Source organism: Mastacembelus armatus, chromosome 16, assembly GCF_900324485.2.
Source record: "Mastacembelus armatus chromosome 16, fMasArm1.2, whole genome shotgun sequence".
Lineage (NCBI taxonomy): Eukaryota > Metazoa > Chordata > Actinopteri > Synbranchiformes > Mastacembelidae > Mastacembelus > Mastacembelus armatus.
Window position 1 is genome coordinate 21,414,301 of NC_046648.1, and position 124,938 is coordinate 21,539,238.

Genomic DNA, 124,938 nt, shown 5'->3' on the forward strand with positions numbered 1-124,938 from the left:
GGCTCATTATCAAGAGCCTCCAGCCCCTGACCTCCAATCCCAGGTGTCTGTAGTTATACAAAGGCGACCAAATTTAAATGTACTGTAATATTTCATATAAATAAAAAGACACTCTCTTACTGTGTATGTTACCATTATATTTGCCTCATATTCTCTTCAGCACCAGTTCTAAACACTAATCAATCATTTGTCACAACCAGCTCAAGGCTTTATCTGTCACAGCTCCATTAATCTTTTTAGAATGGAGGAGTGCCTATTAAATCAGCTCCACATATTTACAGCTCAGCAGATCTGCAGAGGTTTCTCTGAACTTTGTTCTGTCATTTGGGACGAGGGGTTTAGAGGGTAGGATTTGGAAGGCTCTTGAGCTATTCATTCACAGTGTGGCCAAAACCTATTCTTATTGGTGCCACACTATTGCAGCACCTGACCTCGCGTCTCTGGTAGTTTGAGAGCCAGAAAACTGCCTGCCGCCAGTGCCCCTGATGCAAAGAGGATGGGTACAGCCTTGGTTATACCAACAAACGAGGTGAAGATACTTATGCCCAACACAGCTGCTAATTTACAAAGGGCGTTGAGAAAGCCAAATGCTGTGGTTCTGGGAAAAAAAGAGGGAACAAATAAAGAGTAGTCAGTTCCTTGTCTACTGTTTGACCATGTTTTTACATAGAAGCATTAAAAAAACATTCAAGAAATAAAACAGCCATTTTTGTGATGATATTACCTGCTAAAGTGAATCTCAGAACTATCTTAGTGTTCAAATGTTGTTCATTGTGCAAGTAATGGGGGTTTCATATAACCACAAGATGGCGCTGCATCTCCTAAAACCAAAACTCAAAATCTGTTCTAGTCAAGGGGCAACACAAAAGGTGCTCATTACTGATGTGATAACACTAGTGAACTTTGGTCCACACAAATGGCCAAATATTAGGTTTCATTTCAATTAATAAACCAAATTAGGATTGACATACTCTGCTGTTTAATGTGGGGCCTAAAATCACACAGAGAGCCTTCTGTTAAAGCATTTAGGTGGCACAAAGACAGTTAAATGTGTTACATCAAAAGAACCACCATATTCATCCCTGTGGGCCAACCAATCATTGTTGGGCAATTCCTATGACATAATTTAACACGTCATCCAGCAGCACTGACCCTGCCTTTACTGTGTCAAAGATTTCAGGACGTGCCTAAATAACCCACCTCTTGTCAGAGGGGTAGAGCTCGACAGTCAGCACATCCAGGGCGTTCCAGGAGGCGATGCTGATTCCCCCAAACAGGCAGAGCAGAGCAATCATGGCTGACTCGCTGTTGCCAAAAGACAGGAAGAAACAGCTGATGCAAGAGATCACACTGGAGCCCGCTGTACAGAGAAAGGGTGAAAAGGAGAGGAAAAGAGTGACACACTGTGTGAAGAAAGGAAGGGATTCCTGTATAATGTCAATGACTATTACTTGGTATTAGTCTTTATTTTTCTAACTGCAACAAACAGAAAAGTTTATTAAACATGGTGTGATCAGTTCTCAGTCCAAATCATTTTGCTGCAAAAAGACAAAGCATGTCATCTCAACTGCAAAAGTGCCTCCCTCAATAGGACCCTTTACCTCTGTGTAAGAAGAGAGCATCATTGGGTGATGTGGCCTGTACCAATATTACCTAGCATCCTCAACCGTCCAATCTTGTCCATGAGCAGCGCAGAGACGATGTTGCCCGGCAACACAGCCAAGGTGCCCAGAAAACTGACAAAGTAGACCATGTAGGCATTGTTCTCATCGCTTATGTCACTGAGCAGGCAGCCCTCTTTGTTGTGCAGGAAGGTGCTGTTGATGAGCTTGCTGTTGATCAGTCTATATTTGAAGAGATCTGGAGAGAAAGGGGGTGGGGGAGACAGTCTATCTTTCAGTCCACTACACTGACACATTTATCAGATTTCATTTCATTCATTAAAACACTTTCAACAATTCAGGGAGTATAAATGCTTGCAGAAAAGACATTAAATGTAAAACGCACCATCTTAAAACCAAAGTCGAGTAGATGAATCAAGGTCAGCTGCCCCCTAGAAATAACGTCTTCGGCCCCCATAAAACTTAGTTATGGTATGTGACAGCAGCACTATGCTGTTCTTTCACACACAGTGAGTGATTCTTCAGAATGTACATGTGTATGGCATTAAAAGCTAAACATAATTTAAACCATGTAGACCATTTGACTGAAGTTTAGAACATACATGTTTATTTGTAGTTTGATAGCCTAATGAACCTTATTAGGAATGTGGGAGGAAACCAGAGCACCTGGAGTAAACCCACAAAGACATGTGAAAATCAGGGAGAGGTAGCATCTAATTCAGTCCTGTGAATTGCAGTAAAGGCAAAGGCAAAGGCAAATTTATTTGTATAGCACCTTTCATACACTACGCAATTCAAAGTACGATAGTCTAAACAGGTCCTGGTCTTGTTCCCTGTCCTGAGTTTCATTTCTCATACAGTCCAAGCCTGGCTTGGCTGCTAGCATACAGCAATCTGAGATTATTGTAGTTTCCTAATTGTAAATCTGTCTGGTCTGGTGTTGGTGCTGACTTGTCTGCAGGTGGTTCCAGACACAAAGATTCTCAGGGGTCAAAAGTAGATGAACTGGGATTGTTAGCTCCAACCAGACTTTGCTCTTCCTGTATGCTGTCTTGTGCATGGAGTCGGTCAGTTTCATTTTCAGCATCTTCTCTAGTACTGGGAGATGTTGGTCTGGCAATGACCAAAACAGATGTAATTCTCATACATGTAGAAACTCCAGCAGCAATTCTTGCTTTGGTCTGAGAAAAAACAAGCAAGATTCTTCTTTGGGTTCTGTTGTAAAGGATGAAAAGTCTGTAGAGGATTTCAGAAGTATTGTCAACCAGAGCAGAAGTGATACTTTCAGTGATCCTGGAAAAACTAGATGTAATTCTAGTTTTGGTCTGAGAAAAAACAAGCAAGATTCTTCTTTGGGTTCTGTTGTAAAGGATGAAAAGTCTGTAGAGGATTTCAGAAGTATTGTCAACCAGAGCAGAAGTGATACTTTCAGTGATCCTGGAAAAACTAGATGTAATTCTAGTTTTGGTCTGAGAAAAAACAAGCAAGATTCTTCTTTGGGTTCTGTTGTAAAGGATGAAAAGTCTGTAGAGGATTTCAGAAGTATTGTCAACCAGAGCAGAAGTGATACTTTCAGTGATCCTGGAAAAACTAGATGTAATTTGTGCTTGGGTTTGGAAAAAGACATGTCTAATTCTTCTTCTAATTCTTCTTTTGACTCTGCAGAACGCAGCAGCAACATGTGCGTAAACGTTCTGAGAAGCTGTGATGGGGCTACTCACAAATCCAAACAGATCATGGGCCCTGGAAATAAGAAATAGGATGGTTTCTTTGGTCCAAGCAAAACCAGCCTCAATTTTTGCTTTAACCATCAACAAAAAATCTTCAGGCCTTGCTCCTGGTGGTGAAGGTCTTCTCAACAACGTGTCAGTAGGCTGTGATGTCTCTGGGTCGGGTGGAAGAGAATTTCTCCTGGATCTCCCCTTCACTGGGCCACAAGGGCAGAGAGGTAGAGACTGGTGGAGAGCATAAGGTGGAGGCTTAAAACTCTCACTGCCAGAATCAACCCTGTGACTCTCAGTATCCTGCTCTTGTTCCATTTGCTGACTTTCATTTCTCAGAAAGTCCAAGCCTTCTGGGTACCTGATAGGATTCTGATACAGCAACCTGAGAGTACTGTAGTTTCTGGATAGATCCATAGACACAACTGGTGTTTCAGTATTTTTTCTAACCCTCTCCAAGTCAGAATGGCAGAGAGGTAGAGACTGGTGGAGAGCATAAGGTGGAGGCTTAAAACTCTCACTGCCAGAATCAACCCTGTGACTCTCAGTATCCTGCTCTTGTTCCATTTGCTGACTTTCATTTCTCAGAAAGTCCAAGCCTTCTGGGTACCTGATAGGATTCTGATACAGCAACCTGAGAGTACTGTAGTTTCTGGATAGATCCATAGACACAACTGGTGTTTCAGTATTTTTTCTAACCCTCTCCAAGTCAGAATGGCAGAGAGGTAGATAGGGGTGGTGTGGACAAGGTAGAGGGTTAAACCTCCCACTGCCTAATTCAATGTCATGGCTGACAACAAGACAGTAAAAACAGGTGGCATGTTGCTCAGGCTCATCTGTCAGGCTGTCCAGGTTTATTGACTGCCTGTTAACAGCCTGATGCAGAAACCTGGGAGCCGGCCGGGTTGGACTTGGCGCTGGGTTCTCGGATGATTCCAGACGCACGGGGTCGTTAAGTTCGCGATAATACCGGACGATGCGACCACCAGTCGTGCTGAGCGAAGACAGTGTTCCCGCAATGTTTCTGAGCATGTTTGCTAAGAGATGTGACGCTTTTTCTTCTTACTACCAAAGAAACTTGGAGTTTTACGCAAATGCACAAACGTGGAAGATTCTTGTGTCTTTCGGCGTCGGAGACGAAATGAAGTGTGACGTGATTCCAATGTGGGTGCATTCCACTGAAACATTAAAGCTAACATAATGGGAATGACGTTTTGTGGCTGTGACGTCAGCAGAATGGGAATGACGATGGGTGGCTGTGACGTCAGCACGTTTTTTTTTGTTGCTACGTCGACTCCTTGGTACTCACGTTGGTGCCTGTGACAAATGATCCGTCTGTTTATAAAAAAACACACCACTGTCATGATTCAGGCTGTGACTACAGCACCGTGGACAGGGCCACTGGGAGCGGGAGATTTCAACTATACTTAATATTGTTGTTGACTAAAATAAAAATCAAACTAAAAAAAAAACAAAAGTCAGCTACTGTGAAAACAAGTATTCACCATTTTCTTGGCGAATATTTTGTACTACCCCCATTAAAAGGTAGATACAAATAGTTTTTTATTAACAGAAAGAGGCTTAACTGTCAGAAATGAAAACAAATCCATCTGAATTGCTCTCTACAGATAACACAGCAGAACTGGTTGTTTTACAGTCTCTCCTGTCTTTGTATGACCATGTCAGTGACTTTAAATTGTCACCCTACAGTCAGATGTGTAAAGAGGTTACACAGCGATTTGTAGAGAGATCACCTGTATGTGATCGAGGGCTGATGACTGAGTTTTGGTTCAGTACATCTGTATCTGGTCCACAGCTTGTTCATTCGTTTTGTTATGACAATTAAGCAATAGTACATGACTACAGCATGGGTCCTTTTAGTAACAGATTTATAGGAAAGTACAGTCCAGTACAATGTCATCACAGAGTATACAACCTGTGGGAGATTTACACACCATGTCAAAGGGTCACTTGACTTTATTGGCCTAAACTATGCATGGTGTTTGGTTTTGGGGGTTTAGTGTTTATTGGTGTAGTGTTTTAGAGGTTTAGAGGCTTGTAAACAGCTGCCAACAATTTGTTTAGTGCTGGTAGAGGCCTGAAGATAGAGGACACCTGAACAAACATGTAGGGGTCTTTTCCAATATGAATCCACCCCTTTTGACAAAGATATATAAACCTGATTCTGTAACACAAAGTCAGAGAATTCTGCAAAGCCTTTTCTTACATCCCTGCAGGTATTTTATTTTTCAAAGCATTTGTCCAGTGCAGAATCAACTCTATGTAATTTGCCAAGTCACTCTATTTCAGTAAAAAGCCCTGGATCAATACATGCAGACTAACGTGTCATACCTGTACAGCCCAACTGCATCTGCAGTGTAGTTTATTCCCATCATGCCGCATTGTGATAATAAAGCAACCATGCCTAAGCTTTCTGAACAAAAGAGCCAAAAGAGATTAAGCCTTAATAAACAAACACATTTCCAATTCTCATTTTAACAAACAACTCTTGGCTGGCACCAACTGCAGCTGATTGATTTCTTGACTTTTCTAAAAACAGCAAGTAACTAAAGAGGGTCTGGATGAAATAAAATAGCAGAGGATTCATTCTGGGATGTCAGGACACATTGGATTTCTGCATCTGATGAAGTGCCACCCAGTCAGTTAAGGTGGGGGTTAGGTGATTTTGCTGCTCTTTTACAAGAAATGATGGAAAATACATCATCCACTAAAACTGAACATTAAAATAGAAAATGGTCACAGTTTACTGTGTTATATTTAAATAGACTGTACAGGTAATAAACTTGTTACTCTGTTCTTATAGACGTGTAACCGAAACCATGACAGTGCTAGATAACACGACCCATTAACAGGATTGCATTTGTAGACACAAACACAAAGAGTGAAAGGACTGTTGTTTATAAGAAGATATTTAAAAGCACTATACATAGCAAAGAGCGAATAGTGGACGAAGAGACAGAATGACAGATGGGATTACAATGCATCTAAACATGGACAGTTTGATTTTCAGAGCAGATTTATTCACCATTACATACCTCTGATGCAATGTAAATTCTATAAAAACATACATTTCAAAGGTTACATACATTAACACCTGAAACTTGATGACCTCTCCCTTGGGAGTCTGCAAGGCAGAGATAATGCCTGTTATTCAGGCTGAAGTCAGTTAGCTGGCCGCCCCTCTTTATTGACTTCCACTCTTTCTTTTCCATCATTCCACAGCACATATTCCACTCATTCAACAGATAGCATGAGAGAATAAACTTTTTCCGGGTTACAACTCATGTGACCTCCCCTATTAGTAGATTGTCGCAATGTTCATTATCATCTTAATTTTACTCTACTCCAGCCCCACTGTGACCTCGAATTGGACTGATGGCAGGTATGAGTGGTATGAAGAGAATGAGAAAGGCTGGATGCATGATTTTAATTTATTGGTTACCTAAAATTGTTCACTGACATAAGGCCCTGCCTTTATACAGTATCGGTGTGTGTATGTGTGTATTTCCTACCTGTGTTGTAGAAGAGGGTGGAGATGAAGGTGCAGTTCTTGAAGAAGGTGTTGCTGGAGGTGATGTCCTCAAAGTAACACTCCTCAAACAGAGAGTCCTCAAACACCATTGACTTCATTTTCAGGTTCATAAACCTGCAGAAATTATAGACAGAGATGAAAGAATAAAGACAAAAAGGCAATGAATAAAAAGTAAAAGGAGCAGGATGCAAAGAAACAGAGAAGTCTTTCATCACAAGGGCTGAAACCAGGTTATTCTATTACCATACTGCTGTTTGAATTTTAACAACCAGAATCACATGCAGGGTTCAGGCTAAAAAGCCAAGGTCAAAGGAAATATCAAAGACAGCCTTGTTAAACATGGACGACTCCGTCTGCCTTTCATCCAGTCAAAGTGATTCATTTATATGTTTTTGAAGCCTCATTCATATGTTCATCTCGTTTGTTGACATCCACAACAATGTACTTAGACTTTATTAATACAGTCATTAAATAAGAACTGGAAGCATCCAAAATGTAGAAATTCTGTATTAGTTTGCTCTAACAAGCAGGTAGCCACTGTAACTCACTTGTCATTGAAGTACTCTCCATGGCGATGGACCTGGTTTTCCAGGGTGAAATTAAAAGTGACATGTTCTACTTTCTCCTTGACAAAAACCTTGGTGCGTGAGGAGTACTCCTGCTTCTGCAGATACTTGATCATATCAGGGAACCACACTGTCAGACCATAGTAGCTGGAGGAAGAAGAGGACAGAGAGATAGAGAAAGAGAGAGAGAGAGAGAGAGACAGTGAGGGTGCTGCTGTCATTAAAAAAAAAAAAAAAAAATCAGGTTTATCTTTTGCCTGTACACACATATCTCTCTCTCTCTCATATAAAAAAAAAAAGTGTATTGTAATAAATATGTGTATATGTGTGTGTGTGTTTATACTATATAATATAGTGCATCACTGTTCAACCTGATCCTACCTGAAGGACATAGAAAACCACACAGCCATCATCATGTAGGTTGTGCGACGGTACTCAGGGGAGAAAACAGTCAGGAAGTTACTCCATACCTGAAAAAAAAACACAGAGACCAAAAATTAGTGATCAGTACATCTGAAGATAAAATAAACATACATCAGAGACCTGTGAAAACAATGGCTGCATGAGCTGAACGCTATGTCCCAGAATCCCTTTACACGCGTAGATTACCCACACAGAGAGAAACCACACAACCAGTCACTAAATAAACACCATACAAAAAAGACAAAGGGAAAAAAACACAGAAATTAAACCTGGACTCAGCAGATTCTTGCAACATTTTTTTGTGCTCTGACTGGAATTAGTATTTTACTGCAACACATCTGTTGATCATTGGCTTGCAAATTATATTTTATTCAATGGTGATTATAAATAACACTTTGATTCCATAGATTACAATATCCATTTGGGATCAGAGAATAGTATAAATTTCCATTACTAGGGAAGTTGTACCCCTTGTATGATTGTTTATGTCAAACTTGCACTTCCTGCTTCTGGCTTCAGATTCATATACAGACACAGTGGGTTTATCACCTGATGGAAAAGTGTAGTGAGCTTATGCCTCCATTTCTCATGCCAGGCAGCGCCATCCCCCATGTTCACAAGTTCGTCCATCTGCTTCACTGTTTTAATGGTGGTCACCTGGGAGAAGGAGCACCGTTATTCATATTTAGATTTTATTAGATTTTAGAAGATATAGAGAGTATTTTACAGAATGTTATTTCTGTAAGTGAATAACATGTTTTGATATGACATTTACCATATAAAAGCTCATAACTTATTTATCATACCTTTTTCATCACCAGTTTAATTTCTAAATCTTTTTAAAGATGTCACCATTAACACTGCGATATTAAGCATGGCCAGTCATGATACTTAATTTTACCACATGTCATTTAAATACTAGTATGAACCCTTTAATCTGAAGCATTGAGATTACAATAGTTTAAAGAAAGAATTTTTATAATTTAATAATATGCAAATTTATGCAGCAATGAGCTCAAAGAGTTGCACTACTGCATAAGCCTACAGACAGACAAGTGTGCACAGTGTGATGATATTATTTTCTGCATTCAAACAATGTACTGTGCGATCAAGCTGATCATTCCAAGTGTGACTTACAGAGAAGACCCTCTCTGGATAACCCTTGGCTCTCATGTTGGTGTCATGGACTTGCTTCAAAATCATCCAAGCCTCATCATGTTTCCCATTCTGCAGGAAAAAAACAGGAGCCAAATTTACTTGTGGGTCGGCACTAAGGCTGTCATCTATCTTGGAAATTACAAAATGCAGCAGCAGTTGTAAAAGATTCCCTGCATGTGGCGTAAGTCCTTGTTTGACTTTATGAAGCTTCTTTACTTTATGAAGGAATTTAGAGTAAGACCAACTGCAATGTTTTGATTCAGTCATTAATTAGCCACTATGTAGAAGTGCAAGAGGCCATGATGTGAGTGACCTGATTCCTTCATACTGTATATTGAACTTTTTAATAAATAAAAATCTTCTTAGATCTTTCAGACCTTTTCTGTTTACTTTTTTAATGGAGTATTCATAAATAATGTAGGAGTATTCATAAATACTTCTGAATGCTTCATCAGTGCTTTGCTGTTTAGCCTGTTCTGGGATTTCTATATGTACATATTTATTTATTCATCTAAAATCTGGAAAAGTATGCAAGCGATACTTGGTCTGCAGCACATCATCTTTCACTTTTAAATGTCTTGATGCTTTCTGTTTTTCTTTTAATGCATTCAAGAAATCTAAACATATTCAAATAATATGTCCACAATGTGTGAGTGCAGCGAGTGAGAGCTGACAGACTGACCTCCAGGTAGAAGCGAGGGCTCTCCGGCATGGTGGTCAGGGCAGAGATGGCTGCCACTGAGGGAAAAGCACACACCAACACAAAAACACGCCAGCTGTGGAACTGGTAGGCTGAGCCCATCTGGAAACTCCAGCCTGCAAAAGGAGAGAACAAGAGCAGGTGACAAAGAGGCAGCTGCAAGACTTGAGTTCTGGGCACAAGCTGTGTCCTCTATTCATATTCAAATGAAATAAACACATCATCTTACAGTATCTCCACAGCTTGTGGTGTAAAACCGAATAGATAAAATAACATGAGATAATAACATGTCTGCCTACTGCATTAGACGACAAGTCAAATTTAAAAATTTTGTTTTTCTCACCATAGTGTGGGATGATGGCCCAGGCCATAGCAGAGGCATAAATGCCACCAATCATCCAGAACATGCAAAGCCAGCTCAGATGCTCTCCTCGCTTTTCCTGGGCCAGGAACTCAGAATAATAGGAAAACACAATAGGGATGGAACCACCAATGCTGTGGGGTAAAGAGGGAGGTACAGATGAAAAGAGAAGAGAAGGAACAAAAGAAAAATGGAAAGTGGAAAGAAAAATAATAAAATAATGTAACAAATGAAGAGAGAAAAAAAGATCAATACAAAAACATTACACTGAAAGAGACAGCATGAGACAATTGTGCAGACTTGTAAATGATAATTAGTCTTAAAAGCCGCCAGTAATGGCCAAGCTGATTGCAATCAATAGAACCATCTTTATGGCCTCTCTACACATCCATCACAACAATTTACAATCTGATGGTAATTGGTTCTGGGAACACGTTCAGACTCAGGCCACTGTGATCAAACAGGGGCACTGATTGTTAAGACAGTGAGTGTGAAATGATTTCAGAAAAGGTTAAAGTTCACCACACTGCAGTTGACAGTGATATCCATAATAAACAGGCCACTATGAATGTTTCATAAACACAGTTTCAGAGACTGCAGATGCCTTAATTCTAATTATGGAAAGGAAGGTGGAAAGTCAAAGCACAGCCCAGATCTAAGCACGTCAGGTTTAGGCTGAGCTAGACTGTATTTGTCAAATTTGTAATTGAATGCCATGTCACAAGGCTGGCAACAGTCAAACAGCCAGACAAACCTCAAAAGCGCATTGCAACACTTCAAACAAGATTGAAATGCAGTAAACATCACAGACATCCAAGGTTTATTCCATCTTAACTGCATTATAAACACTATTTTCAGCTGTTTTCTGACACATAACATTACTCTGCTTGTCAAGTCAATGGATGTACCACAGTGTTCGTGACTGATTTCCAGCTGCAGCTGTTTCTGTGCTTGTGTGAGTCATCCCTCTCCTTACCCTACACCGGAGGCCAGGCGGCAGAAGAGGAAAGAGCTGTAACCCTGGACAAAGGATGAGAAGAAGGCAAACACACTGTTGATGGAGAGTGAGATGAGGAGGGTCTGCCGTCTACCAATCCGGTCAGCCAGGCCACCCCATACGAAGGCCCCGACCATCATCCCCAGGTACACAATCAGACCTGGAGGGAGGAGAACAAAAAGGGAAGCGAAGCCATGAAGAAAAGGAGTTGGTGTTTAAGAAATATGAAGGCAGGGGAACGTAATGGGGAGAGAAATGAGGAGGGAAGGGAGACAGAGGCATAATAATGAGTTATTATTCATCAGTAAGCTCACTGATATTACTTCCAGCCCTCACTTTCACTCTTATTAGATTTCCAGTGCCCAGTAAATTAGTTCGTTTGGCTCATTACTGAACTACTGAACGATTTTGCATACACCAAAAACAGAGACATAAAGTAGAGCGTAATGATGATCTAAACCACTTCCACAGATCAGGGTCCAACATCATAAAAATAATAACCTTTTTCTGTTGAGCACTTTTACAAAGTGCTTCCTATAAAAAAAACATGCAAAAGAAGCAACTAATTCAAGATGCCTACAAGAAACAGAGCTCTACGTACTGGGAACTGCCAGTTGACCGATTTTAGTGGAGAGTTAGTCGCTGAGGCAAAGCAGATTTAAATGGCAGCGGTTTCAGAGTTTGTGAATCCTGACAGCAAGTGCTCAACCTTAATTTTAAGTAGAGACTGGAGGGATGGTATTATAATGTTACGAGTTGTAAGTTTGACTGCCGACAGTAGGCAAAAGAACTGACATATATCTGCTGGATACATACCACAGAATACTTTAAAAGTAGTGATCCTAAAGCTCCTGCAAGCAATACTTTTTATAAAATAATGCATTTAGAATTTATAAGGACAATGTGACAACACGTTTTTCATCTTTTGGATTATTACCCAAATCCACAGCTCCTCCAGGATTTACAGAGATGTACCGATTAATGAATTAGCTCATTGCTAAGCTGTTTCTAGCTGCAGCGGTTTTGAGTGGAAAAGCTTCGAAGACTCATTGTACATTACCTGCTCAGGACCAAACAGCACAAAGACGAAGGGAGCTACCCGGTGAACATAGTGCTGACCACATTTTTCTGGCAGGAGTTAGTCGAGACCAACAAACAAAGGCAAGTGACTAGTGGACTCACCTGATAAACAGACTCCAAATGGATGTTGCTGTGTAAGAGGATGTGTAAAAAACAGATGCTTACTACTAATGTGTTTACCACAACTTAAAATGTGATGCTATATTATCAGAATTACTTACTAGTTATAGTTTTGTGACTGGAGAGTGGTTCAGATTTTCTCATCTAAGTCTAAAAAAGTGAAGAAGCAAATTTTCCGTAACTAATTTTCCCTTCTAAATTAAAAGCAAGATGAGATTCAGAGATAACGCCTAACATCTTACAGCTAAAATTTGTTTTGTTCAGTACCTTTTCACTGAATATAATGGAAAAAAAAAAAAAAAAACAGGTGGTGTCTTTCCTGCAGGAGCAGAGAGCAGACAGGATGATAACAGAAACAAACAGCATCTTTGTCAACCGAGGCTTGTGATTTGAGGTGCCAACATGACTCATCTCATGCACTTATCCACACCAGCCTCTTTCTGTCTCCCTCTTCAGCATGCATGATGCCCCCCACACACAGCCATTGCTCTCTTGCAGTAGCTGCCATACTGACATCCAGTCTACAGCTTTCACACGGCCTGAGCCTGCAGTAACACGTTAATGGTGAGATCACTCGGAATGAGTAAGGGGGCGAGAGCCAGTGTTCAGTGCCTGGTCTTGACATCTGTACTTAAATCTCATTGTCAGCTTTCTGTGCTGTATGTGAAAATGCCAGTCTTAAAACTATATTGGTGGACAATCAACAGAGACCACTTTTTCATGGCTAATCATAATGTGTGAGTCAAGACAACGAATCAATAATGCTGACTTTAGATCACTTTAAATGACAATATCATGTGACAACGAGATATTTCTGCCTGATTACTGCAGGCAAAACATGAGCAATAAATATAATAAATAATCGTAACTCAAGACACACTTGTTCCAGAGCTTTCAACCATGTTTCAGTTGAGCTGAGACTGTTTTGTCTAATAATGTTTCCAAGGTCAGATGTGAACTCAACACTAAATCCTTTGGATGAGAAGCTCTAACATTTACCTTTCCATGACAATGCTAATCCAACCACATCACCAAACAGGAGAGTTCATTTCCCATTTCTGACTGACCCTCTGCCTTTTTTGTAAAGCATAACCACAGGCCTAATGTGCTTTCCCTAACATTAGGCAAATAGGTAATATAGAGTGCGGATCCATTTGAATTCAAACAATGATCTTTGTAAACCTATCCAAGTTTCTTTTGTATCCAAACATTATAAAACCTTACCCATAACATAGTCACATCATAAAACTGATTTCTTTATTGAAAGACAAATAATGCTGTCATGCTGATGGGGGCATAAAAAGCTTTCATGTGTTGTTCTAGAGAGCCTGGACAAGCAGCGTATGTTGTCATTTAATTTAGGGCTTGTTGATCCAGATGGTCATGTTTGAGAAAGGATCATGGTTATGGCACATTTTGTTAAAATTACCAGTTATCTATCCGCTATCAGGGACGACTATATGGCTTTATGTTAGTAAAGGGTGTCAATGAACCAGAGAGATAAGTCATGGGGTGGCTAATCACACAGAAAAACAGTGGAGAAGCCCTTACAGGCTTTAAACCGATCTGTTGGATAAGATAAGCTAAGATAATCCATTACACAGTCTAATAAGATAACTGTTGGCATGATGAAGTTGGACATTTTATATCATGATATCATGATGTTGATGAGGGAGAAAAGGTAAGTTCAGCCCTCATGTTAGATTGTCTGGACTTAGAAAAAATATACAGAGATTCCTTAACTCTGAAAGTGTGTGTTTGATTCTGTGTGTGTGACTCTTCCTGTCTGTCTTTTGTCAGTCACTGTGTATTTCTGTGTAAACTCTGCAGCACTGAGTTGGAAAACAAGGTGACTTGCACTCCCTTGTTTAATTGATTACAGAGGATTCTTAGTGTGCATTTGTTGGTGTGTTTCCCTGATGCCAGGTCTGTGTGTGTGTGTGTTTGTGTCAATATTTCCATGTTCATACAGTGTGTACTCTAAGTGTGTACACCTACTCCATCTGTGGGTGCTGTGTGTGTTTCTGTTTGTGTGTTAACCTGTACGGTATAATGTGTACCACCATGGCAGGGCAGTTATCAACAACAATGAGCCAGCGATGACGACTTGGCTCAACAGCTGTCGCCGCAATGCAGCAGCACCAAACTAGACAGACACACAGGCAATATTGATCATTATTGGTCATGCAGCAAGAATCACTCCTCAGGCCTTCTTATTAAGCTGCAGGCTGGGAATATGACAGCTGTCACCCTTTCACCACTCACTGTAACTGAATCATTATCTCTGTCTCTCCATCCGCCAGTGTCGTCACACTGCGCTGGCTGAGGCCTGTCTGTCTGAGTGGTTAGAATGCATTAGCAGCTGCATGTGCCTCAAGGATAAATGGTGTCCCAATTTAACTCATTTATATTATTAATAATTAAGTAGGAGTCTAACTTCACTAAAAGCCTGAATGAAAACCAAATCTTATCAATATTTCTAATTTCAGCTGTTTGTGACAACTACACAAAATTTATTAGGAAAATTAGAATTAAATGATGAATGCCCAAGTAGGCAAATGTGTCTTTGCAGCAGCCTGAAACAAAATTACATAGTTTATTTAAAGAGTACATTTTTGCATGCAGACCATACACATATGTAAACATCCACCATTAGGCACAAAGCAGTTTCTGATGTCTGACAGTCTGAGGAAAACCAATTCAGCCTGCAAGTTCAAGCAGATAAAGTTGTTTATGGTGCTTTGATCAGTATTTTTATATTAATAATAAACCACATGACTTTACTTTGCATTGTGGTGTTGAACCCACAAAAACTGGCACTGACACTGCAGCTCCCTTTGACTCTATGGAGCTATTTGTTAAAATATTTATCAAATTAACTTCAAAACTGATAATAGGCAAAAACTATTTTACAACATATTTTCTATTCCCACTATGTAGCCAAAAACAGACTGAAGGTTAAAGTGTTAAAACATCTCCACATCCATTTGTCTGTTTTCAGCGTAATGAAAAGATTCTGGGGCCAAACAAGGTTTGAGGGTGACACTGACTCTCTTAACCAGCAGTAGTGAGCTGCCAACCATTTCTCCATGTTATATTTATTTGGCATTTTCACCCAGACCATCTTAAATACATTTTGTTCAGTTAAACAAGTTTCCTATTGGTGCAGTTAGCTTGTGATGTTTTATTTCAGTGTTCAAACCCCTGGAGTTGTTTTTGCCCTTAGGTATCTATATTTCCTTCACATTTATTTACTATAACTTCCATCAAGGATAGTTGTAGGGATGTGCAATATCAAAATGAATTTTCTATCTCATTCTTCAATAATTTATATGCTATACAATAGTGTAGAAACAGAGTAAGAGATGGACTAAACAATGGAGATGAGCAGCATGAGGAGTGAAAGGCCGACAGAGGGGAAGCAGGAGTCTGAGCACCTCATCATTCTCCAGAGGACTCAGGGGGAGGGGAGGCTGCAGAGCAAGGAAGCTTGAAAAAAAAAAAAAACACAGAAAGAGGAAGGGAGGACAGTGGTCAGTCTGCAACATGACAGAGCTCCCAAAGTCTCCAGGGCAGTTTGCTTGTATGTGTGTGTGTGTGTGTGTGTGTGTGTGTGTGTGTGTGTGGGTGTGTGTGTGTGTGTGTGTGTGTGTGTGTGTGTGTGTGTGTGTGTGTGTGTGTGTGTGTGTGTGTGTGCGTGAATCAACATGGAAAGAAAAAGTGTGTGCCGATGCTGGGTTGTGTGTCTGTGTACGTGCATGAGGGAGGAGGCAGGGCAGGGGGCTGCTATTAATAGCCTTTCTGTCAGAGTGCACAGGGCTTTTTGAATGAGCCTGGAGCTGAGGCCATTCAGCAGGGGAGGAGAACAGGCTCCCATCAGTTGACTTGGCCAGGCAGTTATCACACTCCTCAGTGCTAACTGCTGAAAGCTGAAAGGATAAATAATAATAAAAGAAAGATAAACTGTTTACACCCTGGGACAGTGAGCTGTGAGCTGTGTTGTGAATGTAGGTTTTCACTCCAAACAAATGTAGCAGCAGATGATTAATACACCTTAAGTGGAAGTTACTCATGAAATGAGCTGTTTGAGAACAAAACCACCACCCTTAGTCCACCGTACTATTGTGGTCTGCTAACAGGGGGTCAAAAGACCCAAGTAGTTTTTCTCTGCCATCATTTCTCCTTCCCCTCTGTCTCTCTCCCTCCTTGATGCCAGTTTTTGATTCCACGTTCATGAAAAGGCAAAGGAGACCTTATGATGCACAAAGGCTCCCTTTAACCTCAGAAAAAACATGCAACAGCTTTCTCAGATGTAGCTGCAGTGGTAAGAAGAGGCAATGCACGTAGCTGAGGCTGCAGCTGCAAACTGCTCTAACAGATGTATGACTGGAAATAAAATAATTACAACCTGGGGATTCTGTGACATTGAAAACTACTTATGCTTATCTAGCACTTTTCCAGAAGTCTCATTTCAGTTTGGCAAAGCTGCTGCATGTATAAAACCCCAAATTTCTTCCTCCCATTATGACAACCAATGCTGCAGTTTTTGCCTCCACAGCTTCACAACAAGGGTAAATGAATGACAACCACTTCACTGCTGCCTGTGGAAGCGTCTCCTCTAGCTCATCATGCAAAAACATTGCAGATCACTGCTGTTACTTAAAAGCCTCTCTCTGGAAGAATGCAGTGATGACAGGACCCATGATATGCACTTACAACCATCAAATCCTAAAGCCTAACACCAATGTGAAACACAGAGTCCATTAAAACACATGATAATGATAATAATACACATTGTGCGTCAGGACAAAATGGTCAGCACTGTGATAGTAGTGGACTGTGTTGAGAAGAGGACGAGGGGAAGGACACTAGGAATCATGGGATGAAAAGACGTAAAAGCAAAGGAGGCTCTCTAGCATGAGTCAGGCATGTTGCGTAATCAAAAGAGGGGAGGGAATCTGGGCCAGTCGTGTCTCCCTGCTGCCTCCCTCTGCCATGACACACCCCCAGCCAGGGAGGAGTGAGCCAGGGAGTAGTTATTCTCAAGTACTGGAGTATTTTTCCACTGTTTTATTGCTACTGTTGGTGTAGTTACTGAGTTTGTCAACACTGGAACAGACACAAACACACACACATTATGGTACACAATGTGCCTACATATGCAGATTGTTATTAATGTGAGCAAACAGTACCTCACACACAAGCTGCTCACTGTAATCTGCATCTTGTGCCGTCCATGGACCACGTGAGAAATATGTGTACTGCATAGATTTTCTAGTGAGTGCGTTTCTAAGTGCATACTTCAGTTTTCCCACACCACAGAGAGAACACTACCTGCCTGGTGGTATTCCTTTCTAAACACTGTGAAAAAGTGTTTTTTTCACTGGATTGCATGCAAACAGACAGGAAAACTGAAAAGGACATAAATAAAATTCCCACATGAACCTGACACTGACCCTCGGCCCCAACTGATAAATCTAAACGTTCATCATGCAAAGGCAAACTGGGATCTCTTAAAAATGTACCTGAAATTATGGTAATAGATATGACCACACAGAAGCCACTGCTACCATGAGTGTAAAAAAATATTCATTAAGCCAGAATCCATGACATTCATTTGCAAATCTGCAGGGAAACGATGTTCATCGACGTGGCAGGAATACAGCTGAACAGTCCAAACCCTGAGTGTGCACTGGAAATGATGTAATTAGAGCTCAACTAATTTATCAAAATTATATTATACAGCTAACACTTGAGTCCACGGTGAGCTATTGTAAAGTCTAGGTAATATCTTGATTCAGACCTGACCTGTTTTTTTGTTTTCTGCTGCCTTGGACCATGTTTTATTCCAGTGAAACCAAAGTCAATCCAATCCAACTGGATTTTACTACACACAGAACTGAGTCACATAATAATATTATCCATCTGTATTAACCTGCTTGTTTTATTTGTTGGATTTGCATATCTGACATTTCTCCTTCAGTTAGACTTACTTTCTACATTTTTTCCAAACTGCTTTCAACAACACAGCTCGATATTTTATCCACTTAAATAAAATCTCTCTGGGTATATCTGTGGAAGATCTTTGCCTTTGTATAGTCTGACAGGTTTGACCTTATATCTAAGGTGTTTACATAAACTAAACAGTGTGTTTGAATTTATACGCTCCCTGGTCATTGCTCACAGTCTCCTTGCTGGGCGATCAATAGCAGATGGCAACAGAAACACAGACACATTGACAGACATGCAGCATTTACATCAAGGAGACAAACAAGAGGCTGAAAATGAAACACAGGCAGGGTCACCTTAACACCAAGGCACACACATATATACACAAACATTCCAACGACAAAACAGCTGAATTGAAACAAAGAACATTGTGTTTGAATTGGGTAAGTGATTGATTTAAAATTCTTCTGCTGTTCAGAAGCTACATGGGCAGTTGAATCTTAAATAGCTGTAGTTCTCCTGCCAGACAGGCTGTAGAAAAGCAATTACTGGGGGATAAGCTGCAAAGGTAATGGCTAAGATAAAGCAGATAAAATGTGAAGCAGTGCAGTAAACTCTCAAAGGAGATGAAGATAAAGAGAGAAAATACACAGTAGACAATAGATGAGCTGAAAGAAAACAGTTGCGACTGTTGGTACTAGAAAGTCTGTAATCCCTTCTCCCATGTGATCAGAAGTGTTACTATTTCTTCTTTTTGGAAGCAAGAGAGTAATATCTGGAAATCTTACCCAGCATGCCCTTGTTGGGTTCAGATAGACACATGTCCTTCTCTGCACTGGGCAGCACAAAGCCGACCACAAAGATCTCCACGCCATCTGCCATCAACGCCAGCCCCAGGACAAAGTAGAGTGTCCACTGGAACTTCCCATGGCCACACTCCTGCAGGATGGTCTCGTACTGCTGGGCCAGCTCCTCCTGGTCTTTCCTCCTCTCACCCTCGTACGCTGACAGATCCCTGAACTGCTGCGCCTGGGCAGCTGCCACTCCGTCCATGCCGCCAGCTTTGCCTGAGTCAGCCCTCGGGATTCCCTGGTACTCGCCTTCATATATCTCATCATCCTCATCGTGTCCTTCAGTAGAGTCGCTGTGACCTTCATCGTCATTGGCCTGGCTATCATTGCGGTAATATCCACCGTCACCGCTTGGCACGCCGCCATAGTCATCATCATCATCTTCCTCTTCAAAGCGTTTATAGGAACGCTTGGTGTACTCATCTGTCATTTTGTCCATGCCACGGCCCACCTTCTTGCCCACCTGCTTCTTGGCCACTTTGGCGATGTCCTTGGCGCCGCGGATGAAGTCTGAGCGGCTGTCCCTGTAACGCCCGTCATCATCCATCTTGGATGTGTTGAGATGGTGGTCAGATTTTATTAGGAATAGGAGGTATCAGAAGCAGCCCAAGCACATGGGTGTGCAATGGGGGATTTCTGTTAGCTGGTGAATTCAGCACCGCAGACAGCTCCCTGCTCCACTGCACTGCTGTTGTTGGACTTTGGCCAGTGTGTGCTCGGATACCAAATCCTGTGTAAAGGAAAAGAAAAGGTTTGAGTTAGTGTGATTCATCACACTGGCATTGTGTTGTGGGGAAAAACACCCATTGTAAGCACATTTTTAAACATCTGAGATCAGAGCCAATTAATTGACAGAATTCCAAAACATCATTGGCCTTCACACGGCATTGGCATTGACAGGACACATTACTTGGCTCAGTACTAATGGCTGTAAAAAGATATAACAGCTTTTTTAAGGAACTGACATCTGCATGTAGAAGCCTAGTGGCACATAGTGAATGAACGGCAGTTCTCTCATAGCGGTCTCCTCAGCCCAGCACCAATCATAGTGTGGCATTTACAGTAGCCCACCACAGAGCCAACATATAATGGACCATGCTGCGACACTGACATCTGTGATCAACAAGCAGGGCTGCAATATGGTGCAGCAGAGGTCAGTGCACTACATTTAGAATGTACTACTGCTGCTTGTTTTAAAGATCTCACTGAGGAGACTCACAATTAGTCAGGCTGATGTTAAAACCATATACTTGCTACTGGGAAGTCAGAACCTAATGGTATATAATGTCTTAACAATGAGTACTTTTAGGAGACAGGTCATTTTTTTAAGTATGAAAGCACTAAACATGTCTCCTTTCTTGTTGAATCCATTGTCCTTTAAACACCTTATAATTCAGCTTCACGCCTTCTGATTTTCCATCCTGCAACGTCCCCTCTTACGCAACTAGTTCTAATGGCCATCGTCCATTTCCTATTTCCATGTACTGATACTCTATTTTCTGTACTTAGTGCTCATCAATTAGAGAAGAGAAAATAAAGACCAGTGCAAAAAAAGACCATCATGTATCTGTCAACAGGCCACCCTACCCTTCTCCTTGGCACCACTGTCACTGTGATGCAGCCCTTGTTTGTCTCGCTAACAGGGACTTGCTGTGCCAAGTAAAAGGCTGCGAGCACTACAAATGAGAAAAACAAGCTCAGCAGGGAGAATATCATTACCATACGTGTTTCAGTGACCATCTGACATGCTATGAATTTTTTATATTATAGCTTTTATACACGTACGCATCTAATGATGTCATTCAGACGAGCAACACAAGAAACGTTTTTTTCCTTTTCTGTTCTACTGATGTGTGATATTTAGGCGTCTGAATCATGAAGGCTTTAGCAAATAACGTTTTGCATTTTCCTATTAGAGAGAATAAAAAGGTGCTAACATACATCTTGTTTCACAATAAAATAAAACTCATGACACAAAACATATCAGGGTCTTGATGTCTAGGCAGTGATCAGACTGCCAGTGACAGTGTGGCAATCAATAAATCAATGAGTTATGTAATTAACATGAGGCACAGTGGAGAGGTGCTAATTACAGTGGATACATGCCAAAGTAACCTTGATGACTATTCCTGTTCATTAAAATGTTTTCAGACTGCCTGTAAAAGTGTACAGTGCACAGTGAAAAAACAACAGATGTAGGCAAAGGGAAGGGGGAGGGATAGCAGGCAGTGGGAAGGCAGGAGGGAGGGCATCTTTAAAAGCTTCATGCCTCAAGGGTGTTGAATAGACAGACTATTGCCACATGGCCCAAAGGTCTGCTGGGATGACTGAGTTTCTACTAACATGCTCAGTGGTCGCCCTCTAACCTAAAAAGACGATTGGTCATTAGTTGTCCCCTTCGTTTTTCCTTTCACTGTGCAATAAAAACAGAGATTACTGAATGCAAATCTGTTAGAACACAGATATGCTTAGATTTCTCTTTGATTGGTTGATAATATGTAATGTTTGTGCTTTCATTAACATATGAATGCACAGAAATACCTATTAACGAAATAAGGTCAATGATATGGATCTTAAGCTCCCATAAGGTCTTTTCCCTGTGCGCCCTTTGGCACACCAGACTCTGAACTGTCTGCTGATCTACTCATAATGCTAACATGCTGATGATAACACAGTATATTGTTGTGTTGGGCAGCTTAGATTGGCATGTTAGCATACCAGGCTAATTAGCACAATATTGATTAAGGTAGGTCACTGAATTGCATCAGTGACTAATATGAGGGAGTCAAAAACTGCTTCAGCTTGAACAACAGGAACAGTCACACAAATTGATTCCTTGCGTACATCAATGAGCAGAATCCCAGTGGCACTGCCTTTGATGAGGAACTTCTTTAAAAGCCCTGTTCACACCGCCTGCTATAAAGGCATTTCTTACTTAAGTGAGCTATCACTTCGGATTTTTGGGCTCACAACCATCCCTAAGGCCACAGGCTTTGGATGGATTTAGACAGAAATACAGAGATCCAGTCGAGCTCAAATAGTTCAGACCACAGTAAAGCTCTATCGTACTGTACCACATTTCAGCTGACATCATTTAGTCATTCATCTGTTCATTTAAAGATGCGTATTCAGTTTGTAGTCATCCTTAAGAATAAATGTTGCCCTGCCCTTCACCTGGTCCTATGAATTGCTCATTTGAATTTTTTTCTACCATGTTTGGGTTAACTTTACAACCAACACATGCGGTTCCAGCCAGATGATTCACACGTGCCAGGCAAAACACACTTATATGAGCTTAATAGTGAACATTGAACATGCATATGTCAGGTGGCCAGAAGGACTGCTGTCTGTGCTAAAGATATACTAGCTGCCACCAGCTACATTTGAAAAAATGACATTCAGCTGAAGTCTGAAACCTGAAACAGCAGCTTCCTCTCCTTTCCACTGGGATCACACTCTGGTTCATCTATCTATAAATATTGTTGTTTACAACTGCAGTCATTACAAAAGACATATCTGAACTGTGAGAGTACTAGTGATATTCATTGGGTTCTATTCTGATTGGCTGGGGGTGAACATGAGTCATCACCTGCAGCCAATCACAATAACAGCTTCTGAAACAGAGAGGAGTCACCAACAAGGCTAATTATAATGTCACAGATATGGTTAAAATACACTCAGTGATTATAAAACATCTGAAATTGCCTTGTTTTTCGTTTTAATTAACAATTTGCTAAGTTGGACACACCATTTTCACATTTACCCAGCAAACACTGTTTGAAAATAACGTTAAGGTAACAGAGGCTGTTTTTCCAACCCTGTAAATATGTTGCATAAGGTGAAGGGCAACATCACTTTACGTCTGTCATTGCAAACCACCATCATTCATTGCATGTGTGTTTTTGGTAAAACATTATGCATCATGCTAATCCACCAATTTCATATCCCCTAATAAGAAGTGAGACGATTGGCCAATCCTGTTCCGTTACCATGGTCACAACCTTTGTACCAGGAGACCCTTGAGGCCCATCTGAACGCAGTGAAGCAGTCCGTCACCATCCGATTAGCCTTTCACAAACCGGAGATACTGAAATGAGAGCAGGTGTTGGTGAAGGCTCTGCCTATGAATGACAAGTACTTCCCAAGTGTGCATACTATATGTAGGCTTACAGTGCAGCTGAAGCTGTTTTCTCACTGCAGTGAATATATAACCATGGTCACAGAGTTTCCAAAAACAAATATCACTCATTTCATATGGGTGATATCTACAGCTGGCTGCAAATGGCCTCCAACGATGGCTAAATGCTTTTTGAAGAAAAGAGAAAATGGACTCAGATAAAGGCTAATGTGAAACAAAACTGCTTTATGAGCTGTTCTGCCATTTGTAATGAAGTGTAACTTGATAATAAACGAATAGTCGATGGAACGCCAAGCAAAATCCCTCCCTGTCGTTTGCACTGATGTAAGGTTATGTAATCCCATTTTCTTCCAGTGAGCAGAGAAGCCTCCAGAGGGGTGGGAAGCACAGTCTGGCACACACACACACACACTCACACACAGTCATTTTACAGACAAATACAATATAATATTGGGTTTTACAAAAAAGACGCCAATGTGAAACCAGCAACTTTAACCCTTCTCTAAAAAATCTTATGCTAACTTCACACTGGGTGGGAGGCTGCTTTAGAACTGAAATAAAACTAAAAATCATACAATATATTTATTACTTTTAAAAAAGGACGAGGTTAAGGTCAAAGCTGATGCCGTGGGCATTTATTACCTTTAATATCATTCAGGCTCATCCACAGAGCTCCATGTGGTTCCTGTAGCTGCCACAGTCACTTGGCAAATCTCAAATTTGGAAACATTTTCTAGGCAGCACCACTGACACTGGTCTTTAAAAGCACCTTTACTGCTGAATTCAGCAACATCTGTTTGTTTGAAATCTTAATGAATGAATGTTAAAAAATACATTTTTTTTTTTTTTTTAAATAATCAAGAAAATAATGTATTCACGGAATTAACTTAGTACTCGATGGACCTTTTCTTCAGGTTGTTTTTATTTTCTGGCCCACAACTGCACTGTTTCTGTTCATTCTCACTCTTCTCATCAGTGTCATTTCTTATATTTGTCAGGTGGCCAACAAGACAACAACGTGAATACGACTGTTACTCCATGACTGCTGTCACCTCCGACTTTAAACACTGCAAAACTGTTTTGTCATTTAAGTGAAATGATGGCATACAATAACATTTGGGTTTTTTTTAATACCTATAAAGATCAAATTCTTATTCTTTCTCATTCTTCAGATTCTTATTTCATATAACAGCCCTGGCAAATAGTCAAGGCAATAAAGAATTAATGGTGTTTTATTGCAAATTACACAATAACGGTACCATTTGTTAGATTTGAATTTGCAAGCTTCTACGTTGTCTGAGTCTTCAGTAAAGTTGTGCATTGGGAGTATTATCCTCACATTATCTATTTACCTCACAGAAGAACATTAGAGGTTTCCACTTGCCACTGAGTTATAACCAAATTCGACCAACCCTGATAAAACCCCTTCTTTCAACACCAGTGCATAGGAGCCATTCATAATTCACACTGAAAGCTTTGAGCATTTAACAGCTACTATTTATTGCACTGTTAAGACACAAATGTTTAGAACATCTGCTAAACTCGGCTAAATAAAACATTTCCCTTTGTACATCAGATCTTGACACTCGATTATAGGAGAGGGACATTTTATTTATTGGAAATACAAGACCTATTTAGCAGCAGACAGCTGCTGGCAGAGGAAAAGACAAGCTATTAGCCAAGATGGATGAGAAGCAAGAAAGCACTGATAAGTTCATATACAGCACCGCAGCCGTCACCCTTAAACCACTGGACCCGCCCAAAACTGAATAAACCCATAAATCCCATAACACACACACAGCTCGATAACTTTTCTTCAGATGATGTAGACAGACCTCAGATGATCTTTTCTTGTGCTTTCTCTCTCTTCCCTGATGGAAAATGTCACAGTTTAAACATGACTAATATCTAATACTGTATTTCCACACACACACACAGTGTGTCGAATGTTGATTTTTTCAAATCTTATTTTTGTAGCATGTTGTAGTCACATCATTCTTGTCCATGTGACTGCAGCTTTGAGTAACTAGCTGCACATCAACACCTCAGCAGGTCCTCATTGTGACTGGTGGAAATGTATGTGCACCGTATGTTACTAAACTATATGTCAAACTACCAGAGGCCCAGGTGTTTCAGCGTCTAAACAACTCAAGAAACACATTTTCACTTTATCTCAGCAATGAACTAAAATACTAAAATATACAGTATTTTATCATCTGAAAATCATCCACAGCACATTAAGACATAACAGAGGTAGATTCAAGTGTAACATCTCTCAGTGCACTCAGGCTGATTACTCCCACATGAATTTCTCACACCACAGATGTTGCCATATTTCACATATCAGCAGGTTGGAGCACATCTGGAGGAGCAGCAGTGTGAGCTGATCAGTTTGTGGAAGTGAAACCAGGATCCAAAACGGGTAAAGTTGCATCCAAATAGCAGGTCTCGCTGCCAGGATGAGTCATTCCTGTATCTAAATATACCCTCAGCATTGATCACTGACACAGATTAACAACTTCACATCTAAACACACAATCTCACGCAAAATTTAAAACACAGTTATAAATTTCAAGGGGACATCTTCAAGTGTCTTGTTTTGTCTGACTAAGACTCGAAAACTTCAAATATACATTTACAATGACATAAACAGCAAAGCGGCAGATCTTCCATCTGTAGGACCTGGAATCAAATTTAAAAAAGAAAAAACAGCATTATCAAAGTAGGTAGTTCTGAATCATTTTAATGGACTAATCTATTCATTAATTGTGTTGTAAATGCATTACTGTCATTAAAAAACTTGCTTGGAATGATTCTAAACAAATAGATACAGATGAAAGTCAGTAAATGTCAATAATTATCACCCAGCTTTACAAAAACCTTTCATCCATCTATCTACTGATTATCCTGGCACATCCAGGCTCATCGTGTACTGAAGGCAACCCCAGCTGACAGTGGGTGAGGGACAGGGAATCTGGACAAATAACCAGTCTATCACAGGGCTGACACATAGTAACAAAGACTCACACCTATGGGCAGTTTAGAGTCACCATTTAACCCTAAAGCTAAACTATATGAACGGTGGGATGAAGCCTGAGTACCCAGAGAAAACTCATACAGATATGGGGAGAACATGCAAACTCCTTTCAGAAAGACCCAGGTTGAAAAGGGATTTAAACCTGAAACCTTCTTGCTTTGAGGCTACAGTGCTAACCACTACATCACCATACCTCCCACACAAAATCTACTGTAATATTATTTATTACTGCTCTGGTCTGTTCTCTTCTCCACTCCCACTTATACATTGAAATTTAGATGCTCACTTGACAGCACAGATGCTGTAGTTTTGGAGTGTCACAGAGATGTGCATGTGAGATTATCTGCAAGTGCGTGCGTGCGTGCGTGCGTGCATGCGTGCTGTATAGAAACGTGTAAGTGGGAAAAAAATGCACGCAAAAGTGACATTACTGTACTGCAGTGTGTGAGTGAGAGAGAGGGAGCTGCAGATGGCTGCTAATTCATTTCTGCTGGCATCTTTGATTTTTCACTGTGACACAGGCAGTGAATTTTCTCTTTTGATAGATTCTCCCTGAAGCTCAGCACAACCGCAATCAGGACGACGTGCTGATAGAAAGAGACCACATGGATCCTGACTGAAGTACGATGAATTCATTTCCAAAAAAACATAACCTGAAGTTTTTTGCAGAACATATACAGACTAGACCCTATATTACAAATTAGATTTTAAATGTTTTTTTCTTCTTTTCAAAGGAGTAGGTGTGTTACACTTCCTTTCTGAAGTAAACAAAAGTAAAACCACTCAGCTAACATGCACACATCATAATCACCAGCAGGGATACAGTTACTACAGGAAAACACTAAAGATGCTACATAACCTACTGGGCTATACATAATGTACTCGGAAGCACACACACATCCATAAAATCAGCTGGAGAGTCTTTACTGCGGTCATGAGTGCGTCAAAAGCAGTGCATTCTGGGATGGTCATCACAGCCCACGCACCTCCTCTGTTTGAAGATTTCTCCCACAAGATTCAGTCAACAAACACCTACACACATAGAGAAGCACTTTATCCTCAGGCACAATGGGCTCAGACCACCAGAGGAGATTAGACTCAACTTGCTAAATTGGAAAAAGGAGTCAACAGCAGCTGATTGTATATACAGCATAACATTAACTGGGAGGTTCTACAGACTGCTGAGCAATAGGAAACAAGCTGCTTAATGTGCTAACTGTGTCAACGTGATAAACAATGACTGAAGTCATAGCCAGGACATGGAAACTGTAATGTTTTAGATACCTGGTGCCTGCATGTTTTTAAGCAGTGTTAGTCCCCAGGAGGTGGTCGGATGTTCAGTTTATCCAACATGTAGCTCCAGACGGAAATATCTCAGCAAGTACTGAGTGGACTGCCAGAATCATGTTGACTTTTATGATGTGACTCTGACCATCTTTTGAAAGATGTCACCTTTGTTTTATATATATATATATATATATGTGTGTATGTGTATGTGTGTGTGTGTGTGTGTGTGTATACTCCCCATCAGAGCACATTTAATTCTATTCTTTAGATAAAATAGCATAGTTATCAGGTCACATATGGATGTTTTCATAGTTATCAGGTCACATATGGATGTTTTTGCAAAAACAAATTCTGAAAAATGTATTTTCTTATTGAAATTATTGATATTGGCTCATTTTAAAAGTAGGTGGTCTGAGGAGTCAAATGTTAAATTGATAAAATCTTTTACCACCATAATCACAATAATATAAACTCAACATGAGTTGGTTTAGAAATGTCCCCTGGCAGGTAAAGGCATCAAAATGTTCTATAAGCTGATTTCAACAGCAGAGAGAGGTGGAAGGTATGCTTGAATGAATTACTGCCACAGGCCAAGCCTCTTTGTGATAAATCTGAATGTCACCATCTGCAAAGATCTTGCCTCCATCTTTTCTGTAATTTTAGCTACTCTGGCCTGAGCTTCCAGGGGAGTCCTGCCGAGGTGCTGAAGGATCCATCAATTATTCATGTCTTGTTTTCTCCCCACAAGGACAGAGGTTCCAGAGGCAACTCATGCCACAGCAATGACGTACTGGTGCGATAAAAACCTCTGCCACAGAGAACGTTGGTCCAAGTCATGCTCAGTATGACATCTGCACAGTCATTCAGTGGCAGTTTTATTCTGCTGCATGGTTTCAGGCCCACCCCGGCTGAGGACATAGCAGCAGTTGAGAGGAGGGTGTGAGGACTGGTTGTTAGGCCTGCTACCCCAACACTGGGCTGTACATACACAAGTCCCCTTTGGGAGAATCTGCAGCCTAAAATGGATCACGTCATTGTTCCTCTGCTCAGTCTCTCAGTGTGCACCGTCACCCTGGTGGCACCAAGATGGCTAGCAACACCATGTCAAACACAGTGACGTCAGCTCTCTGCATCCATTTTGGCTTTGCTCACTGCAAAATGGGCTGCAGACTGAGGGCAGCTGGGAGGTGCAGTTCAAAACCTGCAGCAGGATGGATAAAAACACCACAATACAGCTGTGCAACATGTGTTTTTCACAGCAGCTCACGTTTGTTTCATTTGCGAATGTTTACCTCATTAGCATTCAGCACTAGTGAAATGTCTCTACCAGTTAATTGTGTTGTGAGCTTCATCTGAAAATGTCTTTCTCTGACTGAATGTGTGTGGAAATCAAAGACCTGCTGAGCAAACTATCTCCAGAGCAAACCTGTGACCAAGTAACCTGTGCTCCCACAGTAAGACTGCAGAAGAAACACAGACGATGAGTAAATGTATCTCCCTTGAGACAAACAAGACTAAAAGATTACATCATGCTGGTGGCTATGTGAGGCTGTCCTCAGGCACAGAGGTACTCACAACTAAACACTAACATGCTTACACGCATGTTTACACAGCACATTTATGTTTATCATGGTCTTTATCTTAGCTCAGTTCACTTTAAGGCCATGCTGATATTTGCTGGTTAACACTGAAGCGCAACTGAGGCTGATGGGAATACATTTGGTAGGTACTTGCTCAAAAACTAAAATAATGGACACATTAAAATTGAACCTTATGTTGGCAGAGTGAAAAGTTAAGGGGCCATCAGAGTTTATATGATTAATCATGAGACAAACATGATCATGCAAAGCAAATTTTATGGCAACACACTAGGTAGTCATCAAGTCATTTCACCCACACAGCCAACCTCAAGGTGTCAGAGGATCATGAAAGTCACGAGGAGCTGCTGAGATATTTCGCTTTAGACAAAACGACTAATCAACACTGCCATCACTAGACGCAAAACAGCAGTGTGAAGAACGGCTGACAGGATAAAGGCAGGTTAAGATGTTCTGTGTTACTCTGAGTTATGTGCTGCAAAGTAATATCATTACTCTGAAGAACTGCATTCTTCCCAGACACACACGTGAATACGATGCAGGGATTACAGAAATACATTATAAAGCTGTTGAAGGCCAAACTCACTATGCAAATATCATTTCCACCACACTCTGCAGACGCTCTGCAGCTCTTCTCTCCCAGTGAATTATCGGTGTAATGTTTTTTATGGCTGTGTGAATTAAATTGTTGTCACTACAAGCTTTGCTCTTCTTTGTGTATTAAAGCTGTTTGTGTTTCTGCTGGAGCTGTGGTGTGTTTCATCTCATTACTGTGTTAAAGTCAATCTACCACACACTAAAACAGTGGAGCAGAGAAGCAGAGATGATAGAAATTGATTAAATAAACTGATTACAGGGAAATGTTTGAAGACAGTGCACATATTAACATAACATACTGTTTTATTTGATTAACAGAAATGTAAAAATTCTAAGGTGCTTTTTGATCCTGTGCTCGTAGTTTTTATCCTAAACGAAGCTCTTTGCTTTACATGCAGCAACATCAGTGGGATCCATCTTCTCAACTATCATTTACTCAAGTATTAATGACAACCAACAGCATTCCTTCCACAGACCTTCCCCTTTCTATGAAATTGTGATTAAAATATTAAAGAAATGAGGGAACTTCAAAATGAATCTTCATTATCACTGATAATTGTAGAGGTAACCACAGTGGTAGTCGATGAAGACTGAGATCTATCCAAGTAAAAAAACATGGAAAACACCGACTTAATGAATATGAATATACATTTGCTTATAAAACCAGAAGAGAGATATTTCCTGTAGCATGGCAGGAACAAATGCACTGTCAGCAGCTAATGGAGAGTTATGTGCTTGACACTAATTGATGCTCCAACTCCCCCAACTGGAGTTGAAGGCCATTGATAATCTCTCAGCCTCACAGTAAATCTTTAGCCAGAGACCAGTGTTTCATCAGCAGCAGCAGCATCTCGGGCCAAAAACAGATCTGTCTAGAAAAACAGTGCAGCATGAACGAGCCAGAGTTTCCTTGAAGCACTGCTGTAAATGTTGAAACAGCTGTGCTAATTGCTGATCTTGACAACACCCGGACGGGGTAGTTGAGGTGGATAGCTGTGCTCCGCTGCACCACAGCCTGTTCTTTTCTTTTTTAGCTGTTATGCTGATGCATCCAGCACCACTGCTCCCAGCTGCAGGAGAGGCGAGTTGTAACTTGTGACGGGGCTAATCTCTGAGGACAGACCGGAGCAAGGCCCAATCAGCAGGGGCAGCAGGCAGAAAATGAGAACACCAAACAGAGCAGCTCCATTAGCTCCTCCTGGTTTAAGTGGAGCTCCTGTGTGTTAAACAGTGGACCTGGCAGAAAGTCATTCTTTTCAGTGTTTAGCCACAGGCTGTAGAAAAACATCAACACGTTGGCAGTAATCAAAGGGACCAGGCCTCCAATTTAAAAGGGGGTTGAGAATAATATTTGGATATTATTTTGTTTGATTTCTAAACTGATGATCAAAAACAGCTACAGCCTTGTGTGTTGCATGTCAAGTATGTAGGATTCTCAACAATGATTTACACTCGTCAGCTCTGCAGTTCAGATTCCTTGACTGTCTTAGATATTTCTACGTGGACCACGTCCTCCTGGTGATTCAGGCTCTAAAGCAGCATCAAACTATGCAGACAATGGACTGATGGGCAGAAACGTGACCTGCCTGATGGATGGATGGATGGATGGATGGATGGATGAGTGATCTGTGCATCAGAGGTCTATTCAAACTCTACTAAGAACTGCTGCTTTAAAGCAAAAATCAAAACAAAACTGTCAGTATGACTTTGATTGTTGGCATCCTGAGAGGTAAACATGTTATTGGTACTGATACAGGCTAATTACGAGACTGGGAGTGTCTCTGGTTATGACTTCTACAATCACAAACTGTAAATCACACAAAAAGACCATCAGGATCCTGCAGGAGCTGCTGCACCGCTCATGTGGGTTGGATGCATAAATAGCTCAGAAACTGACTGAGCAGCAATGATGGCTGCCACAGGGACAAGACATCAGACATGCAAAGTTGTAAAACGCATAACCACCAAATACAAAACAGACGCGTTTACCAAAATCCAAGCGACCTTTTCCCTCAGCCGAGCCAGAGTTCAACACAGTCAAAACGACAGAACCGCTTTAAAACAACGTCGTTTCAGCGTCACTGACACAAACCACCGCAAAGCAACACAGAAAAAACCCTCATCATCTTTCCCCGTCTCATTCTCCCCGGTGGGTTTCTACAAGGTCATTCTAGCGCACGACGCAGGACAGGACACCCGAGCTACGCTGGCACTTTTACGCTGGATTTGATTTTGTATAAATCAAACGTAACAGCACATAAACTGAAAAAAAGTTTCGTAATCCGTGAAAAAGTGCAGTTAAGACACCTACAGATGTATGACCGTGTAGGCACAGAGAGAAAAGGCGGAACAGGCGACGAACAGAATCAAGGACATCGGTGCCAAAACCAACGGCACATAAACAAAACCGTGTGGACAATATTATATTTGCTGTTCATTGGCATAAAGCACAAGCCCAAAGCCTTTTCCTCCTCACCAGTCAGTCCGCACTGATGATAGTGATCGTTCCTAACGCACAAGACCCTCCAAGAACAAGACAGGAGAGCGCACGTCGCCAAAATCCGCAGTCAGAAGATCCTCTGTTAAGATTCATAGAGAATATTTTCCCATCCACCCATTTGCCTTATGCCCCTTCGGGTGCAGGTTTAGGGGTCACTGCGCTGCGCACCACAGGGCTCTAACTCGTTTTTAGCGGTGAATTAATGTCGAGTTGTGTCATAAACACACGGAAAGATCACTATCGACCGCACACGAGGAAATTGGCGCACTGAACCTGACGTTAAGATAAAACTGCGCATTTACAGCGGATTATTCATTTCTTACCTCGTGGTCGGGGAGCGCGTTCAGAGTGACCGGGATTCGCCTCTGTCTGTGCAGGGAGTCACCCCGGTCCTTGAAACAAAACGTTTCTGTGATGTACACTGACGTAGAAGGAGAGAGCTGCACCCTCCTCCCCCTTCGACCCCTTCACCTACTACACAGCATCCTTCCTGGATGGAGACACCGCCCCCCTGCTCCTCCTCCACCCCCATCCCAAGAGGGTGGGGTGGGGTTGGGGGCTGGTGTGCGCGGCACCTGCACCGGTGAAGGTGATTAGTTTCCCCCTGAATGACTCAAACATTGTTGGGCGTAAAGATTAAAAGCACACACCGTGTATGAGAAGCGCACAACCAAGACGCGCACAGAATGGTCGTTTACTCCATATGCACCAAATGGCTCGTGCAAGGAGCTGTGCGAGACGAGCCTCTCACGTGCCTGGACTCGTGCCCGTAATTGGCCATGTTACAAAGAAAAAAAGACAATGGTGCCCCTGGTGGAAAACCTCCATCCCATTCTGTTCGTTTTACATGATGTGCTACAAATATCACTGCAGCCAGAAACTGTAGTTTGCTTCGTGTTGGTCTCTGAGTTTCTGGGAATGACATTTCACGGCTGGCACATTTAAAACTCTAAAGCAAAGTAAATCAAAATGTTTCCATTAAGTTCTATTAAAATGACCCAAACTGCTGCTGGTACATCCATGACTTAGTGAAACACAGAGTTAATTCGCCTCTTTGGGCTCCTGCAGACATTTTGAGTTGCCATGATTAACTGCACCTGTGACATGTCAACGTGTCTTTGTCTTCCTCTTCCTCCCAGAGAACAGGAACCTAAACTAGTGCAGTTAGTCACACATGTATGTGTTTGTTAGGTGTGGTTTATTCAGTGTGACTTAAAATTGCTACAAATATTAAATCAAAACATTTAACAAGCTGTAAAAGCAACATGGAAACATAGTTACTGACATATAAAGAGAAAATAAAGAGAAAGCAAACTGAGATTTTAATAAAACAATATTTAAACTCATTATTGGTCTAAATATGACCTCATTGGTGACCTCCACCCCCTGTGCCTTCAGCGTTTCTGTCTTTTGGTCAGCAGGAGCAATCAGATCAGACCTGTCTCACTTCAGGCTTCCAGCTGTTACTGTCTGTGTGGGTCATGTACCAATCAGCTGGCTGCACGGCCTGCTCTCTGCAGGCACCTCCACCCTCCACCCTGCTCAGTCTGACAGTGAATCAGTGTCAACAGCAGAGCGACAAAGTGACACATTATTGGTAGTGAGTCTAATTTGCTCATCTGTGATAAACAGGCCTAAATGTAAGCTGTGTTTTCAAACAGTCAAGAATTCATGGGACCACAGAAGACAACACTGTGATTTCCATGTTAGTCTTTGTTGGCACGAATAATCACGGGACATTTACTACACACTGGGAAGAGACTGAGAGCAAAGAGGTGAAGAGAGAAGCGAGAAGACAACCAACACACCAACCGTCCTCGGCCCTGCAGACGAACCTGCTGGTAAGCTGACAGAGCAGATGGCCTGGCTGAAGCCCTGACGCACACGATCAGCATCTCAACACACCTGCAGACACAAAATACAGCCTGCGTCTGTCTGCAGATGTTCACTCTAGTTGTTTTCTCATGTTAATGTGATTTCTAAACACGATCAGATCTTCTGTCCACAGTAAAATAGTCAGAGCCTCTTTAACCAGGTGCAAACACACTGTTACACTGAGCAGCTCACCTGAGACTGTCCATATCATTGACGTCTCCATTATTACTCCATGTACAATATGTTTCATTAGGCTTCATGGAGCATTTAATATCAGTACAACCTGAGTTTGTGATTAAGGGAGAAAATAATGAATAAAAAACAAGACATATGTTTTTACTTTTTAGGGTAAATGTCTCCACCTGGTGGTGTTTTCAGGTATAACAGAGGTCACATGTCCAGTCCAACTAGAAGAACTGCTGCTGCTCTCTAGTGGTCCTGCAGTTTTCACATCAATCAATCAATCAATCAATCAATTATTAAGACCAATATTAATACTTTATTATCAAAATGTAAAGCACACAGAGCTTTCAGGTTTGGAGCAGCACCTGAGGGAGAGACCGAATTCATCTCCACGTCACCTTTTTAACAACAGGCTGCAAAATGAAGCGAGAAGTAGAATAGATTTAAAACAGAAACAGATCAGACTGACGTGTATAAGCTGAGAATTAATGTTAGAAGATCCAAGCTCCATGTTAGATTATTGTCACTTTTCGGTGGCGCTGCTGGAACAATAAAGACATTAACCCTTAATGGGGCCTCGTATTGTGAGGCTATTTCAGGTCTTTGCTCCACTTTGAGCTCATTGGTGAAGTCCTGTCAGGCGTGTGCGTGTCTGATTGATGCAAATCAAACACCTCAGCTGCGCCTCTGTGCGTCCACGCTGCGCCGCGCAGCAGCAGGAGCAGTGCGGAGAAAACGATTCAAAGACGCGCAGGCAGAGACTCGACGTGAAAGCTTTGTTTACCTCCCTTCACATGCCCGCGGGTGGTGATGGCGATGACGATCATGGCGCATCATTTTCATTCTCATATGTGAAAAAAACGTGGGAGGTGGGCGGTGCGTTTTCTGGAGTTGTTTTGTCCGGAATTGAAACACAACACACTGCTCGGCTCGGTCGTGTTTTCCAAAATATGACGCTCGCCACAAAGCAGGTCTCTGAAGTCTGGACTCTACCATGAGAGGAACCGGCATGGACCTGCTGTGGAGGATCCTAGCTGCGCTCAGCTTCGACTGCTTCAAAGATTCATCGTCGTCAAAGTGAGTGCTCGCTGATCAACCTGCATTTCATCGGAAATGTCCAGATGTTCCTGGCATCTTCCACTGATATTCCTCCAATAGGCCTGTGTGTTCTGTCATATCTGCTCCGACATTTTCAAATCCATCTCTGGTAGTCTTTCACTGTGTAATCCTGAATTTCATGTTTTTCTCTGTGAGCTCGGGCTGTGACACGATTACATGTCAGCAAACCAAGACAGGGAGAGATTTTTAGACTGTCGTTGTTATAACACTGACTTATTATTATTTGCTCTCATTTTTTCCTCAGTGAAGGTCAGTTTACGTTGCACTACTTAGAAAAACTGTGACATCCTATAAAGCCATAAATCGTGTCTCTCCTCCGGCCCAGGAATATTCACATAAACGATTTTGCTGCTCATTAAAATGCCTCAGAGGAAGCTCCCATCTGTCAGCGTTCACATTTATCTAGTGTGGAGCTGCCAGGGTCACAGGTATCCACTGCAGTGTTAACTCAAGTCGAACAAATTAAAGACAGACAAATCTCAGCAGACACACCTCCATAGTTTAGACTGTTGAGCAATCACTGTGTCATTTCAGGTCTTGTTTGACCAGTTATTTACGATCTGTGCACAACAAAAGCCTGATCACAGCTTGCTCCAATTTGTCTCAAGTTTTTTTTTTTTTTTTTAAGGTTTGGTTTGAGCTGAAACCATTAATCCATTTATCTATTGGTGGTATCTATTTGATTAACCAAGCAATTATCACTACTAAAAATAAACATTAGCTGCAACTCTCTTTGACATGCTTGCTGTAGATTTCATGCTGATAGAAGATGAATGTGGATTTTTCTTTGGTCAGTTTTGCTCTAATTATCTCTGTTACACTCCAGTATGAAGGTCAGATCCTAAATGTTTTACTTGACAGTCCCTGACAAAAGCAAATCTCTAAAGTCAAAAACACACAACTATTAAGTTCAGTGCATTTGATTCCATCAGTACAGTTTGTAAAAGCTGCCACTTGTTATTGAAAAAAATAACAATCACAAATCTATGATGATCTCAGAGCCCAGAGTGACATCTGGGATTTGGTTATGTTGTCTGACCAACAGTTTAAGATTTTAAATATTGAGTTTTCAGTGCTATAAAACAAAGAAACGCCTGATATGATTCACTGATTATCAAAACAGTCGACATTACTTTTCTGTCAGTTAATCAATGAATCATTTCAGCTCTACAGTGTGTGGTTCTTCACATCCTGACTGTTCTCCTCTTTCTCAGGTCTCCCACCAAGCTGAGCTCCAGCCAGACCGGCAGCCTGGAGAGCAGCTCCCTGACCGGCTCTCTGTCGCTGGGCCCCGACCTGCCACACTGTCAGTGCTGCATTTCCTACGAGGCCCGGCTGAAGCGCCTCTCCTGTGGCCACCTCTACTGCAACCCCTGCTGCGACCAGATCGTCAACCTGGCCTTCGAGGACATCGAGGGCCTGTCCGACTACCCCTGCCCCATGTGCAAGTCCATCCGCCAGCTGGGAGGTCTGGGCCCATCCTCCTCCTCCGGGTACATCTATGGGTCCTACAGCATCCTGCAGCAGCAGGAACTGTGTACGGAGAAGGAGCATGGGAGTCGGTGGGGATAAACTCCAAACTGTGAAACGAGGGATGTTGAGTCTGTCCTCTAATGTTGGACTTTATTCTTTCAATGTCTGTGACCTGGTTGGTTTTTAATGCACTGCCATGACAGCTACATGGTGACTGTGGATTATAGTCATCGTCCTTAATCTGTTTCTCTTGCTCTGTTGTTTGTGGTAATCAGGTGAAACATGGGACTGCATGACACTAACATCTGTAGGTTTAAAGTGCCAAATGCATCTCAGTAGACTGCCGCAAACATTGCACATCATGATAGCAAATGTGGAAGAGGGGTCTCTAACGTCGGTCCATTTTATCCCAAAGTGTAGTGAAACAATATAATGATCAAGAAAAACACCTCATTGGTATTTTTTAATAGCATGCAGGTTTTCTACCTAGTTCTGTATAAATAAACTGATCAGTTGAAACACTGAGCTTGATTTTACTGAAGTCAGTGTTTTTAACTACAGACCAAACCAGAGCTTTATGTGAAGGTAACTGTGCAGTAAATATTTTATATATTTAACGTTTCATGTCAGACAAGTTCTTACTTTGTACACTTCTTGTGAAAGTATTGAGCATTTTGCACATGACTTTCATATTGTTTTATTCTGACTGTACATATCATGAAAGATGCTTGGATTTTAAATTTTAATTCTATTGTACAGTGCCATGCTACTTTTTAAGTGTTGCAGATCCTAATGTAGATATTTATTTTGTTAAAAAAATAAAGTTTGCAAGCTGTGTATGAGAATGGATTATTTTATTTTTGTGGAACAGATTCAAATTTTGAACACAATTGAGTTTATAAACTGATAGCACTTTATCAGGATCAAAACACGCTGATACAAAAAAAAAAAATATATGTACATCTGGCAAATTTAAGTGATTTTCGTACCAAAAACATTAAATTACATTACAATGATATGAACTAACGGGTCCAGCAGAAGATCAGGTTAGACCGTCTATGCCAGCAGGATAATGAGGACCTGTCTTTTTGTCCATGGAAGATAAACAAATGTATTGGCATCACACCTGGAAAGATCTGAAATTGTAGCTGATATCAACGTGCCTTGATATTGACACGATTAATATTTACAACAATTTAATAATTCATAGTGCTCTCAAGTGAGGTACCTCTTGACATGGAAGAAAGTCGGCATCAGTCTCTGATCTAACAAGTTTTATCCTTCCCTTGGAAAATATATAAAATATGTTTTTTCAAAAACATACAGGTGCAAATTCATTCATCCGTGGAAATGACGCCAGTGCACCTACTCAACACCCACATCATGTGAATGACAACCTGTTTGGATTTAAAGGTGCATGACCAGATACTGCGCTTTGTGCTTTAAACAGTGAGACACTTTCAGGTCCTTGACCTAATGCTGGCTGCGCAATAATACATCACCAGGCAGGAAAGAAGGGATAAGATGAAAAGTAAACACAGGAGGAAGCTTCCATTTACTTCCAACAGAAGTACCTGTTAAAGGTACAGCAATGAAACAAGGCAGGGATGTTTTGTTTTCGATTCCACAGAAAATGATTAAGACCATTTCAAAATAATACTAGATTTAGCCTGAAATCCCACTTGAAAAATTAACCAATAACAGTAGAAAAAAAATACTTGAAAGAAATACTTGGATAAGACGATATTACTGACGTCCTGAAATTATTGCAGTGGTGCAGGAACTAAATAATATATGCAATAATAATAATAATAATAATAATAATAATAATAGGTAAGTGAGGCCACATCCAGACACAGAAAGCCTAACACTATGTACTGAATATAGGCCTCTCAATGCTGCTAAGCATGCATGCAAGTAGAGAGATATGAGAGCAGTACCAAAATAGCTCTCATGCCCCAAATTCCACATTAAAGTCACAGCGCCTGGAGTTCGAAAATGACAGTTTCCAAAAATGATAATTTTCTGAACAATATTCTACTGAAAACAGGGAAATCAATGTATTCTTTTTCATGACATAATGATAATGTTAACAACTTGTAAAATTTTCATTTGAAGACATGCAGCTTGTTTCGTCTCTGCCATAAACCCTGTCCAAGGGCCCTTAAGAACCACCTCAGGACACCACTATCTATGTCCTGCCCAGTGATTGTAACCCATTTAGGGTAAGAGGCTAAAAATAGAAACTAAACCCTTTTGGGTGATCTGACATTTACAAAATGTGCAATGACAGCTTGTACTGCATTTTAAGATCCTAGAAGATGTGCTTATGACGCTTTATTATTTAGCATTTTCAGCCCTTGTTTTTCTTTTGCTGCATGGCAATAGACAGATTTCATTAGCGGAAAATTGAATACTTTTTTTTACAATTATACAAAACAGGCAGGTGATATGGTTCTAGTACCTGGTAATGGTGTGGAACATCTAGATCATATATGAGAACAGTAAAGACAAAGGCCAGACCTCAGGAAGCTATGGAGCTGTTGCTTTTAGGCAGCTTGGCATTACTGGGTGCTGGGTAGTAGCGCTGGTCAGGATGGGTTTCTACTGAAGAGTGCCCAAACAGGAATGTGTGCTTGTTGCTGCTGCTATTGTCCTTGTGGTTGGACCTGGATGGTGGAGCTGGGGCAGGTGGAGGGCCCCTGAAGTTCTGGTGTATGGTAGAGGTAGGAGTGGGTGCCGCTTTGGGCACACCCATGCCCGGAGGCCTTGATGCTGGGAAAAGGAAGGTGCCATTGTTGGTGTTTTGGTTCAGGTTGGTGTCAGTCCGGCGGGACTCACTGGTCTTGGTGGGTGTGTTCGGACCAGTGCTGGTCGACATTTGTGCCAGTTTGTCTTTGAGCTGCTGCACCTCCTGCACTAGTCGTTCCACAGGGTGGGGGTGGTTGGCAGAGATGGGGTGGGAGAACGCCTGAGGATGCAAGGCACCATGATCAGTCATGATCAGTGGCCACCAGCTTTACTTACTCACAATCAGTGCTCACACAGATCTCCATTAAAGACGTCTGGTAATGTTCTACATTTGTTAATCAACAAATCCCATGACAAGACAAAAAGCAATAGCAAACTGGTCCACTAACACATACTGGCTATGTGTCCAAAGACTAATAAATGAAGATTTTAGTAATTAGAAGTTTTTATGGTTATTGTGACCGGTGACCTGTCCAGGGTGTAGCCCAGCCTTTCGTCCGAAGAGAGCTGGAATAGGCTCCATCAGAATAAGAACAAGCTGGTATAGATTATGGATGGATAGATGGATTATATTACATATTCTATTTCTGTTTGTGCTGGAGATAAATAAGACACTAAGTTTTATCTTGGTGTGTATTTAGTACTTTGATACTGGAGTGCTGTGAAGGAGATATATGTTATAGGCTGCCTACCTATGCATGTAGCTCTCATTGGACTGTGAAACAGCAGTGAAACCGCACATTAAACTGAGTTCTTTTAAACTGAACGTCAGGGACATTCCTAAGCACAAGTGTTCAGTGATTTCTGAATGGACATTTAATGTCAAGGCTACTAAGAAAATAAAACAGAAAGCAACATTGTTTGTTGGTCTGAAGGGACAGTTTAAGGGTGTGTGAAATAGTAAAGGGAAATTAGGGAAGTACACAAAGGCACTGGATTTTCCCTAATCTCTCTACACTGTTCACCTGAGATGTTTTAGCTGCTTCACAGGTTTTCCTTCCTCTAAAGCTCTCTTAAAATTGATGGCACCCGCCCACACAGCCCTCGACTAATCTTAACATCACCATGGGGACACTGACAGACACGCTGTACCACATCCATGTTGGGAGCTGTCGATCAACAGCGTCATCTCTCGAACGAGCAGACAGACATAATGAGGCTGCAAACTGCAGATATTTTAGAGCCTTCAGAAAGTCTGGTGCTGGATGCTGCCTACGTGAAACTCAGTGACACATCCAAACTACACCTGCAGAAACTAAATTACACAGTCCACGAATAGCACTATCTGTGTGATGCTTCTGTATAGTAATGCATATTTTTTTTATATATTAGGATTTTAATGTATGTCTGCCATTAGCAAAATATAAATTAATTTCACATTTAATTGCCAATCAGGCTGACGTGGAAGCTTTTGTTGAACTCAGGGTGAACTAAGAAAAAAGACTAACACCTATATCTTTATACTAACATCCTGTCAGTGCAATACAATGTCTTACAATACACTAAACAGTTGACCAGTTCAACTTAACATTTCCTCCAAGCTCACTTAAATTGTTTTGAAACTTAGATGTGAGCTGTGGTAATTTCCAAGAGTTAGGACTGAGCAAGGTGGAAATCTGATGTTCCTCTGAAGTCTAAAAACCGTCAGTCATACAGATACACTGTCATGTCAAATATGTGTCAGATGTGTGTGTTCATATATAACCAATATAACCTACCTTCACATATAACCTCTAACACCTGTAATTCTTAGCAGAATAACATGTTGCTTCAGGGGGCATGTTGATAACAATAAACAGATAAAATAACACTAGCTTTATTGTTTAAGATACCTTAAAATACACAAGTCCTTACAGACTACCAAAGAAATATTTCTGAGCTACCCTACCTGATTCATCATTTTTCTTTATTGCCTTCACAAATATATAAAGCACATTTGCTACATACCTGGGCATGGAGCGCCCCCCGGAGGTAGCACTCCCTCCACAGGCCCAAGCAGGGCCCTATAAGGAGGGGCAGTAATGGCTCATAGGGGTCACGTGGTTCTTGAGGTCCACAGGTGGAAGGAAGGACCTGATGAATCTCAGTTAGGGCCCAAGCTTTCAGCAGCCTCTCCAAGCCAGGCACATTTTCAGAGGATGGCGCCCTCCGGTGGCTCTTCTTGTAAATGCCCGAACTGCTGCTGCTGCGCCAGGGAAGCAGGTTAGCAGCACAGGTGAAGGTGCCTCGAGAGAGGAGGAAGACTGAGCCAGGGATGGTGTCAGTCAGCTGCTGGGCCGATGAGACAGTGGGAAGGAAATGTGAAAGGGAAAAAATACTGTTTTCCTGATTTCCTTTAACCATAGAAGAGCAATATTGAAATCAGCTGATGATTTGACTGTCAACTGATTTAGAAGGATTCTTGTTGATGCATGTTTTATTACAAACAAAACAGAATGTAGTGATCTGATGTAAATGCCCGACATTTAAAGATGTCAGTTCAAAAATACTGATAACCCCTTATAAAATAATGACAATTTTTTTTTTATCTTTATATTGGTAAAGTTTGTCTGTACAACAGAATGTGCTAATGTCTAACATCATATAAGGCATCTAAATTGGCATCTATGCACTAAATGAATGAAATCTATTACTACCAAAATGATCTGTCAAAAGCTGCCATGAATTAGGACATTTAATTTCTTTGGTGTCACGCACTAATAAACTAACAGCTCCCTCCATGGCCACTAGAGGGTTTATTACATCATGTAAATTATTTGGCAGCCCTACCCTGTGTGTGTCTGGGTTGGTGTTGAGGTTTCCATTGAACAGTGGTTGGAAAGGAGGGGTTGGGGCCACAGGTTGGGTAAAACGGTCTTGTCTATGCTTGCTGTACTGCAGGGCCCAATCCCACACTGGGGGCAGAGGAGGGTCAGATGGATCTGAGGAAGAGTCTGGATGAAGCACATCTCTCCAGCCATTAACAGGTGTGTAGGACTGCCCCAGATTCTGGATAAAGAATAAAATGTGGATACAAATCTTTTTAAAATCAACTTTATGTTGAATCCCGACTGTTCTTTTCTTTGTATGTTAAAAGGAATGTGCTTTTGAGTAACTACTATTTAGGAAAAGCCACAAAAGCATATGACATTAAATATTTAGCAGTTACCCTACAAATAGATCCAGAAGTAACATAGTGCCTGGATGTCTGCTTCAAATGCAATGGTCTTTAAAATGTCATTCTAAACTAGTTGAAGTATTACTAATGTAGATGACAAAGTTCTATGATTATTTTCTAATCAATTCATTTCACAAAAGAGACTTTATTGGAGACAGAAGATACCCTTCTCAGGTGTCCAGTACCTGCGAACGTTTGCATCTCTCACGCTGGCAGTTGGCCAGAAAGCTGGAGAAGAGTGGCAGGTGGATGCTGTCATGCAGGGCCAAGAGGAAGTCATCTGTCAGTTGGAAGCGAGAGGGATACTGGGACCACAGCTGCCAAACACAGTCCAGGAAGAGGAGGAAGACTGGAGCCTGCAGGGCAGGGAGGACAGATGGAGGGGAAAAAAAAAAACAAACAAATGAAAAAAATGTGAACAGTGATATTTTGATATGAATGCCACAAGATAATAAAAACGGAGCCATCATCATATGCTACCATACCAGATACCAATATGCGACTCCACTTTCAGCATCAAGCTTGATTTCCCACCTCTTCCTTGTCATTGTCACGGTGGTAGTTGATGCGGCTGTAGAAACGATGACCAGCCATCACCCACTCCTTCTGCACCAGGCTCTGGAAACCATGCTGAGTCCGACAGTGAGGGTCACACATCACCTGCACCAGGCTGGATACCACACAGCTCATGTCCCGGTCCTCTGCTTCTGTAAGGCCATAAGAGTAGCACATGCTAAGAGGTCATTAAACTTTGATGCCACTACCCAGCACATTTTTTATGTTAACCTGCGGAAGATGTGACAGTGTCTGTGGTTTCTAGTTTTTTTATTTCCAGGTTTGATGATGTAACATCAACTTCCGGCTTATTTACATGTTATAATCTTTGCTAAGTCTAAAATGTGCATTACTGACAGTATGCAACCAAATTGACTGTCATATAAGTCTGGCAGTGTTGTGGTTAGCACTGTCACTGCACAGCAAGAAGGTTCTCGGTTCAAATCCTTTTTGAACCTGGGGCCCTTCTATGTGGAGTTTGCATGTTCTTGCTGTTGTTGGCTTAGGTTTTCTCTGGAGACTCTGGTGTCTTCCCACAGTCCAAGCGCATGAAGTTTGGGGTTAGGCTAACTAGTGGCACCAAATTACCCATAGGTGTGAAAGTGTCTGTTTCTAAGTGTTAGCCCTGTGATAAGACTGGTGATCTGTCCAGGTTGTACTCTGCCTCTTGCCCAATGTCATCTAGGAATGCTTCCAAAAGACTGTGACCCTGAACTGGACCAACTGGTAAAGAGAATGGATAGATGGATGGAGTTATTTGTAGTACACTATTGCTGTGACATTCTTGTTATTTCTAAATGTTTGTAATGACCTTGTGAGCATTGGTGAGACTTGAATTGAATAATTCTACTGTTATTCCTCTTCATATTTTTATCTTGTGTTTGGCAAAAAATGGAAAAGAAATAAAACTTGGATGGCTAACAAATGTTTACTGTGACCGTTAACTGGCACCGCAAGCTACATTTCAGTAGTCATCGATACAAACCTACACACATCTGTTCCATTTCTGGAGGTGGACGTGAGACACTGTGCAGACAGGAACCCTAGTCAGACACTTCACCCTCACTGCATGTTTGGATTTGCCTGGTCTGTTCAGAAACATTACCTGCTACCTGATCCAATTCAGTGCTAGGTATTGATCAGTTAACACATCTGTTCAACAACAAATAGAAGACAGCATCTTTCACTTCACATCATTTAGGGGAACAGAAATGATCTCATTATAAATGACAGTTCTATCAACAACACACTACAGCTACACTAAGCTGAAGACATGTACACCCACTCAGGAGCCCTCATATTGGGCAATACCAGAAAAAGAACTAACCAGGAGTTTGGTTGCGGACTCAATGCTATGTAAATAGATGTGCCAAACTATATCTTCATTTAGTACTGGCCTAGATTCTATACTGATTAAGTCTCCTTCCCACCTAACAGGTGTCTTTCTATGCAGAAAAATACCAGTTTTAGTAGCGAGGCATCAGTTTAGTTCGGGTCACATAACATTAACAGACCTGCTGCACTACTAATAGTTCAAATACTGAATTTAAAAGAATAGGTCCACTGAACACCAAACCTTCCATGTGTAACATCTATTATATCAACTACTGTTCATAGAGAAAAAGATAATTCTCTTGCACCTTGTTAACTGAATGCTCGTACACAGAATTCATGATGCATATATGTGTGGGTTTATATGTACCTTAATTATAGTTTTGCAAGTTATTAAGCTATGGAATTTGTACCTTATGTGCATTGGTCTTGAGATACATCTATATCAATGAACAAAATTCAATCACATTTTAATTTCAAGTTATCAACAATTGGTTTAAAGGTGTATAAAAAAGTATAAAGGTATGGAAGCATTTGGACAGTGTGCATGTATGCTCAGTGGTGTGTGCTTGCCTATGTAGCATGCAGTAGCTACTTCAGGGTAAGCCCTAATGTGTGATTAATGAGAGGGGGGTGCCATGAATAATGAATGGATCGAATAATATGAGCCAGGGTCTGGGGTCACGTGACTCACCTTGCAGTGCCACAGTCAGGTGACCACAACGGAGCAAGCAGGCCACCTCTGAAGCTTTCTTTAGACAGGACCTGGAGACAGAGAGCCAGGTTCAAGATGTAGTGCAGTCACATATGCAACAACATAAGTTACAAAAACTTACTCTAGAAAGAGACAAGCGTATCTAAGAAATAAGGAGTAAAATGTTATAGCTACCAACAGACCTGCTTACATACATTCACATACTTTACTTACTACTACAAAAAATACTTTATCAATTGAGTTCTAATAACTTTTAAAAGAAATTTAGGACCCAAGATAACAGCAGTTCCATCACTTAACAAATATAAATAAAACATTTAGAATGAAAAAAGTGAAAAACCATGGGTAGGAAAAATAGTTTATTTCACTAGCATATAAGAGTTTTTACCTGGTGTACTCTAGCCAGTGGGTGCTTTCCAGAGTGGATAACCATTTGTCATCAGGTACTGACACAGATGTGGAGATATCTACACGCCAAAACACGAATAACACAGATCCTATTCAGACATTATTATCACAAATGCATGAAATCCTAAAAAATTCTGAACAAGGAATCTCTAAACATTAGATTATGTGAAGGTTAGAACTGGTGCAGAACAGCAGACACAAACATGAGATGAGATCTTGAAGGATCTGGGACACAACGTAATAAACAAGGCTTTAATAAGGTGGAGAAACTCCTACGATGAGACACGCCCATATTTTGATATGATATGCCATTTAGTAAAGCATTATTTAGCATTTACTGCACATTATTCAAACCATGTGTTCCCTGTTCTGGAAAAAGTCCCTTTGCAAAATGTTTTATGCCCATTTGTCAAATAACAACACGACAATTTGATCTCTACATTTTTATCATTTTGCATGTTTAATAAAAAAAAGTTGTAAATGAAACCATGTGACACAGACTGTGGTCGACTCGCACTTAAAGACTATTATTTATACCAAATATATATAAGTGGCTGTTTTTACACAACAATCCTGGGCCATGAAGTGTTTACCCATAAAAGACAAAACACTGAGCTGACAAATCTGTGTACTTGCACAGCATTTGCACACTGTTCAAGTACAAGAGAGAGTGAGAGAGAAAGAGTGTGTGTGTGCATGGGTCATCATTTAACTTCCAAGGCCATTAGCTGTAGACAAGCATGGGTTTTGTCATCGCTGTTCTTACTCAACCATGGAATGTGCTGTGTATGCTGACACGCAAAAAACAATAATGAAAACTGTTTCACAAGCCCTGTTTTGAACTGCCACCATGAGCAAGAAGACCCTACACAACATTAAAAAACAGATTTTGAAATGTACCTTAAATGTGATAAAAAAATTTTAAAAAAAGTTAGCAGGAAATTTAGAGCATATTAGTGGTTATACTGTGTGTACATACTGTATATGTTTGCTCAGGTATTGTGTTGATGTTTGTGTCTTATCCCTACCTCCCAGACACAGGGCACGTAGGCGGCTGTGTGCCAGCTGGATGTCTGCAGGTGTCGGCAGCTCCTCTCCAAGTTCCATCACCACACACAGAGAGGACTGGCAACCAAACAGGATCATCTCCAGGTTTCTACAGAACAACACATCCTGCTCTTAACAAACTACTACATGTACAACAAGCTTGTATTACTTTTAATCAGGCTGACTTATATGACTTTTTGTAGCTGTTTAGTCAAATGTTTGTCAACAGACTTGAAAATGCAGTTACAGCAAGTGGATTTCCAAGAGGTCACTTTAATACAATAATATTAAGAGAATTCATTAGTTTAAATGCTACATCAGTTATGAGTGGAAACAAGTTAGGAAAATGTATGAATGAGTCAGAAGGTAAAATTGGTATTCATATGTATTTAATACAAAAAGTAAAAACTCATTAATGCAAGTTGATACTCTGCTTTTAAAGTGCAGACTCAAGCTTTTGAAAACTTTTTACAGCTAGCCAGATGCTGCTGTAGTGAAAGCTATTTTAGTGCTTTGATTTCCTGTGTTGACGCACATATTTCACACATCACGCCATCTTCTGAACAGGATGATTAAAGTAAACTGACTGCAAGCTGCAGAGACACGCAGCTTGCAGTCTGCTTTAACTTAGGTTAAAGCAGAAGGTAATGGTTTGAAAAACATAAACCTCAATATGCCGAAATCTAAAATTATATACCGTATTTTCTGGACTATAAGTCACACTTTTTTTTCTCCCTCTGGCTTGTCCTATGACTGATACAGCTAAGTGACTTATATGTGTATATTTACAGTAATTTTGTAGTAGTCACTAGTGTTAGATGACGCTCTTAACTCAATTGAAGATAATATTGTACTGCCAAAAATGTAAAAGTGCTTATGTCCATGCTAAACTATAACTCCTACTGTAACACAGGTGAAAATGCCACCCAAAAGAAAGACTTCAAAGTACAGGTAAAGTCTGCAGCTAAAACAAAGTTTGGACTGAGTGTCAAACAACCCAAGAGATGAGGTGGAGATGCTATTTCATCTCTCCCCACCCCAATGTTGATGGAGTTGTTTAACGTTACTTGACACTAATGAATGAATTCCACAATGCACTTCTGCTTGTTGTTACACCTAGCCTTTGTTCTTTATAGGCCAAAATAGACTAACTAGTATAATTAGAAATGCGACTTATACGCTAAAGCAACTTACATATGTTTTTTTCTGTTCAACAAGGCTGTTTTTGCTTAAAGCACCTTATACTCCGGTGCGACTTATAGCCTGGAAAGTACAGTAGTTGCGCTCTTTGTTCTCTAGCAAATTTTGCGAAATACTGACCATTTTTGGAAAATATGACTGATTGTACAGAATGCCTTTGTTGGTCAAAACTGATGGCAAGATGAGTGCAGCATGTTATAAGAAAATATAAAATAATTTGAGTCCAATTTTGAACACATAAAGCATAGACACACCTGATGTCATCTTTCTCATGATAGATGTTGTTCTGGAAGCTGGACATTCGCAATAGATCACTGCCTCTGGGATGTCGCCAACACCAGCGCTGCAACACAAATGCAGTTTCAGCCTCTACAACCAATCTTAAAATGACTGCTATCACCACTCATGTAACACTCTGGAGCCTACTATACACTACTGTTCATATGTTACATCGTTCACCAGCAGGCCCATAGGCTCCAGAGGGTTGTGAAGTGGGAGGTATAATTAAAATGTTTGTAAATAGTAAGGGCACTCACAGGGATCCGTCCTTCATTGAAGTGGGCGAAGCTTTTCTTCAGCTCAGTGTCTAAAACCTTCTGTGGGACCACAATGAATCTAGACAGACTGATAGGGAACCAGAAGTAGGCTCAGATGAGAGACGTATTCACACATTACTGAAATGTATATTCTCAGTGGATGGAGAGGATATTTAGAAAACCTTCCAACAAATAATACCACATTCAAGCATTAATTTAAAAAAAAAAAAAAAAAAAAAAAAAAACAGGGATGTGTATGTAGAGCAATGTATATCTGATTACTATTCACCTTGGGTGTGAATTTACCTGGTGGACATTTCAAAGCGGTCATTGACTGAGCTGACTCTCCAGCTACTGGCCCCACACCTCTCTAGCTCTTGCTCCCAGTCTGAAGCAGATTCAAACCAGTTCATGTGGGTGTCTCGGCGACGGTTGCTTAGAAACTGCTTCATTTCTGGAGGAGGAAAGTAATTCCAACACTTCAACTGAGAGGCATAAAAATTGTGTCATGGTGCAATTATTGTTTGGATGCTTCTGACACTTGTGGCAAAGAGACCAGATACGATATATGACGATATTCTGAATTGATCATTTATATATTTTATATAGAATGTTTCATGTCCATTACACATTAACTCTGGCTCATCTATTTTCTAATGAGCTCTAGAGGACTGATCATTAATTAAATATTGGTCCTGTTCATCAGCTAAGCTGATGAATGGTCAAGGTTATTTTTTTAAGAAAAAACTGTTTATTTGTTCGGGAGAGTTGGTCAGACAAAACAAGCAATTTAAAGATGGGATTTAAACTTCAGAAGTTGTGAAAGTCACTGTTAATTCTTTCTGTGACATTTAATAGACCAAATGACGGTGGAACTCAGCAGCAGCCCTACTCATGGGGAAAATGTATTGAGGCAGTATTGAATAATGTGGTTGGCAGATTCATGAAAAACAACTGATACTACCAACAGATAAACATAGATGACTGAGACCTTTGGTGACAATTCCAGTCTGAACTCTTACTTCCTACTCCACTAAACATAGGGGGCAATATTAATCATACAGTCATGCCAATGATTGCAGCAGTCTCATTTTAGCTCTGAAGTTTAGTGTATACACGTTGGTTGCACTGAAGTGAGCACTGTATATTCATTAATGGCCATGATAAATCTGGAGAGGTGAATTATCTCAAAGTATGATTGGATCACTGAAGGTCACAGCGGTACAGTAATGTCGCCATACATTCAGCAGACATATCTGACACACTAGACCTCTGGGGCAGAGTTGAGCTGTAGGTCACCTATCGACTTGTTTCCAGGGGGGCTTGCATTATTTATAAAACTAACAGTCATCCCTCAATAGCCTGGTTGGCTTTAACATAACATAATGCCCTCACAGGCTCAAATTAATCTATGAGGTCACAGTGAACAGCCAGCAGCTTGTTTAGAAAACAATTTTTTTTAAGTTAATGAGATGTGTCTAACTTACTGCAACTGAAGAGTTTCATTGAAAATGCTGAATACTACTAATGTTTGTCTAATGTTTCCCAAGATCAGCTCCTGATACCTTTAGTAAGCCCTTGTTTCAAACCACTGGAGAGATTTGCTCACATATGGCCATGGTTTCAAAGACCAGATTTTCAGTGCGTCATCACAGAGGCGAAGGTTTCTAATTTTGCCAACCATAGGACATTGGTGAGCTTTTTGTGTCATTATGGTCTGTGCAAAAACCATTATGTTTCCTTCTCCCCACTCTGAAGAGTTATAAATGCATGTTGTAATGGTACAACAGAAAGCAGGAAAAGGCAGAAACAAAAATAGATGAAACAGAGTTGAATGCATGGGGAAATGACAAACAATGATCACAGTTTGGAGTACATTGTGTTTCTGGAGCTGGACTGGGTGAAAGCCAAAGTGAGAACCATCTTAGTGAAGGCAACCAGGGAGAAAGTTTCTAAGGCTTAGGAGGCTAAGACATTCATTCTGTGTTTCTTATTTATGTGGGCTTTTTTTTTGCACTTTTGCAGAGCTGTTATTTCTATGAATATTCATTATAGCCAAATATCCACAGAAAAAAACAGGTTTTCTTAAGGTCATCAGCTCTAAACCACTTACATATCACTAACACCCTGACACAAGATGCAACAGTGCCTATAATTAGTTGAGCTCCAAACTATTTAACAGTGTGTACTAGTGTAGCATGACAGATAGACAGACTGATAGGGTATTGTATGTTGGCAGGAAATGATGGCTGTATACATTAATCTACTCACCTACACTCCCGAGGGCAGCATTCTGGAAAGATAAAACTGACCCTGGTTTAAGAGGCTGGTAGGTCTTGGCAATAGTGTATGTTATCTGAGGACAGAAACAGTAGTAAGTTCATCAACATAACAAAGGTCATCAGCTTTCAGCATAGAGGCCATGCAGTATCAGATCAATGACCTATACAACTGATGAGTTACTCTAGGCTGCTGTAGATAGACTCATGTACAGTCTAATAAAAACACACTTGAAAGACGCAGTAGCATGCAAATATTGACCAAATCTAGCAATATGCTTAGGCATAAAGTAAGCAGACATGAAACGGGGAATAATGAAATACACACATTATAAAGAACAACAAACATACTAGCATAAAAGGGAACAAATCTAAAACTACACAAAATAACATTAAAAATAGTATGATGCATTTGAACTGCTTTATGTTCTGCCTGCAGCTTGACATCAAGAAGCACAACAAAAACTAATCAGATCATGTACTTCATGGGGTACCTATGGTGTAAGTAAGAAATTTCTACAATGTTTTACTCAAGTTACCGTGTTCAAAAGAATCTGTGTGCGAAGTCACAAAGTCAGAGTTATGACATAATGTCTCACATATACCAGCATAACAGGAAATTTCGAGCCCTGGAAAATAATCTCCCATGGAACTGCAATTTCAGGTATCTCTTTCAAATAAACTGTGTACACGTAGTCATGCTTTCAGTGAAAATACTGATGCTAGACTATATAATGTGGAAATGGACACACCTCTATGACCTGTGCGTCAGGAGTGAGGCGGTCAAAAAGGAAGCAGATGACTCGCATATCCCTACAGTAAAGCACCAGCTCCTCTGGAGTGAACTTGAGTGATGAGTTTGGGGTCACTAGCTTGGTCCGGTTTGGGCCCACTGCAACACACAAGGGAAAAGATTATGATTAAACAAAGAGACATATGGTCAATATCACAAGACTCTAGAGCTGCAACAATCCTTTAATCGTGGCTGTGTTAAGGTTGCTATTGAGCTGTACTGCATTATACAAAGACATGTTTTGGTTATTTAGCCCAGCGTAACTGCCATTATTTAAAACACTTTATTTTAAAAAGTACTATTACTTGAATTTTATAACCATATTTGGGTTATTATGCCCCTTTTAAATGATTTTGGGTCAAACCAGTTTACCAGTAACACAGTGTGGTGAAACCTGAAATTAATTGTTCATAACAATGCCTTTTTCCTCTGTAGCAACAATAGTTAAAGGCACGATAAACTGTACACTGCTCTGGCAATGGGTTTAAACACAGAACACCAATTAAAAGTATTACTAAGTAATACTAGGTGGTGAATCTGCAGTACAGCATGAGTTAAAATACTTTAATTGGTTGCATGCATATATGTGGGCATGAGGTTTTACTTACCAACCACAACCTTCTCTATAGATGCCAAAGCCACATCATGGTCTCCCAAAAGCACTGGGTCTGTATTGTCCTTCAAAATAACCAAAATTTAGAGAAAATTTAATTTTGTTAAATTTTTCAGTCTGGTTTAAAAAAAATATGTATAAGAAAATGTTACAAAGCGTAGGTTTCACAAGATGTAAAATATATTTCATGTGTTTCACAATGTCATCCTTGAAATGTAACAACATATGGAGCAATCATATACATATATAATATAGTCAGTATGGCTGACTATATTATATATGTATTTCAACCAGTATAAAGGGACTCACATCAGCTTTGGGGCTGTCCTGGGGCACAAAGGCCAGTCTGAAGTGAGTACAGAAGAGAGTCCCAGAGAGCCAACCTCTTCCTTCCCTGGCAGTCAACTTCTTCCTTACCATTACAGCCCTCTGAAGTACACATTCACCTAGTGAGGACAAGGGGAGATGTGGCTCAGGGTTTCCAGGACAAAATTTAATAGTACTGTAACATATGCCAGGCCAGGGTATGCCAGGGTTTTATGGGTTCAGCGATGAATGTTGTTTACATCTTATCTGTGTAAATATGTGTAACTGAGTGTGTATATAAGGGCTTTTAGTGAGGACACATAACAGGAAGTGTATAGATGGAGAAACAACAGGCAAGGAAGTGTACAGAGTAGGCTACTGGGAGTGGGTGTAACAAATTCCCTAAACAAAAGGTACATCCTCAAGTTGTTGAATTTTGTTGAAAGTTATGCTGCAAGTCCTCAGGCAGGAAGAACAACAAAATCATCACCTTACACATGGACAAAAGCACAGTAGATGAGTGAAAATTCATTATCTGTCATTTTAAAAACAAATCTCTTCAATGACTGCTTTCATTACAGGTATGTGCTACAGACAAAAAAAAAGAAATTTAAATTTTGTTCAGTGGATAGTTTAGGGGGAATTCAATAATGTATCATTGAACATCATAGGAAGAGGATAAGAACATTCATTTATTCATTCATTTAGTATAAAAGGGGTTCATGGTGGTGAAAAGAATGCCTACAGAGAAAATGCAACACCAGGCAAAAATATTTTTCCAGCTTAAATAATATTGATATGTTGAAATGTATACTTTATGTGTAATCTAATGAAATTCCAGGCCACAGAGTCCATAAACAGAACTGTTTGCACACAAACACAGCTGTGCTTGAACACAGAAAACAAAAAGGAAAAGTCTTTCACCAAAGTATACACGCAGCAATGAGACAGCACATTTATTACAGTCTCCTGCAAATGCAAAGCTTTTGCCAGCTAGACCATGGGTTTCCATGGCAACAGAGTCTAGGACAGGGCAGTGGCTTTTTTGTCTGTGACAAGAGGAGTGTTTGATCAGACACATGGCAAGTGAAATGTTTTTATTTGGCTCAAAAGAGTGAGAAAAATGGAAAGACTGCTTGGTTCCTTGAAAAAGAAAAAAAAACATTCTGAGGAAACTCAAAATCCCTTTTTCTGCACATATGGGAGGAACTAGCATAGGCCTTAAATTAAAAATGATAGTAGTCTCTCTACAGAATGCTCTTAGCTTAATTAATGTTTTGGAGGATAACAGAACACAAACAGGAAACAGCCATTTTTGCATATCAAACACATGAAACAGGAAAAGGGCTTTTTCTTCTAACACCACCATTTGCTGCTTGTACTGGAGGGGTTTAAATCTTTGCATGTGCTCCTTGCTCCATCTATAAAAAACCCTAGGCTGGACTTACCAATTAAACATAAGCTACTATAGCTAGCTTGGCTTTTAATAAGACAATCTGTAGCTTTGCATGCCTCATATTAACGTCTCTCTAGGGTGCAACGGAGCCAAAAACATTCCTGTAGCCTGTAAATATGACACCCAAAGGAAAAAAGAAAAAAAAAAAGACAGGGAACTGAGGGCTGTGGTGCTATTTGCACTCTTTGGTTTGATTTAAGTTTACGCAAGGAGGTGGTTCAGCCAAGCATGAGTAAGTGACAGTGTTTATGAGACAGTTGTTGAACTAACACAGAATTACTGTATTTGCAGCATCTGTCATATTGATGAAAGACATTTTACATTAAACTAAGAATAAATAAATACTTTGTTGATCTTTGACATGTCCATGTATATGCACTGATGTTTGGTACATTCCTTTTTCTGTGGCACAATTAACTGGACTATAGTTAGTATGAGGAAAAACAAGCAAAAAAACAAAACACCACCATCAATGGTAGAAGGCAATTAGAGATGAACATGTTAGGAAGCACGAAGATGTCATGCAGCAGACAAAACTGACTGATTTCAGATTCCTTTTGTTTGCTGATGATTCTGCAGTACCAGTGACAGCTTCGCACATGCCAATCACATCAGCATCTGACAGCATTATGGGGAGGAGCAGAAAGTAACAAAAGAAACACTGTGTCTCAAGGATATGCTTGTGAAACCCAGTATTTGCTGTTTTTTTTTTTTGTTTTTTTTTTACCTTCTTCGCTCATTTAAATAGCAAGGTCCCAAATACATAAACAATCCAATCCAAATAATGCAAACACTTCAGAGTACAGGAAATCTGTTCAGTTCAGCATGTCTTCTATGCTGTTTTTCATAAATATAGGAGTTTTGCTTGACATGAACTTTAACTTTAAGCTTCCTTTTAGTGTCTAAGCTGCTTCTGTGGACGTTGTGGTCATCAACTTGGATACACAGAAAGTGTGACCTCAAGGATCAGCCTAAGAAAATACAGCTGAGAGACATCTGAACCACATACATACCAGCTTCTAGTTTATTTGTTTTCATCCACATTTGTTCCTCATTTTCAGCTGGGATACGTGCTAAGAGAAAGGGTTCTGCCCTACTCAACCAACTGGGAAGAACAGTAAAGTCCAAGAATAGGTTATGTTAGGTTAAATCTAGTGATAAATAACAATCTGTATTGCTTATCTAGCAGCTGCTAAATGACAACAAAAAAAGTCATCAGTGTCTGTACTGTTCGTGATTATCTGATGAAGCACAAAATGTCCAGAGAACTGTTCTGGTGATTATTGACAGATCATAAATCAACTAGGTAAAGCTGATTGACATCCTTTAAATCCCACAGTAACATAAGACTGTGGAGAAAGGAGATTGCGATGTAGGTCTGAAGAGGTCCTGGCCTCTTGGCAGTGTGTGTGAATGGACAGTAAACCCCTCACCCCCTCACAGTATTGAAAAGGTACATGATCTACCTATGGCTGTTGGAGCTTTTGCCCTCCCACAGGCCGGCTTGGTTTCTGCGGTCCTGTGTCCCGGTGTCACATGAGAACACTGTGGACGTTGAGCACTGTCCATTAACTACGGACAGAATGGGACAAGTTCTGCAAACTACTTTGATTCTGTAATCCACAAGTGGTTGTTCTCAAATTGTCAGTGTTTCTACTTAGTTTGACACAGGACACATGTAAGGCACTTTTTTTTTGTTTGTTTTTTTTTCTTTTAAACACAACCTTGGTTACCTTGCAGCATCACTGTTGTTAATGCTACAAGGAATGAAAATACTGTTTTTATGTAGGACAGTTCTCACAAGCTGTCTCAACACTTACACTGAGGGTGTGCTGACTGTCAAAGGATATTTAATAATTACAGTGACAAGCTATATGTAAGAAATTTTAACTCATACAGGACCCAATATAGCTCCCAATAGAAAAAGAGAGTGACTATTTTTGGAAAAAAAAAAAACAGCACCGCCAACACACATCTGTCTTCTTCTCTCTCTTAATATAAGACAGGTTCATGAACAGCTGTGTTTCTAATCGGCCAGGAATAGAGGTGGACAAAGCGTGAAAGAAGAAATAAAGCAGTAAGATGGTGTTGGATTAAATTGAAAGCCAGCAGGGGAAAATGCAGTGAAGAGAAGTGAAGAGAAGTAAAGACAGTCCACGTTTCACAGAGAAATGTTAACAGCTAAGAATAGGATCTCTATGTGTGTTGTCAAGGACCAGCAGAGTATGGAAAGTATTTGATAAAAACAACTGCTGGAAAACAAATTACACTGGCTAAGTGAATGAAATAAGGAAGTGTGTGAGTTTGTAGAGTATGTGCACATGAGTTTGTGTGAACTTGTGGATTGTGCACGTGTGTGTGTGAAAGGTCAATGGGAGCCCACAAGGTCCTAATGTATCTCACTAAGGAGACATTAAAAGAATTCTGCTTCAGCAAAAGATAAAAGTATGATAAAAGAATGAGAAAGGAGACAATAGAACAGTCAGATGTGGAGGTGAGGTGAAATTGAGAAGGGACATGGAGAACTCTCCATCACATAAACACCCTACTGAAACACATACATTTACATCTAATCTGATCTGGTAAAAAGTGCTGTGAGCGCTGCTGAGATTCATTTGAAAAGCTCCAGCAGGGTGTGGTCAACACAAGAATACAAGCAGGTCAGGCGAGGAAAATAACCTATGCTGTAAGATCCAGATTATCACTTGGAATAAAAGGGTTTGTAAAGATCTTTTTTAAATGTCCCTGGCTGAACTCTCTCCAGCAGGAGATTTAACAGCTTAGGGAAAATGGGACGTGAAGGATGTGATTCTATTTGACACTCAGAGGAGCAAGGGTCATCTTATCGCAGTTGCTTTATTCCTGTCAGAGATATAAAATTGTCCATATAAAATTTATATGGACATATCTTAAAAATCGAGGCATGGCTACTTCTGGTATACAGTGAATACACAACATCGAATGATGCTCACCACAGTCAATAAGGGTTAAATTCAGCAGATCAGGTAAATAACTACAGTAAAAAAAGCTCCTACATTATAAACATCCACTACCATAATTGATGAAATAAGACAGCTTTAGATACATACCAAAGACAAATCAACAAAATGCTGTCACCATACTGGCATGAGTTGACATAATTTGTTAAGTGAAGTCCATGCTGCAGGATATAGCTTATTTTGTGATTTTAGAATTTTGTTGTTGGAATGGTTGCGGTTTCTGCTACAAACTCTAAGCAGTATGCATTTACACAATGTAAGATGGGTGAATTTTGTTACAAGCAGAAGTTTTGGAAGCACAATAAGAGATGATGTAGTAATGTATATTATAGTAAGATGAATGTAGGAGGAACTGATACACAGATCAGAGTAATAACGACTGATTATGTATTTAAAAACCTTTATATGTAGCTACACTCAGCAGGCCATAAAAGCATAATCTTACCTGGTAGGCAGTGTAGTCCAAACACATCTCGACTCCTTGCATTCAGCCCAGTTTGACTCAGCATCCTCTCCTATCAGAGAAACAGAGCTGACATTAATATCCTTCTTGTTTTCAAAGGGGCCTTTTACATATCACTATAACAGGACATGCGCATAAAGGAACAGTTTACCATTTTAGGATATTGCTTATTCATTTTCTTTCTGTGAATTAGTTGACTCACTACCACTAAAGTGTCTGTTTACTATGAAGGTTGTGTCAGCAAGTGGTTAGCTTATCTTAGCATAAATAATGGAAACAGGAAGACAGATAGTCCTTGTTTGACCATTTGTACAAAAACATAATTTAAAACAACCTGTAACTTTGAACAGTCCATAAGCTAAAACAGATATGTTCACGGAATGCAAGACTTCACCACTAGCTTCACTCTACATCTCACAAGAACCTAAATATCCTGAATGATTATAAAAGCAGTGTTCATTTAAAAACAATAACCTATTTTTAACCCTGGCTAGACACTTCCTATCATTACACAAGAAACACAAGACTAAACAGCATGGACAGAGCGTTAGCCTCAAGTCACCCATGGTCTTGACTATATTTATATGTCGGTTCTGCTTGCTTCTCCCATAAAAGCTTGGCTTGTCTCCGTGGATTCATTTCAAAGACAAAGAAACAAAGCCAGCTAAACAATACTCCATGATTCTTAGTTTCCATGTCGCTGTTCCATTTGTTCCTGCTCTCTATACTCATGAAGTCTTGCATACTTGGGTCTTATACTAGAAGAATCCCACAGAGCCACAGGGGTTTCTATAATCAGGCTGTAAGCTTACCAGGACATGTGCTTCCACTTAACTTTGCTACTAACCCCCCTTGTGAAGGCCATTTACATTTATCAGCTAGAAATCCCATAATATACCAAGCCCTGCCATGTGAGAGAACGATATGATTATACAGGTGGTGAACAAGCTTTATAGGAGTACAGAAATAGAGTTAGCACCCTGAGATGACATCCAAGAAAATCATAAATTGTACCACTTCGAACTTTCTCTCAGCAATTCTGACTGGCCCACAATGAAACTATTAATCATTGCTTCATTTAAGGTAAGGGCTTTATCATGGAACATCAGTGGTTCTTTAAGTCAGCAAGGTGTGTGAACATCAACAATGAATCAATTCAGTCACCAGTGTTATGCTAACAATTCTGCAGTGTGGTGAAATTTGTGTTAGCAGGCTCCCCATGAAAACCTGAGACTCAAAGCTTGGCCCTCCATAAAAACAGGAAACATTTAACATAGTGGACCTTTGCTCATTGAAAAGGTAGTAAAATCACACTTATTCATAGCTGGTTGTTTTTCTTTGCATGAGAGGGGCTGCAGATTATAGGTTGCATATTCTACATTGAAGGAACACTACCAAACCATTTTTCAGATATATTAACTTTGATATTATATCAGATATATAAATCATAAGATATATTGTACACTCTCAACTAACCCCATTTTTGTAGGCAATAAAGTAAGCAATAAATATAGTAATAAAAACAAGAATGATTTTAATTGAAAAAGTACTAACAGATATCATGTGTCTGCAATATCTTGATATAAAATGCTGGCAACTAAAGTCCATAATAAAACTACAGGAATTAGCCAATAGCATGAGGTTCTCTGTGACATATATTTCTAGGCTGTGTTTATTCCAAAGGCCTTCAATTTAAGGTTGGAGCTCCAACTATTTTATTAACCAAATTTGAAGATTGAAAGTTCTGTATTGGAAAAAATAAATCAGTTTGTTTTTACTATAAGGCAAGACACAAAATTTTGTTTCTGGCAGAACATTATTTTTTGGTGATTTGGTTTTATACTGTTCTTTTTCTGTCTCTCCATCAACACCCACAGAAAACCCAGAGCTAAATTTCTTATCCCATCTTCAGGAACTCATAAGAGTATTGTGATCTTCTTTTGTTACTCTTTTCTAATATGTTAAATCTGTGAAGTTTGCCAGACTGACAAACTTGTGCCTCAGGGTCTTTTGAGTCAAGGGACCCTTAATAGATAACAGCACAATACACAAGCTCAAGTACTACTGGCAGTACAGACTCGATTATCCATATAATGTGATAAGAGTGATATGAGGAGAGGTCCCCTGGTTAGACTGGCAGAAATTTGATTATTGATCAAATTGATTTAATGATTTAATTTATTTAATGATTTGATTATCATTTTGATTATTATTGATACAATTAATGTGATCGCTTAAATAATCTACAGCGAAATGTGAATTGCAGAATTTTCTCCTTCATTTCCAGGTTTTGCAGTACAGAGGTAAATAAAGCAACCCAGATAAGGAATATGAGCATGAGATAATGTGTGGGCATAAACTTAAAGACACATTGGCCAAAGTATGAACGCCCTAAGGTCTTTATGCCATAATGCACTTAAAAAACACATTTCCAGTGCTGTTTCTTTTGCTGACATTTCCCTTTTGCTGCCACTGTGTGGCTTCTCTGTCCTCACTATATCACTTTAACTGGCTCCTGCTCCCCCATACTGCCTCTCTGCCCCACTTCTACCCTCATTGGCTACCCCCTCCCTTATCCTCAGGGACAATGGCCAAGGCTTATTGCAGTTTCCATTGCTCATGGCTTCCCCTTGCTCCTGCGGCCAGACTTCTGCAGTAAGTGTGTTTGCTCCTAAGTCTGGAACATACTTGTCTTTCCCCATCAACAGGCAAACCCCAGGAGAGAAAAGAACAAACTGAATTTCTGATGGGATCCTGGAGAAATAGTAATCTCCTGTTACATCTTAATAACAAATTCATACATCCTCTCATGTCTAAAAAACTAATTTTATGTAGAATACAACAGTAATGCTCTAAACTTCAAAATGTCAAAAAAAGTTTGTAACGACAAGCAGAACCACATCTAAAAAGCATAGTTTTAAAAATGTAATGGTTAATTCCAGCAAGCCTCAACACTAAATGTGGAACACTTTTGAAGTGACATTACAAAACACACTGTGGATCCAAAGCATTTGTTGCTAAAATGAACAAAATCTGAGTATTTTACTACAATTAAGGGTAGTCATACAGCAATGAGAAATGTCTTAGAAGAAAAATAAGGACATAACGTAGTTTTGCAAGCTTTGAGGTATCTCCCCTTATTTCATTTACACTAATTTTAAAGATTTCCTGTTTTTGTATCTACACAAACAAAATGTACACCTCTTGTCATTTATGGACAGCCATGCCTTTGCTTAAATTCCTCAATCATTCAGCAGCACGCTTAAATTCCGTACTGTATTTGCTACAAGAGAAACATAAAACCTTGCCTCAAGTATATTATGTGTACTGAAAGCAAAACCCCAAGGGCAAAGCAAAAGGACAAATAAAAAAGCCTTGAACACAATCGGCAGCTCACAGCAGAATGCAGAATGGAAATGTATCACTTAGTGTGTGTATAAACTGGGTTTGAAAGCAAAAGCTGCCTCAGTATGAAAAAGTTACAGAAGTGGCTGGTATGTCATTGGTAAGTTGGTATCTCCAAGTTACAGAAAAAGCAAAAACCAACATGGGAATATGCACAGCATTGTCTGCATACTCATCTCTTCTCTATTATACCACAATCAGTCTAGACTTAAAGTCATACCACAACTGTAACTCAACTGAAGCCAAAATAAAATAGCATCCTATTGCTTATAACAAGAGTCTACAGCCATGTTAGCAACACTATGGTGCTGTATTTAGGCAAAGGGCACTGAGCTAAATGCTAACATATTTAGCATTATATTTCGCATGAATAAGGTTCACCAAGTTGCCCATCGCAATCAACATGTTAATATTTGCTAATTAACACCAAATACAAAATATAGCTGACACATAATGGGAATATCAGTTTTCATGCATTTTATCATAATTTAACAAATTAATAAATTGACCCTATGACAGCCCTAAATGGAGGACATGATATCTGACCAAATTTCATGACAACCTATCCAATAGTTGTCATTTCACTCAAAACCACAAATGTCAACCTTATGGTGGTGCTACACTGAAAGTCAGAGGATCACTAATGTCAATGGGATTCATCCTGTGTTTACTATATCTGTAACAAATTCCAAGGCATCCAATCATGAGATGTTGAGAAAATACACCTCAGAGAAAAATGGTTAACTGGCTGGCCACCAGTGCCATCCTTGGAGCTGAAATGTTATTTTGACAGTCACCTCTGACAGCTCAACTCCCACGAGTGAGATAATCAGAGCAATTCCATACACCCACAACGGACAAACAGCTTGGCCTCTCAAGTCCCAGCCCTTTTGCTAGTGAATAGTGCTCCTGGCTAATTATCAGCCAATGCCAGATCAATACACCCTCTAGTGGGACCATAAATCTGCTCCAGTGTTAAGAAGAGCCCATTGTTTGTGCTCCGTTTAGGCAGTGGAGGCTTCAGCAGTTTAGGGGCTTGCAGTGAATGAGATGTCTGGTTCCTGTGGGATCGGCTGTGGGACTGAACTGTTTTAGCCCACTCCTATCAGTTTTGGATCTTCAGCCATTCTCAATAGAGTTCTGTGTTCTAGAGTCGCTGTGTGCCCTTTATATTGGCGTTTCAAAGATGGCCAGAAGATGCAGATGGGGTGGAGCAGACATATAGACCCAAAATAATCCTGCTATAGAATGGATTTTTTTCTTCACACTGCTCAGGTTGTTCATTTTTCACACAAAAATGCAAAACATTTCCTAGTTCAGGCCTCTTAACTATGAGGATTTGCTGATTTTTTTTGTCTTATTATTTTAAACATCGCTTTGGAATTTTGCTCACACAAACAATGCAATGTTAAGATCTCAACTTAAGCTTAAGAAAACTATGATGAACATTTTTTGCTAGTTTCAGATTTTTTGTAAAGCACATAATTGATTAATCAAGAAAGAAATGAAATTATAATAAAGAAAATTATTAGTTCAAGTCCTATTGTATTTTATGCCTTGGCAGAAATACTGCAATTAAAGAAGATTCACTAGTACATGCAAACTGTAAAATCATCTGGTCCAAATTCATAACAGGATTGGATTCAGTTTTCAAAAGATGTCTTCACACATGCTCGGAGAAGTGAAACCCAGAAGAGAGTGTGGGTGGCCTGTGCATAAAATCTACTATGCCACATTACAATATCTTAGGCTCAGCCACATTCTTGCATTTGGACACATGGGATTCCAGTCGTGGGGGGTTGTGATAATTTCTGTGTATCCCTTTCTGAAGTAATCAAATTCAAACCCCCACTACCTACCAACTGCTGTCTCCATGGCAACAGCCAGATGTTGCTCAGTGCCCATCACCCCCACTCCACATGCAAGCCTCGCCCAAGGGCAGAGTAAAGAGGCATCTGTTACTATTTTCCCCTGTGGCTGCTGAAAATAACTGAGGAGAGACACCAAGACTGTGCCAAGAGCCTGTTCCCAAAGGAACAAGCAACTCTGAACACATTCCTACTGGGTGTACACAATACTTGGTCCTCCTATCAGAGACTAATGAGTACTGTTAGCCTTGATAATCTCAGGTGCTTCCTAAACTGTGCAGTATGTTTCTGTTTATTTGAAATACAGCAGCACCTTTAAGGTGTAGCTGTAGCATCATTTGACCTTTAAAACGTTTGCCCATTAGAAGAAACTGAAACACACCACAGCTGTTCAGTGTTCAGTTCCCTGTCTTCAAAGAAAAGATGGCTGCCTGTCTTGGTGTACAACAACTGAATCTCATATTAAATAACCCAACAGGCATGAGAAGTGATTAAGATTCACTGGCCTTTGATGAGGCATGCACCCAAAGACATTGACATTATGTACCTTTGCAGTAATTCTGCCATCCCAACAGAAGGAAACAGCAGCCCTATGCAGCTTAGCTTCCCCCGAGAAGCTGTCATCCTGAGTTGTGAACAAAAATAACACAAGACAGATGACATTCACACAGTGAATAGCCTCTGAGAAGGACCTGTGAGGAGGGACAACGGGTTTCTACTCCAGCCAGGCAGCAAACTAGTTACCCGTTTGTACATTTATAACTGAGTCTGATGAATGATGATCAGTGTTTCCTGCATCATAACATCAGCCGCTTCCTGCTGTCTCTTTTATCTAACGTTACAAGTTAATTATAGCACACCCAAAACAAAGTTAGATACTGAGATAACTACATTTAAACATGTTTTTTTTGTAGACCTGTTTTTCTGAAACTCATAAACCAGCTTCACTCTTCATACTGAAGAAAAGACAGGGTGAAAAATAAAGGGGTCCAGAAAATATACAAAAAGTAAATCCAGCTTTCATCACTAAAAGCTCAAAAACTGGCATTTGAAATAGATTAGAGATTAAAAATAAAGAAAATCATGTATGCTGATACTGGTTTTTCAAACAATAGTAACATTAAAATACGTTATTGTCACTAACTAACTAGCACAGTTATTAGTTAGTTAACTAACTAGGCTTTCAACATAACTTGGCTGGTTAGCGTCAATTAGCTTACCTTGATATCTGGGAGCATCTGTCTCACTTTGAACGTGGTTTTAGATCCTGTCAACATTTTTACCGACTGCTCAACTCGATTTAAACAGAAAAATGTGGGACAAATAAAGCTCACAGAACCAAAAGCGTACAAAAAACAGTCTTGTGTATTAATACAAGCTTACGGTCACCGGGTTAGCGTTCCCCTCTATCCATTTTTAGCCGAGAAAAACCGTTGAAACGACTGGAAAGGTCCGGGGTCCATTAACGGATATTAACGGCTAGCCCGTATCACCGGCTGATACAACTGAGGTGTTCAACGACGACAAGCAAACTATTTTCGCTCTTTTCATCGCTATCGGCACTGACAGCATCCGTGTTAGGACCACACATAAGAAAAAAAAAACAAAAATGAAAAAAAAAACGAGTACACACCCTACAGAAACCGGCGAGCGGACGATTACTAACCGGTGCCCGTCACTCACAGTTAACGGGGTGATGCGTTCAATGTTCCTGCCGCTTTGCTGCCCATTACCTTCTATTTGTTTATTCCTTCGCCATAGTGAAACTCGCACTGGCGGAAAAAAGGACAAGAGCAGCAGTGGAGCTTCTTAAAGGGCCAGCACATCTGGATCATGATGAACCAGCACATAACCCGGGACTCCAAAACTAACAAAACATCCACGACAAAGTTTTATTTTACTCACTCGAAGTCGAAGCAGAAACATAAAATGAAAAGGTATTAGATTTTCTGTCTTTTCTTACACCACATGAACTCACCGCCACTGAATATTGGCATTTATACAGGAAGAAATACCACAGCGCACTTTAAAAAAATAAAAGCTCTGTTTTCAAATAAAGTGTTCTTAACAAACAATTATGGTTATGTTATATTATTATATATATTAATTAATCTTAGTTAATAATGCATTAATCTGTATGGATGACTGAACAGGCCCAGGAGTCCAACAGGTAATGGCCTCAAAGTGACTATTACCAATTCTTGTTTGTAAGTCACAGAGGTCAGTTGAAAGGCACAAAATGGCCTGGAAGAGAGAAGCAAAAATGCTAAAGACACACACAAACAACCACAAAGAAACAAAAGAAGTACAAATAACTACAGCAGTGTCTCAGTCTGTGGCTCATTTACTGTTGTAGCTGTCCAAAATGAAGCTCACCTTTTACATTCTGGATAATGTTGGGTAGTTTAATGTATAAAGTGTAAAGCTAATTAAGCTAACTAAGATAACTGTATTTATTTGTATGGTCCATAGTAAATTTAAAAAAAAAACAGTAAATAAATCTACAAAGCAGTAACTAATAAATTTAGTAGAGTAAAAAGTTCACTATTTATCTGTGAAATTTAGGATAAAGTATACATTTGCAAAGTACAAGTATAAAAATATATGGCAAAAATAGTACTCTAACACTACAATTATACTATAATACTATATAGTGTATACTACATACTACAGCTCTCCCATCAAAGTCTGGGAGTTTATCATGTTATCCATGGACTCCTTGGTTTAGCCATATCTTTTCATGTAACTGTGTCTTTTGTTCATACACCTGACAAATCAGTGAAGTGGTTTACATGTAGCTGCATTTTGACAATGCTAGCTGACGTCTTCGACCAATGATAACACCTATGGAAACAGCTTTTGTAATGTATAAAGTGAAAATGCAGAAAAAAGGTTTGTTATTCATGCTCTGGCTTTGTATTCAGGGAAATTAAAGCAGCCAATATCCATAAAGACATTCAGCTCTTGGCCTCTGGTGTTTTAAGCCTGCTGGATAACTCAGTAATCATGTTAATTTACCATATACAGTGTTTTTGTTGAGCCGTACCGTTTTTAGATCCTTCAGCATTCAGTCTGGGGACTGGCTCCTCTTCTGTCCCATCCAAACTTGTGGAAAGAAACCACCAGTAACTTTTTCAGGGAAATACAGGAGGCCAATTCAGAAGAACTAGAAGAAATACCTTTCCACCATGAGCAGGGAAAGTTTGAATGTTCCTGAGCGACAGTCTGTCCTGCTGAACAGGTGGTGAGACAGTGTCCTTGTGAACTATAATAGAGAGAGGTCTGGATTTTTTACCACATGGGAAACTGTTCAATATTACATAAGGGTCTCCAATTTCTCTAATACATAAAACAGTCCCAGACACAGGACCTTGCATCATCTGAGCTGGAGTTATTCAACAATGTATAATTCAACAAGGTTGGGGTAATACAGAATGACACAGATATACTGTAAGAATAAAATATGTGGCTAAACTTTATGTTTTCCATTGAATGTATTTGTATTTGACTGATGGTTTATGTCTTTGCTGCTCTACTTTAATAACGATAAGGAGAAAAATGTTTTTCACCTGAATCACAAAAGAGAGAAGAAGCATAGTATTGTTCAAATACAATGAGAATTTATTCAAACGGTGCAAAAAAGTAATAATTATAATAATAACCTAACATAAAATCTGATGTTCTTTCTATCCAGATTGCACTGTCACACAGCCTTAAGTTTCTCCTTTCAAGAAAAAAAAAAAAAAAAAAAAAACTAAAACATTAAAATGATAAAAAATAAAAACTGATCAGAATACCAGGACAGCTGAAGTCAAGTTAAAATAATGCACAAATTTGGTAAAAATGGATTGCCATTTACATGCAACAGTTCCAGTCCCATGCAACTCGAAGTATTCCATGTTAATGTCACGATGATGAATGTTCTGTTCCCACAGAAATTACAGTGTTGTACAATAAAAATGTAACGGGTCAGGTGCGTTGCAAAACTAAACTCTAAGCCATTTCTCTTCCAGTGTGAAGGAAATGAGTTGGGTCAATGGGAACATTACTGTCATGTTTTAGCATCACATGGATTGGTGGCTGTAGAAGTTAAAAAAAGTACAAATAAAATAAATCAACAAACAAATAAAAGCCAGACAGCTTAACATTTTGCCATGTGAGAAAGAACATCCTAAATCATCTCAACTAAACATTCCACAAGGAAACCTATTAAAAAATTCTCACTATAAATATATATTCTTGTAAGGTCAGAACTGAGGAATTTAGGTTGCAATGAGAGAGCCTTGAGTAACACGAGGCTCATTAAGGAGTCGCCTCTGACAGCTAAATTGTCACTTTTTCTACACCAGATCCAGGCACCTACAAGCTTATCATCCACACCTGTCTTAGTATCCAACAATATACATTCTTACCCTTTTAAAAACACTGTAAAACTTTGGGCTTACAAAAATAACTTGGAACATATTTATATAACCACTCCTTTTTTCCTAAAATACAAAAAGTGTTTGTAGCCTGTAAAGTCTGGTGTTTTACATGTTTCTGAGGCATCCATTTTATTGCAAAAAATTAAATAAAGTAAAAAGTTTTGTAAGCTAATTATTACTTTGGAAGGAGGACAAGAAAGTATGCACACATACACATTTTTACACCTTCCCACAGTTAGGGAACAAATGATGGTCTCATCTGAATTAAAATGCTGTTGCATGGACACATTTCAACACACAAACACAGCAAATACAATGTTTTGCGGGGAATAGCAAGGTTTAAGTGTTTTATTGTCATTAAAACTAATGTCTCTAAATGCACAGCAAAGAGTCTCCCTCTGTTGTCAAAGAGCATCTGTAAATATTGTGATATAGTGTTAAAAGAACATAAATGACAATTATTCCCTAAAACTGATGTTACTGTTGTTAGTTTGGGTGTAGGGTATGAGACCAAGCTCAAAATACTAGATTTAAAAAAAAAAGAAAAACAAGAGTGCCCTCAACTGGGCAAGGCAGTGAATCGCATACTAAATTGTGCTTTCATAATGGACTTAAACCCAAAGAACAAATTGTGTCACACTACCCCAAAAGAAATTCCTCACGATGGCTTATTACAGGGAAAAAAATAACACATTTAAGTATATAAATAGTCATTTGACATGTACAACTAAAACAGCCTTAAAATTATGATGAGGAAAACTCAAAACATCAGCCAGCCGTTAGTTGATACTCGTCTAACTGAAAAACATAATAGCATTATTTTAATAGCTTCAACGCAAATTGAATGAATAATACTAATATTCTAAATCTGAGGGGCAGTAGCAGTAGAAACTGCAGGCAACAAAGCAAGCAGTGGATACTGGATGTTCACCTTGCACAACATACAAACAGGACTGTGACGCCACAGGGACAACTGCTGGAAAAGGGAACTAGGAAACCGTGTAAGATGGTGTTGCTGGCAGCAAAAAGCTTTAGCTCTACAGTAACTGAATCCTTTAGGGAAAACCTTCAGGCCTTGGCCCCGATTTCACATGAACAGAGGTGGCAGTGTCTGCAGAGACCAACAAAGAACAACAGGCCACTTCAAAAACTAAAACATTTTCTATCCACAGACATCAGGAAAGTGCTTGAATTTGTGCAAAACAAGATTATGGAACTGGTTTTGGTGAGACAAACGCAATAAGTTAAGAAACTGCCTTCAGTAGAACTTTACAATTTGCAATGGGCAACAAAAATAAGCATTAAAATGTATTAGTTAGGCTATGGATACATGATGTTTTAGTTGAACATCTTTGGGGCCATGAACTGTGTGAAGCTTTGACAATTGCTACCAGAGTTTGTCAGAACAACACGGATTGTAATGAAATGTTATTGTGAGTCAACATCCATCAGAAGTGAATGTGTCACTTTGCATCATGCAAACAGAAACAGGAGACAACTGTCACAAATGCAGACAGCGTTTAGAGCACGGTTTCGTTGTCCTATAACAAATCTGTTAGCTATTGGCTCTGATCTTTTATCTTTCTGAAATCCCAAAAATATCATTAGTGTTTTAACATATCAATCATTGTAACTTAGCGGTGAATATGTGAATAGTGTCTCCAGAATCTGTTGTGCTGGATTGGACATTTAACTTTGTAGCGTATAGTATGCATCCCCAGATTGGCCACAATTATCAAATGCCAACTAATGTTGGGAGACCCAACTAAAAAAATGAGAAAACCAAGATAAGATTTTCTGGATCAGGCTCTGGGAACAGTATCTTACCACAGTGCAATGTTGCTAGATAAATGAATTGGACATAAATGTAATTTAAAGTAATAACTGTTTTGCCAGAAAGATACTACTAATAGTGCAGAGTAGCTGTATTAAATGCATGGACATCTATGTGTTTGCATTCTGGAACAGTAGCACCACAGCAGCCAACAGAACGCTTATTCATTACCATTGCACGGTAGGTTCAATTTGCATTATGCAAATAGTGACTGATGAAAAAGGCATTCAACAATCAATTAATTCTGCTGTTTTCTGAGGTACATATGACGCAAGCATCTAGTAACAGTAGTGTAAAATCTGTATAACACTGAAATTACCCTAATTGGATGTGACATCCCTAAAAAAAAAAAAAAGAACCAATCCATACATTATTACAGACTACAAACCACGAGACCAGGAATTGAGACACTTGTGCCTTATCTTTTGTGCTTGCATTACTATATGCAATAGTGAGTCTGACTTAGTGTTTATATGTGTGTTGATAAGTGTTATGCATGACACCTGCCATATACATTCTCTCCACAAGGAGGAGACAGTAGCAAGGCGTTAAACTGATAAAGGAAGAGAGCCTACAGCTCACACAAACACACACACTCATACTTAACACCTGCATAAGAGCCACAGCAAAAAGTAACAGAAGTGCATTTAGATTATTCTATGGTCTATCATATGACCCCAGCAGTCAGAAACCACCCTGTATATTCTGTAGTTGTGTAGACTCTTGACAGGAAGTGACACACCTAAAAAAAAAGGGAGGGAGCTGGCTGCCTTTCTCCTGTCCATTCAGAGGCTGATCCACCCGAGTAGTATTTTTATTTTTTTGTTTGTTTTTGTGAAAAGGCCACTCGTCAAATTCAAGCCACTGCGGGGTCCACTCAGAACCTGTGGATGGCTGGGTCTGTCTCCCTTTTCTTCAGCTCTTCCCGGTAGCAGTAGGAGCAGTAGTTGCTCGTCTCAGGGTGTCCATAATAGGTGCAGCTGGGTGTCCGACAGCGGCTGGACTGCAGGCTGGCCAAACCCCCGGCACTGCCCAGAGAGTAGTGTCTAACTGGTGGTTGCCCGCACCGAGAGTCTAGGTTGGAGCGCATGTCCCGAAAGCCGTTGGTGTAGTTCCCACTAGTGGGCTCAGACCCAGGGTAATCTGGGGGGTCAAACTCAGGGGTATATGAGGGTACGAGGCGAGAGGGACTCAGGGAGGATGGACCCTGTGAGTTATTGTACTGAGGTGGGGCAGGACCCTGCATTGTAGGGCAGTGCCGGGGAAGGGTAGCGTATGAAGGGAGGCCAGGGTAAGTGGCTGCTGGGGAGCCACCAGCTAGCTGGCGCCTAGTATCCATGTAGGTGTGCATATGAAGGTGCTGGTTGAGGGGTGCTGCAGCAGGAGGCTGCTCTATAAGGGAGGGCCGGGGGATGGGCACAACAGCAGAGTACATAGAGGGACTCAAAGGAGTGGGCTTGAGTTGGTTGAAGGAAGGTGAGGAGTTCTCCAACAACTCCTCTTTGGCCTCATAAGGCCGGTAACTCAGCTCTGTACCACCAACAACGTCCTTCTTAGGTGGTTGAATGCCATTACTGATAGCCTTCCTTTCTGCATCACGACGCTGCTGTTCTTGCTCAGCCCTGAATCGCTCCTCTGCATCAGCCAGGTAGTGCTGGATCATCTCCTCCTGGAATGGCTGCCGGTTGCTGGTCGTGAGAAGGCTGGCAAAGATAAATTTCCTCTCACCTTGCATGGCGGCTCGCAGGATGCCCAGGCTGACCTTGACATCAGCACTGTACTTGTAGGTCTCACTCTCAGTACTGCTCCCACCACTGCTGCTCATGCTGCTTCCTGTTCCGTTGAGACGCTCGCTACCTGAGGAGGGGGAGCCTTTCCCAGAATCCTCTGAGGCGTGGGCTGAAGGAGAGCTCTCCTTGCTGCCCTTCCTCCCTCTAAAAGAGCCCTTCTTTTTCTCCCCACCCTCCTGCTTGGCACCTCCAGCTCCAGCATTCTTTCCTGTCATCAGTCCGCCCACATTTTTCTTCAGCTTGCTGCCCAGGCTCTTGCCAAAACTGCCAAGCTTATTGGCCACAGAGTCCGCCCTCTTCTTGTCTTTATCTTTGTCCTTCTCTTTCTTGCTTTTGTCCTTCCCCACTGTTCCTGTCCCTACCCCTGCTGATCCACTGCTAGAGGAACTAGATGAGGAAGAGGAACTGTTCTTAGCCAGGGACCCAATAGCTGATCCTGTGGCTGTATCGCCATTTCCATTGGAGCTGCTGCTGACTGATTCCTTGTCTGACTCCCCTGAGTCAGGAGGTGTCCGAGCGTCCTCTCCTGCTGAGGCTGTGGGAGACTCGGGCTGGGCCAAAGGGGCCTGCTGCAAGGAAACAAGCAGAAACACAAGCTGTTGGATATACTGTAGATGTGAAATATATGCATCAGGCCCAAACTGCTGACACAATTAAAATAAAATAAGAATTTAAAGAAATTAAGTGTCCTGAAACCTTCAACAAAGGAAAGTCAAATTCATTAAAAGAACAGACACATCCCTCAGGTAAAGGAAAAAAAATCAAGACAGCATATTTGAAAAGAGTGATTCATTGAGATGGTTTTTGCAGACCACTGCAGAACACAACTGAGTCAGAAATGCCTTTTCATATCTACAGACACAAGCTGTAAAATAAAGAATGCTGCATTTGGAAACGGTATGACCTACATTATGATGCAGCATCCTAATCTCGAGCAAGGAGCAGTTATAGGATGCCCCTTCTTTCAGTAATAATAAGCATCACAGCTATCAGCTAACTCCTCTGGTAGCATTACTACACAACAATCTCTGGAAATCCCATTATTAATACAGTTGTTCCTATTGTGACTAGTCCCTGCAACTTAGTCATGAAACTGCTATGAATTGTCTTTCCAACCACCCTGGTGTTAGCATGAGGCACACAAGTGGACCATTGTCAGAGTGTAAGTGGTGTGACATTATGACCTGAATGGCCCACTGTACTTTGTTTTCACTTACAATTTGTACAGCAGTCAGGGGACAGCTGGTCTGGTGTAAAAGGAAAAAACAGCGTCCTTGCATATGATAAGTGGGGAATTAACCACAAGAAGGGTGGTTAATGCATGAATCTCTGTAATGCTCAACCACCCTTTACGGTTAGCAGAAATTTCATTGCAGTCTTTTCTTCCTCTTATTTTACAACCTATTTGTGTTTACTTTTAGAAAAGATAAACGTAATTTCATTCTGTCTGCACTGCTGCTGTATGCAAGGCAAAATGACAAAGTGCGATGATTTAATTTGAAATATATGCATCAGGCTCCAACCTGCTCTTATCACTCATGCATTTTGTTTGTCACTGCAAATTCAATTTTAACTATAGCAGGATGCCCAATAATGTCTGATCTGTTTCTATAAACCTCATTGCTATAGAGGAGATGGATAGATGTGTGAACTTTGAACTTTACCTCACAGGGCAGGGGCAGCCAGGTGACGGTCATGTAGCTATGTAACATCTGGAGCTTGGCCTCCAAAGAAAGAGCCACACTGGAAGGAAAGGGAGTGAGAGAGACAGAGTCAAACCTCAGTGACATGAGTCAATCACATGGCTAAGGTGATGATGATATTCTACGTTAAAAATGTAATCATATTGTTGCCATAATCATAAACAGAAACGTACTGGTAAGACCAAATTTAAAAAAATCAATGCAGCAGAATTACAGTGAGAAATAACAGAGAACACAAATCTACACAAGTTTATTCAGTTAGAAATAAACCAACTTGCTCCCTGGGATAATGGCAAAGGTCACTACCTTAATAGAACATATAATGTCAGTCCTCATCGTTAATGGAAATGGATGATAAAACTGAATGTCAGACTTTCACGCTCCTCCTTAACAATAACTGAGACTGAATGGCCTGGCAAATGGCAAATGCACTAAAAGCATCGTGGTGTTGTGAATTGTTGTTCTACATTAGACTTTTAACTCAATGACCCATTCCTAACAATGTTAACATCCACTCATGTAATATCATCTCTGTCCACCTTTTCACCTAAAATAAGACATCCACACTGACATCAACTGACGTAAATAAGGTGGAGGTTTATTTTTACAGAGGTAGTGTTCTGGCGCTTTTTCCCCTGCTCCATTCATAGAAGATATTTACAGATAATCGTATTGTCACTGGCAGTGACTGACAATCTGATAATCTGAAGTAAAGGATCAATTCCTAGACACTGACACTCAGGCCTAAAATTACAGCTATTTTTAAGAGTGCACATATGCAACTGAACATGTCAACCCCATTTTTATCTGTGTCTTTTGTGACCTCTAAGAAAACAGTTTGTAAAAAGCATTTAATGTACCTTTAACCTGACAAGGACAGATGGATGTAAATGTGTGAAATTTTTTTTTAGAGGACCATACCTTGCCAGCATCACATTGTCTGTGTCATCCTTGCCCCACTCCCAATCTTTCCCAGGATCCACAGCAAAGTGCAGAGGCAGCATTTTGTGCTCTGAGTCAGTGAGAGGGATCACAACTGCTGGTAGAGATGGGGGGGGGGGGAAGCACTCTCAGAAAAAAAGATAAATCCTTTTATCCAGCAGTCTGGATTGTCTACAAACAAGAATGCTTCTAAGTGCAATCAATTCTTTTACTTTCTATTTTAACATTTAGCCTGCTGGGTCTGACCAGTATTGTTTTTGGATTGTCCAAACAGACATTTTTAGACTCAAAAACAGTCCGATGTCTGGGCAATGTCTTGAAATTCAAGTATAGACTTTTTTTAAACACAAACTTCAATGTGAGCCCAAGTGTTTGGCGTTCGACATTTTCTCTCTTAGTTTAAAAACATAGAAAACAGCATTAAAACTAACATGCTAATTTAGAGCATAATACATGATTGAGGCAGTACTTTTTTACATGAATTTATTCTCACTTAATGTAGTTTTTGATGAAATGCAAATCATGCAAAACATTTACCGTAAAGTTGCTTAATTTTAACATGGGCAGATGGTCATTTATTTGCTTGTTTACTTAGTGTTGAGTTTCAGGACCAACTGATATGCTCAGAAGTCCGATGGCAATTAGTCACTATTCTTAAATAAACCACTAAAGTCAATCTTAAAAATAGACTGACTCACAGGGCACCATGCAAAAAAGTGTGTCATAGTGCTTATTATAAAACTGTTCAAAACAAGCTCAATTCTTTAAGGACTTTTAGTTTTCACAGTCTTTTCAGGAAAATGTATATGAGTGTTACGCATATGACTGCAGTACGATTTATCTGTTAAAATGTCAGCTGTTTATGAAATAATGCTGTCAATAAAAGACATAAAATGACATGATAATATCAGTGATGCAGAACATTACCTTGCTCTTTGGAGCTGTCCTTCTGCTCCATGGAGACCAGGGCAGAAAAGTGCGCTTGGTCGTACGCCAGGACCAGGGGTGAGCGATGGCACTTGGCAGCTGGCACTTCCAGTGGTAGGTATATGCCACCAAAAGGGATGGGAGCAAAGGCTGGGGAAGAAGTAAATGTCAAAAAGTAGGACCTCAGGACTGTTTCCAGGTCTATAAAATGGCTTTTACTGCTATCATCAATACAACAAAATAATATTTCACTTGTTGCAGGTTTGTTAATATCTACTCCCAATTTTCAGCCACTTATGAGTGTTGCAATAATTGCATAAGAATTCCACCATGGGTGGATGATGGTGTTTACTTCATTAGGAAAACCCAGGTCCCATCAATCGCTGACAACTTTGCCAAAAATGTTTCCTTTACATGCCTTCTTGTGATTATTACATTGTTCTACATGTATATACTACATGTTTCACGGCCATATTTACCCTCTCCTCCAGAGTCTCTCAGCATGGTGTCAGCCACTACCACTATAGGCCTTCTGAGGACATGAGCCAGGACAAAAACATGAAACTCCTCCAAACTCTCATAAACTGGTTCATCTGTGGATTCCACCCTTAAGAAAACAAAACACGGCTTTGATTAAGACGAACTAAATTGCTTTTGATGTTGCAAAACCAGAGATAATCAAATTTTCAAGAAGACTAAATTTGATCGACTTTATCTTTTGAATGGATTCTTTCTCGAGATATAACAATAATATATGTGAAATGCAGACTTTCTAGTGGGCCATACATAACTGATTAGGGTGAAAATACATATAGATGTTTGCTTTTAAGCTGTTTCTTGCATTAAAAAAAATAAAATGATCTTTTACAGTATTGAATTTAAGTGTCAGTATATGTAACCTACTGAACTTATGTTTGCTACAATAAACAGCAGATGGACTAAAATGAAGGCCAGCCACTCAGTTCTTCAGTTGTTTGTTCATGAATAAAAACATGAGTGTGACTAAGTGTGTGGTGGGTTAACAGTCCATGCATTGTCTTGAGCCAGATCTCACCCGTTGGTGCCGTTGGTGCTGTAGTGTATTCTCGGCTCACTGGAGGCTAGTTTCAGCAGTTCATTCCACTCTTTCTGCCACTCCTCCTCCGTGTACACCAGACCAGACTGAGGAGAAAAGAAGGACATGCACACACACACACTTACCATTTAGAGAAGGAGTGTCAAATGTCATAAAACCATGCACTGACGTGATAGCTTCTTTCCAAAAGGTTACATACTGATAAGTGAAGGAAGAGATTTAACTCGAACATAGTACCCTATGTTGTTCACACAGCAGCAACCTTCACTGTGTTGCTTTAACCTCCATATATGGACTGAAGGTAACAGCTTAAACTATTTTGTCTTTATAACTCATGTCCCAATTCATCTACAATACATTCACATAAGAATGTTTCCCAGTGTAGCCACAGCCCTGTACTGCAGGCTGCTACGTAGCTCCACGGGAGCAATTTCACTTTAAGTGACTTACTTGAGGATGCCTCAGAGACAGCTGCTGAAGAATGGGTGAACATTTGGCATTTATGTGTCTTCTCCTCTATGAGTGTCCACTTTATAAAACATACTTCGTGGCTGAAACCTTGGGGTTTTGCTCGATTTTGTTTGTTTTTTAAAAAGACCTTATCTCTTCATCAAGAATGTCAGAAAAAAATAAAAAAAATGTTTCACTACGATAGTAAAGCTCATTATCATTAAGGGTGGGTCACTCCACCTATTATTGTTACTGTAGAAAACTACACAATAATAGGTGGAGTGACCCACCCTTAATGATAATGAGCTTTATTATCGTAGTGCAATGATAAAACTGTTTTTTTCTTTTATTTAATCATCAGCATGTGGTCAAGGACAGACTAGCACCTGATAAATAACCAACCACTGAACTGAACTCGTTCTGGTTGTTCTGTAATTCAAATCCTCCTGTTACAGCAGGTGCAGCTTTTAAATATGTTTACACACTTATGAATACATTTATTAGTGCAGTCATTGGTGATAGGTTTCAATGGCTATTCAGTGCATATTATAATATGTCTGGTTCATGATGTTCAAATATATTTGCAGGCAAAACTAAAATACATACAAATATGTGTCGTACTGCTACAGATGTCCTATGGGCATGGTGCAGAAAGTACCAAGCATTTCCACCTATGTCCAGCAATATATTTATAAGTTTAAAGTGTCCCAGTGCTTTCCTGCCTGCTTCTGGATTTGGTTCCTGTTGGCAGTCTGTTTTGAAGGAGCTGGTACTGCATGGAACAACCTGACAACAATAGTGAGCTGTGCACATAAACCAATGTTGCATTTCGTCTGTGCTGACATGCCTTTTTTGCCATGGGAAGGAAGTACTTCTCCAGTTCTCCTCCAGTATATTTTATTATTAGATATTATCAAAAGCATCAAACCAGGAGCACTGTGATCAAAAGCTTACAAACTCTTACAGTCACCACAAAGATATCAGACCTCTTTGTTCTGCTGGGTCTGCTGCCACCTCCACCTGCGCTTTAGTGCTTCTCTCTCCAACCCATGATCCATCAGCGCATACAGGGACTTTCGCAGCATCAAGTCCCGATCATGAAAGCCCCACATGCCTGCATGAGTAAACAATTGAGAAATACAAAATTTTGCACATAATTGCACAGCAACTAATGAAGAACATTAGTCATTTCAGGGTCTTTTAGTATTTGTGTGTCATGGCCAAATTTCTCCTAGTTTATAGTTAATAAATTAACTATAGTAATATAATAATGTTGATAAATTAACCATAAACCAGTCAAAGCAAAGCTATCTCTTCATGCTGTTTTTCGGTTTAAACCTATCTTTATAATCTTTTAGAGGGTTTATAAAGTTTGGGCATATTAATATGATTTTCAGATCTACTATCCAGTATATTGTGCTCTACACACTCTGGAACAATGCCTGCACATTAGCTATTAATTAATATTATTAATATTCTGGACTACGGCTCCTAAGTGGGCCACAAAGGCTAAGTGAATGTACACTACAACCATGTAAAACTCAATTAAGCTTAAGCTAACAAAGAAGCTCTCTTAATGATTCACACTCAAGGGAATGAGTGCAAATTTCCCCAGCACTGAGGGTCTTGTTGTATAGCTCTAAGATACTCACCAAGCGAGGCTGCGTGCAGCAGGCAATTTCCATCACCGCTTGTTGCCAGAGGCAGCAGGTTCTGACAGTTTGGAACTACTTTCGTCCACCAGTTCAGCCGTCCTGCAAGTAAACAGGAAAAAGTCCGCTTATCTGTTTGCATTAAAAACATGAAATAAAGTTAAGCCAACAAAATTCATGTATGAATTCCCAAATGGTAACAATCTTGTATCAACAGTTGATTGGCATGTTGGAAAATGACTGTATTATTACAGAAAGAATATGTAAGCAACTTTTGATTTTATGTGAGCAGTCACATTACAGTTCCCTAAAAATGTCATCTTGCTTTGCAATTAAGCTACTCAATGCAAAATGAATGTGAATGCCAGTCACTTCAACACAGCAGCTGTGACATAATTTCTGCCTTTACTTCGTATTATTCAGCTGTTTGTGAACTTTCTGTATTGCGATGTGTTGTAAATGTTTAGTATAGCAGCTCCTTAACTACATTCACAGACAGGTGTGTAGTGTCAAGTAATGGAAAAAGACAATTTTTAATCAGCAACCCATCTGTGTAAAGGCTTGTATCCAGGTGGGCTGGTATTCAGTTTAGCTCACCAGCATGCTCCAACGCCACCATCATTGACTGTTCAATAAGATCCCTCTCAATGAAGCCACGGAAGTCATCCCGATACAAGGTGAGGTCTGGTAGTTGGAAAGTGCAGAGGGGTGTGTCCAGAAGTGGCTCACTGCTGCTACCGCCAGTGCTCGAGACGTGAGAGCGGGCCAGGGACACGATGGTTGAACTTGCATGGGAAATACCCCTTGACAGACGCTTCTCTGTAGCTGCTAAAAGACAACAGCAGAGGGTAACAAGAAATTATGTCAGGTATTATTTTTAAAGATAATTTTTTGAAGTCATCTTCCAAACTCAGGAGACAGAATACATTTTGTAAAGAAACAAAATGGCAGGTTGCTATAGTTAGCTGTCATCTCCAAATGTCAAAACTACTGAAGCTATCACTGATTGTTGCCTGAGCCTGTTTTTGGCTCTTTGCATTAGTGTTCTTATGTAACATTGCTGGCTGAGCCCAGCACCTCAAACTGCCACTGCTCACATTATGGATTATAAAATAAAAACATTTCACTTGCTTGCGGCCTCACCTTGTACCACCTCATCCTGGCGATGGAGTATAGGGCGCCCTACCCTGGCCATCTCCTTTTCAGGCGGTACATATGTCCTCTCCTCTGAGAATGAATATGTCAGGTTCCCAGCATGCACCTGGCGCAGCTGCTCAAAGTCACTGAGTGCAGCAGTGAAATCCCAGTTCTTGCCTAGAGAGAAAGAGAAGGATAGGAACAACATCTGTCTAAGCCAACAGCTCCAGCGTGATAACTGGAATTTTGTTTCTATGTCCAGCAAATAACATGTACCTACTGAGTTTAAATATTTACTACAAGTCGATGCAACTACAGGACATCTTATCTTATATAAAGCCACATTCCTTCACTTGAGTAAAGATCAGATTTTGGCTTGCTTGCCTGCTGCTGTTTAGCGCATTGCATTACATTCTCAACACATATTCAAATCTGCAATGTATGATGCTGCTAGGCAACAGAAGCCCTGTTGACTCCAGCTTTAACTTTCTTCTGTTAGTGTATGATAGCTTAATTAACAGTAGCAAGCCAGAAGCACTGACTGAGAGCAGTCAATTTGGCTGCTGCTCATAATATCACCAGCTGGCAGCTTCACACAACCTCCCACCCTCTCTCCAACCCTCCTTTTCTTAGCTTACGTGTATGAGGGCTGCAACTAACAGGGACCAAATAAAAAGGAAGAAAGAGATGATTAAACTATAACTGAGCTGAACACATTTAGTAACTGATTTGACAAGTTTTTTAAGTTCAACTGAAATTCCTAAAGAACCTGATTTGACAAATCATCACTACTCCATTTATCACTCCAAGTTTGTATTTTAGTTTTTACTGTGTAGTGTGTGCACTGGACAGTTCGCTGATTACATTAAATTTTGTGACTTGGGACCCTCTGTATCATTCCACCGGCATAACAGAGACTAAGACAACTACAAAAATATTTACTTTTTCAAAGGTTTTCTCCAGACCAGTGGTATAATCAAATAATCTGCAACTCACCCTCTAGCAGATCTCTGGCCAAGCCGGGTTCAGCTCCAGTGGAACGGACAAAATCGGACAGGACTGTGTCCATATCCACGGTCATGTGATCATGAATTCACAAGTTGGCAGGTTGCGTCCGGGCAGAAAAAAAAAAAAAAGAAAAACTCAGAGGGACTCTGCTCTCCCCAACAGGCAACAAGGAAGCAGTGTGGGTGGCAACCCTGTACCTTAAGCTACTTCACCAGCCACACCTGTAAAGAGAACATAGATAAAAATAAAACTTAAACATTTGTATAAGCGTTTGCTCTAATCTGTACCAAAATCTAATGAGAGTGTAATATGGGTGACTTTATGGTGTGGTTTCAGCTTTTTTAAATAGCTCTTAGGAACTCAGAAAAGCTGTGAGCAGCAAAAACTTAAGTCTCATTATTAACTTTTTTTTTTTTTTAAATCAAGAAATTTGGTCTTCGGTTCCACCTTGACAGCATATGACCTGCTGAAAATGTATTCAGTGCAAACATAAAAACATTTTTTTCGACATTATAAACGTCTGAGCAGAAAACATGACCCTAAAACAAAAAGAGGAAGCAAATCTTCTTTCACTCTATAACCAGTTGGAGTTAATCACATCAGGATACTGATACAGAATGTCAATATTGGTCTGTTGTTCTGCTCACAAGATTAATTCATAGCATCACTTAGATAAGACAATATATTTAAATGGGTCAGGTAAGTATATTTCTTTATGCAGTTTGATATTAGGAAACAGACTGCCTTCCAAGAGGCCTATTTGACAATTCTACCTTCAAATCTCAATAGCAGAGCTAAAGGACCCATATCATTAGTGCTTTTAAGCTCTGAAATCAATACAGAAACATTATCAGGACTAAGAAAAAAAAAAAGAATCAGCACCACAGAGCTGTGGACGCAAAGAACATGGGCCAATCGATGCAAAGCTCTAGGTAAAAAGATGTACTTTTGGGGCAAAGCTAAAGCTTAAAGGCTTTATTTTACCAGGAGAGAGATTCTGAGCGAACACACACTTTGAATCACATTAACAGAACTACAACTCATGATCCTGCCACAAACCTTCAGTGTGTTAATATCACTTTCAGTGTTTTCAAACATCTGGTAAATGATAAACCTTGTTGATTACTGAAGGTCAAAAACAAAGCAAAACTTTCATCTATAGACTACAACAGTGGAATCAGCTACAGTGTGTTCTTTTTACTTAATACTGTGAGTGTTATTATTTATCACTAGTATCTTCTTTGTACATCTGAAGAACACATGGTATTTCTATTTCAATATACTAGAGTGGTAATGATTAGTGTTTTAGGTGATTTTAGGCATTTATTAAGCCAAACTACTAATGTTTGCTGGTTCCAGCTTCTCAAATGTGACAAACAACAAGAACAACAAAAGACACCTGAAGATTCCACACTGAGCCCTAGAAGATTAACAGACATTTTTTAAAATACATTTCTTTCAACTAACCAAGAACATAGCCAGGAGTTTAATCAAAATAATTATTAGTTGCAGCCCTACAACATACTAATTTAAATACAATGCACCACTGTAAAACTATTATTATGTCATTACGTTGCCTTGATATTCAGAAACTGCCTAATCCGGTTTTGACTGACTGACTTCTTTAAATCTACCTACAGTCATCTATTCCCATCCACTCCATGTCTCATCCACCACCCAATGTTCCTTCCTCATCTCTGACTCAGTGAACCCTTTTCCACTGTGCCTGATGAGTCACGAGCATACTCTTCTTACACCTCTCCATCGCTGCCTCCCTCAGTTTCTCCATCATTATTAAAAGCCACACAGGCACGCAGGGAAGGAAGAGACTTTAGTACAAAAGGCCTTTCTCAGCCAGCAGAGTATTTCTAGAGCGTTCTCTGCAAAATCAGGCATTCAGCAGTCTCCCCTGCAGGGTCTCTTTGCAGTTTGTCAGTTCTGTTACATTCAGGTCTTCTGCTTATACAAATCAATCCAGAAATGTAAGGCTGGGGCAGGTTACCTATTTCAAACCAGAGGGTATCAATACAGACATTTAGACTGACACACCGCAGATGTGGATTACACCAGGCTCTGACCAGCAGCACTGCATATAAAAAAACCAAAACAAAACAAAACAAAAAACAACACCAGGGCCTGTGTTGCAGTGAGCGCGTTGCTATAGGTACCAGTAAGAAGATGTAATACGAACCAGTCCAAGAAGTCCAGTTTGTTATTACTCTCCACCCTCCCAGTGCAGCACAACAGCTGAGGCTCAATTTTACATTCTAAAGTTATCAAGGCAGCAATCACTTTTCCTCACAGCTCACTGCAGACTTGCAGTAAAATCAATCAGGAAGTACCACTGCAACAATTAGCAACTCTGTGAACTGAATGACAGAAAATTAAGTGACTGTCCTGATAATAAAATGACAATTATAGTTGTTTTAAGCAGGTTTCAGCTTATCAAATGTGAAGATTTGTCACTTTTCTTTGTACATTTGATGTGAAATGAATATCTAAGGTTTGGACTGTTTTTCAAATTAAAATACACATCAACTTCACTTTGGGGGAATTCTAATTGGCATTTTTCACTAATTTACAGACAAACAGTAAACAATTCATTGTTAATTTAACTGATGAACAGATAAATGTAAATAAGAATTTGTTGCAGCCCTGCAAGTAACCAACCTAGTTGAACATGTCAGAATTATATACTGTGGAAAAATCTAAACCAGGATCAGCTTTTGTTGTGGAATAACCTGCATTTCCCCCCCAAAGGCCAACCAATAAGCACCAATGCAATCAGTGGTCTTATTGTAATGAATTAAGAGCCTGTGTTTTTTTTAAGGAGAGCTTTTGTCACATTGGAGGGTTATCTGAAAGGGTCAGTGTGAGTCAGGTGACCTTTTTTGAACCTCTTTCAATGATTAAACACAAGTTGGATGCTGGCTGACACTGGTGCGCAGGTGTAAGGGATTACTAAAACTAGGAATAGATATTTAATGAATGGTACTTATATTTAAACAATTACCAAGTGAAGTTAAACCAAAAAGAGCTCAGACATAAGTGAGAGTGTGGACAGCATGAAGTAATACTATAACTAGCCTTTTCAGTGACTATGTAATGAAATTCAATGTAGTGTGGTTCAGTCATGAAACAGTCATGTATGAAACACAGACCCAAGACGCTGGACACTGAGAGTAAGGGATTAACTTGTGAAAACAATGTGTAAAACCTCTGTTTATTTGACAGCATCCAATACAGGTCATCTAATGGTCTAATTGATAAACCCATGTTTGGCCTACTGACTACACACACAGGCACATGACATGAACAAGACACCGACAGCCAGAAAGAACGGTGAACAGGCAATGGACAGAGTGTACCAGCGCAGACCAACAAAAGGCTGGCTGTTGTCACTGTGGGTCTGTAACACTGGCCATTCCTCTCATCCCACTCTGATGCATAAAATGCAATGTCACATGGGTCTAACTCAGAACACTCAGAAAACTATTTGTTTAAATCTTTTTGCACAGTTCAAAGGATGTGCCATTATTTTTATTTATTCAGTAGTTTTACATCAGTTTTTCAGTGCTTTTACATCTTATTTTAATTTACTTCATTTAAATTAATTTTATTTTAAATGTCTTTGTTTTTAAATGCTCTTTTCCATGCTTTTAATGTAATTATATGCCTTGTAAAGCACTTTGAATTGCATAGTGTACGAATGGTTCTATACAAATAAATTTGCCTTTGCCTTATTTTATTTATTTATTGGATCCCATTTGATAACACATTAGAAAGTCAAATTAGCCCACATGAGTTGAGCATTATTGATGGAGGGGCTTCATGTTATGGTTACTTCCTAAATTATGAAAGGTTTTTGGTGTCATATAATTAGGGCTGAAACTAATGAACTAATGATTATTTGAATGATTATGACCTGACTTCATCCAAACTGCCAAAAACTAGTTTAAAATTTTTACTTTTTAAATTATGAAACTCAAAATAGTTGTCAATTATTTTTCTGTCAATCAACTTATAATTTCGGTTCTAGGTATGACAAAAAATAACATAAGACCATAAGCCGTAGTACCCGGCGAAAAACAATAAAATAGACAGATACTAACATTGAAAGATATAGTTACAGTGAAGATGTAGGAGGCTACAAATTTTATCAAGGTTGTATTGTATGTATTTCTCAGAAGGTCTGATATTGCACCATTTGATTAGAGTTTAAAAATATCCACAGAAGAAATAGTCAAACTGAGATTCACCTCTAATGTCAAAGCAATAATATCATATAAAAAACAAAGTTATATTTTTCTCATTTTTTACCAAAACATGGCTGCTAGAAAAAAAAAAATCTATAGAAGAAAGACCCTGTGTGGGTTACTGGCTAACATTAACAGCATTGCTGCCAACATGGGGCAGTCAGTGATTTGTGTCTGTGATGGCTGAGCTTTTGTCTGGCAGTAGGGCTTACGTAATGGGAGCTGCTAACAACACGTGGGTGCTGAGCTCAGGGCTGGGAGAATGGCTTGGATCACTGAGGGAGATAGGGAGGTCACCATAGCCCACAGCGTCAGCCCTTGGTGGGCCGAGAGGGTCAGTTCACTGCTGGGACTGGGGTAACAAGTTTATTTTGCTTGTATTTGGATTATTTATTAAGGAAATATTTTATACTGTTCTTATGGAAGACATGCACTCACACTGGTGATGGCACATACATCCCACAGCAGGGAAGGCAGCTCAGTGCAGCCACTGTCCTCTAATGAGCAGCTGAGCTGGAGGAGACGGTGCCCTGCTCGTTGTGACAGTAGAAAGAAGACTGGGAGGCTATTTATTGAATTCTTCCCTGACAGAACAGACTTAAACAATCACTTCTAAAATGTAAGTGTATGCGTATGGGGGGAAAAAAAAAAAAAAAAAACACATCCACATCAGCTCAAGAAACAAGCACAACACCAACTTTTATTGCTGTCATTACTTCCCCATCGCCCTTTCTGGGTCATTACTGTGAACACATTATACCTCTTCAAATGCAATTCTTTTAAACATTGTTTTGTCTTTTTATGCAAACCAATCTTAATTGCTTTCCTTCTATAAAAGCATATGAAACATCTGTGGTTGTGATGTAGGTCTTAAAAGTGTTTTTACAATAGTTATCAGCCTGGGGTGAGGTCATTACCAGCTGCTCACAAGATAAGGAACACAAAGAGACAAACAAGCAATAAAATGTTTAACCTAGAAAGGATAAGAAAAACTAGGCCTTTAGCCTGCTACGTGCAAGAGGTGCTGAAGAAGAGCAGTGGCAATTTAAAATCTCACAACATAAGCCAATAAAGAACCCAATCTAAATGTTTTAAAGATCTGTTATGCAATTTGTTTGGCCTCAAATCTGAAAAGAAAGACTCACTTGCAGTTTTAAATATTTGAATTATAGGAAAAAAACTGATAACTGATATTTAACTGAGTACATGTTATTCTGTGCATTGAAATGCTGTCAGTTTCATGAAGTGAAAGTGGACCTTAGATCATGTTTATTCACATTTGGACCATGAGCTGTGCTGTTCATGGAACCTGCTTCTCTGCATGCTTGCAAAGGTCTCCATGAAAGACAGAAAACAGTTCATGGGCAGTGAGCTGTCTACAGCAGAAGATTTACCAATTCATGTTTGTCTCTCTAAGGTTACATTCAAGTGAAACATGAGCCTGAGAGAGAAAGGAGGTGAGGTCAAAGAACAAGAGGAATACACTACAAATAAACAGTTACTTAACAGTGACCCAGAATGATTTTATTATCTGTGCAGTCTGTGGTGAGACTTTACCAAAAGAGGACAACTGACTTGTCCTGTTTCACTTTAGTGGTTTGGATGTGATAAATGCCCATGTCTACAACAATGTCAGTTCTTTTTTTAGTTTAATCACACAAACCTTCCCTGTACTGCAGTGAATGTAACACACCCTCTCAGCCTTAAACCATGAGTAAGGAGATAAAGGATGTAAAGTAAACAAGGGGCAGTGACTGGTAGCAGCAGTGCGGCCTCAGTGCTCCACTTCTGGTCCAGAGCGATGGTGGGCCAGAGAACAAAACCATCCAGCCTCTGGACAAGGCAAAGAGACCAACAAATAAGCCACTATTGGATTATTGCAGCTGTAGTATATTAGTGCATATATTGGAAAATATGTAACTATAAATACTACTGCTGATAATTTAGTTGGGTGATGCCGACAGCTAAGAGGAATTTGGAGAGGTACTGTACATCTGCCATGACTGATGCACTTAACTTTCAATCAGTCTTATGCTGTCAGTCTAAGTGAGTGTTTGAAATGTTTGTGATAGGTGCAGCCCATTGTCTTTGAAGAGCAGATACAGACATGGAAATTTCTAGGCAGTGAACATGCGAAAATGTTCCCTTAATTCATTCCTCAGTCAGTCAAAGGTCTGTTTTTGATGCTCCAGAAACCGGGCAGGTTTTACTGCAAACAATAAATCGCATTAAACATGTTAGGACCGAAGGCCACCAGAAGAGGAATATAAACAAAGGTGTGGTGAGATGGCTATCTTCAATCTGTAATCTTCAGATGAGTGCTGTAATCTGGTTACTGACTAAATGCAGTCAGCCTACACTGACTCATTACATAACACTGGAGCTACAGCTGGGAAGGAGCTGCCTGGTTAAGGAATGGAGGAAGCCCTACACCCAGTTCTTCCACAGCTTCTCTCAGATGAATGGCGCAGCACCAATGGCACTGCTGCACTGAGATGTAGTATTTCAGTCCCTCTTCACATAAACAGCAAACAGCTTGAAAACAAGAAAGAGCTAGTTGCAGCGGACACTACAGCCTTGCAAAAAATGCAGTGCTTAGCAATGCTTTTTTTTTTTTTATTGGTAGCGCTGTGTTTGAGTTGACAAAACAGAACAGTTAATTACACCCAGTACAGCACAAAATTTCTCTCTGCCTGTGGAGAAGATATCTCAGCCTAATTTGTTCTTTTCGACAACATCGGTTATCTTCGAGGGCAATGGATGCATCAAATAAATACTGCACACATTACGTTCCATGGGCTTGCCATAATGCCAAAGCATTGCATTATAAACACCCCCCCAGGCTAATGCAAGACTGCTGTAGAGAGTTTTTGTGCAGCTAAGCGAAACACTGACCCTTCTCCTTTCTCAAAGTCAAAATTAATTCATTTATAAAGTACTTTTAACAAATGTGTTCATCCTAACGTAGAGAGCCATAGCTTTTTTAACACAAAACTTAACACTCGTCACTGCTAGCCATTACTTCCTGTTCTACTTGTAAACTGCTGCCTCACTAACTCTCCGGCCAGCTGAGTAGATGTGCTTGACCAGTACTCAGGGAAGGAACTGATGTTTTCAGATGCTATTGATTTCCATCTCTGGAATCAATACAGTAAATTGGAGTGTGGCAATTTCCCTGGACAAAAGAAAATATACTAGAAAACCAGTAACAGGAGAAAAATCAATGAAACCCAGTAGCCTGCAGGACAACAGTACACTGGCATGGCTGTTATTGACATGTGAATTACAGGAGCTGGTGAAGCCTTTTAAGTCCATTAGTCAAAAAATGCTTCTTCCTGTGAACGCAAGAAAGCTTTTGTCTTTAGTGGAGAAAAGCTCCTGATGTAGCTGCAACAGGGACTGGTTATGTTCTTCCCAAATATGGACATTAATTATCTTTCACAGCTTGCCCCAGCCTACACTGTAAGAAGTGTCAAGCCTACCGTGAACTTAGACAGTAATGTAGAAAAGTAGGAAAACATAAGCTCTGCTAAAAGGAAACCCAAACATGTCTGAAAATTCCTTAAGCAAGTTGCTTATTGGTAGTATAGCAGACAACATTTATTCAGTATGAAACATGCAGCAAGCACATTCCAGCCCAGGTGAAGGCCTGACCACCAGGTGCGAGTAATGGATAAGACAACACCAGCCTGAATGTATACACAGCTGATGTCAGAGATTCCACATCATGCCTGCCCTCTCAGAGACCATGCCACTGGAGCTGGTCTGGTCCAAAATCTGTCCAGTCATCACACAAACATTTGCCAAGTCTAACTTCCCTCTCGCGGCCTCCCTGTCCTGCTTGCTGGCTCACAAACATCCAAATCGGATCTGTGTGAACTCAGCAACCAGCTTTTTGCTCCCTAAGAGCTCACTGCAGCATAAGGTGAGGAAAACAAGATCTGCACGCAGATCAGGAATATGACCTCGGTTCTTTTGTTTGGAGTGTATGAAGAGGCAAATGATGTGTTAACCTCAGGCTGTGGTAGCTTTGAACTTTAAGAATGAGGCACATCAACAAAGTACATCTGATCAAAAAGTTGTTCACAGAATCTATGCAACCTGAGGTTTAGGTCTGAGTATTGCTCATAAGCAGTGTTATATGAACACAAACTTGCTTGCTGAGTATCAATCACTGCATCTGAACCACAGTGCAGGCACAACCACAGCACCAATGCTTACAGGGAATCACCACCTAATCTCTGAGTTGCCAGAATTAGAGCAACCTCCTGTTTCAGATGGGCTAAAAATAATCTGCTCATAATTACAGTTTAAACATAGAAAGTCTGCACTGTGCAGAGTTGAAATCAGCTGACAACCAGTCTTCAACACTTCAACACTTTCAGGGACAAACACTCTGGTGAACACCTAAAGCCTCAGGTAAAGACAATCATATCAGTGATGTCATCTGCTTGACAAGCTTGAAATCTAAACTTCACTAACACTGAGATCTTACTATTCTTGCAAATGAGGCCAAGCCTGTGGTTGTTAAGATGAACTGAACACAGCAGTCGTAGAGCAGCCACTCTTCGACAGGCAGGAGGTGCACAAAAGAGAAATGATGTTCACTCATCCAACAAAAGTAAATCCAGTTCTGGAAGAAGGAAACTGCTTCAGAGAAAACACCACTTAGTGGAAGGCTTCATGCTTCATAGTGGTTTCCTTCAGTCCAAAGTGGACTCATGCTGATATTCACTGGACCAGAGAAATACCAGCGAAGTCAAGCTGAAATGGGCAGTATTAGCGTCTGAGTGTTTATCAAAGTGTCTGAGAGCTGACGTCATAATGAAGCAGTGCATGAAGCAGAGATCTATGAATTCACTTTGTCCTCTTTTCCTTGAAGCAAAACACAGGATGCCACAGTATGAAACAACAAATCACATTTTAGTGGACAAAAAGCTCGCACAGAATTAAAACCACACTTCATCCCATGATCAGAAGTCTACTTCTCTATATGGGCGCTATAGGGACAACAACATTTTGTTTAAAAAAAAAAACAACAACAAAAAAAAAAGCCTACCCACATATTTTTCTCTTAAAAAGATGTCTCTCGTTTGAGAGCAACTGCGATTTCTGTTCCAGTTTCTATGATTCAACTGGAGACAAAACCAAACTGAATGAATATCATTTCAAGTTTTACCCAAAGTTCCCACAAAATGTCTTCAGCCTTAAACTATTCAGCACTTTGTTCTAAAAAAAAAAAAAAAAGCACTGAATACATATGGATGGAAGAGTTAAATGAGATCAGATCTGCAATAAGCTGATCAGTCAATGAATAAATTAGTGACGATGTTAACTGATTGAGTTTTTTCTTTTTTTTGTTTACAAAACTGAGCTCCATAGCGGGCTCCAGTTCTTTGGCTGTGAATATTTTATGATTCTATTACTCTGTTATGACAGCACGAGCTCAACAGATCAAACATGAGAAAATGATTGCCATGGGCTTCAGCAAATTGTGATCATCTTTGACCCAACTATATGACAATTATATAATGAAAATAAGTGTTTGTTGAAGCCTTAAACATGTTACCATGTGATTTTTTAATATGTAGTAAATGTGTTCCGTAATATAATGTGTATGTAACATGTAATGATACTGCTGTATATAGGTCTTGTCCTTATTTTCTCCTTTTCTGTCTGTGTGTTGAGAAGGTTTATTAAGCAGTGTATTAAAGCTGGCCTCAGAGGTCCCTGGTCTGTGCCTGGGGCATGTCACTGCAGTCAGGCTCAGTAATCACCAGTCAAGAAGTGCTAATTAAAAGCCACATGAAGCGAGAGGGCTACAGGGGAGCATAAGTGGCATTCCCACATTCCAAACAGAGACCACACTACATCGTGAACATCAGCAGTGTGGTGGACACCTGAAACAGCATTAGATGTAAAGAGGGTATTTGATCCACAAACTGAGTGAAGGAGGTGGAAGCTAATATGCCATTAATATGGTTCTGTTTGAACGATGTGCACAAAGAGAAACCGAAAAGAAGACATGACGGGTGACTGCACCACGACATTCAGGGAAAAGTGTCGGTCTGCCCCTGAAGGAAAGCAGCCCAGAGGTAGATGTGTAATCTGCTTTACTTGGTGAACATTATGGTTGGTTTCAGTATTCCAGAAAGTTGCCAACCTAAACTCCAGACTCTGTGGGTGAGAAGTCCTCATTCGGCCCTGACAGGCTCTATATCGATTTTTAGCCTTCTTGAAGAAATCCAAGGCTCTGTATCCATCTGAAACTTGCCCACCTATTTATTAGCAAGGTTGAGGAAATTCAGCAGTGAATTACAAACTATGCAGGGCTCTTAAGTTTTATTAAAATGATTAAAGTCTAAATATGTTGCAAAAATACATAGAGCATAGTGCTTAGGCCACTGGATTCCCACTAGACCCACATGTCAAAACGCACACTGTCATATTAAAGCCAGTTTAGTTAAACGTTTCTACATAGTGATTTGTGACGGAGAGCAACAGACTGCAAATTCCAAAACCACAAGATTTCAGTTTAGGTTTGGAAAGCTGCTTCATGCAGCTGTTGTGCAATGCAGAATCGCTGTCCTAAAAAAGTCCAATTTTTGAAAAGCAAAATGCAAGAATCAGCATATTAACCTTAAGCATTCACTAAAATATAGAAATTGGATATTTAAATTACAAACACAGGGAATGAATCTTAGTATTTTGGTTAATGTTTGGCAATCTACCCTGACATAGTTAAAACAAAAAAATAAGATACCCAGGATCTAGAGCTGCCAAACAGGATCTCTCACATATTACCACATTCCAATTTATGTTTAAAATATCATACTTGCTTAGAACCGAAGTGCTTAATATTACATAATTCACATTTAGAGGGGAAACAAAATTACTACTGCTTTAATTTGTATACCAGCCCTTGAGGAATATAAGACATTTCTAATACTCTAAGTAGAGCTTAGGCTATGCTGTTTCAGAAGCACATTCGTTCCACTCCTTCAGAACAAAATAAGACCGTAAGAGAGAATAAAACCTCAAAAAGGCTCTAATGTTGCAAACAAAATGGTTATATGACCTGCAGCCCCCATGTTACAGACAGGACTAATTCAAAGATCAACTCCTGCTATCTCATCCTTAATGTGAAGCCAACCAAGCCCAGCTTAAGCTAATGCCAGTGGCTTCACAAGCACCAGCCTCTGCAGGCAAGCAGCACAAATGCTCATGTGAATCCCCACGTGCTGCAGGGCAGCTTCACGTCACTCCCCATGTGATGTCATGCTCAGTGACAGCTCTCCTCATCAGGGCTGTGTGTGGATTTACTCCTGGATCAGCAAAGCAGACCAGGAGGGACTGACGCATTCTAGACTGTACATTAATCTACGTTTGTGAACAGCCTAATATGAAATTTAACTATTAAATTATTCACTTGCTAGAATGTTTTAAAATACACCAAAAGAGAAAAACGGCCACAAAAAGCAGCAGCAGAAAGGATTTGGTAACCTAATGATCCTCCTTTGCAGTTGTTTTGATACAGTGATCTCTTTAATTTCTAAGTCATTTATGAATTAAGCAATGATGCCATTTTAAAAGTTGTACAACAGGATGTTCCAAATTTTAAAGTATAATCATTAATTCCCCACCCCTTACTGTATGACAGAAATGGAAAAGAACATAAAGTGAGTAATACAGCAAGCTCTCTTTACTATTGCGTCTCTTGTGGGAGTGGTGTCATGCTGGATGGATAGTGGCTGTCCGGTTGGTACCATAAGCCCATATGTTTTCTCAGAACTTTCCACCCTACTTTCCAGTCATTTCTGTTGTATAATGCCTGTGTGAGTTATCCAAATCCCAAAGCACTCAGTGAAGATCTACTAACTATACAGTGCTGGTCATGTCAGGCAGCTGCTAGCACCCAGGTAAATGCCTCAGTACCTGGTATCTCCACCCTGACACCAACAGCCCTGGGCACAGATTGATTGTTGTGTCACGAAACTGGCAGGCAACCAGCCATGTGGAGGAGGGTTGGGCTCCAAAGAATTTTATGACTGTCTGGACAAAGAGGCCTCTCTGAGACAAGTTACCTATTGATCCTGTCTCACTGTGACACTGAGGTGGTAGTTTTTTGGTTCTTATTGCATCTGTTCCTGTCCCTATGAACATTGCTGCTTAGCGATAAGAACACAAATGCATCGCTGTATTGATGAAAGCTGCAAAGTGTTTGAAAAGAACTTAGCGCCTGCATTGCCTCATGTTCTCGGCTGAGTGAATACAACACAAAATTGAGTGGAACGTCCATTTGACCTGAAAGTCATGTCTTTGTCCTACTAACCTGAAGAGGCACTCTTTTCCTTACTTATTAATCTGCCTGTGTTTGAGAGATCCTGTGGGAACACCTCCACAGCCAAATGGGTTTGGCTCTTGAAAACTGACACTGGATCCCTGACACACACACACACACACACACACAATTTGTGAGCAGCTGTTTGGGCCAGGCAACAGATGAATTTAAAATTTCATACCCTCTGCATTGCTGATGCATAATGGTTACCCCCTGAAATGCTATACTCACAAAGGTAGTCAAATGAGCCAGTGAACCAGCAGAAAATAAAAGACAGTTAAGAGGCTAACACAAACCTTCGATAAAAGTATTGCTCCAGAATAAATGCTACCACTGGGATAAATTAGTTAAACTAACTGCCTGCTTTGTCATATAAACTGAGACTGAAAGTAGTTTATACTGTAACTGCTCTACCATCCATTCTGCTGGCTAATCATATGACATTCTGTACCACAGAAACACAGTGTGCTAATAATCCCTTTGTTGTCAGGTCTTGCAGCATCACGTCAAGATGACAAACCTTTTTTCCCCAGGCATTACTAATATCTAGATCTAACTGATTATTTAAGATAGCAGTGATGACACTTCTCCATACTCACCAGGTGTGTCACCTCATTTGTATCATTTTGAGCCAAAGCAATTGTGCAATGTTTATCGTAGCCCATTTGAATACTGTCAGAGACCTTTCTATGCTGCAAAATGCAAACCACACATTTTCCTATTGGCCAACTAAAACGGTCACGGGAAATAAAATTGCAATTTCTTTGTCAGTAAAGGAAAAAAAATTCAGTCTCATTCTGTGCCTTTGGAAGCAGGTTGTAAACGGATTTATCTAATATTTGATTTGTACAATGATTCATACAATCAATCAAGCAGTCACATATCAGCTTCTATCATCTAATGAGGAACATGGTACCTAGACTACATTTTTGTTAAGGTGACTAGCTGAAAAAAAAAAACTTTATAAAGTTATTTTTCCTCATACACCCTTCCAGGTTAGAATGGTAGGATGCTATATCCTTCGTAACGTGCCCGAGGTGCTGTCTGTGCTGCTGTATGCATCAATACATTTCCTTGAAGAGCTGAGGACTTGCATAATGAAGGCTGACTGTGCAACCTCATACACCCTCACAGAAACTGGCTTTTTGATCTCCTAGGCATAGTGCATGGAGGATCCCAAAACTCGACTCATGAATTCATCATCCGCAAAGATACAATAATGAATACATTGGTGGTTATTTGGCAGTGATCTGATTAGGTAAATCTAGTGGCCATTTTTAGCAGTAATGAACTCATATTTTGTTCTAACATTGTGTTAGCCTTCTATCCAAAAGTTATCACCCTCCATGACCACTGTAAGGAATCAGTACAGGTGGGAGGGCTGGATCCATTTCTTTTTCCTGCTACATAATACTTAGCTTCTTGAAATCCTATTATTCTATAATTAGACTCCTGTTTACGCTATGAGTGTTTATATTAAGCTTTTAAAAACAAAAACCCTCTGTAGGCCAAATGCAATACAGATCTTTTACCTCTGTCCTGCTTTTACATGTTGACCGTGTGCCCTGGTGTCCCAGCAAACAAAAGAGTCTACAAATACAAGAGCTGAATAATTTAAGGCAAAGTGTAAGGCAACACTCTCTCATCATGGTGATGTTGGAAATGAGGCAAATAACCCCAGTCCTAGTTTCAAAACGAGCCCAGAAACCAGGGATCAGCCAACTCACGAAGGACTCACGCATGTCTGGCAGCAAGACACACTCGATCAAGTTAGTAATTTCACGTTAACTTAATGAAAGCTGTCTTTTAGACTTGAAGTTAGAAAATACACGCCAGTGAGTGTATGCAGTCAACTCTGGCAGTTTTGTGTAAGCGGGTTCTTTAAGTAAACGTTACATCACACATGCACCTTAAATAAAAGCTGGGCTCAGATAATTTGGATCGTGACTGGCAGCGCTCAGGGAGACAGATGATAAAATATAAGTTAACTGCAAAGAAAAAACAAAAACAGCTGATAAAGGGGAAAATACAGACCTAGTCTCTCCTTTAAGACAACTTTAAAATACAATATTTAAACAGCACAGCTAACACAGCTGACAGCTTATGAAGCTAATTCAATGTCCAGCAACCAATTCTGCTCGTCAACCTCCACGCTGCTGCTGATGGCTCGTCTTAAACGTGGACTCTGAGCCAGCTGTTGTGGCTACGACTATTTTTTGAAACAACATATCAACGAACAATACACATGCTTACATAAACGCATTTGAGGCGCTGGGACGCATGGGGTTTGTGGACCCTTTATACATAACCCAGCAACTTTATTCCCACGTAATTGACAATTTAATCATGCCTTTGGAAATCTGACACACACGCATTTGAATGCTCGTTAGAAAGAAGTGTTTATTTTCAGTAAGTAGACCGATTTGGGGGACGTTTGCCTAGCAAGTGGCTATCTCCAGCCTGGCTAATCAGCAGCTAATGTTAGCTAACAGACAATCCCTTCAGTGCTTACCTTGAACAGCCTCGCAGACATCGCTTTCATCGTGCAATTGAGTTTTCCCGCAAGGATGGACTTCTAAATAACATATACTTTTCCACGACCAGCAATTCCTAACTTTTTACCATCTTCAGCCGTGGAACTACGGGTAAAATCCCAAACCGGACCACCACCGACAAAGTAATTTCTCCACCACTTACAACAACAACGTCAACCGAAGATAAGTCCCGCCCCCCGTATAGGCCCATCCATTCAGAGAGCAGAGTTCATTTGATTGGCATTTGCAACAACCAATGGTCGCTCTCGGGGACTTTGACTGATGTTCCCCAGTAGAGTAAACACCAAATGAGGACGACAGAGCACAAAACGTTTGTTTGCCAATTGGCTGCAGAGACGTAAGAGACCAGGGGTTTTATCAGAGTGGCCTATGACTGTGGCACTAGATCCAGAGTGGCAGGTGCTTTGGAGTTGACAAAATAACTGGGGTGTCACCGCTGCCTGGGTGAGGTCATCTAGCATGATGTAAACCCTACGTCATTAGCAGTGTTAAATAAAACACAACTGGGCACACATTCACCTTTTAAAGAGTTTAATTTCCCCCCAGTAATACAGGTCAAAGCACTCCAGCACAATAAAATGCATCAAACATTGAGAGAATTAAAACACAGTTTTGATGGACTAATGAAAAAACATGTACTGCCTAAGAGTTGGTGTTTTTTTTTAAAAAAAAAAAAAAGCACAAAAAATGCTACTGCACTGAAAATTTATTATTGGTAATATTCTTGAGAAATGACTTATCTCAATATATAACTAGATGCCACACAAATGAGAAATAGTGTACAAAAATTTTGAAGTTAACGTCTTGTTAGATTATAAACCGCCTATCATCGTGACAGACATCCTCCTCTGGCCAATGACAAATGCCAAACTCAACGCCGCCTCCTGTCTGGACTTCTGCTGCGCCTCCTCCCGCCAGCCCTGAGACAAAATATATGTCATTAAAAAAAATAAAGATTAGCTGATGACACAGAGACAGAGACAGAGACAGAGACAGAGACAGACCTTCTCTTGTTCTTGGGGGGCCCTCTGACAAATCCCCAGTCAACACTGATAGGCTGTCCCATCATGTCTTGACCGTTGAGCCCTTCCATGGCTGCCTGGGCCTCTTTGTATGTCTCATACTCCACCAGTGCATACCCCTGGGGACAGTCATTAGGACATCATTGGAGTGGCAACACTGCTTTGGATTTGGCAGCGTTTTACAATTTCATACAAAACAAGGCACTGATCATTCAATCTAATACAGTTCTTCAAGCAGTTACATCATCATGTCAATCTTTACATAGCCTGTAATAATGACTGGTAGACTCTGCTTTACTGAAATGACTGCAGGCAGGCAGTTTCAGCCCAAAGGTTGTTCATACAGAAAACAATGCTGCCACCTTGTGGCTCAGAGAAAAGTGAACACATAACATCTACTTTGTACCAAAACACATCTTTTCAATGTGTAAAGTTGCATGTAATCATGCTGCATAGGTGGAAACACAAACACATTCTCAATACTCCTAATATCTGCAAAATATTTCTGTCTTTGCAGTTTCAATTCAAGCTAAAACTTAGACTGGAGTTAGAATATGATTAATGTCATTTCCTTACCAAGAGCCATTACCAAGTAACCAATAGCAAGGTTTTAATATTTTTACTAATAAAATAAAGGCCTGTTTCTTGGAGAAGACCTGACTTAGTACAGACAGAAGATATCTTACTTTAACACGAAGTAAGAATGGAAATGAAACATTTATTTTTAAGTTACATGATGCAGTAAGGTATATCACATTGTTTTCTTCATTTGGAACACAGTTCGTACTTAATTAGGGTGAGTCATATAAACTGTGGCAGTTGTTCAATTATCTGGTTGAGTCACCACAATGTTTGGAGCTTCTTGTAGTGTAGTTTGAGCCAAAGGATAAAAATAAAGCAATTGCCTCATTACATGAAATTCTCCATGTTCTGGCTGAAACCTGTCAACTATAAATGATCAAACAAAACATTGTGCACTCAGGCGCTACCTCACCTTGAGGTATCCTGTTCGGCGGTCAAGGTTGAGATGCAGGTTCTTAATTTCCCCAAACACTGAAAACTTATCATACATGTCTTCTTCTGTGGCCTCTTCATGTACACCTGTCACAAACAGGATCCAGCCCTCCACAGCTACAAGATGAAGACAACATCAGGAACAAGGTCCAACAACACAACACACAGCACCTACAACTGGGTAAAATAATATGCTAAATACAGTTATGACTGTGACAGATTATTCAATGATACATGTATAAAACACTGGTCTAATCAACATGAGGTATAGTGAGTTTATTACTCGTATATGTTTGCATTACATACGTGTCACAAAGTTAAACTGCCAGTTTATCAAAAGTTATTCCCGAAATGATCTTAAATTATTCTAACCATTAGCCTAAAAAATACATTTCCACAGTAAAAAGATTTTTTTAACCATCAAACTACTCTTTTTCAATATACTGTTACACATACACCGATCAGCCATAACATTATGACCGCTGACAGGTAAAGTGAAAAACACTGATTATCTTGTTACAGTGGCACCTGTCAGTGTGTGAGGTATATTATTAAGCAGGTGAACACTCAGTCCTTGAAGCTGATTTGTTAAAAGCAAGAAAAACAGGTAAGTGTAAGGATCTGAGTGACTTTGACAAAGACCACACTGATGGCTGGATGACTGGGTCATAGACTGGCTGCAGCGGTTAGCACAGACCAAACGTTGTCTAAGGAAGGACAAACAGTGAACCAGCGAAAGGGTAGCGGGCACCTAAGACTGATGACAAGGTTGACTGACTGTAGATTGAAACTTTTAAATTTCATTAATCCTTCAATAAAAGATATTTTGTTTGGATCTTTGTTAAAATGGTTAAAAATAAGAAATACTGTGCATGGGTCTCTATAAAGAGAACATTCAGCAGATATAGTGGACATATAACTAGAGTTAGGAGGCTGTTGAATTTGACTAAAACAATGATCTCTAATTTGTCCTCATGACCAGTTTTTTCTACACATTCGTTTTCATTGAATGGCAGACAAATGTTCTTCCTGACAGCAGAATTATGGAAGCAAATATATTCACAGCTGATACGCAGTGAGCTACATGAGTGCCAACTAACTGCACTGACTCGTGTACACAGTATTGGACAGGTGGTCATAATGTTACGGCTGATGGGTGTATGGTATGTAAATTCCTGATTTTTTTATTGATTATCTTTGTTATTTTTTAAATTTTAAGTAAAAATAAAGTAACATCAGTACAGTCATATGTAAATGGTACAGAACTTATTTTTGGCTGACACTGAAATTGAGCAGTGATGTGTAATTTTAAGTATGTAATCATGGAAAGGAAACAAAGCAGCAAACCGTTTTTTTCTGTATAGATGATTATTTGTCTGCACATCAGTTCTAAGACCCTGTTGTGAAGCGGTCTACAAGAGGTAACATTTATATCAAAGGCACTTCAGTTGACAATTTTGCAGTTCATGCTTATTGTTTGCTGACTTACATCTTTGAGGACCTGGCTCATCCCCATCCTGCTCCACAGTATCATAGTCCTCTTTGATTCTGGACCTTGCTCCTTCCTCTGGAGACAGGAAAACACATTAAACACTTGTGGCTACTCTCGCTGTATTAAAAACTTCGATTAAAGGCGGCAACTCACCAGAGCCAAAACCTCGCCCTTTCCTCTTCTTGGCTTTCTCTTTCAGCTTGTGAATGCTTTCTGGAGTGAGAAGGGAAATCAGTCAAAACCTGTGCGTTCTGCTGTAACGTTGTATCTGTTAATGCGTCACAGTCTGCACGTTTAAGCATCTTAACCAGACATTAGCAATAAAAGATACTGCATGTATTTCAGACGGACATGGAAACGACAATGTTTGTTTAAAGAGATGTAACTCGTGTTCTTTAGGCTTTTGCTGGTAACAAAAACCTTATTACTAGTTATCTGTATTAGCTTAACTAGCGTGCTAGCGGCGGCTAATAACACGCGAGGTGAAGATAGTTTAACCTGTTACGTTAGCTTTCTTAACTAATAAACCAAAAAGCATACTAAGAAACGTTTCAGTCGCTGATCATGTTTAAATATAAAGTGATCTTCAGAGTTTTCAACAACCACGACCTAAAAAAAAAAGAGTATTTGAATGAACCACTAGTGCGTTGTTAGCCTAGCATTAGCTTATTAGCATTTCCCAGGCCTGCTACCGCACAGTCCAACTTTAGAGCGTTTTAGGCCACGGCTATTTCGATGTATACCTCAACGTTTACACATGACTCGAACCACATGATTACGGAGCATATGCCACTGTTACATCCACCAATAATTATTACCATCACCATCCTCATCCATAGGAAAGTCCTCGCCTCCCGCTTCATGAAGATCCAGAACGTCCGCCATGATGTCTCTGTGTCTACGCAACTGATCGACGCAACGTAATTACGCACAAAGAACATGCACGTCGACGGAAGTTGCCAGTTTGCGTAAAAGTAGGTAGCTCCCAATTATCTATGGACCTTTTTAGATATGTAGATTGCATGATTTTTTTTTTTTACTTTGTCCATCTTAGCAGGCCGCACAAAGCTGCCCAGAAGCCCAGTAAAGGCGAGGTTCAGAAAAATATCCCCTCATGCTTTTATTTATTTATTTTATTTTGACCTATTTCAATTAAAATATCCTTAAGTTTGCTTTGTCAAGTCAAAGTAGTCAACATTGAAGCCGAAGACTTCCACAAATCAGTTGCAACACCTTATTACTGATATAATGTTTTCTCCTTCAAGCAACACCCATACACTTACGTGTGTATTGTTTGTGGTAAGTGAGTACATGGCACTGGAGAAAATGTACTGTATTGTGGCATTGGGGTAGAGTTTTGTATCGCTCAACAAACTCTTGGATAAAAACAGACAACAATGTTTGGATCTTAATGTTGCTGAGACCTGAGAATTTTACATTTTTTGACATTTTGTTGAAATAATTCACAAGAGGGCGCTCATGCATCCACAGCCTTGTTCCATGTATTCAGGCCTGAGGCAAACTGTGTCATTTTATCACTATCTGGTGGTGAGTTGGATCAAATGACAGATCAGACAGGCAGAATCGAGTAGCATGAATGTGGTAAAAATGCCAAGAAAACGACCGACATATTCAAATTTCTCCTAAATTACTTTAATGCAAATTCACAATAGACTTTGTGCAGCGCCTCTACCAGGTTTGTTCAGTTCAATTCTGTTTTATTTGTATAGTGCCAAATCACAATAAACTCATCCTTATATAGATCCCAACAAATCCCTTATAAGCAAGCACTTGGTTACTGGAGAGGAAAAACTGTCGTTAATGGAAGAAATCTCCAGCAGAACTGGGCACTTTCCTGCTTGTCGGCTTAGAACATTCAGACTGTTCTCTGCAGAGAAATGCTAAAACAAGCTCACTGTATTGGCAGCAAAGCTTTAAATACAGGGGAGATTTTAGTTTTTCACTAGTCACTCTCACTGGTAGAGCCCAATAGGTACTGACACTCTGAGAGGGCGGCTCATTCTAATGTTTATATTGTTGCTGAATTTAAATCTTTATCTGTCCAGAAAGTAATCTAGAAATGTTCTGGAGCCTTTCACCTTTCACCTTTTCCATAACTGAGGAGCTAAAGGAGTCTGTTAAACCTCTTAGTATGATTAGTATTTCTCTATAATATCAATGCAAATCTTTTTTCCATACCTTAATTTGAGGAAGCTTGACAGGGCTCTGCTTGCAATATAAGTATTAAGAATGAGGAGGTATGAAAAGAACATGTCCTCTTCTGTTTATGAATTTTATGGACTGGAAATTAAGCAAAATCACAGCCTGTTTTGGCTGTTCTTATGGGGTGTGGCCTGCAGTAATGTGGGTCAGTAGTAGGCTATGATAGTGATTTTGGACCTGTAGAAATTAACTCTGAGGTAAATTTTGAAGTCTTTTAATTCTACAGTTTCATCCAACATGTCAGTATTTAATTAAATGTATGCATGACATTTATTCTGTAACATAGACTATACTAATACAGGCCTAAAATCAGTGTAACACATGCTATAATGTAACTACATATCACCAATCTGACATGAATCACTCAAAAAGTGAAAGGAAAAAGCAGACACACAATCTCCAACCATGTCTAATGTAAAGAATGTTTTAACGCAAAGAAAAACAGATTTCAAATGAGAGTAAATAATTTGTATGAGTTAATCAACTCTTCACATTAAATAATGCACAAAGCCCCCAGTAAAGCACATGCTATCACATGGGAACTGCCATATCGTCTCCTGACTCTTCTCTGATGAGTTGATTAGGAGGTTTTTGCTCTGTCTGACGTATGGAGCGAGTGCTGATAGGGCTGAGTAAATGAGGGCCAAGACTTTGTCAGGTGAGTTGAGTTGAGTAACACTAACTCATCAGCTGACCCTCTGCTGCAGGCAAACAACAGGGATTAATCACTGCAATCACACACAAAATCTGCAATCAGAATTGAGTTTTCTATATTGTGGAAAATAATGTTTAGTCAAAAGGAAAATTAAACAATTTACAGACAAAAATTAAGACTTTAAGCTGTTTTTTTTTTGTTTGTTTGTTTGGACGTCCCAGGCTTTTATGGTTGTTTTGGACCTTTTATACCTGTGCATTGCTGGAAGAAATGTAATGATCTTTTACTTTAGTAAAAATAGCAACAAACTTCAAGTAAAAGTCCTGCCCATAAAGTACTTTACTGAAATATAATTCCAGAGGTATAAGCAGCAAAATGTGCGAGCAGCACATTATTGAAATACTGAAGTACCCCAGAAGAGACTTTAAGTACAATATTGAGTAAATGTTAGTAATTACATTCCACCAATAAACTTGTGTGGATTAATGCACTGAATTAAAAATGAAGTGGGGAGTCAGATCCAACTACTGAACAATTTGTGGATAAGGTCCCTGTTTCCAGCTCTCAGTCACACAGACACAGGGTGGACTTTGTATCTTCTTGTGACAAACATCAAGGTTCATCCAACACAGCGATTGTAGTCCTACTGTCAGGTCACTTCTTTATGTTGGAATTGATTAAATTCTGATTAGCCATGATTAAGTGGAGGTACAAAAGCCTCCAGCTCACAGACAGAAAGCACTGATACATCCAGGAATCCCAGAAGTTAAGGTATGTCTTCTGTTGCTCTGCTTTGCATAGCTGTAGACTGTGTGTTAAGAATTTATTATTCATAAATGGATAAACAGCCTCAGTATTATTTAAATTCCTTTCCATGACCAGATAACTGTTTTACCACAGTTTGCTATTGTTTTACTGTACTTTTTACAACTACTACTAACTAATCTTTTTTTTATCTTTGTTTAGGTTGCTTTTATTCATCTGCAGCCATGAAGTTCTCCTACATTGCTGCTCTTGTTGTTTTTCTGGCTGTTGCACATGGTAAGACATGTTTCCACTTATAAACAACAATAACACATATGTTTTAAGATCACATATATAATTTAATGGTAAAAACTTCAGAAATTCTGCACAAAAACTAACAACTAAAACTTACCTTGATCTTGTGTAATTTTGAACATGTATAGAGTATTTAGAGGACATGTTAAAGAATCTGACGTCTCTATATACAGAGATCAGCAAACATATGTTTTAGACTAAATACAAAGTCCTGCAAATCAACTAAATCCAGAGTGTTGTATTTGCCCTTTCCCTTCATCATTCTTTATTGTGTCTTCCAGTCCTGCACTAGGTGTAAGTTGTAATTCAATTCACTCTATTTGGATAAAGATTTTGATAAAGTTTAAATGCATGTTCACAGGCTCAGAGGCTGTGTCACTGGTGAAACATGACATCCAGTCTGAGGTAGACAAAATCACCAAGCTCCTCAATGACATGTCTGCCAGCATCTCCAGTGCAACCCAGGACATGGTGGAGAAGGTGAAGGCCCTTGAGATGACCAACACTGCCCAGTAAGTGACAACCAAAAGTTATCCATTGCATTAACACTAAGACTGAGACTCTGTAGCCAGGCTTTCATGGTCGTTTAACTAGCAAATTACTGTTTTATCTTCCATCTGCATGCTGTATTTTTGTCTTTACTTCACTTTTAAGATTTAGGGATTTAAATATACTGCTCCAGTCAAGCTGCATGTTGGACTGGATATTCTGGAAAATGTTTCACATAGAGACTGTAAATATAAATAAACATTATGGTCATTTTTACCTTATTTTTTATTGGTAACCTAATTCTACTGGTTATGACATCTAGACATACAGCAAGGTTTATTTTAATTCTTTATTTGAGAAATTGGTTTTAGAAATGACAAATCACTTGTAAGTCAATTGCCAAGATAAAAATGTCATATTTATGATGGCAACACTTCATAGGATTAAGCTGTATAGATATAGGCTGATGAACTGATTTAAGTTAAAGCCTAATCACCTCAGTGGATAGTAAAATAGGCTGTTATTGCAATAAAACCCACATCATCATGATATATAATTTAGGCTAAATACATGCCACATATGTCTGATTACCCTGGTGTATTGGCACATTGTTGTCTACAAAAACACACTAATAATTTGTAAAGCAATATCAGTTAATTTCCCTTATTAAAATACAAATCAGAGTTAGCAATAGTGATTAAGAGAAGATCATCACTTCTCCCCGCAGGACCTACATGGAGGACAGCAGGAGCCAGATCCAGCCTCTGGTTGACAAAGTCCAGGCCGAGGCCACCAAGCTGCAGGAGCAGGTTAAGCCCTTCATTGCCAACATTGAGGATCAGATCAAGCCCCTGACTGAGAACTTCAATGCTCAGGTGAAGCCACTGACTGACAACTTCCACTCCCAGGTCAAACCTCTGACCGATATGATGGAGATGCTGTTCCAGCAGGTGATGGACAAAACCAAGGCCTTGCTCCCCCCACAGTAAAAGTTACTGCTAGTTCATTCCAGCTATGATGACACCCAAGGGCTACAGTTCACACTTGATTCTACCCAGAATGCTTCACTGTTTATCCGTCATACATCCTGTCATTACGTCATTTATAAAATGATGCTTGAATATTATGATTAAAGGGATCGTTACTTTGAGCCGACCTCTTCATATAGGTTTATGTGAGCTTTATTTGATTTGCATTCTGAGTACAGGGGTTAATGCATAAAAGGCCAAAGGGCAAATAATGACATTGAAATAAAATAAATTATAGCAGAATCTGACGAGTTGCTCGTGGTCGTAAATGTCAATATCAACATTACCCTGAGTCACTGAGGTTTTCAATCATTCATAGCTCAGTTTGAAATCCAGTTTACATAATGACTCAAAATTCATGGACGTATTAACTTGAGGCAACAAATAATCTAATACACAGCGAGAATCACCACAAATATTCATAAGCATTATAAATCTCAAATCACTCGCTTTCATAATTGCAACTTTAAAGCTTTGGGGTAAAGTTGAGATAACGTTAAATCACCTCCTAAAAAAATCAACAGACTGAACACAGATGCATTTATATGTGTACACTGCTTCTGCCAAGTCAGTCAGTATCTCCGATACGCCTCAAATGCAGTTTCACCCTTTTTCTTTTGTGCGTGAGCAAGACAGATTGGAATATTCTCATTTTTCATTTAAACAGTGTGCACTGTGCACAGTGGGTATTAAAATGCAAAAGGACCTAAACTAATTTTTACAGATTAACTCACAATAAAATTGTCAAAGATTAAAGAATAGCAATGAGTTTTGAACAGATATAATTAGCCTCTTCGATATGTCTTGATAACTCACCTAAATCTAAGCATTAATATTGACTAGTGAATGTACTGTGCATGCTTTAACAAAATTACATTTCACCTCTGTAGCTTTTTTCCTTGAAAAACTCTTGATTTGAAGCAGTTTATCGTAACAGCATTATAGTAAAACACAGTGTAAGACATTTTCTCTACTTGGCTTGAGTTCAAGCTTGTGTCTCAAAGCAGTGCGGGAGACAATGACTTGTTGTCAGTTTAACCACAAAACAACAAAATCACTAGTCTTCCAACCTGCTGTGGACTGCCTCATCCAGACAGTGAAGGCCAGGAGAGTTATCTTTTGTTAAATATTTATAGTATTATAGTATATGGTTTTTTTTTTTATTCAAACCTGATCACTGTAACTTCAAATCTCATAAAGTATTTTTCATGCGTACTACAAATGGTAAAGGTAATTTGAATAAACATTAGCCTACTGAATAAAATGAATAGTAATTAACATCATTCCCCCTGGTGTTAATCTATCACTGCCTACTGCTTCTACTCATGCTGCCAAACTACTAGCCATACTCAAGGTGGCCTACTTGAGCTAACCTACCATGATTGAAATCCTCCTGTCGAGAGGGAGGAGGCCTGTAGGAGCATTTGACAAAGCCTCCATGACTCTCCTTCAAACCAAACTTTCTTCAGAACCCTTTGGTTGAAGGCCAGAGGGGAACAGGCAGTCCTGAGCGTCCTTCTCGTTGTGCTTGAAAAGATTAAATGAATAGGCGGGCAGCTTGTCAAGAAACCATCTGTAAAAGTGCTCAAAAGGAACACATAAAAAGAACAGATGAACATGTTCCCCCACACGGGTTATTATTTAAATTACTGCAATTATCTCTGTGTGACTACTTCACTATCTTTCATCTAGCATTTTGCATATTTCAAAATAGTAAATGGTATTTACTTGTAATGAATACTTTGTTCACTGTTAGCACTTGTATACAGACAGATATTTAATCTTCTACTTATGTATTGTAACAAAACACACAAGACCTGCACTTTCTCTACCTGGAAACATGGAACCGAGGCAGAAAGTTGGGAAGCATCTGGGCCAAGGCCAGGGGTCAGCATCTGGGGTTATCTGCCAGGACAAAGTGTGTGATCCAACACTCGGTACAACCTGTGACAGCCCTGCATGCTGGAACAGAGAGGAAATCCTTCCTGACAAGCAGCTGTTCAGTCACTGTGATGTGTTTTTAAGCACTGACATTAATGTTAATCAGTTCAGTGTCAGTTTAATTGAGCTGTTCGTCTGCAACCCTGCTGACATGAATTAGGTGTTATTGTGAGCACATCATTATCTTTACACTCACATTTTAAAACTCTTATTATTAATGCACATTTTAATATATTCATTTTCACACTGACAAAAGGCTTACATTTGTTTATGACTCACATAAACAGAAACAGTGTGAAATGTTGCAGTTAAATTAAAAGTAAAACTGCAACAATTAATTGTTAAACAGAAAAATATTTCGCACCTATGTTGAAAATATGTTAATTATTTTAGCATTTTTTAAGCACAAACACAAAACATTTGATGGTTCCAAGTTCTCAAAACGAGAATTAGCTGCTTTAGCTGTTTTAGGGGTTTGGACTATTCGCTGTGCAAAACATCTGAAGATATTATTTTTTGCTTTATATAAATTCATTTTTTGCAGTCCTCGTTAAAAGAAATATCAACATATAAGAGGCTGAAAAGAACATAGAGTCTTACATAGACATAGATATAATTAAACAGCGGGAACACAGCAGGAATCCACCAATTTATCACTGATTGGAACAACCTGTAAGAGGCTGCAAGGTTAATTATTTTACACATGAAAGTAAAACATCTTATTTTTTTTCACATGAATTTTAGAAAGCAGCTTCCACTGAGATCTACTACGTGCATATACTGTAGCAAATTCCCCAAAAACCTAGAGGCTCCATGATTAAGGTTTTTATGTCAATAGTGATCCATAATTTACCTTTAATAATAGACTTCATACATCTAAAATCAGCTTTTAAAGGAAGAGATGCAGTCAGCTGCTTCTCACTGGCAATTTGCCATTTTGTTAATGCTTTACCTGGACACAAATTACAGAGATGGACACTTACTTTACTGATGGACACACATTATATTGAACTAATTAGGAAGACACATTAGATGTTTGATTTATATCAGAAAGCCCCATATATTAGAATTATCGCATACTCCTTCATTATATTAACAGTAAGACATGGGTGCTCTCCTTGTCTCTATACATGGTGTTTTAAGTGCTACTTGTTATTCTCCAGTTCCAGCAGATTTCTCTTCTTTGCTGCTGCTCAAAAGAAAAAAATGACTATTTATTGCTGCATTCATAGTGCTGCACTTCTTCTCAGCCTGTGCAAAATATCATTGTGTCAACGTGATTTCTAGTGAATGCAGAGCATGATGTGAGTATTTACTGAAACCTGATCGTATGTTGATCAACAGAGCTGCCATCTCTCTGAACCCATCACCACAGACAACCATGTGTTAGCGTGTGTGTGTATGGACTGAACAATGAAATCTAATCTGTATGCGTGTGTGTGTATGTGTGTATGTGTGTGTTCTTTAGCTTGTATTTGTGTGCACATACACCTATAAGGCAGTATGTCTGTGTGATGTGTGTGTGCCTTTCTATGTTCATGTTGGTAGATAGCTGCTTGTTTGTGTGGTTTTTAGGCAGAAAGTGTGTGTTTTAAATTCTTTTCATTAATGATTAAGAGCAACCAGATTTGTCTGACTATCACATGTGAATGCAGCAATTTGATGGTAAATGCAGGGATGTGAAGACAGAATGAACCAGTTGCTAAACTGAAAATTAATAAGAAAGCAGGTGACACTGACAGACAATTGCAAGACAGTTATGAATTTTAGGGAAAGCATTTTTTTTAAATTAGCAGAGGTATGCAGTAAACAAGATTAAACAGTAAATATAGGATGATGCACATATTTTTAGTACCAATCATCAGTTAAAACAATTTGAAGATATACAATATAATGAGAGACAAAATAAAGGTAAAAATACTTGGCACTTACCGCTCCTGGATTAGGTACCTGGGGTCATCCACAAGGGCGTTGATTGCAGGCACACAAAAAAGATCAATTTTCTTTGTAGCTTTGTCAAAAAAATGAAACTGACTTGAATTCACAATAAATATGTTTTAAAAATATTTTTAGGCTGACAGAAAATATGCTAGAGCAATTTGGGGTGGAGAAAATTAAGGGGTTGAGGGGGCCAGCCTCTAACACATAGCGTTGACAACAACAGAGTCGGTGTCGGCCTCTGAGGAAAAAAGGACACAGTCTGTCTTCATTGGCCAGTGGAGAGCACTGATAGATATGTTTTTGCTGGCATGGGTTATGTTTTTACTCAGAACTGACAGACAGACAGCCCCCATGCACACAGGTGCTATTCAAGGAAACTGTGTAAAAGTGACGTCACTGAGAAAAATCTAGCCCACAAACCTTTTCAGCACTCAAGTCCCGCCCACTACATGTTGCTCTGTTTTTTTCCCATTTTCTCATTTTCTCTCCCTCTGTATTTCCACTTCTTTCTCCCTTACTTCTTTTCTCTCTGTTTACTCATCCACCTGTGTGTGGATTTCTGTCTTTCCATTTATCAGTTTCTCAGTCTATAAATATACATTTTGACAAACCATGAACCCAAGAACTTGCATCTACTGTAAACTCAGATAAATCTTTACAGGCATCTCGTCATCTCTTCATCTCTGTTTCAGTTCCTTTCTTTACTGCTCTTTGTCTCTCACACATACAGGAAAACATGGACACTCAAACACACACACACACACGCACATACACGGATGTGTGTAAAGTCAAATGTGCTACATGAATTGTTCAATGTTTGTTTTCATTTTGCTATCACCAGCAGAATGCACGGAACACTTTGAATGTCTTTGGTTCTCGCCACTGTTTATGCCATGTTTGCAAATGCACACGGTTCCTGATGTGAAACCGCCAAATGAAGCTTCTCCCAATTTTCATAGCCCTCCAATTTGGAGCACGGCTGTCTCCCTCTCCCTCTAATGCTGAAACACCACTTTGTGAAATTACAGTACAATTTTGAAAAGTAGAAACAGGCAGCAGGCAATTCAGGTGCTCAGCCTCCGCAACAATGGAGTGCTGGCCTTGGTGATGGTTGCTAGGCGATGGAGGAAATACAATGGCCTCCTCTGAAACCAAAGGCCCTTAAGTGGACTGACAGGAGTGAAAACACACACACATATATACACACACACTGACAAAATAGAGCGATGCAGGGAAAACGAGAGTGCAAGTGAAGCTGTGGACCTCTGTGTGTAGATGGTCGACCAAAATGTTGCAGTTGCTGTGTGGAACATGAGGAGGCATTGGATTGAATGGTTGTGAATCAGGCTTTTTCTTTGGGCAGCACAAACAAGAAACTAGTAAAAATCGGTAGGCCAGTGTTGGATATGTGAAAGGCTTTGTGCATGTATTGACTATATAACCTGTAGCTACATGCCTGTATTGAACAAAGTTGTAGGGCCTTTTTTTGTTTTGGTAGACGGCTTGGGACAACCTGATAGTGGTAGATAATGTTTCAGATGGAGCAATGTATTGACCAATCACATGGTCAATAAAACAACATTCAGTGGCTGCTCACGTCTGGCAGGCTGTCTGTCTCTCCATCTGTCTGTTCATTTCTTTGTCCATCTCTCCATCCTATGATCTGCTGCCCTACTCACCAAACATCCAGTCATTAGTCAAGCCATCTAATAAGCTGGCTAATAAAAAAACTATCATAAACAGCATCATGGCTTCATGTCCTTCTCCAGTGGTGGAAAATAACCTTGTTCCTTTAATCAAATACTTATACTTTAGTGGAGCATTTCCATATTCTTCTAGTTTATATTTTTACTGCCTTTCAGTCCAGAGATAGATACTGTCCATTTAATACCCCTACACTATTGGCAGATTCAGATTCAAATACAAAATAGAATAAAAATATTTGACAGTATATTATTATACATTAAGATAAGAGCTCCCCAGAGAAATTCACAAGCTACCCAGCCATACATAAAGCAGTTCAAATGAGCTCATCCTTAACAGCTGCAACATTAAAAGTGATAAACACATCACTGTGCATGACAGTATATACAGTACAGTACACCATTCTGTCATAGGCCATTCTACACTTTCGTCTTTAGTACTTTAAGAATATTTTTGCTGCTAATACTTCTGTACTTGCAGCTAAGTAATCTCTGTAGTTTGGGAACTGTAGTTCTTCTCATTGTCTCATAGATCTGGCGACTGGAGCCTTTTCAGCAGACTACTCAACGACCTTTCGAAGCAGAAGCAAGTAAGAAGCAAGATTTTTCAATGACCATCCAAATGAAGCTTCAGTATTTTCATCAGAACCAGACAAACTTTTCATTCCATTTCAGTATTTAAACACAAAGTTAAACACAAAGTGAACTCTTTTTATAATACAGACTTTACTAATTGTGTCACATCACATACCAGAGCTATCATGTGACAAAGACTAGCTTGCTTTATACAGTGCAGGTGGTGACTAACAGTATCAGTACAAACCCATATATTTGACTAGACTCAGCTGTTGCTTATAGCAATTTGTACAGACTCGCTCATACATGCTGATCTGTGGCCCATATAACAAAGAGCTTAGCAGACCGATAGGTGTACTACTAACAGTATTCTGACCTAGTTAGGAGGTGATATCATGAAATCTAGAGATGTAAACTATATTTTTCTCATTTGGTTTAGGATTTTTTTCCTTAGGAGAGAACACAGGACAAGCAATTAACAGAGCAGATATGTCAGATTTTTTCTATGAAAAACAATCACAGGTTGAGCAGCAAAATGAAGCTAAATTACAGAGCGGACTTGAAAACAGCAGTAGACTTCTGGGTTATGACAGTTTGCATTGAACTGCACTTTCATACTGTTCTTTTGTTGCAGCCTAATCAGACAAGTGTACTTTGCTGGGAGGTGTTTAAATGACTGAAAATAATAATGTTATATATGAAGATACATTATAGTAACATCTCATCTGATGGTCTTTACAATCTGAAGCATTATTCTGTAGGATAAAACACTCATCAGAGAAAATAACCTTAAACATTGTCTGTAAATCAAACCTATATCAGTGAAATTAGCTGTATTAAGGCCGCTGTACAAAGGGTACATTAAGGCTGCACCAAGCCCAGTGGTAATGTCTTTATTTCCTTAACAATAGCCATCATGCTTTGGAGGTACAACTTGGATAATTACAGCCTGGCAATTCCTGGCTGTGCCATAAACACTCTACAATAAATTGAGTCGCCAGGCACATGCTGACCTTTTGAGACATTTTTAACAACCTTGAAAATACTAAGAAAGCCAGTATCTCTCTGAAGCACTTCCCTTTCCCTTCAATCTCATTTCCCCCCTACACATCTCCCTCATCTGCTGGAGAGAAGCTGAAGCACCACTTCATGCCAGTGCTATTATTTGCTCCTTTCAGGGCCCAGCCCCTGAAGTACTGCACTCAGTTAGGACCTGTAATGTAGATTCCATTTCAGCTGCTATTAGGCCTCATCCGTTATATCAGATCTACCTGTTCGTTATTCCTCCACTGCTCTCTCCATTCTCCATGCCTCTCATCCACATGTGGCCATACACTGCCCCCCCCCCAGCCACTTCCGCTTCTGTTTTTGTTCTGCCATCCCTTCACTCACCCTCTCACTCCTCCTTGCTCCTCCACCCATCTGTCCCCCATGCCATCCTGCTATTGCTCCACTCCCATACTCATCTGACCACCCTAGTTTCTTTTCTCCCCCACCCCTTCTCTCCATCCACTTCACTCCACTCCACTTCCCATCCCCAGCCTTGCCCCCAGGGGAGTCCTGCAAACTGCTTATTCAACAATCGGCCGCCATAAAGATATGTAATGACATTTTCGAAAGCAAAGAGGCCTGTGTGGTTTTTAATTCATATTTAATGGCTGTCAGGCTAAATAGTCCACTATCCTAAATGGGAGAGGGGCTGCTGCTCTTCCACTTAAGACTGAGAGCTGTCTGCTTGTGGAGATCTACTGGCTGTCCAGAAATGCTGCTGCCAACCTCTTCTGTTTGTTTGTCCTTTTGGAAAATCAAGCAATATGGGACACTAACTCATAGCACATCAGAGTGAAGCTTGAACACAAATTACCTTAGAGCAATAAGGAAGAAACAGTCGAGGGGAAGTTATGTTTTAACAACTTTATATTCAGGCTACAGATAATGATTGTTTTTTATTATTAATTATTCTTTTATTTTAGTATTTCAGTTAATTGTTTTGTTTATAAAAGTTTAAAACAAAAACATCAAATCCTTGAAGGGGTCCATATTTGAGCTACAAACAGCAAACATTTGACATATTTGCTTAGAAAATGACTAAAATCATATTGTTATTATAAAAGCCATTACTGATCATGAGCAATAAGCTGTTTCACCCAAGACAGTATCACCAACAGTTTGCCAGGGGGTAAGAACCTACTTTGACTTCTACTTTAAAACCACTCTGTGATTATTTGTTTACACTTTCCCAAAATCGAATGCAATTACCATGTGGCATAAAATAATAATAATCAAAGTCATTACGTTGGCATTTAGTAGCTGCTCTTATCGACAGACAGCAAATAAGCAGGTAGTTGTTTGATATCAGAATTCAGCAGGATATCTGAACTTGTGGCTTTCACTTTATGTTTTTTCTCCTCATGAAAATTATTTGCTCTTTTCCAGTTTCATCACCATGACAAGTTTTGTATCCTGTTCCCTAAAGAGGCTGAATTACTGTTTCTATTGATTTCATCATATAAAACCCTTTTTTTGGTTTTGTTCATGAAGACCATTATAAAATCAAGTTTTAAATTTGCCTAATCCTTTAGTTTATGAATAAAGACCTGCAAAAGAAATGACAGTACATTCTTTTCTGTCAACATCAGCTGTTTGTGCAAATATTAGTATGGTACTAAACATGGTAAACATTGTACTTGTTAATCACTGTAAGTGGGAGTTTGTTTCTATACTAAAATTAAAATTAAGCTCAAATTACAGCGTGACAGAGCAGGTGCCATGGCTGTACATTTTTAGTCTTTTTTTCAGGTAGCAGGTTAAAGCTCACATATTTTCCTGTCATTATTCTGCAGGCTTTTCCTGTGCTGTGAACGGACTAATTTGCTCTCCATTGTTCACCTGCCAAACTATGCTCACTTGATGCCTGCTGCTAACCTTTGTCCAGGCAAGAGCCTGGATGTTGAAGTTGTGTGGAGTCTTTTCCCAGACTGGCTTCTATAAATGAGTGGGTGAAAATGGCTCTTTTCCCACTTATTGTATGTGCATCAGGAGAGACCGTCGTGATGAAAATTATTCAGACGAAACTGGCAGACTGTGGGTTTTATTGGTAAATCATCTCAGGAAAAATAAAAAAATAAGGAGTAGGTTAACGTTGTGTTGTAAGAGATGCAGTCTAAAGGCTGAGCCATTCAGTGGCTGATTTGAAGTAATTACATAGTATGCACAAATTAAAACCTTGAGGGCCATTTATAATTTTAGATCGTACACGTGGTCTGATATTTGGCACAGCAGGGATTCTACACAAATTTCTTTAAGCCTTTCAAAATGAAGGGATAGCCTGGCCATTTGAAATGACTTGAGATTAATCATAGTGGTACCACAACTGAGAAGTACTGCAGTGTGCACACTCAGATGTGTTAATGCAATCACATTCATGATTAAATGTTAGTTAAAGTCAATTACAGATAAACATACTTTGACAGCACATAATTTTTGTACAGAATGTAGGTATTTGGACAGCGACACATTCTTTAGTCCTTCAGGCTCCGTGGTACAGCACGTTCAATTTGATAATTGATCATTTTGATTTTGATAATTTCATAAAAATTGATACTACATTAAAAAAGCTGTTGTGATATAAAAAGATTTACATCAGTATAGAAACGACTGTGTGAGAGATACAGCCCTTTTAACACATAGTGGCCAAAGTTCAACAGGACTTAGATACATGTTACTGGATACACATGAAGTCAAAAACAAACATAATATTTAATATTTTTGAAAATCCTTTGCAAACAATGTCTTTCTGATGTTCTTGACCTTTAGACAGCACCTTTAGATTCTTGGCGTCTCCCCTGGTGCTACTATCCCAGAGCTTCACAGCAGCCACTTTCAGCTGTTACCTGTAATGGGGTCTCTCTGCCTTTAATATGATCTTCAGTGAGTGAATGTAGCTCAGTGGGACTGAGATCAGTAGACTGACTGACTGACTGGCCATATGTTTAGGATTGTTGTCCTGCTAAATGATGCAATGTTGTTCGATGTGTTTTAGTACATTTGGCTGGATTTAAGCACACAAATGATCCCATCTCCCTCTGCATCCTGTTGTTTCTGTTAACAGTGAAATCAATAAATGTCAGTCTACAGTCTTCCACTGGCAGACATACGCACACAAGCCAGAACCAGCACGGTGTCTGACAGACGATGTGATATGCTTGGGTCATGAGCTGTTCCTTTTTTCCTTATTCTTTCTTCCTTCTACCATTTTGATAAAGGCTGCTTTTCATTTCATCAGCCATTTGCATTTCATTCTTCTGTTTGTAGGTTTTGTCAGCTGCAACCTTTCTGTTTCTGAGGCTGACCAGGACTTTATATCTTGAATGTTAACAAAGAAACATGTACTCCTTAAATCCTGGAGAGCATTCCTGACTTGTGCAGTGATAAAGGTGTTTTTCTTAACTATTCAAATGACTTTCTCATCATCTGCAGGACTTGTGCTCCTCGGTCTACCAGGTCATCATTTTGGAATTAGATTAAAATGTACCCAACTGAATTTCAAACTCACTGTGAAATTGGCTCAGCCATTATCTTTGATATGTCTATGATAGATTTTTGCAGATTTTTCTTATCTAAACTGACACTGTCAGCTCTTCACCCCTCATACTGACATCCCAATTTGAATGGTAACTCTCAGTCAACTCTGAGCCACCTGTGAGCTAGGCACATAGGAACCCAACAAACATTTAGAAGCCACTTGTTCAATTACCTTCGAACCTATGCTGATTGGGTACTGTGTATTGAAAGGGCTATATCTTACAGAGATCTTTCAACATTGTTGTATTCCGACTCATGTTAAAAGCTGAAACTCGGCACTTAAAGGTAGTATTCATGATTTCATGTTAAACTGACCGTCCTGAAACATTGACTCTGAAGAACCAAACTGTGTAACCGTCCAAATTGTTGTGGTCTGGATTGTATATTACAGTAGTTATTCCAATGTAGACTATGAATATAAACCACTTGTGTCAATCCCAGCCAATAACTGACCAGCACAATGCAGAGCATCCTCAGCAGCATTAAGTCCTGAAAGAACAGAGCTGGGGGTTGGGTGAAGTAGGATCATCACTACTACAAAATATTGATGCCCTGGTTGGCTCGTATCATTTTTTTCTAAGTGGGGTCCAGGAGCTGAAATGTAAATAAATCTTTCAGGGCAAGGAGCTGGAGGCTCCAGTTACCACTCCTAACAATCAAGAGGCTTTTCATGCTGCCCTGGAGGGCCATTCCTGTAACGCTAGCACACTGGAGAGAGCCACAAATCATCATATCTACTTGGCTCTCCCTCCCTCCGTCACACTCTCCTCATCCTGCTATTTCCCCTGCTCTTGGACTCTGGTCTTTTTACAACATTTTCTGTCTCTATTTTTCACACATATGTACCTGCACCTTCTCAGCTCCTCTGTTTCCATGTCCCCTTTAGCCTTTCCTTTTCGTGGGACCTTCCTTGTTTTTTCAATGCTCTTCATCATAATTGCCTCCCTCCCCTGTTCTCTGCTCTCCCACAGTTTGGTCTCTATATTCTCACACCTGCTCTCCTCATACTACAGCTCCCTAAAGCTCTTCAGTGAAACTGAAAGACCTAAGCAATACTTGCTGCCATGTTTTTTTAGTATCTCAAGCATCATTATGTCATTTTAAGAACATTTCTATGTCAGACAGAACCTATCAGCACATCATATGTACAACTATATACTGCCTGAGGAAGAGTTAAAATGCGTTACCTGTATATTTCCTCTGTTTACGTTCAGATTTTGCTCTTTGCCTTTTGATTTCTGCACATTCTGATTTCTGAAACATAAATGAGAAGTATTTAAAAAATTTGCAAGTAGATTCAGTGAGGTCAAGAGTACCCATCAAACCAATCTGTCCATATAGGACTTTTTGGTTAAGGGCTGGTTAGGGCTAGACATTGCTGTTGGCAATAAAAGAACTAGAGTCATAATTCCCACAGCCACTAGAGGGTTTTGGGACGTTAACATGGTCTTATGTTTTTGGCGTTTAATTGAGAAAAATGGTTTTGCTGTTTTTTGTTTTTTTTTGGGGGGGGGGGTGCCTGACAGTAACATGACTTTTTAAAAATTGACTGCAGACTAGACAACAAAGTCTAGTTAGTTATTATCACCTGGCCTGCTTATTTGGTTCGATTCAGCACAGTCAGCAGTTGCGGTGGCAGCTGTGACATGTACAACTTAGAGCAATTGATGTACTTGGAATAGAAAGTCAAACCAATTTAAAGCTAAAAGTATCAAAGTCTGAAACTACATAGACTAAACCCAAATAAGACGAACCTCAAACTGAGATTTATATTACAGACACTTAGGAGTTGGCTAATAATAGCACACTAAGTTAACATTAAGTTAACCCATACAACCTCTGGTTTTGATCAAACAGAGACAAAGCATTTCTAGCTGAGAAGAAAGTGATGGAAAAGTTTTGGTAAACTTGAAAGAACCTCATATGCTGCAAAGACAAGAAATACTGACGCCCCACTGAGGAAACATTTTCTGCACATTATGCCAAAATCATTTAATGACAAGAATACACCGTAAATTTTGACATAAAAGATAAACATGAAACAATGTCACTAACAATCTTATAGAAATGATTCACATATAGTCACAGATGACTAGATGAATTTCTTTGACCATCCATAAGCTCAACCCACACACCATAATATTTTAATGTGTTGTTTGTCCTACAACGCTCTTCAGTGGTGGAGAAATGGATTTGCTTTCAAAGACAGCATGCTATTTTGAGAAAACTTCATCGTTTTTGTTCAGAGGTGAGGAAAGAGGTTTTTCACAGCTATTACGTCTGCGATATTGATCAAGAACCTTACAAAACCTCTGCATATATCTTGTCATCAATTAGCGTACTAAAAAGTCTTACTTACTGCGTATGGAAGTATTACAGAGACATGTAGGTGTTGGACATGGATGTCATCTCGTCTTCAGCCATCATACTAATTACATCTGCAGCTGTTCCTTGTTGGCTCAGTTGATGCTGTCTTTGTCCAGTGATCAATGGTGGCCTGGGTCTGTCATTGATCTGTCTGGCTTAGGCTCTGGGCCTGTTCTGTTCTGGTTGGGTCATACGGGTCCTGGCCAAAGTTTAGACTGATAGTAGCAGAGGTTAATAGGCACTGGACAAACATGAAAACATGACACCAGGAGAGATAATGCAGGTCGCTGCTGCATGATTTTTCTGAAAAATCAATATCAAAACAGAGTTGGAGGGTTTTTCATTGTGATTTTAGCAATTACTTGCTCTGTTTGAATAAACAACAACTGGATAAAATTTTATAATAATTTCAGAGCATTAATTATCTTTTTCAGGTTTTTCTTGTGATGTCTGCAGCCAGCCATAATTTATCTTTTTATTTAAAGCTGATCAGCATCAACTGAGCAATTTTGTCATCTTGATCAATAAGCTGAAGGATATGTTTTCAGTAGTGAGCTCCTGCCCAGAGTAATAATTTCATCTTCATGCAGAATATCATTTTTTCTACTCACTCCTGGGTGAGTAACCAAATCTCATGTTTGTCTATTCCTCCTGTGATTTCTCTGCACGGATTAGGTAGTGATGGTCTGAAAAAATGGGGGGATGGGGCCAAAGGATGAGCTCTACCTGCAGACTGATAAGCTAGAAGATACAATGACTTTACAATTCTACCTGTAGGTGTCTTCATTTACGTTTGGTTATTAAATAAATATGGTATCTATGCCTCATGAAAAATACATGCAGTCCAAATTATGTATTTTTAACATTAGTAATTTGTCCTTTAAAATTTATAAAATAGTGAAATAATCTTGAATGTTGAAACTTCATTTCACAAACGTCAGTTTATTGTCTAAGTGGCCTCGTCTAAGGAACAATGAACTGAGGTGGCGTGGATATATTTGAAAACTCTTCCAGTGTTCACCATAATTGTTAATCATTCAGTTTTTTTATTCTATTTGCCAAAGAACAGCAGGATGACATTGAACGGTTTGGGCATTGAAAAAAGAACCAATCAGTGCAATTAGTGTAAGACCAGACCAGAATTAACTGAGCAGTGATGTCCAGTTTGTGGAAGGTAAAGTTGCAGTCTTAAAAAGCTTCGCAACCAGCCCTGTCTTCTAGATATTACATTTATATTTGATTAAGTTTGAAAAGAAATGTAATGCCACACAGATGTTTATCCACATAATGAGGAAAAATTATTAAAAAACATATTTGTCACAAAATGTGGTTGCACAGTATGTGAAAATCATTCATGGAAAATGTATTTAGTAGTTTCTCCTAATTTACCAGCTCATAACATCGAAAGTATGATTAAACTGTTAGGGTTCTGGTTAGACACTGACATGGAAAAAGGTAAAAGTTAGACATTTTGGAAAATCTGCTTTGATGCATGTTAGATGAGACAGCTCTGTTCAGTAAATATGAAGATAGGTGGCCTTGTCCATATGCTACAGAATCCACTTACCAATAAAATGTTAAAAAGACAACTCACCATCTCACGAAGGGTTCTGGCTCCGACCAGTTGTCATTTTTATACTTCACATTTTGTAAGGATTTAACAAGCTAGATATAGTGCATTGGTGCAGCTGAGCAAATGTGAATAATGTGTGCACCTTTTGCACAACCAGTCAACTAATATGCAAAGTGTGCACCTCCTTCAATCAGTCCATTTATAAATAAAACTATGCATCGTAGTCAGTTTTGGAAACACTGTAGTGCCCCTGTAGTGTACTCAGCAACATGTGAAAATCCTTTTATGCAGTCCAGATTTTTCCAGGATGTTGTCAGGTGTCTTCAAACAGTAAACATGTCACAGAATGAATTAAAAAAAGCTGAGATATCATGTTGAGACAGTGGCTCTTCAAGTTGAGAGCAGGATCTCATGATTGGCCTCGATCCAAACCACTTAGCAGCACCTTGCTGATCAGTATCCGTTGGGTTTGGAAGTGAGCCTTTGGGTGTATCCACTGCTGAGATCCACCTCACTATTTGTGCCAAATGAGAAAGCATTTACTATTTGTGTTTCCATACATGTTCCTGCTCTGTTATCCACGTTTCACTAAGAGTCGTGGAAATTTGACACAGAAGGCATCACCATCAATTTACTGTAATTACTGCCTGGCCTCTGGTGGGCCACCTCTCCCGGGCCGACGACTGATCCCCATCCATCCTGTCAGAATGGCAGCTTTATAGCCTCCTTCCAGGATTGTCCTCAGCTGAGCAAGTGGATGGTGCAAGTGTCCGTCTGAACAGGGGGCAAACAAAGGGGTACATCTGGTTGATAATTTATGATATTGCCCAGAGGGTTGTTGATTGTGTTGTTTGTCTGTACGCTCACCAATTAAATTATTATCCAGCAGTCATATCCAGCAGTCGTTTATGCTACTTAGGCTCTGCCTCTTTCCACTTACTCTAGTCAGGACAAGGCTCATTATTAAGCTGTTATGGTCATTTAAATGACTGAATGTTTTATAAGTACCTGTGACTGAAAACTTGAAAAAAAAAAAAGACTTTACATTTACATGACATTACATTAACCTTAGCTGTCCTCTAGGGTTTAGTACTAATAGCAAATCTTAACATGCTACACACTAAACTACAATGATAAGCGTAGTAAATATCAGCATGTTGACACACAGCCTCACAGAATAGGCTTTAGACTCATATTGGTTCAGGTTTTTTTCTTTTTCATTTGTCCAACACCACTTACTGTAGTTATCCTGATAGCCAGAAATGAATTCTAATGGGAGGGACATGCATTGACTGGAAATGAAATTACCACAGTAAAAGTCTCATTCCTGCTTCAAGTCAATTGTGACACCCAAATCAGATCTACACTATAACTGGTTCAACAATTGTACTGTGTGTCTTTTACTATGTACAGGAAAACTACACTGGGTATATAGTGCATTGTGACATTGGCAGCACATGCTACACTATACAGTAGCTGTGTTATGCTGTCACCTGCCTTGTCTTACTGTGTGATGGACAGATGTTATATGCAGACCTATAGTCAGACACAGACACAAAAGATGCATTTTCTTTTTACACACACACACAGACACAGACACAGACACACGCACAGACACACACACACACACACACACACACACACACACACACACACACACACACACACACACACACACACTCTCACAGAGGTTGCTGGTACCTGGTGTTTGACTCTACAGGGGTCTGTGTGACTTGAAAAGAGCTTCATTGACTCCTTCCCTGGTGCTACTAACAGCTGATCTGCCATTCTGGTCACGGATTCTGTCTGCACTCAGAGGACTTCCAGCAGCTTCTGCTTCACACACCAGCTTAACTGAGAAGTGACAGAATCAAATACAGGGCATCTGCTGAGGCACATTCGTTGTGTTAATGCATTACAAAAATGATGGAAGGTTTGCACACTCAACTCAATAATACATTTCTAACACCCTGTGCTAGATACATGTTAGTTCCTACTAAAGAAAGGGAAATTTGATTGTGATTTGGGTTCACAAACTTTCTGTCTTTATTGTGCGGTTGATGTTGCCTTTGCTTGAACACGTGATGGACTTCCAGAATTTATTTTTGTTTTTGGTAGAGGCAAAGTGCATAGGCCAAATGTTTCTAACATGAGTAGACAGACATCATTTTGACTGAATGCAGCTCCTGCTCTTTCGCTTGGTGAAGCATACTAAGATATCATTAGCCAAACCATGAGCTGCTGTCGACTTTGATTTGCTCACAATTATGAAGATTAGGAGATGTTGGAAAGTTGAACCTTTATTTGTTATTCTTATTTCTTATATAGTATAAAAGAGAATAGATTGATGCAGAGATCTATGTGCACTGAAAGCTACATAATGTCCATTCACACATTAGCACTTAAAAATAGACATTAGTAAGGCAGCTGAGAAATGTTCACCTATATGAAAAGCTTTATGGTACTCAGTAGCAATATCCAGTCATGCTTGTTTTTACTCCCTTGTTAAATGGAAACAGTTGTTAGCTACGCTATGAAATAGCATTAAGAAGCTGCCAGGACAAACATGATTCATCAGGAAACTCCATATTTGGAGTTGAGTAGGTGACTGAACTATTCCCACATGCTTGATGCCTGGGGATGCACCTGTGGGAAAGCTTAAGCTTAGGTTGGGCTGCTCTGATTTTATTGATTTGATTTTCCTCAAAAAATGACCTTAACCCTAGATGTTTTCACATACTCTTTGTTTTATTTTAACTATTTCAGCTATTTTCCAAACACAGTAAGCAAAAATGTTCTATCATGTTTAAACAATAAAAAGCAGCTCAGTATCCTTGACTACAGACATCAGCTGAGCTGAGTTTGTAGTTAGTAAGTCTTGGTCTTTTGAGTCCAGTGTCAAACAACAGGTTACTGATAGTGTTCAGGTGACTTTTCATATAGTTGTATCACCATGGCAGGACAGGTATATTTGACACGTTGCTTTTGCCTTGTCTTCATTTAGTTTTTCTTCTCTTTAACTACAATGATACATGATGTTCACCCCAATGTCCTGTGCCCAAGCTGACACAGTATATATTTCCACATTTTAATAGCGCAGTCAAAAAGCATAAATTTATCCAGACAAAATGTATTTAAAGACACATACCTAAAGAAGCGGGGTTAATATTTGTTGTTGACCAGACTTAGCAATTAAAACCATAAAAGCTGTTTTGGGTGTTTTTTTTTTTTTTTTGGTGGGTTGAATCATTATCGTGATTCTCTATCATGGTGAAAGTAGTGAAGAAAAATAATTGTAAAATCAGTTGATTATTAGGATAAAAATGTTGCAGATTGTTCGCTGGAAAAAAAAAATATATTCAGAACGTGCACTGGCGTTTTTCTTCCTGAGGTCCTATATGAGCTAATATAAAAAAAAAAAAAAATTGAACAGATGGGCTCTACCAATAACATCACATATATAATGTGGATGTTTCAATAATAACTCAGAAATACTTGTCAATCACCTCAGAGGGCTGTTGTTTTCCTCCATCAGTTGGACCCACTGTGCCTGATGTTACTCTGTATTTGTACTTTATTTTCCACTAATAACTCATGGCCTCACAGAATGAGAGTGCTACGCAATTATAATGTTTCCGCTGTGTATTTCACTGGATTATTGACTTTTCCCAGAGCTGCAGAAAGCATATTCCATAGACGTCTTTGCTGTGAGTGAGCCTAGATGTAGTACATGTGAGTCATGAAATGCCTCCAATATTAATATGAACAATTCTGGTCTTTCTTAGAATATGCGTGTGTGTTTGTGCCTGTGCTTGCACGTGTGTGTCTTAGAAGGAAGTCGCAAATAATAGTGATTTGATGTGCATGATGTTCCCTTGCACTGTGTGTGTGTGTGTGTGTGTGTGTGTGTGTGTATTTGAGTACATGTATGCATTGGCTTCCTGAATGTGTTTTTTGGTTCAGTGATAAAAACAAATGATTTAATAAACATGAATATAGATAGTAATTTGTTAGAAACATAGAAAACACACTGCTGTTAATGGTTTTGTTGTCATCACTTTACAGAAATATGGAATATTTATATTATCTGACTGACAATAAACTGTAGTGAATGAGATGAATAGAGGGGTTATAGTCATGTATTGTGAATAAAGTGGCACTTTACTCTCATTTTTCAATTAGGATAATGGAGAGCAGCTCTATAAACATGGATTTGAGCTGGAGATATAGCTGCCCTGCAGGAGGGCGAGTGCAGCAGTAAAACAAAAAGACAATATCTTCTTGACTTTATGCTTCTATTTAACTTGCAGTGACAATTTTATTTTTAAATTTTTTCTATAAATAAATCAGCCCCATTGGTTTAGGCAAAGCTGTCCTATCCCTCCTATTTTGTCTGATATAGTCACTCATGGTGTTCCCCATAACAAATATCATATTTGAACTATAGAGAACAAAGGAATTGGAGGCTGTACCTTTATGAACTGCTGTCAGTCTCGGCACACAACCAATCCTGAACGTGTTCAAGTGTTCAGCAGCACTGCTGGAAACAATAAAGTTGGCAATGAAACACAGAGACTAAAAGGCAGACTAAGCGAGAAAATAGATACATCCAAGGTAAATTTTTAACAAGTTGTTGAAATAAAATGACTTGTTGAGTGACACATGCTATACAAGCCTTTCCTGATCTTATGTCCTTGTTGGAAATTCAATCCTTTCTCACTATCTTCCAAAGCCAGTACAAAGAAGCAGTTTCTGAACTGACATAACTGTGGTTAAGGTTTGGTTGGGTTCAGGTGACAAATGACTAGTATAGTCATAGTCATAATATATAATAAAACATGAGAATAATAACCACCAGGTTATGGTTAGGGAAACATTGTGATATGGCCTTAAAATCTTTTTGGACTGGTGGAAAATCCAACCATCCACACAAACACCTTTTGTTTTGAAGTCTTGGTGCTCCTACAACACCCACTGTTTGGTCTTTTGCTGTGGCAGACAAGGGTCATAATTGAAAGAGCTCTTAAAAAACTTTGTCATTTAACGATACATAAATGTTGTTACTGGGTATTTACTGAAATGTTTTTCTTGGAAGAACACTCTCTAAACAATTAACAAAACTAAATCACAATCAGCTCCACTGCAGATTATAAAAGCATTAACCTTTGAGATGTTCATTAACTAACCCTCCACCCAAGGAAATCAAGATGGTTGTAAACAAAGGAACACAACCAGTGGTGGTGTGTTCTTTGTTTTTTTTTCTTTTATTAAAGCATCCATCCATCATCTATACCCTCTTATTTCTATATAGTCACAGGGATCTGCTGGAGCCTATCCCAGCTCTCTTTGGGTGAAAGGCAGGGGTCCACCCTGGACAGGTCACCAGTCCATCACAGGGCCACATAGAGACAAACAACCTCACACACTCACACTCACTCCTATGGACAATTTAGAGTCACCAATCAACCTGACATACATGTTTTTGGACTGTGGGAGGAAACCAGAGTACCTGGAGAAAACCCACACAAGCACAGGGAGAACATGCAGACTCCACACAGAAAGGCCCCTGATGGGTTTCAAACCAGGGACCTTCTTGCTGTGAGGCAACAGTGCTAACCACTAAACTATCGTGCTGTTTAAGAGAAGCATCCAAAATTAATTCTGATGGAGAGTAAGAGTGAGAAAGAAGACAGAGATGAAGATATATATAGTACAAGAAAAAGAGAGAAATCCCTAAAGTAGTACTGTGAACAGGACAGACTAATACTACTACTACTTTATTTGGATGGAAATAAGTAATCTAAAGTACAAACTCTTAGAGGCCTCTGGATTTCCACATATGTCAAACTGATGTAACTAAAAATCAGTCAAATCTCAAATAAAAACATGGAAAATGTCTGATACATCAGTCAGCACAGATCTGATGTTTTTGTCTGACAGTTTCCTGCTTTTTTCAGTCTCTTCAGTGGAGTGAAAGGTTAAGTCACATGCTAAATGTCAGCTTCCACGGCATTTTGCTTTTATTGATGTATCAGCTTTTGTACCTCAGCCAAGCTAAAAATGTTTTTCCTATGTTTGTATTTTCGTCAATTCCCCTCTGATACTTAAGGCACAAATTGAACCCAAAAAAAACGGTGATGGAAATGACATTTTCCATGACAGATGTAGGAAGACAGATTAAAAAAGAAGGGCAAGAGAGCAACACTAAGAGGGACAACAGCAACAGAGAAGGAGAGCAGAGACATTGTTGTTCATTAGCTTCAGAATTAACTGCTGCTTTCAACCCCCGGCTCCCACCACAGCTCCTCAGGTTTCTGCTCATCTGCATGAGCCTCTCGGAGGCCTCTGGTGCCCACAACCCAGATACTAATGAGGCGCTGAGACGG

The 124,938-nt window shown here is 39.7% G+C and overlaps 6 protein-coding genes across 16 annotated transcripts; 2 read left to right on the forward strand and 4 right to left on the reverse strand.

The window, feature by feature from the left end:
- Window positions 1–351: 351 nt before the first annotated feature.
- Window positions 352–32,716, reverse strand: sv2a (synaptic vesicle glycoprotein 2A). Its single transcript, XM_026317142.1, has 13 exons — window positions 32,582–32,716; window positions 19,039–19,831; window positions 11,081–11,261; window positions 10,087–10,238; window positions 9,726–9,859; window positions 9,023–9,112; window positions 8,435–8,542; window positions 7,844–7,932; window positions 7,445–7,609; window positions 6,877–7,010; window positions 1,654–1,860; window positions 1,201–1,360; window positions 352–598 (listed from the first exon to the last, which is right to left on the reverse strand). The coding sequence occupies exons 2-13, from the start codon at window positions 19,646–19,648 to the stop codon at window positions 415–417; spliced, it is 2,214 nt and encodes a 737-aa protein (XP_026172927.1). The 5' UTR covers window positions 19,649–19,831; window positions 32,582–32,716; the 3' UTR covers window positions 352–414.
- Window positions 32,717–35,167: 2,451 nt separating this feature from the next.
- On the forward strand, window positions 35,168–37,750 carry LOC113136708 (E3 ubiquitin-protein ligase TRIM38-like). The gene is made up of 2 exons (XM_026317736.2): window positions 35,168–35,393; window positions 36,650–37,750. The coding sequence occupies exons 1-2, from the start codon at window positions 35,311–35,313 to the stop codon at window positions 37,005–37,007; spliced, it is 441 nt and encodes a 146-aa protein (XP_026173521.1). The 5' UTR covers window positions 35,168–35,310; the 3' UTR covers window positions 37,008–37,750.
- A 1,575-nt stretch (window positions 37,751–39,325) lies between these two features.
- mtmr11 (myotubularin related protein 11) lies at window positions 39,326–66,066 on the reverse strand. Of its 7 annotated transcripts, none has more exons than XM_026317729.1 (18): window positions 64,012–64,441; window positions 63,339–63,416; window positions 57,501–57,570; window positions 52,604–52,740; window positions 52,290–52,359; window positions 51,641–51,780; window positions 50,881–50,965; window positions 48,916–49,063; window positions 48,610–48,697; window positions 48,328–48,416; window positions 46,855–46,982; window positions 45,807–45,885; window positions 45,398–45,468; window positions 43,351–43,523; window positions 43,002–43,172; window positions 42,429–42,647; window positions 41,607–41,927; window positions 39,326–39,879 (listed from the first exon to the last, which is right to left on the reverse strand). In XM_026317729.1, exons 1-18 carry the CDS (start codon window positions 64,066–64,068, stop codon window positions 39,433–39,435), a joined length of 2,571 nt encoding a protein of 856 aa, XP_026173514.1. In that variant the 5' UTR covers window positions 64,069–64,441; the 3' UTR covers window positions 39,326–39,432. The 7 variants fall into 7 exon arrangements, with proteins under 7 accessions (XP_026173514.1, XP_026173513.1, XP_026173518.1 ...); XM_026317728.1 differs by having other exon boundaries at window positions 41,607–41,930; XM_026317733.1 differs by lacking the exons at window positions 63,339–63,416; window positions 64,012–64,441 and adding an exon at window positions 65,838–66,066 and having other exon boundaries at window positions 41,607–41,930.
- A 323-nt stretch (window positions 66,067–66,389) lies between these two features.
- Window positions 66,390–95,024, reverse strand: otud7b (OTU deubiquitinase 7B). Of its 4 annotated transcripts, none has more exons than XM_026317214.1 (12): window positions 94,843–95,024; window positions 79,722–79,954; window positions 78,732–78,902; window positions 78,186–78,416; window positions 77,589–77,690; window positions 76,923–77,050; window positions 75,466–75,572; window positions 74,891–75,018; window positions 74,412–74,561; window positions 73,464–73,578; window positions 72,504–72,582; window positions 66,390–71,408 (listed from the first exon to the last, which is right to left on the reverse strand). In XM_026317214.1, the coding sequence occupies exons 2-12, from the start codon at window positions 79,804–79,806 to the stop codon at window positions 69,927–69,929; spliced, it is 2,778 nt and encodes a 925-aa protein (XP_026172999.1). In that variant the 5' UTR covers window positions 79,807–79,954; window positions 94,843–95,024; the 3' UTR covers window positions 66,390–69,926. The 4 variants fall into 4 exon arrangements, with proteins under 4 accessions (XP_026172999.1, XP_026172998.1, XP_026173001.1 ...); XM_026317213.1 differs by having other exon boundaries at window positions 73,464–73,581; XM_026317216.1 differs by having other exon boundaries at window positions 69,927–71,408; window positions 78,186–78,413.
- Window positions 95,025–95,578: 554 nt separating this feature from the next.
- Window positions 95,579–99,333, reverse strand: rbm8a (RNA binding motif protein 8A). Of its 2 annotated transcripts, none has more exons than XM_026317900.1 (6): window positions 99,232–99,333; window positions 98,567–98,626; window positions 98,411–98,488; window positions 96,902–97,038; window positions 95,890–96,026; window positions 95,579–95,805 (listed from the first exon to the last, which is right to left on the reverse strand). In XM_026317900.1, the coding sequence occupies exons 1-6, from the start codon at window positions 99,296–99,298 to the stop codon at window positions 95,757–95,759; spliced, it is 528 nt and encodes a 175-aa protein (XP_026173685.1). In that variant the 5' UTR covers window positions 99,299–99,333; the 3' UTR covers window positions 95,579–95,756. The 2 variants fall into 2 exon arrangements, with proteins under 2 accessions (XP_026173685.1, XP_026173686.1); XM_026317901.1 differs by having other exon boundaries at window positions 99,238–99,314.
- Window positions 99,334–102,261: 2,928 nt separating this feature from the next.
- LOC113136687 (type-4 ice-structuring protein LS-12-like) lies at window positions 102,262–103,904 on the forward strand. Its single transcript, XM_026317691.1, has 3 exons — window positions 102,262–102,332; window positions 102,712–102,862; window positions 103,567–103,904. Exons 1-3 carry the CDS (start codon window positions 102,281–102,283, stop codon window positions 103,826–103,828), a joined length of 465 nt encoding a protein of 154 aa, XP_026173476.1. The 5' UTR covers window positions 102,262–102,280; the 3' UTR covers window positions 103,829–103,904.
- The last annotated feature ends 21,034 nt before the right edge of the window (window positions 103,905–124,938 follow it).

What these genes read in the sequence shown, in the direction of transcription:
- mtmr11 (XM_026317728.1), bottom strand. Translation starts at nt 64,068, where the DNA reads ATGTTGACAGGATCTAAAACCACGTTCAAAGTGAGACAGATGCTCCCA. An exon ending in AGAGATGCAAACGTTCGCAG is followed by an intron (nt 42,648 to 43,001) that starts GTACTGGACACC and finishes TTCTTTATCCAG; the next exon opens with AATCTGGGGCAGTCCTACAC. An exon ending in GGGGGGCGCTCCATGCCCAG is followed by an intron (nt 39,880 to 41,606) that starts GTATGTAGCAAA and finishes TTGCATCCTCAG; the next exon opens with GCGTTCTCCCACCCCATCTC.
- rbm8a (XM_026317900.1), bottom strand. Translation starts at nt 99,298, where the DNA reads ATGGCGGACGTTCTGGATCTTCATGAAGCGGGAGGCGAGGACTTTCCT. An exon ending in TATGGATGAGGATGGTGATG is followed by an intron (nt 98,627 to 99,231) that starts GTAATAATTATT and finishes TTCTCACTCCAG; the next exon opens with AAAGCATTCACAAGCTGAAA. An exon ending in GCCGAACAGGATACCTCAAG is followed by an intron (nt 96,027 to 96,901) that starts GTGAGGTAGCGC and finishes GACTGTCCCCAG; the next exon opens with GGGTATGCACTGGTGGAGTA.
- LOC113136708 (XM_026317736.2), top strand. Translation starts at nt 35,311, where the DNA reads ATGAGAGGAACCGGCATGGACCTGCTGTGGAGGATCCTAGCTGCGCTC. An exon ending in AAAGATTCATCGTCGTCAAA is followed by an intron (nt 35,394 to 36,649) that starts GTGAGTGCTCGC and finishes CCTCTTTCTCAG; the next exon opens with GTCTCCCACCAAGCTGAGCT.
- LOC113136687 (XM_026317691.1), top strand. Translation starts at nt 102,281, where the DNA reads ATGAAGTTCTCCTACATTGCTGCTCTTGTTGTTTTTCTGGCTGTTGCA. An exon ending in TTTTCTGGCTGTTGCACATG is followed by an intron (nt 102,333 to 102,711) that starts GTAAGACATGTT and finishes GCATGTTCACAG; the next exon opens with GCTCAGAGGCTGTGTCACTG. An exon ending in GAGATGACCAACACTGCCCA is followed by an intron (nt 102,863 to 103,566) that starts GTAAGTGACAAC and finishes TTCTCCCCGCAG; the next exon opens with GACCTACATGGAGGACAGCA.
- otud7b (XM_026317213.1), bottom strand. Translation starts at nt 79,806, where the DNA reads ATGACCGTGGATATGGACACAGTCCTGTCCGATTTTGTCCGTTCCACT. An exon ending in GCTGCACGCAGCCTCGCTTG is followed by an intron (nt 77,051 to 77,588) that starts GTGAGTATCTTA and finishes TTACTCATGCAG; the next exon opens with GCATGTGGGGCTTTCATGAT. An exon ending in AGACCCAGCAGAACAAAGAG is followed by an intron (nt 75,573 to 76,922) that starts GTCTGATATCTT and finishes TTTTCTCCTCAG; the next exon opens with TCTGGTCTGGTGTACACGGA.
- sv2a (XM_026317142.1), bottom strand. Translation starts at nt 19,648, where the DNA reads ATGGATGATGACGGGCGTTACAGGGACAGCCGCTCAGACTTCATCCGC. An exon ending in CGCCTGGCCTCCGGTGTAGG is followed by an intron (nt 10,239 to 11,080) that starts GTAAGGAGAGGG and finishes TTTACCCCACAG; the next exon opens with CATTGGTGGTTCCATCCCTA. An exon ending in CACCCTCTTCTACAACACAG is followed by an intron (nt 1,861 to 6,876) that starts GTAGGAAATACA and finishes CTTTCTCTCCAG; the next exon opens with ATCTCTTCAAATATAGACTG.